Raw genomic sequence first — 144,179 nt, forward strand, 5'->3', positions numbered from 1 at the left:
CACCAATCCCAGTGTATCCAAGAGGCCGGATAGCCACGCCTGTGCCCGGGGGAGGTCCCTAGGGGGGTGACGATCCACAGTTCCAGAAACCACCGTGTTGAAATCCCCCCCCACCACCAGAAGCCCCCCCGGAAGGCCAAGGAGGAGGCGCCCCAGATCTGCAAAGGTGGTCGACTGCAACCCCGGTGGGACGTACACTGACACAAAGACAACCACTTTGCCCTCCATTCTCCCCACCAAGACAGTGTAACGTCCCCTGTCATCATGGAGCACCTCATCAATTTCTAACGGGAGCGAGTTCTTTACCATGATACCCACACCCCTCGAGCCTGACGTGAAGCCCGAGTGGGCCACAAGGCGGTAACCACGCCGATTCATGGCGCAGAAGGAATTGCCAATAAGGTGTGTCTCCTGCAGGAAGACCACATCAGGCGAGAGTCGCTTCAGATACTGTAGGACCACACCTCGTTTGATCCTGTCCCCCAGTCCATTAACGTTCCAAGACAACAAAGTCAATTCCCTACCCCCCATCATACACAAAGACCATCATTTTTCCCCCCAAGAGCACAGTAGAGCCTACACAAAAAAGGGTTGCCTTGTGAGAATAACAAACAACGCCCCATCCCTACCCACCCACCCCAACAAAACTCCCCCCTCCCTGCACCCCTGCATGAGCCCAAACAGCCCCCCCAATGTGCAGTGTGCCTGTCGCCCCATAGATAGTTAAACTAACTAGACCCCCAGAGGAGGAGGGAGAACCCCCAAGAGACCCCACACAACCTCCATAGGAGGGGAAATTAAACAATCCGACGTATAGTCAAAAAGTGGCATCATTGTTGTCCCGAGCGAGGCCTAATATTAGTCCCTCAGTCTTGATCCGGCGAGCCCTCTCCCCCGGCCGCTCCCCCCCCCCCCCGCCACCCCGATCCCGATCTCCAGACAGAGTATCCAGCCAGTCCCCGGCCGCTTCGGGACGTTCAAAAAAGTGTGTGCGACCTTCCACCTCCACTCGCAGCTTAGCGGGGAAGAGCATGGCGTACTTGATGTTTAGGTCCCGAAGACGGCGCTTGACACCAAGGAAGCTCAATCTCTGTTTCTGGACCGCAGGGGTGAAATCAGGATAAAAATTAATATCCATATTATCAAGTCTAAGCGGTCCCTGTAGTCTGGAGGATTGCAGGATAGCGTCTCTGTCCCGAAAATTAAAAATCCGGGCGATGAGAGGTCTCGGAGCGGCTCCGACCTTAGGCCGTCCCCCGGGAACCCTGTGGGCTCTCTCCACAGCAAAGAATTTACTCAGCCCCCGTGGCTGGAGATGGTTGACGATCAGGTCTTCCACGAAAAGGTCTGCCGCCGCTTCCTCACGTCCCTCAGGCACCCCGATGATACGGATGTTGTTACGCCGGGCCCGACTCTCGGAGTCCTCCAGGCGACGATCCATTAGCGCACTCGCCCGAGCAAGTCGGCGCACCTCCGTTTGCAGGGCCGCCACATCTGTCGTAAGGCCCGATGCGGTGTGGGCCAAAGAATCAACTCGGTCGTTGGTCTTGGAGAGATCGGCCCTTATCAGGCCAACATCTACGAGGACCGAGTCGATCTTCTGCGCCAGTGTGTCAAAGCGCTGGCCCACAGAGGCCTTCATCTCGGCGATGGCGCCCATGACATCCCGCAGAGTCAGATCCGTGGGCAGATCGGGGGCGTCAGTAGGGCCCTCAGGGGACTTGCGGGGCACCTCAGGAGATCCCTTCTGGAGGGTATAGCGATCCATGCTGTTGGACTGTTGGGCTGCGCCACGCCGGGTCGATTTTACCTTTGCCCGATCGCCATCTTGTTTCGTGGCCATGGTCCCAGTCTCCCGATCGCACCAGCCACGTCGTGAAGGGCAGGCAAGCCGGTCCACGGGCTCCGGGGGGGTGCCACCCCAGATCTGCAGGGCGGATCACAGCCGGCGGGCAGGCGGGGCCCCCCAGAGATGCCACACCAACACACAAAGCCCCGTGACCCAACCTCGCATAGACAGCCAGGAGGGTACGAAAGCGAAAGTGAAAGTGCGGGTTCCGCGAGCCACCAAGCCCTGCCCGCCGCTGTTATTCACTTCGTCACTGGATCGCCCCACAACGCAAATCCGGGGATCGGCTATGAGAAGGCCGCAAACCTCGATCGGTGGTAAAGTCGGTGTCCGAGGTCCGATTTGGAAGCGGAAAACGGGCGCCAGCTCAGCTCGGGCTCACCAACACAGTCCCCTCATCTGGGACAGGATATGTTCAGGATAGTGATAGGAGGTCGCGGAGGTCCTCGGGAGCCTCGCACCTACGCGGCCATCTTGGTTGCGCGCTAGGCTCCTCCTCCCGAGGGTTTCTTAAATAGTACAAAGTACTAACCATGCAATACCCTGGTTTCCCAGGACCAGTGATCCACTCTACGACTGATTTTTTAATATAATAGCCACACCACATATATTAGTTATTCTTAGAGCCATTGAAATTATGCAATAATGGAAAACCTAACTGTGGCAATGGTGACCAAATTACGTGGCAATAAAAGGAAAATTGTATTGCATTATCTGCACACTCTGTGACATTAATATTTTGTTTTTTTATTTCACCACTCTTTCCTAAAGGTTTCTAAAAATAAATAAATAAACTAAAATGTTGGTCATGTTCCAAAAGCAATCAACAAATTATCCTCAAATTATTATGAACAAGTCTTTTTAATTTGAAAATTGTTGTGCTATTCAAGTAATCCGACACCCATTGCCAAACTATCCTAAAACCACCAGTAGCAATGTATCTTGTGAAGTAATCAGGTACTCAGTTTCAAGGCATCCTCAAATCATCAGGAACAGTCACACCTTGTGAAGTCATCAGATAATCATTTTCAAGTCATCCTGAAATCATCAGGCTCAAGTTTCTAAACTCTGCTGATGACTTTTAAGAGCTTGATGATTTCTGATGACGCGAACATGACCTCTAATGTAGTTGGCTGATCATCCAATGTCTCTGGGATGGCTTCTAAAGTCATCCTGTTTGACCTGGGTCAACATGTCACTCATAAGCTAGGCCAATGCAAAATATAGACTTAATGCAAACATTGTAATGTCACACATATTCATATTGAAAACTTGGCAGCTATGCAAACAATGCTAAGAAATGGGCAGGCTGCAAGCCAGAGGCACAACTAGAGCCAAATTTCGGGGGGCTAAGAAAAAATGTCGGTGGAGGGGGGGGGGGGGGCTGAATCGGCAGAATAGGCGAGTGGAGCTGCAGGGGCTCTTAGAAGGGGTGAAACAACAGCGAGGCCTCATTAACATGCAAATGGTCTTTTAAAGACCTGTGAAGTGCTCGGGTGCGGCTGTGTACATGCAAATGGTCGCCCGCTTAAAATAGCCTACTCCTCCCAACATATACTCCCTGTACGACTATAACACTGTGACTTTACGGGAAGCGATGCAGTGGTCCATACACCACTTAATACATATTACGTTTCTAACACTCGTATAGTTTAAACGTTTTTCTTTGAGGTTAGTTTTACTTCTAAGGCATTAATAATTCTTTTGTGTACCTATATAACTTACAAAAAATGAGCCGAACACCACATTCTAAGATGGCCGCTGCAGGGCGAATCGTAAAAAGCAACGGGAAATCACCTAAAACCGATGCACCACCCCCGTAGTCTAAAAACTCAGGCGGGTGGCCATCTTTGAGTGATCTCTTTGACCTAGTTTCTATCGTGCATGGTATCAAAAGTCAAGCATTCTTGCAATCTGTTAAATTAGTTTGGATATAATTTCTAACCGTTTTTTATTTTTATTTAAATAATCTACATCTGTTTCACTAACATTTTAATCACGTTTTTAGCGCGCTGCTCAAAACATTGTTAACCACACTTATAATGTTCATTCTCTCGCCGAGATAACCTCTCTTAGGGCGCGAATGTCTAATTCGAAGGTGAGGCGGACAATTTCTTTCAGTCACACGGTTGCCATCGTCTCCCCCTGCGGTGCGCATTCGAGTGACTACTTTTATTTTGTCCCCCAAAAACATAACACATCAGTAAGAGATCTTGCGACGTCACCGTCTCTCAAATGGTCCCTTCTTCGTATTCTACAGAGGCGTCGTAAACACGTAATTTTTAGTACAGTCTTCTAAAACTTCCATTAGTTCATGTTTCATTATTTGTATGGAAATGTGAAAACTCCTTATACTAAAAATGTTATTTTCTGTAGCTCATATGTTCAGTACATTCTAATTAACGCATACTAGTTTCTTTCTTCCTAGAAGGGACTGCGACATTCATTCCAGAAATCCATTCGAAGATGAACGCTCATTTAGCTGCTGTACCCCGCGAAGATTCCGTCATCTCTTTCTATTTTCGCACCCTTTGTTCCTTTGGGCGGGGATTTGTTTTCAAACCTCCCAATGGACGTCCTGAGGCTATTGTTGAGTGACAGGTGGGGGCAAAGAGCAAGCCATGTTATGCACGATAGTCAGCTCTATGTGACAGGAGTCAGGCACTGACAGGTGTACAGACAGGCAGGTTTCTAAGACAGAGAGGTCTGGTCAGGCTGGGGGAAGTGTCAGTGATCGTATCCTGCGATAGTGACGGAGTTCTGGCTAGAGAAGGGACATCAAGCAGGGGCAGGGAGCTCAAACTGGAACAGGGAGTTCAGTCAGTGACAGAGAAGTCAGACCAGGGATCTTGGGCCGTGACAGCAAGCACGAACAAAGGGCACGAAAGTCTGGAAGTGACGAGGAACGCAGACAGGCATCTCGGGATCTAACTGGGAGATTAAGAAGGGGCAGGAACCTATTCCCGTGGATGGCTGTTCAGGCTGTAGACTTAAGTAGTGTCATATACCTCAGGCTAGATTAGTGATCACAGCCAGTAGGTAAAGCTGTCGTAGGAACCTCGGGAGTGAGAAGGAGCTCCGTCTAGCCTGGAAGGTCAGGTAGTGACAAGCCTTAAACAGCATAGTCGGAGAAATTGGCCAGGTTCAGCAGCAACTTCGGCTCTGGGACACCTCTGCTGCGCACAGAAGGACCCCGGGAGGTAAGTGGTATCACCCACGTGGGTATAATCCGATGACCTCACTCTCTGGGCATTTAAATACCGCTGCATGTCGTCTTTCGGTTACTTCAGAGTGCAGAGGTTGAACATAAGATCTTGTTTTTTATGATGATGGGAAAGTGAAAAAATCACAGTATGTAATGTATACGTGTTGCTTTTCGTATAGGTTGTTCTTTTAATGCCATCTCTTCTAAGAGCCGCTCCTGCACTTCAAATGGTGCTGCACTGCCAGTTCTGAGCAGGGCTCTCATACTTATAATAGGAGCACACTTATCCTGGGCTTTTGCACAACTGGGCCAGTGCTAGCACTAATCGGCCAGACCACGTCACTTTTAATATGGCAGTAGTGTCTGTTTTATTTTTAACCAGACAATGCTAATACTCCTCAGCAAGGCTGCTGTACTAATTAATAGCATCAACTCTTCCTAGCAGGGCCTCTGCACTACCCATGGACCAGTACTGACGCTTTTCACCAGGGCTACTTTTTTTTTTTCGTATTTCAAACTCTCCCTATGATGATGTACATTTAATGGACCAGAACCAGTACTTTCCAGCTTGGCTTTAGTACGTATAATGGGCCAGCACTTCCAAGCACACTTTTTGTACTTTTTACAAGGCTGCATCAGAACTTCTCTGCAGGACTGCTGCACTTTTTTTTTTTTTTTTTTACAAAGTATACAAAAAGTGATGGATGGAATGCTTGAATTAATCTCAGCCACTGGTAATTACTCGAGCTACATCTCAGTCCATTGTTATTTTGCACACCATGCCACCTCCGTTTGGACCCAGCTATATGTAAATCAGTCTTAACTTGCACCATTGTGAACAGTCCAGCCAGAATTGCCAATCTAAGTCCTCCCTGTACCGGAGGATAAGCAACACAGGACTGGTTTTACCTTTATTATCGGCTCATTAGCCGGGTATAGCTTGGTAACAGTGACAGTGTGCACAGGACCAACATCTGGGCATAACCGTCCCAATTAGGGCGACATACTAAAGTATGCAAAAAGTGATGGATGGAATGCTTGAATTAATCTCAACCACTGGTAATTACTGGAGACTGCATCTCAGCCCATTTGTATTTTGCACACCATTCCACCTCAGTTTGGAAAAAAAAAAGAACTGGACAATAACCCTTTGTTGCAAAAGTGTACCTGAAGGTGTCTGAGGTTTAAAAGATCAGTGGTCTGTGGTTTCTACTTGAATGAAACCCCATGCTGAATTGGATTAGAACATTTTAGTGTGGCATTATGAGTATTTGAATAGGAAGGGGAAAATTTAGTGGATAAGTCGGTGCTGTAGTCTACCCACTGCCACTCTTTTGCTAATCTTGACAAGGTGGAGAATGTTCAAGATGAGGCATTAATTGAGGTTACCACTGTGTCCTTTAGAATAATTTGAGACAACCTTAATATCCTACCTCTTATAATAGTTGATTCTGCTATAATTTGAGATGAATGTATCTGTTAACACTCTATACAACACTCAACGCAATGCAATACTTTAAATATGAATGCAAGGCTGTACTTGTTTTACACCATTTTTCTTGTACTCTCAGGTAGTCCAGTGGTGCTGCATATCGGCAAATAACCCCTGACACCACCTCCTTTCACCTGCACCATGTCGCGTAGGAGCTCACGCTTGCAGACATCCCGGTACTACCAGGGGGATGAGGATGACCGTGCGAGTACTAGCAGTGCCAGCAGCTCCTTGCTGGGGGGCAGTCAGTCCCTCTACAAAGAGAGCCCTCTCAGGTAAGCGGGTGAGAGTTAGTTGAGACAGGATACACTCCCCTCATTTAGAGGTGGAAAACCACATTTGAAAATTCTGTCTTTGGGTGAGTTGTATAGTGCATTGGTAGAGAGAATGGATGGACTATAAACTGCACCCGTACTATTGCCAGAATCCAAAATGTTTAGCACTCCTTATACACAGATGTACTCTCATAATAAAAGGTTTTGTGATTGTGAAAAAGTTGATTGGAGATATTAACCAGCATTGGTCACTTTTTTGAGAAAACTTTCATCGTTATTAACATGCTTGTGATAAAATGAACAAGTGTTGTAAAAATACTTTTCAGTATAAGAGATTGAACGGGAGAGTGGAAGAGGAAGGGACAAAAAAGAGGAAATTAATAATTGTTTCTTCTTACCTGTGTGAGATTGGAATGATAGTAGTATTGTATGTGTAGAGAATAAGCAGGCTTAACAGGAAGTTAGGGTTAGTGGGCACCGTTGGGACAGAAAAGTCACCTGCATGGTGACTGAATGCACCCCTGCCTGGACTGCCCCAGCTGCATAGAAATCTATGATCCGTGGTGCTCATATGGTCATCGGCGAACATGGATCATTCATGTGCACCATGACCAAGGCCTTTCTCATGGTAATGTAGTCTTGTTAGAGTGGAAGGGGCACACCAAGGGCAAACCTCATAGTGGTAGAAGTCTACTGCCCTTGCCAGTTGTTAAGTGACATGGCTGCCATGGTAGCAGCATATCCGTTTTGAGTTTCGTAAGAGTCAATAGTGTAAACAGGCCTTTTTCCTTTGTCACTGAGTGATACCTATTGGCCCACTAATGTAAAGATCCACAGCTGCGTTCTTAAGTCACATGAGCCCTGTGTGATGACTGTATGGAGCTCCGTGCATTGCATGATGTGTTCGTGCTGCGTTTCATGTGTGGTACATAAAATGGAGGCCTGTTGGTTCCATTTGGAAGCGCAGGCTAGTGGGAGGTGAGGACTGCAACACTAGACAGGAGATGCAGATTGCCAACATTCCTGACGGCTGGGGTGGAACAAACACACTCGAGGAAGGGGGTAAAGCATCCTCTGTGCACCTTAAAGCTCTCTTTGATCCCAGGAAGAGCTACTGGTCAATAGGGCATGGGCTCATTGTCAGGAGAGATGGTGGATTCTTATAAGAAGGGCACTGTAGGAGCAAGTAATCATAATACTGGGGCACGTTTTAAGCCTTTGAACCTTTGCAAGACTTATATCAGTGAAGGCTGACAGCCAAGTGTCCTCCCTCGTTACTCCCTCAACCCGTGTTGTGGGTCATTCGAAACTGCAAACGTTCCTGCTGTGGCAGGCTGCTCTTTTGACACAGGACAGGACGGAAGATAGGGCACATTGGAGATTAACACCCATAACAGTAATTCCAGAGGACAAGACATTAAATCAAATCTGTGTCTGGAAATTGACTATAAAAGTGGGAGTGTGGTTCCCACAAGCGTTTCATCGGCACAGGCAAGATCACCACGACTTTGAGCTGCTGCATCTGCTTTTCTCCTAGATGGATGAGGGGCCATCACCCAGGAAGCCAAGAATACTTGCCCTGTGACTGGAGCACCAGCTATCTCCATGCTTGCCAAGACCTGTGAGAACGAGGAGAAAGCCTAGAAGCTCCAGGAAGCCATCACAGACTGTGACCACCTCAGCGCACCGCCCACGCTGACCCCGGAAAGATGCAGTGCATATTGCTAATCACAGGAGCACTTCCTAAGGCTGCGGCTGAATAAGACTGGAGCAGGGCCAGCAGGCCATTAGAGACTTGCACAAACTCTCTGTGTTAGCACTATAGCGAGCTGAACTTTCATTGCCAAGTGGGACTTTGTTGCACAGTGATTGTGCATGCGGCTCCCGTGGGTCACTTTGAGTAAACCACCAGGATCACGCTTGATAGTGTGGAGAATGGAGAGGGAGGACCTGGTAGACACTGGCTAGGAATGCGCGAGAGCTCTCGCTCTGAGAAACTGCAGTGTATGTCGTTTAGTGTGCTGTATTATACTTTGAGTGTGCAATAAATACTTATTTTCCTACCAAAAGTAAGTATTGAATAGGACAATCAGATTATTGGGGGCCCTGTTTGTATTTTGAGTCTGGCACTTGCACTTACCTTCCCTCAAAGAGTCTTGTAACTCTCGACCTGCACTACCACTGAGAGTCAAGTGCTAAAGGGGTACTTGGCCCAGTTGCTCAGGACCCATAGTAGGACGGGCCATGAGACGTCGGGAGTAAAAGGCCACAACCCCAAGGGTGGGTCTCGATCCCCTGCTTGCTCCATTGTCCTTTGAAAAGGGGTGTGACAGACACATTCTTGGAATGAGTTTTTGAAATCAGTATCCCATAAGATTATTTAAAATTGAAATTAAAGCATCATTAAAGCATCAGGAAAATGTACTCAATGTTTACAAGAACAAGGGATATTAGGTCATATGAAGTGTAGGTGTTATAATATCCTCCCTTTTTGGATAGGTTAGATGACTGAAGAAACTTTTTGTACCAATGATGAAATTCTTAAGCATAACAATCCTATTAACATTAGAACAAAATCCAAATTTAAATGCAATTATCCTAGCTAAACTAGAAATAGTTTCACTGGAAAAGTAAACACGCCAGAAAGTGCTAATTCTAGCACGCATTTAATGCAAAAATAGCGAGCACCACTGCAAATAATCACAAGACAACTGTGCTTTCAACCAACCATAGCGGCCAGTTATGTTGAAAAGGGAGCTACGCCTTACTACAAGATGAAGGATTTGTGCAAATATGCTACCTCAAATAAAACGGCTTCTAGGCCTACCAAAGTCATGATACTTAGCCAGCATATTGAATTTAAAAGGCACTTCAGATTAATAAGCAAATTATATCCGTATTTGATTATAAAACATATCGGTGCACGCTCTGCTGGCCAGTTACAGATAAATATTGAAACTATAGAAATCTGAGATTACTTCTTTACACAAATTCAGTCATGAAATGTCTCAATACTTTGGCTTTCACATAGTCAATGTGACTGTCCTCCTCATCCTCAAAGGTAGCATGTAGAAAGGTATTGGCAGTACCTGTATTTCCACAAGTGTGTAGAATGATGCACATTCTTAATTGTATTCAAACATGTAGAACAACCCAAATTAAAACAATTGCAGTGATTATTTCAAATATTTGCATTATCCAATGTCCAAAAATGCTGCCCACCCACTTCCAGATGCCACAGAGATTAAACTCAAGTCCATTCTGTAATTTGCGCAGTTTCCTGGTGCTATCTATTATATCATCTGTTTGTTCATGTACGCTGAGTTAGGTGTTGGGCAGATAAGGGCAGCATTCAGATCCCACAATGGCAAACCCCCATTGCTGCTAATAAGTAATCTAATGCCTTCCTGTGGGTGTCTACTTGGTCTACCACTAACCCTAACGCTAGTGCAGTGGAATTATCAATTTGTTCCATGATCTCCGCATTTCTTCTCAATTCATCTAAACAACTGTTATACCATATGTTGGGATTAGAGCAGAAAATAATCTAGAAGTAGTAGAGATAGGCTCCCTGCCTCTTCTCCTCTACAAAGAGTGATCAGCAAAGTATCTCATAGCAGGAATGATATATCAAAGATAACTAATACCAGTCCAGTCTTAAGGGCAGCCGAGAATTGACACAGGATCCATAAATGAAGTATTCATAGCCTCCCCTTCTGATGGCACTTGTGAATCAATAGTCAATGAGGAAGAGTCAATTCATAAGGGGCAGGTCAAAGGTAATGTTCCATACAGCAATGTCACATTTCCTGTTTAATCAAAAACACTGGAGATAGTTGCTTTACAGTGCTCACAGGCAAATCCTAGTCCAGTCAATGCAAGATGAGTAACATCTAGCATGTTCTGTTTGAAAGGATTATTAGACTTTTCAATGCCCTGATAAGAGCTAGGAGATATGCCAGAACACTATGGCATTCAATGCTCATGTTAAAATGGATAAAAGCAAGTGTCACTATAATGGATGCGCACATCACTGAAAGGAATCCTATCCCATGCTCCCACTTGCAAGTGCATGCAAATCCAGCAGAAAGAAAGATTATTCATTTGTCTGTACTTTTCCTGCAACAGCACTTAGGAGTTGTTCCCATAGGTGGAGTGGTGGCTCTGTCTGATTACAGGTTCAGTACAGTTAAGCTTAGAAATAGTTTCCCATTGCCAGCAAGGATGTTGTCCACAACCAACCAGACAATTAAGACAGCAGCCAAGATAACAGGCCAGACCCACAGAGGGATCCAGTATCCAAGAGAAGGTGGCCTACCTCGTATGGAGGTGCTAAAGTTGAGAGGCTGAAGGGACAGCTTTGTGCATTGGCTGTGGAGCTGGCAGAGAAGATGTCGACAGCGTACTTATCCTACTGACAGGTTGCAGCATAGCAGCAGCAGAAATTCCACATATGGGATCAGACAGAGGCCCAGAGGAGGAAGCAGGACGACAATCTTCTTTAGGAGGAACAGCTTATTTGCTGTAAGATGAGGGGATCTATGTCCCCAGACCCCAACAGCTGTTTTGGTAATCAGCAGGACTCAGTATGGTCCACATCAGCTAGGCTGCAGAGCGGTCTTTCCCTGGTGTACACATTTGTACACCCTGTCACTGGGCTGGAAGGAGTGGCGGACTGGAGGGAGTGGGAGGCTTCAGTCAGACACACTGGTGTGGTTCCTTGAAACTGAGAACAAAAACTGTAGGGACATTGTATATTCTTTCCGCAGTACTGCAAAACTGCATCTTCGTTCCACTGTAAATGCAACTTTGCAGCTCATAATGAGCGATCCAAAGACAGCGTCATGGGCCGGCCAGTGACCATTTCATTAGGGCTCAATTTAGTCTTCTGGCAAGAAATTACTCTGAGGGATGGAGGTGTTAATGGCAGGGCATCAGGCCATTTTAGCTAAGTCTCAGAGCATATCTTAGCTATCTTATTCTTGGGGGTATTGCTCCTTTCCCCCTTCACCGCTGACCGCTGGGTGATAAGTATGCTGAAATGCTACTTACTCCCAGGACCAAGCAAACTGCCTGTACTACTGCTTACACAAAGTGTGTTCCTTGGGCACTTGCAATCTGGTATGGTACTCCAAACAGAGCAATAAAATCTCTAAATGCTTAGATTCTGATAAGGTTTCTACACAGACGTAGGGTTACGCTTACACCCTCCTTGAAAACATACACACAAAAAACAGAATTTATGAATAGTTAGCAAACTTTGACATCTGGATAAAGTCCATGAAGGTGCACAAAGGAACCCAAAGCTTTGGTGGTATTAATACCCGTTCCGGCATTGTGTGCCAGCCAAATGGCTCAGGACTAGCAATAATTTTGTTCTGTGGAAGAAAGAAGGGCACATACCAATGGGTTGCTCTGGTACATATCCTGTCATCCCGACCTGGGCTTTTCCACGATACAACCTGGCAGTTTAGGGAATAGAAATTTCGGTGTGACCACACGCCCCCTCACCCCACATGATCTCTTTTTTCACATTTCTGCTTGGTACAGGACTGTTTTTCACTCTGAAACGTGCTCCTGCAATTGAGACAAATACTTTAGCGTTAGTATAAGAAATAATTTAGTCCTTGTAAGAGACACAGCAACATGAGCAGTTTTAGTCAATGCAGGATTTTTAGTGACTCGATCGGCTAGGATGTTGCCTGTTAAGACACTATCATGGGATGCTGGTATGTGCTGTACTTTACCACCATGAGGTGTTCAAAAAGGTTTTGAACATGCTGTCCATTTTAATAGGAGTCTTGGCTGATATTAAGAAACCCTCTTGCATCTATAGGATGTCAGTCTTGTATCACCCCAAATGAATACTTTGAATTCTCATATTCTTATGAGCTCTGGCGAGGTCTATAAGTTCTGCAATCTGAGCAGATCCCACATTTGGCAAGTGACACGGTTCTACAGTCTGATGTATGGCACGTACAATGTAAACAACGACCAGTGCACCTTCCTTGTTTCTGAGAGAAGATCCTTGAACAAAATATGTTATCTTGCAGTCAAAAACAGGCCCATCAGTTAAGTCACACAGGGTTTTGTTACATGGGCTCTGACAAGGACATGGCATTCCCCCCTCACTGGTGGGCATTAAAGAGGCAGGGTTCATGGCTGGAAACTTGGACAGGGTAATGTGAGGAACGGACAATAACATTTCATACGGGGATAATGGGGCTGTAGAAAGGTGCTGGTTTTTTTTTTGTGAGGAGATGTATAACCACAGAAGGAGGCACAGCAACAGTTAATGGAGAGTATTTTCAGAGGCTTCAACAAGGTTTGTAGCTGCTATCACAGCCCTTAAACATAGCAGAAGCCCAGATCCAGATCTGTGGAGAAAGAAGCTAGCTTTGATACTCATGACTGTACTAACTCTACCAGTGCAAAACCATTATGTTCCTGACAGTACAAAGTAAAGGCTTGGCACAAACCAAGTGCTGAAGCTAGTGCTTGCTTGATTTTCACAAATGCATTTTAGGCATCACTAATCAACTATAAGCATTCAGACGTGTCTTTTCTGATATTATCTTGTAAAGGACTTGCTATTTCGGCCTTGCCCAGGGCCCACTATCTGCAATACCAAGCCATGCCCAGAAATGTACATACTTGGGAGACAGTTACCCGGCAGGGTAACGTATGAATGGCTTCAACTCGTTCATATGACAGGTGGTGCATACAGGGATAGATTCATTACTAAGGTATTGCACTCTTGGAAAGCAGGACTGTTATTTCTCCTTGTCATTTATTCGACAAATCATTGAGAAAATAGACTGAATCCCCCTTGCAGTGATTCAGGGTAACAGATGCCAAAAGCAGACAATTGACATATTGCATTAAACTAGAACCCCCGAGGAAACCAAGGTATCTAGCTGCTTCTTCAGGGACTGGGAAAAGATTGAAAGAGGCTCTGTAAGTTCTTGAATAAGTCTGGTCCACGAAAGCCAATATTTTCAGCTTGTGAACGAATAGAGTCTCGGACGCTCCTCCTGTATGGGGCTGGAGAAGAAAGCGGAACAAAGGTCCTCCACAGTAAACCATTGGGTTTTGTCAGGGATCCAAGAAGGCATGGTGGCAGGATTAGGGACCACAGGGAAGCTTGGGAGAACCATCTTATTAATGGCCCTAAAGTTCTTTAGATGTTGGCTTTCCCGCCTTGTGCAAAGGAAGAATTTGGGTATTACATCTACTAACCATAGGTACTGAAACCCCTTGCATAAGCAAATCTGCTATTACAGGACTGATCCATCTCTCCGCCTCAGGTATTCTGGCTAGCTTCTTCTGAGGGTTGACCTACACTTTGAATGATTTTATCGACGATATGAACCCCTCATCGTTGGATCCAGTTGACTACAACGTGGACAGTACCCGTGAAAGTTACTTATTTAAATCAGATGACATGGCAGTTTCATTTTCATTGCTTGGATGAGTTGTGCTCTTCTATAGTGGTGTTAGCATTGCGTTTACTTGTTCACAAAGTATATTTAAAAAAACACTTTCTAGAGTGCAAAATATTAAATACAGTACAAATTAGCTTGCAGATTATATCCCTATCATGCAGATTACTGTGGGAAGTTAGGCTGAGCAAAAATTAATGTTTGTCGATGATGAGTCCCAGAACAATAGAGACTGGATCCGAAATACAGTGAGGAACTTTTTGATTAGAAATGCAGACTGTGTCTTTGGCATGCCTGATGGAGGTAAAGGAGGGCATTCTAAATGTTTTTAAAGCTGAGCTCCTGTGTCTGAGACAAGTAGTATACTTAACATTAATGACACAATCTACGATTGGCCATTTTGATCAAAAGTGACTAAGGTAGCCACGCTGCCCCAAGAAGTGTGGACAAAAAGGTACCTTTTATCATGTGATATGGAGCTGCCCAGCGCTCTAGGGGTTTTGGATTGCGGTGGTTGACTATCTTTTTTTTTTTTTTTTTTTTTTTTTTAAACCTTTATTTGTGCATATGAAAAGAACAAATACGGGCCTACAACCGTCAGGCCGGCCCCGGTACGGTTAAACACTGGTACAAACATTACATCCCCTGCGCATCCACGGTCAAGATTAGCAACGAGTCATGAGGTATACACTGGAGCGATCCTTGACACCAGGGGAAGGAGAAGTGAAGGTTAATTTTAAGGTTTTCAAAATAATTTTATCAGGGAAAAAATCAGTAAAGAATAAGAACCAAGGAGATTCGAGTCCGCAAGATAGCTTCACCACACGGGAGAGCAGCAGCATCATTAAAACGGTCATGGAAGGAAAATCTCAGGCAGTGAGGCGATGCAGTTATATAACAGGATAGTCACATGAGTAAATATGCACCCCTCCAGAGCCGCCCCCACTCAATCCACCCCACACCCGGACCCCGAATCGAAACAAGTATAGCGCAGAAACATAAAAGAAAAAGGCCCATAGAACTAAGTAGAAACAGTGAATTACCCCCCCACCCTACACCAATGCGGAGGCTACGGCCTGCTCCCCCCCCAGCATAGTGCCTGTCGCCCAATGAACCCGAAATATAGACAAGAGAGAAAGTAGGAATAGAGTAAAGAAAAATAAGAGAACAGAGAGGTAAGTGGGGAGGAGCCTACGTTACCCCAGAGCGCCCGAAACCATCGGCCAGCTATGGCCTCCACACACTGAGAACCCACTACGCCAAAAGCGGTCGTGTGAGGATAACGTGTCACAACAATTTAAATGAAGGCGGACAAACCGCGACGAGTGCGCACAACATATGCAAACAGTTCCAGTTCCAGTCCAGCCCATCCGTGAAACCATGGCGATATAAATCAGTTCAGCCCTGGCCCGATCGCGGGCTTAAGATTACACCAGCCCCTACATGAAGGCCTCGCACCCCGTGCAGACAAAGACAATATGGCCGCTTGGGAGAAGATGGTGAAGTAGAGTCACAAAATGGCCGCCGACCATCTATTGAGGTCCCCTTGTGCACCACATAAAGTCCAGACCTGGCATGTAAAGTACAGGAGTTCCACAGAAAAGAAGCAGTAGGCCACCATGAACGGTTCCTCGAGGACGTCAGGTGTCGCTCTGCTGGATACTCTTGCGGGCACGGTGAGGCAGGCAACAACGAAGCAGGCAGCAATGAACGGGGAGACAAAGTATCCGCAATTGAGCTGGAGAGCGATTGATCCTGGGTGCCGGTAAAGCCAGATGCAGGCACCAGTGTAGCACGATCATAAACAGCCATTGCGTCCCCGCAAGAGGACAAAAGCACTGGCAGACCCACGCCTTGTTGATGACAAACGGGGTGCTCACGACCCGCAGCCGACAGTATGGAGTCAAACCGCTCACTCAGCGCTTGCAAGCCAAGACACATTTGTAGACGAAAGTCCCGCAGGGCAGCCAGAACGGAGCCGCATGTCAGCGGAGGCTGCGCCCCCACATCGGTAGCAATCCGGGACGGCACTGTGGAGCTGGTGTCTGGTAGAGGGAGGGCGAAGCGGGCAGCGGGCGAGACCGGAGTAGCATCCCCCAGCCGCGAGCAGGCAATCAACGCCATGTTTTACCGCAGAACGGTACAGTGGCCAGGGGGGGGGGTCGTAGCAAGGAGGCAATTCCCCTCAGGTCTGCGCCGCAACAGGGAAAAGCCAACAGTCGCTGCCCTTACCTCGGGTTCTCTTTGCAGCCGACTAGGCAATAGAAGAAGGGGGTCTGCAGCCTCCCACAGCGCGGTCCACAGAACGGGGCAGGAGACCCGCCGCACCGGGGCTTACCCTATAGCTCCAGCCCATCAGGTGCGGGGTGCAGGAGGTGTCCGGGCGTCCCTCCCCCGGCTCATCCGGCGACAGTCCGTGGTGTGAGGTGGGACCGGGACCTCGGGGCTCAGGTTTACGCTAGCGGGTCCGGTAACTGCGGAGCTTCCAGGGGGCCGGCCAAGGCCACAATAGAGCAGGGGTCCAGTGCGGAGAACAAAAGCACCAAGAACTCCGGCGTCCGGGCGGGCTAAGACTCCGGGAAAGCGGCGGCGCGGTCAGCGCGTCGTCGCACACGTTGCACCTCGAAAATCGGCGAGGATAGGAGTCAGGATGATAGTCCGAGGCCAAGGGCCGACGGAGCCGGGCGCCCAAGCGTCTGCTCCGGTCGCCATCTTGGCTCCTCCCCCGTGGTTGACTATCTTAATAGTGTTTGTGGAGGTGGGATGGAGCCCTCAGTGAAATGATGTTTCCTGAATGTTTGGGGCGAAACAGATCTCGCCCGTATGGACTTCCTCTGGTCTACGTTGGGACTAAAGGTGGACAAACATAACATTGACAGGCTTTGGGGGGCTGATGCAGCACCGAAATTAAGCGAGCGAAGGGACATGGACTGGTGTATGCAAGCGGAGAAGGCAGTCTATGAATGTAGGGGTTGTCCGAACAAGGTATGGGGGAAATAGAATGCCTATCTCATGAACCTGTGTACCCCTGTTGCAAGTGCAACCTGAAATGCTTGGGACCGGGAGAGGATGGACATTTTTGCTGTTTATAGGGTTGCTGGGGATGTGACGGAGGATGGGGAAACATCAGAAATGTATTGAGAACTTACAGCTAATGTAATTTTTGCCGTGTTTGTACCAAATGTCACCTGTTGTTTTTTGCTTTACATGCAAATTAAAAAACAGTGATTAAAGTATTCATGGCACTGAAGGAACCTCTCGGGCTGCCCTTAAAGTCAGGCTAAGAGTTTTGAAAAAGATGTTGAACCCCAGACTCATTGGGTAGAGATGATGCATTAGGTACAATGCTGGGACAGTTCTACTTTCAGTGCCCCAACTGTTCACAGTCAAAGCCTGAAACTCCTGCTCTTTAGGCCTCTATCCCTCCCCTTCTATTGGCTCTCCCACCTCCATTGACTCTGTACCCTTTGTTCCTCCTATTGCGGGGCTCCTCTCCCCAAACCCTTGACTGTTCTCTGCATGTTCTACAATTTCAGTGACCTCAGTTTTGATTCTGCATTCTTTCTTTCTTGTAATGCAACACAATTTTTAGAGAACGTTACCAATTCGGCCAACTTCTTATTCTGTTATCCTGTACAGATAGTAATCAACTGACTCCTAAAATTCTATAGCAATCCCTGCACGAATGCAGCACCTACAGCTTCCAGAGCCAATGTGCCATACTCCAGAATCACTCAAACAGGTTTTTAAGTATTTCTAAATAATCATCTGGTGCTTCACTTTTATTTTGCTTACAATTCAAGATCCTAGTCCGTTAGGATTTTCACTAGGCACACATCATCAATCATGTTCAACAAATCATCCTTTACTGCACTCCACTCTACTGCCATGACTACTTCTCCACTAATCTTTCTCTTGCTTCGCTTGTTACCACCAATCGTAACTGATTCCCATCTGCCCAGTTGGGTCTGTATACATCATTCACACTCTGTAGCTCCTCTGAGAACTGACTAGAGTGTTTCTGGCTATCTTAAAATTGTTTCTTCTGCCCAGTAAATCAGAGAGTGTCCAAGGAACGTGGATCATAATTTTATCCCGGGCCGCTAAATAGTCTCTTAAGGGAAGAAGGGTGGAGGAGGAAGGGTCTTCATAATCCGTGTCACTTGAAGAGAAGGAAAATGCCTCCTAGACAATTGTTCTGCAGTGTTCCAAACTTTCAACTTGTCTTATTACTCGTATCCCTCTATTGCGTGCTTTTATTTCAGGCAGTTCATTGCAGCGTTTGCTTCAACGTTACCTCCTTGTGCTTCTGTCGCCATTGACCCTGCAGGCACTGATCCTTTTCTGGGTGTATATCATACTAATTTATAGAGCAATATGTGCAAAAGCGAAGCTTGAATGATGTCATCACTGACGCAGTCAGGGAAACCTGTGTTTGCTTTTGCTTGAGGGGAGCAATTTCAAAATTCCGCCGAGCGGGAGCAAACACTGAGTCTGCTCTCAGCGGGCGGGCGGATGAAAAATGCACCTGCCTGTTGAGAGCAGCATAAGTAGCCCCCTGCGGACAGGGAGCAATGCCAGCTCCCCCCACATCCCCAACTATAGTGTGGCGGGTGCCCTGGGTGGGCAGCAGAGCATCCACACTTTGTTGGGTGGGCACCGGGTGATGAGGAGGAAGACTGTGTGGTGATGGGGCACCTGTTGATGAGGAGGAAGACCGTGTGGTGATGGGGCCTCTGGGGCTAAAATCGGCCGAGGGAGGAGGGCCACCCGGCCCTCCTCCCCCATTGGGCATTTGCCAGACCCTGGGGGATCGGGGTCCCTGGGTCGATATTGGCCCAGGGAGGGGGCTGCATGCCCTCCTCCCCATTGCAATACGGCCGGATCGGGGGATGGGGTCCCCCAGGGGCTGAAATCGGCCTGTCTAGGGCAGCTGAGTGTCCCTCTCCACCTTTTTGCAGTATGGCCGGTCTCCAGGGGTGGGTTCCACAGGGCCGAAATCAGCTTTGGGAGTGGGGGCCACGTGCCACCTTCCCCATAAATATAGTGATGAGCCGGGGGATGGTGTCCTTGGGGCCAAAATCAGCCCAGGAAGGGGGGCACTTGCCTCCCTCCCTCACAAAATGTGTAGGGGATGGGGTCCCCTGGTCTGAAATCGGCCTGGGGAGGAGAGTCTCAACCACCCCCCCCCCCCCCCCCCCTCACCGAATTATGTAGCCCTGGGTGATGGGGGCCACGGGACAAACAGTGGCCAGGGAGGGGGGCCCATGCCCACCCTGATAAAAAATGCCCCAGAGATGGTGTCCTCAGGGCCAAAAGTGGCCCGGGTAGGGGGCTGGTGGGTTGACCACAGGACCTGGCCTTGTGGCTAAACACCCCACACCCGTGCACACTGTGCGATTGGTTGCACGCAAGGGGTTGGCCGTGCGTAGCATTGGGTTGGTGTCCTTGCACCCATTGCGGTTATTGGATTAAGAAAGGTAATTTAATATTACTTTATGTTAAAAGGGAAACCTAGAAATTCACTGAAGAAACAAAGGATAAAGGGACATTATAGTTAAGAAATGGCATTAGAAAAGCCTTAGAAATTCACTAAAAACAAAGGTTACTGGTACTTTATAGCTTGGTAACGGAGAACTCTTTTAAAACTGGGATAGTGGGGGTGTTTCATACTGTGGTAGGGATTGGTTGTAAGCTGTGTACTCTGCCAGTTATCTTAGGGGTGATCTATTCTTCAGGAGTGGGGCGTTCCGAACCATACCAGGGGCAGCGTGTGTGTTCTGTTTTGTGCCAGGGATACCGTATGGACTATGTTTAAAGAAGTGGGTGAGAGAGCTCTGTTTTTGGGCAGAATAGTGGGTGAGCTATGTACCTTGCTAGGATTTTGTTTGAGCTTTGTATTGGGACAGGGATAGGATGCAGGCTCGGTACTGTACAGTGTGTGAGCTCTGTCCTTGACTAGGGTAGGGGGGCGTGTGATATCCGTTTTTCTCCATGCATATAGTGTCTATGGGTGAGTTCTGTACTATGCCATGGGTTAGATGTGATCTCTGTTCTTCACCAGAGAATGTTAGTGAGCTCTAGGTAAAAAAGAACAAGCGTTTGGACTCTACCATTCCAAACCTGGTGTTCCTGACCAAGGTGCATTGAGGACTGTACATTGCATGAGATGGTGTGTGAGCTCTGTTCGTTGCCAGGTCTGACATGTGAGTTGAGCTCTGTTCTTAACTAAAAGGGGAAAGGGATGAGGTCTGTATTTCCTTGGAATGGCATAATAGCTCTACTTTTCTCCAGGTGGGGGGAGGTGAGATGTGTTGTCTGTCATGGGAAGTGTGTGTTCTGACCTTTGCCATAGATAATAGTTGAGCGCTGATCTTTACTAGTGAGAGTGGGTGATTTGTGCACTGTGATGCATATATTGTGTGAGCTCTATCAGCAACAATATTGGATGAGCTTGGTACTTTTCCACAGATATGGTGTGATTTCCGTTCTTCACAGGGATGGTTCTTGATGACGCCTGTTAGGCAGAGATAATGGGGGAGCTTAATACTGTGTCTGTTTTTGGGTTAAGCTGTGTACTGTGCCAAGGATCTTAGGATTTATTCTTCACCAGGGATTGCGGCTGTATTGTCTACTGGGCGAGAGATAATATGAGAGTTCTGTACTGTGCTAGGGGTAGTTTGTGAGCTCTGTTTCTAACTAAGTCCGGTGAGAGCTTTGTTTTTAGCCACAGTAGTGGGCACGTTTTCTACCTTTCTGGGGATAGGGTGTTCTATCTCTTGTTCTATGTCCTCTGTCGAGTACGGTGGTCAAGTTCCCTACTATGCCACTAATGGTTTGTAAGTTATTTTTATACCTTACAGATATTGGAGGAGTTTTGTACTATGCCACAGATTTGGAGTAAGCTTGGTTCTTCACCATGATGACCTCCTCCTCAGCGACCTCAACTTTCATCTCGACAACCCCAACAACGAGAACAAATTGTCCCTGCTGAAAAACTTTGCCGCTGTTGAACTCCGACAATGGACATGCTCGACCCTGTCTTCTCTAGCAGCGATAACGTCTCCATCAGCCACACCTCCGAGTTGCCTTGGACCGACCACCTCAGCGTCCACTTTTCCTTCACCAAACCCACTGTACACCACCACGCCCACTGCTACCCTCGCAGAAGCTGGAACGAGGTAACTGAAGATCAGCTCACCACCTCCCTCAGCAACACCCGACTCCAAATTAAGCAAACGCTAATACTTCAGCACACAACCTCCACCAATGGATCTCCAACTGCACTGATGCACTGGCACCAGTCAAGACAGTGCAAGGGAAACCACACTCCAAAAAAGCCAGTTGGTTCTCCCATGCCCTGCGTGAGTCCAGACGCTCCTGTAGATGGCTCGAAAAAAGATGGAGGAGAAGCAAGACCATGGAAGACCACTCAGCCTTCAATGCCGCTGTCACCGCACTTTATCATCTCATCAGAACAACAAAGAAAGAGGCCCTAAAAGAAAGGATCAACTCTCACAGCAGCAAGGAACTTTTCAGCATGGTCAAAGATTATGCCAAACCCAGCACAGGGACAGCAGACATCCCACCCTCCCAAGACCTCTGTAACAACCTTGGCACCTTGTTCCATCACAACATTAAGGAGATCTATGACAGCCGCGACAATCTCAATACCCAAAACCCTCTCACCCCACTCGCAATCATCGCACCCAACGATACCAGACCCAGCAGACCCTGATCAGTTAGACGCCCCTGACCACAGACGACACCCTAAAGTTCACGAAGAGCATCCACTCAGGCCCACCCTCAGACCCGTGCCTGCACCACGTCTTCAACAGAGCCAGCAACTCCATCGCCCCTGAACTCTGTTGCACCATCAACTGCCCCATCAACTCTGCGACATCTCCGGAAGAATAAAAACACGCAGAAATCAACCTCTTGCTGAAGAAACCCTCTTCTGACCCGAAGGACCTCAAGAACTTCAGACCCATCTCTCTGCTCCCCTTTCCAGCCAAGGTCATTGAGAAAGCAAACAATGCCTAATTTACTGAGTTTATCAAGTGGAGCCACACCCTGGAACACTTGCAATCCAGCTTCCGAAGCAATCACAGTACTGAGACCGCCCGAATCGCCACCGCAGTTGACATCCGCACCCTTCTCGACCGAGTTGAAACTGCAGCCCTCATCCTCCTGGACCTCTCGGCCGCCTTCGACACTGTCTCCCACCGCACCCTATGCACAAGACTCCACCATGCATGGCATCTGTGAAAATGCCCTGGAATGGATCCGTTCCTTACTCACTGGCCGAACACAGAGAGTCAGGCTACCACTGTTCCTCTCAGAACCCACGGAAATCAGCTGTGGAGTGCCTCGGGGCTCCTCCTTGAACGCCACTCTTCAACATCTACATGTCCCCGCTCGCAGCCATGGTCGGGAAGCACTGACTCAACATCTTCTACGCCAATGAAACCCAGCTGATCCTCTCCCTCACCAGTGAACCCACAGTCGTCATGAGAAACTTCCACAATGGGATGAAGGCTGTTGCCACTTGGATGAAGGACAGCTGCCTCAAGATAAACTCAGGGAAGACCGATGTCCTCATCTTGAGCCCCACCCTCTCCGCTTGGGACGACTCCTGGTGGCCTTCAAATCTTGGACCTCTGCCCACACTCACAGACCACGCAAGAAATCTCGATATCATCTTCGACTCTTCGCTCACCATGAACTGCCAGATCAACGCCGTCTCATCATCTTGCTTCCACATGATATGCCTGCTTCGAAAGATCTTCAAGTGTATCCCCACAGAGTCTAGAAAGATGGTCACCCATGCACTCGTCAGCAGCAGACTAGACTACGGCAACTCACTCTATGCCGGAATCACCCAGAAACTCCTCAAACTGCAAAGCATCCAGAACGCCTCCGCCAGACTCCTCCTCAACATCATCACCCACCTAAGAGACCTCCACTGGCTCCCAGTCAACAAAAGGATCACATTCAAGCTCCTCACACACGCCTACAAAGCCCTACCCAACACCGGACCTGCATACCTCAACCACCGCCTCTCATTCTACGTACACACCAGAGACCTCCGCTCAACTGGCCCTAACCACCATCGTGCGTATCTGCACGACCACGTCTGGGGAAGATCCTTCTCCTACCTCGTAGCAAAGACCTGAAACACCCTGCCTCTCTCCCTAAGGCTATCACGGTCACGGCCCCAATTCAGGAAGGACCTCAAGACCTGACTCTTTGACTGAACTCCACACACAGTAGTAAGGGGAAGGAGGACAGACCTACTTCAACCTCCTATATCATAGACTTAACACACACAGAGAAGTAGGAGCAGTAAAATGTTGCTTTTTTGAAGAGGTTAAGTGACAAAACACATATGTTAGAAAAACTGCCCTCACCCATAAAAATTTGTGGCATGCTTCATCATAGGGCTGCTAAACACACCTCCGCACAAGCCAACGACAGAGGTGGAGCAATAGGGTGGGGGAGACAATACAAACATAAAGAATAACTGGATCCAAGAAAAAGTGCAGAAGAACACTGTTAAAACTAACTTGGGGATTTCCAAATGCCCCTTTATTTGTGGACTCCCTGCTTAGGGTTAAAAAGGTTTAAATCAACCGGTGTATGGTGGTATGTTGGTCTATTATGGACCCTTCACTCTGCAAGACTGTTGACTTGTTTCAGCCGGATGCTGCGTCTTCCCTGGCTTTCATCAGGACTAAATAGATCCCTATATTACTCCCCCCATCTCCTATCTTAAGGAGTAGATCAGAGTCACAGCCTGTGTCAGTACGCAGGTCATGCAGATCTTGTAACCACACTACGTGAAATAACCTGTAATCAAGAGAATATATTTACACATAAACACATAACACACAGTCATCATAATAGTGCATGGTAGTCAAAAGATGAAAAAATACTCGTGAACAAGTGGTCTTGTCCCTCTAAACTTGTTAAGTGCGACTCAGTGGTTACAAATTGTTAATTACGAACACACCGTTTGGTAGGACAAATCGTCCTAAATGAGCGTAAAACCATCACTCAATATCCTTAAAATAAAAGTGGATAATCATTACTCGGGTCACTCTCTTGAGCGTGCTCTCGGTATCTCTTACCAAGTTCCACTGGAAATCGTGTTCGAACTGGCGGGGTTGAGGACGGCTCCCTGTAGACACACACTATATAAGTAGATGGAAGAAATAAAATGGTAATACACTGTTGGTTAAATCGAGGTTCGATCAGTTTGCACTGCTGATTGCACACCATTCTCTGTCAACCACCTCTGTCGGAGTAATCTCCTGTGCACCTATACTCTAAGTTGTGCCTCGTCATGCCACACTGGATATCGTGACTAACTGGCCTTCAATCGTGGAGATTAGAGAACGGGCACACGTTACATCAATTGTTCATGGAGCCAAACCTCCCGCCCCCCCTGCTTACTTCATCAAGGTGAGTCCGGCTTGGAAACTGTGTCCCTCCTAGCGTCACGTAGGTACTGAGGGATTCCCTCACTACTGGCTTTATACAGCCAGCGTTTCCCATTACTTGATCATGTACGTGATCCATGTGACCAGGATACGCCCAGGGGAAAGTTGGAATGCTCACCGCGCCAACATCTTGAAGTGGTGCATGTGCGAACGTGGCTAGATACAATACCAATATTTCACAGTAGGTTAGAGATATAAATATCAAGCCACTCGAAATCGGAGCGGACACATATTAATTTTTATTTATTATTCATACCCTGAGTATTGGTCATTCTTACTTCGTATGAGAATGATAAAATTCTAGGGGTGTGTTCAAAAAGTGGTTTCCCCAGTAGAGGTCACTACAACATCCTCTTTAATAGATTCTCCGTCTACTATTGTAGCGTCTAATGAACGTTGAATGCGACTGGAGTGACCCTAAAATGCACATTCTCATTTGTCATCCCTGCACTCCTCATTATGTTTGTACATGTCTCTGGGGCGAATATGTATGGTCCATGGTCTATGGTTTATTCCCATTCCTCGTGAGTGGTTTTAAAAAAAAGGAGGGGGGGGTTATGTTATAGATGGTCCAGTGTATATTCTCAGTTGGTATGAGATAGATGCTGCAAACTCACAACATAGCTCAATTCAAGGCAGTATCAGTGAATATAAGTGAACAAGAGGATCCTGTCAACGTATGGGTGTAACGATACCCACACAGTTGTCATAATGGCATTGACCAAGGGAAGTTAATTAAAATCTGTTAAGGGTATTCCAGGGGATGTTGTCGTTCAAGCCAATTTCATGGCTACGTACCCTGTATATCCACTTTTGTTGCCTTAGAAATAAGGTCCTGTCTGGATTACGGGCAGTGGTTGAGATGTACGGTTTGTCTTGCACCGTCCAAAAGGTCATTGGCTGAATGTTTCTTCTCTGCATAGTGCATGGTGAAGCGTGTCATCGTTTTCTGGCACCTGATGATAGATCTGTGCTCCATAATTCTGATCTTTACTTTGCGGGTTGTCATGCCAATATACATTAAACCACATGGGCACCTAATCATGTAAATGACATTGTTGGAGTTACAGTTGGTATGCCTACGCTGTCCCCAGGGGTAGGCAAGCCCCATGTCAATGCTTTTGGTATTCCTCCGTGAGATTATATACGTCACATGAGCCGCACCTTGGGTGCCCGGTCACCGGAGGGAGGTCCCATAGGTTTTCTTGGTATCTCTGTATGTTTGGTCTGGGTCTATTGTGCACTAGGTGGTCCCTTATGTTCTGGCTTCTTTTGAAGGAGAAGAGCGGCTTGTCCAGGTTCAATCCATTTGAGTTTAAGATCCTGCAGTTGCGCATTATGATGCATGTAATGCTGTTGGATGCGATGTTAAGTTGTAACACAAATGGCGCTGTTTGTTTGTGACTTGTCCACTGTTTCCAGGAGGGCCTCCTTATTGCAGTTCAGTTCCCTCTTCTGAGCTCTTTGGATGATTCTCTGTGGGTACTTTCTGTTTTGTAGTTTTCCTGCCAGAGTGTTGGACTCCTCTCTGAAGTCCCCTGTGTCCGAGCAGTTTCTCCGGAGACGCAGGAACTGACCCATCAGAAGGTTTTCCCTGTAAGATTTCGGGTGGAAGCTGTTGAATAAGAGGAGGCTATTCCTATCTGTGGGTTTATGAAAAATCCGTGTCTGGAGTTTGCCATTCCTCAGGATAATTTCCAGGTCCAAAAAAGAAAGGCATTCCCTCGTCACTGTAGATGTAAAGTGTAGGAGAGGGTTCCGGTCATTGAGCCAGTGCAAGAAATCGGTGATGGATTGTGCATCGCCTTCCCAAATCAGGAGCACATCATCGATGAATCGTCTCCACAGTTTGATGTTATTACTCCAGGAGCTGGTTGGAGCGAAGATGAATTGTTCTTCAAAGGATGCCACATAGAGTCCAGCCAAACTGGGAGCAAAGGCACTGCCTATGGATGTACCATGGGTCTGTAAGTAGTAAGTGCCTTGAAATTCAAAGACCTTTCTAGTTAATGCTATCTCAGCAAGGTGCAAGATGAATTACCTAGGAGTACAATATGACCAATCTTGGTCAAACAGAGTCTCCTCTATAACCCTTAGGGTTTCCCTCTGGGGTGTGTTTGTATAGAGGGCTCAATATCCAGGCCCACCAAAAATTCTTTGGTGGGATCAAATCCAATGTCCTTGATCAGATTGAGGACATCAGTGGTGTCCTTCAAGTAGGCCGTTCTATTCTGAACCAAGGGTTTAAAAAGTCACAGAACTGCGACAACGGTTCAAGAATCGAACCGATCCCGGACACAATGGGTCTGCCTGGGGGAGGTTAGGTTGATTTGTGCACCTTTGGGAAGGTATAGAAATAAGGGATTACAGGGTCCTCTTGACAGAGGAAGCTCCCTTCCTTTTCTGTAATCCAGTCATTGTTTATTCCTTCCTCAAACAAGGTGGCTATCTCCTTCCTGATCTCCGGGGTTGGGTCCCTCTGGAGAATCCTGTAGTTTCTGGTGTCTGAGAGCAATCTCAAGTATTCATTTTCATAGGCTATTTTGGTCTGGAGTACTAGTGCACCTCCTTGTCTGCAGGTTTTATGATGATGCCGGGGTTCTTTAGTTGTTCCAGTGCCTCTTTTTCACATCTCGTGAGGTTCCTGAATGGGTGGGACTCCTTGTTAGCCAATGCTTCCACTTAATAGATTACTGCCTGTTCAAAGGTCGCTACCTCAATGGGGAGTTCTGAGGTCATCGGGGTGAAATTAGACTTAGGGCGAAAGTCAGTATCCCCACCCCTATCTCCTGTCTCCGGTCTGCCCTCAAAGAAAACATTGAGCCTGATGTTCCCCAAAAAATCCGCCAGCTCCTGACTGATTTAAAAACTGTCCAGAGTGTTCGTCGGCACAACACCCAGGCCTTTGTTTAGCAGGGAATCCTGTGGCCCAGTGAGTGGGGTGTCTGTAAGGTTCATAACAAAAGTTACTCCAGGCTGGTCCCAGGGGAGGGATCCCTCGTCATGCTTCTCGTCACCGTCTGGTTCAGGTCCTCCCACTGCACCCCTTGTGCGCATCTCTTCTTGCCCCTGCCTTTCTCTGTGCCTCTCCCTAAAAAGGATTCAGCATTTGTGGATATTGGGGGTTGTGGGGTCCCTGCATTGGTGACAATTGTTGAAACATTGGAGGCCAACCAAAACCCTGCCCTAGATAGTTTGGGTAAATAGGGTTGTATGTCGGGCGTGGACCTGCAAAGTAGCCCCTGTCCGTTCCTCTTCTGTGAGGTCACTGCTTGGGCTCATTGTGTCTGTGTTCCTTCTGTTACCCTGTGGTCCCTTTTTCATGTCCTCCATTTTTTTCTGGACATACTCTTCTGTGGTGTATGGGTATATCCTCTCCTTGGAGAATTTATTTCTTCAAGTCCTTTTGCAATTTGTCAACTTTGGACCAAAGTAGGTAATCTTTATACTTGCCCAACTCAATGTTAGTTTCTTCCAGTTTCCTTTTGTATGTGGCCAATACGATGCTAGCTTTAAGGCCTTGTTCACTGGTTTGAATCTGTATGTAGAGGGTGTCTGCTATCCTTTTGGCTGTATTAATCGTACGTTTCCAGGCTATAAGAGCACAATCTTTCCGGAATAATGTGTCCTCTAAGAAGATCAATGGTTCGTTGTTGACTGTTAAACCCCGTGGGCTGCATTCGCCCTGAGGTACTCAGTTAGAATGGCCCAGTGTAGGATTGCCTTCAGATGTGATTTCTTCAATTCTACCAGTGTGTCCCACCCTTCACCCTGGGATAGGACTTGATTGATAGTGGTCTCACCGAGTAATGATGTCCCTGAGAGGATCTGCTCCACATCATCCTCCCCATATGCTAGACCCTGTAGTTCTGACGTTTTCCAGGACAATGCAAAGTTGGAGAAATGTCAGTCTGAATGAGTGTACAGGGATTTAAGTGCTTAATAAAACCCCCTGCGGCTCAGCAGCTGCGCTAATAAGTTCCACACACAGTAGTAAGAGGAAAGAGGACAGACCTACTTCAACCTCCTTACACATACAGAGAAGTAGGAGCAGTAAAATGTCTCTTTTTAGAAGAGGTTAAATGACAAAACACATATGTTAGAAAAACTGCCCTCACCCACAAACATTTGTGGCATGCTTCATCATAGGGCTGCTAAACACACCTCCCGTGCAAGCCAACGACAGAGGTGGAGCAAAAAGGTGGGGGAGACAACACAAACATAAAGAATAGCGGCATCCAAGAATAAGTGTTGAAGAACACTGTTAAAACTAACTTGGGGATCTCCAAATGCCCCTTTATTTGTGGACTCCCTGGTTAGGCTTAAAACACAGTGATCATAATAGTGCTTGATAGTCAAAAGATTAAAAAACTACTCGTGAACAAGTGGTCTTGTTCCCTCTAAACTTGTTAAGTGCGACACAGTGGTTACAAATTGTTAATTACGAACACACCGTTTAGTAGAACAAATCGTCCTAAATGAGCGTAAAACCATCACTCAATATCATTAAAAAATGTGGGCAATCATTACTCTGGTCACTCTCTTGAGCGTGCTCTCTGTATCTCTTACCGAGTTCCACTGGAAATAGTCTTCCAACTGGCAGGGGAGTGAGGACGGCTCCCTTTAGTCACACACCATATAAGTAGATGGAAAAAGTACAATGATAATACACTGGTGGTTAAATAGAGGTTTGATCAGTTTGCACTGACGATTACACATCATTCTGTCAACCACTTCTGTCGGAGTAATCTCCCATGCACTTATACTCTAAGTTGTGCCTCGTCATGCCACACTGGATATCGAGATTAATTGGCCTTCAATCGTGGAGATTAGAGAATGGGCACTGGGTTACCCCAATTGTTCATGGATCCAAACCTCCCAGCCCCCCTGCTTACTTCATCAAGGTGAGTCTGTCTCAGAAACTGTGTCCCTCCCAGCGCCGCGTAGGTACTGAGGGAACCCCTCGCTACCGGCTTCATACAGCCAGCGTTTCCCGTTACTTGATCACGTACGTGATCCATGTGACCAGGGGAAAGATGGAATGCTCACCCGTACCAACATCTTGAAATGGTGCGTGTGCGAACGTGGCTAGATGGACAATACCAATACTTCCACAGTATGTTAGAGATATAAATATCAAGCCACTCGAAAGTGCCACTTGTAATCGAAGCGGACACGTTAATTTTTATTTAATATTTATTCCCGGAGTATTGATCATTCTTACTTCATATAAGAGAACGATAACATTCATGGGGTGTGTTCAAAAAGTGGTTTCCCTAGTAGAGGTCACTACAACATCCTCTTTAATACATTCTCTCTGTGCTATTGTAGCATCTAATGAACGTTGAATGCGACTGGAGGGACCCTAAAATGCACATTCTCATTTGTCATCCCTGCAGTCCTCATTATGTTTGTACATGTCTCTGGGGCGAATATGTATGGTCTATAGTCTATACCTACACTTCGTGAGTGGTTTAAAAAAAGGGGGTTTATGTTCTAGATAGTCCAGTGTATATTCTCAGTTGGTATGAGATAGATGCTGCAAACGCAGAACATTGTTCAATTCAAGGCAGTATAACTGAACCACAGTGCCTTGCGACAGATCTGCAGCCATACATCCCCCCTCTCCCCCCGAGCCTTGAGACCCTCACGGGTGAGTAGTCGCGCTTTACAAACCACTTGGTTGATTGATGATGGTGGCAAAGCTCCAGTTACACAGGGATTGTGGAGGTATCCGTAGGTTGCCAGGTATATGGTGTGAAGTCTGTACTGTACCATGGATATTGTACAAGCTCTGTTCTGTGCCACGGAGAGTGTATACTGTACTGTGTAAGTTACAGTGGGTGGCCTCTGTACAGTACAAGGAATAGTGTGTGAGGTCTGTTCAAAACCAACTGGTGAGGTGTCTTAAACTGGGAGAGTGGATGAGCTTTTATCTTCTCCTGGTAAGGTCTGTATTCTTTGTATGATATTGTGTCAGTTATGTATTTGCCAGGTTATCGAGTGAGCTCTCATCTGCGCCAAAGTTGGTAGGTGAGTGCTGTGCGCTGTGGTGAACCATTTGTGCAGTCTGGAGAGGAAGCAGCTTGGTGTGGGCAGGAAGCTGTGCTTACTTCCTGCATCTCTAAGTTTCTGAGATGAGCGGAAATTGAGCAGGAGGCTCTGGCAGCCTCCTTTTACCACCATATGCAAAATACATCATCATGCACCTGTCTACGTATCAGTCCCACTCAAGAAAAAGTAAACTTCATTCTGTGTTAGTGCACCTTCCCATTACCTAGTTGTGGACACAGTCTTGCCCAACGCTGTTTTTGCTATCGCGTGGTGAGGTTGAATGTGTGCCATTGATCAGTTGTGGTAGCATGTAATTGTATTTATTAGTGATCTTGCGTGAGCGTAATTCCAGCATTACAGACAGTGTTGGGGGTAAGTGACCTGTTGTAGTGTTTTCATTCCACGGCCCATATTTTTCTGCAACACTAGGTATGTGTCCTCTGGTAAGGTACATCAGCTTTTCTGTGTGAGAGAATGGATGCCTGTGTGCTTTGGATTAATGGTATGTTACAGGAGTCAACTGAAATGTGGATTGGGCATAGTTTGAGGCACCCCTCTTGCAAGCTCATTGTAACCATACTCCCTGTGCTTTCAGGTTATATTCTAGTCCATCCATGTTGCTGTAAATGGCCACTAAGGACAGTCTCTTTCTATAATAGAGTACTTTTTGGCTTTTCATTGTTGAATTCTAGGAAAGATCGTCTTTCTCTGTCCAGATGTGGCGGGAGTTTGGCTGCTGCGAACATTAAAAATGTGTTGTGCCCTCTCTGGGTTTCTCCAGAACTCCAATCTTTTTCCAACTAAGTGCAGCTGCATCAAGAGAGTCTTTGTCTAGGAGATTGCACCAGAAAATCATGCTCTTCTTTATACTTGCTCCACGGGACATTCAGGTCATAGCAGCCAAATGGGTAAAACTGGCTTGTCACTTGATGACAGGGAAGTTCTCCTAGGCCATCTCTAGGAATTGGCATGGATTTGTCATGGCACTGATACATGAGTGCCTGTGCTATTCCATACTTGCCTTGGATCTTCATGGCATTGGCACTCCAAGGGAGCTGGAGTTGTGATACAATCTGAATGCGTGGCCCCATGCTTTAAAACCTCTTTGAAATAACGTTTTAACAGAAAAGAAGATTTCTTCCAAAATACGAGTGAACTGTATCTGAACACAGAAAGCCAAGAACCGTTTTTATTTACCCATCGGGAGAAGTCCTCAGGGTACAATTGGGTGGTAGGAATCACTTGCCAAGAGGCTTCTTAAGTCCCTCCAACTGAACAGTATGCCCCCTACCATTCTAGCACAACAGTCGTTAAGTGCAATGCTTGGACCATGTTTGCAGATTATAGCACTAGTTGCACCACAATTGAAAATACAGGTTCATAATCTTTGTTTGTGCAAGCTTTCCATTGTGGATCATTTGGTGGTTCTTAATCGGCCGAGTTGTTTTTGCTAAACCCTTGTGGTTGGACTTTGTAATATTATTCTGGCGGTTTGTGCTCCGTCACTCAGCCAGAGATTCACACTTAGCTGATACATCACTCCCCTCCCTCCCCCTCTTTGCGCTCAGTTGAAGAACTATCTTCCTTTCAACAGAAACCTCAAATGTTTGCTACTTCCTGTAGCTCTGAACTACACTTTCTCCTGTTACTACCTCAGTTAGAACCTTTTCTTTTCACCTTGCTCTGGTTTCCTTCCTCTTCTTTTCTTTGTTCCCTGCTGGAGCCTTCATCAGGTGCATGCCTGCCAGGGCAACACAAGCCCTCTACAAATCTAGCTCCTTTCTATCTTATTCACTGAGATGTTTTGAGTAAGAGACCTAAAACGTTTAACATGCACTCTTTGTATGTTTGTCAAACATGTTTGGTTCGCAAGCGAATATCCCATGAGTTCCTCCCTTTTTATTTACTTGCTTTTTCATATGAATGTTTCGGCATTAATCCGCCATCATTTATGATAATTTGTATTTGAATTGTACTAGTTTTATGTACAAATGTTTAATTCTTTTCAAGTAACTCTTGCACCCAGCACCAAGTCACCAAGCAAGGGCGGGAAATCCACGGTGACTTAAAGTAAACACTCGCTAAGCAAACTGGAGCAAATCTAACTATTTCATTGAGTCCTGGGCTCACGTAGCAAACTAGTTCCCATCTGAGTCTAGTATCATAGATGGAGACAAAAGCGCCAACATTCATCATCACACTTGCTGTAATGTTTCACTATTTCACGTGATGGAACATTTCCCAAACCCTCTATTTTGTAGAATTGGCTGCCTCCCAAGCTGTCTTAGCAGCAAGATCCACCCTAGTATTGTCACAACACCAAACCTCTTCCCCAACTACAGCAATAACATTTCTGTAAATGTGGGGCCCTTAGTGTTTTCTTTGAATGTTTCACTGATTTTTCTGAGCAGGTTCCACATGTAGACATCTGTAACTTAACAAAGAAAAGCATGAAAGAGATTAATGGGTGGCCACTTAAACATACTGCAAATGGTGGGAATGGCTGTCAGATAATGCATACATGGTCCCGGAGTAAACCAGACGGAAGAGGGCAGATGGACTATCATACAGTAGATACCTCCAGTCATTTTATATACTAGACTTCCTGGTCCAGTAGGAGTAGATGGGCTTTATGGCAATGATGGTAACTGTGGCCGGCCTCATCTAAGAGTCCCTCTAGAAACATTCCACACAACTTGGTCACCAGGTCAAATTTGTCTTTGAACCTGAGTTGTGCTTTGATAATTGCCCAGTGAGTTATTGCCTGTTGTTCTGCAATTCCTGACTTTATGATTATCTCTGTTATTCACAGACTTCTTATTACCAAATTTGACTTTATCACTCTTCGGGACCTGCCCTGTTCATAGTTGTCCTAGCAGAGTCCAGATCTATTCGAGTGGATAGATAAAGCGGCAACAGGTATGGGGAGGTGCTCAGTTTTTATAAGATGACCATACCCATTTACCAAGTTACCAAAAACCACCTACCATTATTTGAGCATTTATTGGCCTAGTTACAACTATCTTGCAAGGTTACATTATTGATTGTCTTGGTTTCACCCCCAAATGGTAAACTTTGAAGCTGAAGCATTGGAAATCCTAGTGCCCCTTACACGACCTAACACACTAATGTAAGTTCTTGGAGTTCTAAATTTATAGTATGAGACATGGGTGGAATATAGAAAAGCTACACTTCTTACAATATATAAGCACCAAAACACGTAATCGGAGTATGTTCTGGATAAGGTGTTGTCCTGTCTGACCAGGATCAGCAAAAAGTATTATAAAACATTAGACCGGGCCAACCGTATTTCAGAAATCTGCAGGTATGATACCAAGTTGACACCTGCTGCTATTCTACCTAGAAAGATCGAAAACCACAGAAATGTTATGAATTTGACATGGGAGAGCATGGCCTGGTGACTCGCAGGATTGACTCCTCGCTTTTAGGCTACTGGACAACTGATCCTCTTGCTGCGACCTGGCCTGGGGGGCAATGATGTTCCGTCCACCGAACAGAGTAAGCTGACCTTCATCAGACAGTTTGCTTTTAGCATGGAATGCCTCTGGAGGACCTCTCTGGCTCTAGTAACAACTCTAGTAACTCTGCACACAGGGGTTGAGCCACAGTGCAGCTCGCCTGGCGGAATTTGAGGCTTAGCGACAGGCATAGCGAGGTAAGATACAAACTCTATTGCGTGGAAAAGGGCAGAAGAATGCCACAGAGTCTCGTAGGTGGAGGGAAGTACCTGTTAGTGCAACCTTCAGGAACCATCCAGACACAGGACAAATGGTCCTCCCCGATGCAGCTGGTCAGTTGGCTGGAATGGGGCTAGGGATGGAAGCTAGTGGTCTGAACCTCACCCCCAGCGCCCCACTGTTTGCCTTCTTCCTCTCTGTTCCTCTTTTCCTTTGCCCATCCAGAGGTGCTATGGTGTAGTGACTGCATGGATCAGGAGCGAGGAAACAGCAGGGCTCCAAGGTGATCATTTATGGCTGTGCCTACTAATAAGAAGTTCACTCCTCTCCTCCTGAGCAGTATCGGCGGCCCACATAAAGAGACTGTGTAAGGGGGAACACTAGCTCACTACGATTTAGTATGTTGGGTCAGGTGGCTTAGTGGACTGATGCATCCACTGCAGTGGCCTGTGTTCGACCTCCAGTTCACAGGTTCACATCCCGGCGGGTCCACTCAGCCTCTCATACTTCCTGAGGTCGATTAAAATTAGTACCATTGAGTTGGGTAACAATAGACATCTGTTATTCAGTGCCAAGATACCCCTTTGGGGGTGAGCGTGCGCTTTACAAATACGCATGTTACGTGCCTTTCATGGTAGTGAAGTTATCACAGCTACACCCTCCTATTTCTACCTCATTTAATGAGGTCTGGGTTAAGGGAGCCAGACAGCACTGAACTAATAATTTGGATATATACACCTTCCTCAGATTTGTGATAAGACAGATGCTGGTAACGCTGGCGGCCTGGACTCTCCCTTAGGGAGGCATGACTGGCCTGTAAAATTAGTCTTACTGAAGATTCTGGTTATCTTCTCAAAAGAGCTGAGGACGCTGAAAGGTACTCCCGCACAAATGTTAGTTTTGTGAGCATTCCAGAAAAGGCTTTAGATGTTTCCATGGAACTATTATAGAGGAATGGACTACAGATGTCCTTCAGCACAGAGCCTCTCTGCTTCTGTTGTCAAAAGAGCACATAGAGCCGTGATTCCAACTCCTCTGCAAGTGACCTGTTCATGAGCAATCATTACCATGTTGTAATGCTATCATAGAAGCAGGGAGGAATAGGGCCGTGGCGACTGCTCATAGTTGAAAGTGGTGGGGTGATCGGGCAAATATTTAAACCCACTATGAGACAGTGTTAGAAACTTCAAAGCTCTCACTCGTGGCCCGTTATCAGCATTGTTTATAACGGGCCACAATTGAGAGCTTTGGAGTTGAGGCTCAAGGCAGAGCGTGTTTCTCAGACTGCCGGACAGTGGGGAACAAAAAACAATTTTGAATAAAAAAAGTAATAAAGTACTTATCTAGTGTTCCTGAACCTGCAATCTGTGGCTTTGAGGCAGCGATGGGTTTCTGAGGCAACTCCCCAAACCAAGCCAGATGCTGCTCTCATGCTGTTAGCCAGCATGAGAGAAACACCAGTATTGGTTGAAGCCGGTTGGCTCAGGGCTCCTACAGGATTTGTAGGCCTGTGACTGTTCTCCACCCAGCTGTCTAAGACAGCTCAGGTTAGAGAGGTTTAAAGTGTGCATGTCAGGCTGGTCATCGCAAAACAGCCGGCCAAAGTGACATGCGCACTTTAAACTGAAGCAATACTCCTCCTCACCTACTGCCAGTCAGTCAGCAGCAATGACACCACCCTGCCTTGACACTTAGTTCGGACTGGCAGCACTAAAATATAAAATGACAATCATTTTACTACCATTTTATTTTTCATGTTTGCTGTGCTGGCAGACGGGTGGGCGATCCTCCTTCACCTTAACGAAGGAATCGCCACTGGAATAGATACCTGGTCCCGTATGAGAACTCCAGGGTTCTCAAGCTTTTCAGTGGCAGAGGAAGAGTTTTCACAGCATTGGGAACAAACTAAGAGAGGGTAGACCTCAAATATTTAATATTCTTCCCTGACAAACGTAGGGTGATTGTTGATGGGAAATCTTAGCTCTTTGTGCAGCCAAAAGAAATCTGGGACTGGGGATGCCAGAACATGAACTGAAGGCAGTGAATTCTCTGGTAATATAGCCATGGAGGGTAGAAGAAAGGATGACGTACCACAGGTATTTACTGACTTTAGGCATTGCTCTGGAGGCACAAAGCACGGGTCCGCAAAGAGCAATGCTGGGCAGTGCTTTTTGGACAGTGAAGATAGCTCTAATTTGATGAGCACTGCAGCGACTGGACAATGATTATCAGGGAGACTGACAACTTTACATATTGTTGTAATTGTTCTTATTAATAGTTGGCTTACGATGTTGGAGAAACAGGTGTTTTGGGGAGTGGGTAGTTTTAGACCCACTAAGCAGGGTGTGGGGTTAATGTGGGGAGGGGCGATGTTATGGTCACAGTGTTTGCTGACACTGAAAAATTTTCATAGGAATGAAGTGGAGGTTATGGTGAAATGAATGGGGAAAAACGAATAAGCAATGAGATGCTGTTACCAAGGAACCCTTCGAGTAGATCAAAGACTGGGTGCATATCATGGAATGTTGATGGCCTGCGTTAAACAATCAAACAGGGAGTAGTCCCCCCAATTTTTACATGGCATTGCTCCAACTTTGTCCTTTTCCATGATACCCATTTTATGGGAAATGAATGCCAATTTGTGGGTAAATGGAATTATTCCTAAGCAGCTCGTGTTACTTTCAAAGTGGATCCATGGGATTATCAATATACATGTGCAATTGGGTGTTTATGCCCCATCAAGTCTTAACCAAACTGACTTTTCAGGTCAGTGATAAACCTGGTTCCTTCCATGTTTTGGGGAGGGATTTCAGTGATTTAAGGGGTGTTACATAGGATGGGTGAAACCTGTTGGTCTAGGCAGGATAGAGAAAACTGGCGTTACGCAGTGAGTCTGGTGGATGTGTGGTGGTGGAAACATGGAGAAGATAGACACTATTCCTTTTATTTGTGGTGTATATCACATTACCAAGGATAGACTTATTTCATTACTCCTGATGCTGATGGCATAGGTTGTAGGGAACTGGCGGTAAGGCAAGTAACTTAATTGTGTGGTGGAGCGAGCAGAGGGAGGCCTCTGGATGGATAAGCTTTGTAAAGAGCCCAGAGTGTAATTGTAAAAGATGATGGACTGACCCAGGTGTTCATGGAATACCACTTTTCACTGAATTGTACACAAGGGGACTGGTAATGAGTTGTTCTTGGGACAGTTAACTATTCTATTAGTTGGCAACATCAGATAAAGTTAGCCCAGAGTAGGACTTTACTGTAGAGGTAATCAAGACTGCTGTAAGTAAGTTGCAGTCATGTAAATTTCCCAAACCTAATGGTCCCCCAGTGGAGCTATTTAAGCGCCCATTTCTTCTTTTTAACACTTCATTTTGATTTTCGTATGCAAGAAACAACCACCCAAGTAACATACAGTTACAGACCAAATAAGGACTGTGATTGAGACAAGCATTCGAACATTTCCTAAGGCCTCAGTATTAAATGGGTGCAGCCCTTTCTCCCTTGTGATAAGACCAGAGTCAAACATTTACATGAAAGGGAATCATAGCTGTTCCATACAAAGCACTCTACTGAACAGTGTGACCAGCAGTAAAAAAACATCTAGCATAGCAGTAACTATGCTTCACTGCCAATCTGTATTCAAAGCCAACAAGTAATCACATATGAGGCCATGAATGTTTGGCCTGAGGTCTTTATTTGCCTTGATGAAAATAATTCTGCTTCGTCGTTACAGAAGGCTGAGTCTCTAATACAGTCCTTTGTGTTTGGCATCGGCACATTCAGCCAAGTCATGGCCAGTCACTGCTTCACAAACAGAAATAAATAGGTTACTGCATCTGTTTACACCATATATCCCTTTAGCATAATCAGTGGTGTGGGGTCAATGTGAAATTGAATAATGTTTGATACAGTGATTGAGATGTCTCTCAAATAATCCCATATACTTGGACATTGCCATGCCACATGAATAAAATTAGCATGGGATGTGCACACCTATGATGTACCGTTGTGAGAGAAGTCCGATGTTTGCAGTTTTGTAATCTTTAAAATAGCGTTTCTGTTTGTCTTAGACAGTGGTGGGTGATCCACCACTCCAGTTGCATGCATAGTTTATCAAGAGCTGGCCTTAATTTATTCCTAATCCGCCTCCCTGTCCCTATGTAAATAGGTCTCCAAATGTCTAATTGAGTCACTGTTGCAACACTTCTGGAATTCAGGCCGAGGTCCCCTTGGTTGAGGGTGAGCTAATACAGCACATACATATGTCGGTTCACCCTTAGTCCAGCTATATCCCTGTACCCCAGTGATGAAATATTAATCTTGGGGCCTGTAATAAAATAGAAGCTTATTATCCACATTGGTGGGAAACACCAATCTTCTATTGTGCATGACACTCCCCCCAGTCTGTAGGATAGCGGTTCCAATGACACGGCCAAGAGTATATATGAAAGGGGACATCCCTGATGGGTGCCCCTACACTTGGCCATGAGTACAGGTATTGTGTTAATGCATACTTTACCAATCCAGTTGGTGTACAGGAGCCTAATCAAGTCTATAAAGTAAGATCCAAGGTCCAACATAAGCCGGACCTCAAACAGAAAAGGCCACTCCAGGGAATCCGAAATCTTCTTGGCATCGAAAAATGTCCACACTGCTGGTCTATTCTGGTGAATCAGTGAAGAAAATAATGCAGATGTTGTGAGATTCCTCCCTACCAGGGTTACACCTGGCTTTATCTGGGAGGATACTTTTTTCCCTCATTGGTATAAATCTAGAGGGAATTACATTAGCCTGTATCGTATTATATAAATGTAACCGTGGAAGTGAATGGAAGGATTGACATTGTGTTTCTTACTTGTTGTGCTTCAATAGTGCCAGAGTGATAACCTCTTCAGTAGGAAGTGGGTCTAGTCACGTTTGTAGCGCCTCTTGGTAGAGGTAGAGTCAATGAGGGGCAAGGAGTTCTTTGTACTTTTTTATAAAAGTCAGATGTAAGACCATCTGAGCCAGGAGTCAAAATGTCTTATTACGCTCTTGATTTCGAAGATAGTGGTGGGTTAAATAATGTTCCCCTAGATAACCTGCTCAACCATGCGAGAGCTATAGCTTCAATATCGGATACAATTGACAATACATCTGTCTCCACAGCGAGCATATGCAATTTAGTGTAGTGCACATTAAATTTTAAAGAATTCCTTCCGTGTTACTCACTATACTACCACATTTTTATGAATGCCGGTTTCATTTTTGGCCCTTCTGTATGTTTGAGAAGCCATGCTGATGTTCTCTCAAGACCTTCCTTCCCCACTTTCCCAGCCCCTTCCTGCCAAAACAGATATCAATGTATTCATCAGTCCAATCCACAACCTCTTGTATGTCTACAACTGAGACAGCTGGAGTCTGAAAGCTTTAGGTTCCCCAGTTTGTTTTGAGGCAGTGATGCCACAAATGTAGGCCTTAAAAGCGTCTTAAAGCATAATATATTATACTAATCCTGCATTCGATTACAAGTAGTCCGTATTAGCTGTGCAAAATCTGTATTAAACACTGAGTTGCTTAGAGCTTCCAATGGGAATCTCAAGAACTGATGTTGTCTAAGAGTTGTAGGAAACTCCATCTTCATTAATATTGGGGAGTGGTCAGATAAAGTGCTTGGTAAGTATACTATGCTCCAGGTCCGTGTGATAAGCTCTTAGATACCAACCAGTAGTCAACACACAAAGGAGTTGCGCACGGAATAATAGCAGGAGGACTCTCCTTGTGGGACCCATAGTCTGCCACATCCATAATTTGCAATACAGCTTTCCCAAGGGTGTGGGTGGTATGGGCCCTGGATCTGTCAAGTGATCTAGCATCAAGTTGAAATACCTCCTCTCCCCAAGAATATATTAGTGACTTTATACTTATGGTATTTTGAGAGCAGGTGGTCGAAGTGTTCCGGAGAGTCTGCGTTTGGGGGGTATTGTAGGAGAGTAGGGTCTGCTATCCTATGGTCACCCCAAATTTTTGCTTTTGCTTCACTGGTTTTATGACTTAGTGTGGCTGTGGGCCTGCTAATCAGACCCACAGCCCTGCTGCTCTCTCCCTAAACTGATGCCAATGCACACTAGGTGCATTACCAATTGGAACTGGTTCACCTTATTGGCCCCTGTAACAGTGTACTCCAGGTACCCAGGGCATAGGTGTATCCAAGGCCTACCAGGGGCTGCAGCATGCATTATGCCACCCCTGGCCTGGCCTCACGATTTGACACAACTGGCTGATCACTCAGCTGGGGTAAGCTGGTGTAATCACCTCTTACTTAGATATAGTATATCTATATCTAACATATATGGACACATGGTAACCTATCAGCCACTCTTATGGCAGGCCCTAACAATCCTGGAGGCAGAGTGCTTGTTTTCATGTGAGATGGTGCTCTGGCATGAGCTGAGCCTGTCTGCAGCTTTCGGAACCACGTCCTTTAGCTGTTTCATGATATTGCCATAACATATACTCAAGTGCATTATGTACCTCGCGGTCAAATGCTAACGTTGGTTTGGCTTTATCAAAACATGTTGAGTAAGGTGTCATACGATTTGGAATACTACCCCCTCGCCAGTTCTGGCGACGGGGGTAGCATTCCACCCTTCTAGAGGGACACGACATGTACCCAACCTGAAACCCGGGTAAAGTTAGACAGCCTCAGCATCACAAAATGGATGCTGCCACCACAGACACAAGTCTGCCCTCCTGCTGCTGGGAGTCCTTCCAGCTTGGGAGGTGTGGACAAAGGGTTTCCTGTCAGGGGAGGTGCGAGCACCACCCCAGACAGGCCTTGGTGTATTGGGGCAGGGAGGGATGAAAAGAATGAGACATGCCTGGGGCACACAAGGTGTCCCTGTGCATATGCCAGTTCAAACCGGAGCTGGGGCTCTCCAGCCCCAGTCCTGGCGCGAAACTGGACAAAGGAAAGGGGGTGTAACCACCCCCCTTCCTGGTCCCACCCAGAGGAGGGACCTAGCAGGTAATCCGGCCCCTAGATTTGGAATAAGAGTAGGAGCTGTGTCCCAAGACTTCAGATCATCCTGAAACTCGACTTAAATAAGAAGAACTACTGGATTTCGACGTTCTGCTGCACAGAAGACTGAAAAGAATCTCCCTTGTGGCCAAGGAGTGACCACCCTGTGAAAACAGGCACCATCCAGCAACTCGACGACTGCTTTGCTGCCGCCTCCCGCCGGAGACCGAGCCCAGAGCCCGACAAGACCCAGACTCCCAGACATCTCTGAGCCAGATCCACAGTCCCTGCAAAGAAGAGACCCGTGGAGGCACCGAGAGACGTGGGACCGGCCATCTTGAAACGTCCACGAGAAGCTGACTGCGCAGCACCTGAGGCATCCTCAACGCTGTTCTTTGGGCCCTGAGAAGCCCCAACACCGAGCAGCATTTGCACCAAAGATCAGCCCTCCAGCATCCACGAGATCTGCGTGGGGCCCTTTTGCTTTTTGCCACTCGACGCATCATCCCGGTTACTGGCCCGTTGGCTAGTGGCTATCTTGGCGACGAAATCTATGAACAACACCGCTGGTCTGGTTGCTCCAGACTGGCCCTTGCTCCTGTGAAAAGGAGCAGCCCCTCTGACCTTGCTGGTTAGAGCACCAAGCTTGCATCGATTCCCGCGTGGCTTGCATTAGCCAAGGCCTGTTTGCTCCGATCAAGAAGCCGACACCGCCATCAGCTAGAGCCTTCATGGGACAGCTCGTGAGTGACTCCTGGTTGGTCGTCGTCGATCCCTTCACTTCCACGTGGCTGCTGAGACAAGCTTCCCTTCTTCACCTGTTGGCACCCGACATCGCCTGGTTCCTTCCTGGTTCCACGCCGGTCACTGGCTAGTGACTTTGAACACTGTCCCCTCTGCTTACAGGTCGTCTACTCTTCAGATCCACCCTTGGATCCACCCGAACACTTCCTGCCTGGCCGCCTGCAGCATCTTCATCTTCAGGCTCCATAGACATGCACGACGAAACCCGACGAACATTGACACCTATGCACCCGCTTCCTGTGGGTGAGGTAACGCTGGCACTCCGGTGCTCCTGTGTAGAGAAACATCTCTAGTGTCTAGGTTTCAAGTTGCTAGGTTCTAGTCCATCCGGAAGGTTCCTTTTCCTTTAACTTTGTGACTTTTACGCACCCACTGAAATCAATCGGTGCACGCGTGTAACTTTTCACACTGCACATGCATCCTGTGGGCCTCCTGGTCACTAACTACAGTTAGCTCCTTGTCGTCCCAGCGATGCCCTAGGCCTTCTTTCCTTTCCATTGGTGGTTCTTATACCACTATTTTAGTATATGGTTTAGCTGGCCACCTGGCCCATCCATAATTGTGCAACTTTTGTATATTTAAACACTGCCTTGTTTTAACGAATGTGCTTCTGTGCTCATAAAGAGTATAGGGGATACTTTTAAGTAAATAAATACATATATATTTTGAATATATATCTGTGTGGTGTCCTTTCATTTGGTATTCAAGGAGGTTACATATGGTAAAACAGCTGGCTTCACATGCCCTCAAGAGTTTAGCCTGCAGACTGCACTGTCCACGCTACCACTAGGATAGCTGGTCTATCAAGGTTGACTTCAACCACCACCATAAGGGTTGTTTGGCATGGTACAAGGTGATCACTAGAATTAGTGAGCAGCATATACCAGGCCAACTTATCACAGGTATCACTAAAGTGATAGAAGCATCATTTATAGTTCTGTGTTACAGAGTAAACCTGCCATTGACATATCTGTCTGCCCTCATTGATGTGAAATCTATGACGCAGCATATACATTTAGAGGCACCCCTAGAGTAAGTGCTTCAGGATGCAAAGTATTACATTGTCCCCAGTGCGAAGAGATGTAGAGCTATGACCCGGAACGGGGTGGTTTTCTTTCCAGTATGGCCACATCGGTTTTGTGTTTAAGTATGGGACCACCAGGCGGGCCTTTTTCGGGTTGGTCAAACTTTAAGTTAACCCATCTTTCCTACCTTTGGGGTGGGTTCAATAGTGAGAAGTACCATACTATAGTCCTAGGCCTGTAAGGAGCCACAGTGCTCATAGTTAGGGAGGGTTATTGCCCTGTCGTCCACTGTTATGGTCTGCATTACCCTTACTTTCCCCACCCGACTCCAAACTGAAATCCCCAAAGTTAAGCAAACCGTCTTTTACCCATGGAACTAACAATAATCGGCTATTGCCAGCGGTGTACACCTGAGGTGTAACTTTTCACCAACCACCCTGACCTCACCAAGTACTAATATATTACCTCCCTAATAACCAATCCTCATCTAATAGGATGGAATAACCATGCAGCTCAAGTATCCCACCAACCCTCACTACCAGTTTTAGCTATCGTGAGTCACCTACTATACTAGGCATAAAATATTACGTGAAAGAAACCTATCAACAGTATATATTCTATAGCCCCGTGGCATCACATCATAGGCACCTGCCCATTCATTACTCAGTTACTGGTATTCGCTTCCCTGTCAGGGTTTTCTTGTGCAGCTGCTGATGAAACCGCCTAATCCTCTTCTTTTTTCCCCCGCTACATGAGTTTTGATATACCTGGCTGCCGCTTTGGGATTCACAAGGTAAAGTATTTTGGTTTGTGATGGAATTCCAGTTTTGCAGGGCACATCGTGGCAAATTTAACATTGATTGAACATAGCTCTTTTTTAATCTCCAGAAAGTCTGGCCTCGCAGCTTATACTGCATTTGTAAAATATGGGGGGAGGGGGGGGGGGATGTATGATCCCCTTCATACTCTGGATTCCCGTTCTGTCTTGCAATTTGAAGGATCCTGTCTCTATAGCTTAAAAAATTAGCAATGAGCGGCTTGAGCATTGCACCTGGAAGTCGTCAAGGCCAGAGTCCAAAATCTATCAATAGCTTTAAGACTACTTTTAACTTCCATTAGGCTATCTCTTTGCTCTCTGCAGATTCCTCTCGCATAGATTCAGCCTCCTCCTATCAATTTCGAGCTCTTTTTGTGATACAAGTTAAGGTTTCGCTGCTTTCAGTCAACTTATCCATATTGTATGACGGGTTTTAAATTTACTCACTCTCGGCGGAATGTTTGAGCACAGTGTGCTTTTTTTTTTTTGGGTGGGAGAAGGGAGGTTTCCCTAACCTCCATTTCTGGAGCTGGTGCACCTGGAGACTGCTCTATCAACCTACACCACAGCAGGGTGAACATGCCAGGAGTGGTCAAAAACTGCTCATATAGAGGTCAGTTACCCCTCGGGAAGTGTAAGTTGCAAGGCCCTAGAGATGCACTCCCTCTCGCTCCTTCCTGTGAAACACTTGTTCTGCCAGCCAATCTCTGGCACAATCCCCAGAGCAGTAATCCAGATATGTGTTAAATCATTTCCAAGGGCTACAGTGTGCCACTGTAGGCTGGGAGAGTAAAGGTCACACATTTGTGATGTATGTGACTCTCTTGCAACTCCCCTGCCTGTACATACTTGCCCTTGCATAGAGCCTTCTAACTCATAAGTGCATTTCACACAGCTCGTGTGCAACCACACCCTCCAGAGCACCTGCCCTGGGTAAGATGCACAGTGGCCAAGATTGCCACCCTTTATATTCTTCTCTGAGGGCTAGGGTCAGCGCTTCAACCACCTCCGCCACAGGGCGGCTCCTTTTGCATGCAATCATGTTAGCAGTCACTGCTCACCATGGAAATAAAGAACCCAGCCAACTCGGTGGCACAGCTTGGCCTCAAGCTCAGCAGCAGACTCATTCATCACAGAACTGAGACATGGTCACCCATTTCATCTCTCAGCCCCCAACGCGGTAGGCAACTCTAAACTAAGCGTTGAGGGCAGCCATGTCGGACACCTCCTCCTCTAATGTAGGTGGGGAATGGATGTCAGAATTGTAGACAGATGGCAGGGATTCAGGCACCTATGTTGGTGGTTGGCAGTGCCCAACCACCTTCAGCTATGGGTCTGCTACAGGGTACTACAAAGTCTGGCTTAATTCACTGGTGAATATGACTGAGGTTTGAGTAAGATTCCCCAGAGCAATGTGATAAGTATTTCAGGTCTTGAAGGGGACACCGCAATCAGCCCTTTAAAAGGAACCACCTTCTGTTTAGATGTTGTGGTGTAGTGATGGCAGTGAAGACCGGACATTGCTTTATCTGAACGACTTTCTATTGTTTGTCATGAATCCCAGGTCTACATTTAGGGTTTCGTAGTAATTTGTGTAGGCCCTTTCGCCATTGGCCTTCCAGCACATCTCTGTCTTAATGTGAGTCAAGAAGGGTAATAGGTATGTAAATAACAAATGATAAGGCCTGGTTTCTAAGGCTTAATTAGGCAACAGTCATGGTCCAATTCTGGGAAGACTGCATTGACGCAAGCTACCTCTGTCTCTTAGGAGTAGGGCTGCTCTGTTCAAAATATTACTTCCGTGTTTCTTGTATATCCCTCAGAATACCCCGTGTTGGCTATCCAGGCTTTTTTAAAGAAGGTTATGTTGTGGAATCTTTTTAAGGAGGCAGAGGAATAGACTGATGTTTGACCGCTGAAAAATCTGTGTATGAAACACAAAATTAGCCAAGAAAGTGGAATTAAATACGGGCCTACTGGAGAGATGCTTTAATTGCACCGAACATTTTTTAATATTCCATATAAAACATTGAAATTATATTTTGGGGACTAACTATTGCATATTGGTTCTTTATTAAAGCTGCTTTGTTTTTAAAGTTGTTGCCGCGTTTTCGTCTCCAGTACATGGCTGACAAGATTTAATTTGCACACTACCCAATACTGGAACTTAGTAAACACCCAATAGGTGGGGATTTTAACCGCCATGAAGAGAGAAAACTCCCCAAAACAACCCTGAGGAAGTTGTAGGGTGACTCACCCACAGACGAAACAGGTTGGCGGAAGAACTGTTCTCCAATTAAAGCATAAGGCCTACTGGATGACTCTTAATCATGCTGATATGTGAATGCGTGTGCTCAGAGATTTGTTTTCACTCACATAAATCCTTAAACTTTGGAGAAGGAGGCAAAGGGGTTAAATCATGGCTCCATGACAATTCCTCAGGAGTGTAAATAAAGCATCTGAGGGTAATGATATGAGGGAGTATTTAGAAACAGCAGGTTTGAAAGCAGGGAATGTAGAGCAGAGATGTTTCAGTGCTTTGGGTGATCATATTCCAAAGCTGTGAGTACAAAATGACTTGTCACAATACAAAATGTTTGGATAGACTGGGGTCGATTCAGAGGGAACGCTGGAATTCCTGAGTGAAAGGTAAATGTGTGAATGTCTTCCAGCCAGGGAAAATAATTGAGGAGGCCCGAGACAGAACAACCAATGGCATTGTTATATAACACCAGAGGCAGAGCTGGAGACTAAATGGAATATTAGCCTTGCCTTTTGCCGGGGAAACTGCGGTCCTTCTGAGCAGTTATTGTGCTGATACTAGTGATCACAGAGTTTGTCCTTAGATAACGTTGTAGCCATTGAAGAGTCTTGGTGTCCTTTTTCTCCACTGCAGGACCTTTCGGAAGAAGTCTGGCAGTGTGAAGCGCTCCTCACTGACTGCGCCCCCTGACACCCACCAGTCAACCTCCTACTACCACGAGACCACATATGTCAGCGATGGAATTACCAGCGCCGACTACAACTCCCTCCATGAGGATCCTCTGGAGAAGGAAACCTACTGGGGTGAGTGCATGGCAATTCCGTACACCTAATTTGCACGCGCCCACACCAGAGCCTTTCGCTAACTAGACATGGTTGAAAGACTAATGACCAAGACCATTTCTGTGCCCTCATCATGGAATATTATTCTACAGAACAGTGGTTATGCGGATCCAAATAATAAACATAAACTGATCTATAGAGAAGTCACTATATGCAGTAAATGCCAAGTGGAGAAAGAAAAACCACATGAAAAAGAAAGGGAAATTATTAAGATTCAAATGGTGTGTTTACAAGCATCACAAAACCACTTAATTAAAACAAGAGCAAAATATGCAGGGCTTTAAGTGGGAGGAAAAAACGGGGGGGGGGTGTCTCGAATGGGCGTGACTGATGTAATTAGGGCGTGGCTTAACACAGTAGCTAAAAAGCTGTGACTAGCATGGTGTGCTGCCCGACTGGTAATTTGCTGCTTCTTTCATTGTATCCAGATATCTAATACAACACGTAACATTACACCTACAACAAGAAAGGACGATTGGCTTTGCCAATGGCCGTTAGTTGCTTAAGGTAAATAAGCAACAGTGGCTTTGTTGTATGGAATATTAAAAATGCTTCAGTTCTGAAAGGATGAGACTGTGAAAGACCTATAACGAGTCTCTTTGAAGTTACACCAACGGCTTTGAAGGGTGGAACTGCTGCAGAGCTAAGATTTTTTTTTTTTTCCTGAGGGTGAGGGCAAAAATGAAGAACCCTATAGGGACCCGTCTCAGCCACTGCTTCAGGACCCAGCCCACTTAAAGCCCTGAATATATGCCTTCACCCAAATTTAACACAGGATGCTAATCAGTCTGTTAATCAGTTTGTTTGTTTGTTTTTGACCCGTTTCAATCATAAGTACAGGACGTGTGTGATGAATAGACACCTTCTGGGAACCAGGTTCACTTGATGAACAATCAGTGGTGGTCCCGACAGTAATTGTATGATAAAAGCGTGCATCTCACTCTGGTGTACACCGAGGTGAAATAAATAAATATTACATACAGGTATGCATAAGAGACCCATAAGAAGAAGGTGCAATTCAGACCTTCATGATTGTGATTGACCCTTGACTCCGAAAACTGTGCTCTTATGTTGGTAATGTGCACTGACTCTAAAGTGCTTGGGCATGGCCCCTGTCAGTTATCCTGTGTGGGGCTCTATCAGCACCGACGTCCTTTAGTACCATTCCGAGCACAGTATCGGAAGGTTCCACGAAGTTCTGATTCACACCTTATATAACATTAATGGTGCTACAAGGACAAAGCCTGCAAATGAAAGGACTGTGAACATGCAAGTAATTATTTAAAAATTGTATTGCACACAGGCTGGTCTAGGGGCCAGATGTACGACTCGCCAATTTGCGACTTGCAAATTGGGATGCATAACAGAGTCTGAGACACTGTTTGCGATTCCTAATGGGGTCGCAAATTGCATGCATATTAATGAGGTAAGCGCAATTTGCGACCCTATTGGGAATGGCTGGCACTCCCAGGGATGGTGGCCTGCTGGGGTCAGCAGACCACCATGTCTGGGACTGCTTTTAAATAAAGCACATTTTTTTAAATGCAGCCAGTTTTCCTAAAAAAAAACGGGATACATTTAAAAAATAAAAATGAAACTTTTCAGTTTAATTTTATAAGGGCAGGCAGTGGTCCCTGGGAGCACTGCCTGCCCTTAAAAAATATTTTGAGAGCCACTCACAAAGTGGAAGGGGTCCCCTGGAGACCCCTTCCCGTTTGCGAGTGGTATACCACCCTTCTGTGAAGGGTGGTACACTGCGACTGTTTGCGGTCGCAAAACAGTCATACATAGCTTAAGGTGTCGCTTTTAGAAAGAGATGCCCTTGGAATGCCCCTTCCTAATAGCGAGTCGCTAATCTTGATCTGCGACTCGCAAAATAGGATTAGTATATGGGCCACAGGTTTTTTGCAGGCGCAAATGGGTCTAAAACCCATTTGCACCAGCAAAAAATCATAGTACATCTGGTCCAAAGAGGGCAAAGAGATTTAGTGTTTAAGATAAAACAAGTGTGTTATAAAAATATATATATTTTTTGTAATACCCAATTATACTATACCTAGTGCAAACCTTTTTTTATACGTTTCCTTTAGAAGAACACCGTTGAGAACTCGAATAATAACACCCTTAGATTACCTATCAAAAATAATAAATGTTAGTTACCATGAACCCTCAAATGACTCCCAACAATTAACTGGCTCTCAAGCGAGCTTTAGATTTGCTGATTAACCAATTGAACGTGTATACATTTCTTTCGGATAGGCAAGCATCTTGGCGAGAAGGCTTATTTCCCGTATTGTTGTCAGCCTCTCCCTTGGCTCCACAGCACAGGAGAGCCCCTCCCATCCCTTTCTGCCAGAGGCACCTGAAGGTCTCCATTATAACAGTTGTTTTTAGGTCTCGCCTAGACAGCGCTTGCACTGTCTCTTCGGGACATGCTGTGTTCAGGATATGGGCTTTAAGCTTTGCCCATTGCCCCCCCCCCCCCCCCCCCCCATGTTTTCAGTGGGCTCCTTTGACTGTCTTTTGTAAATGCTTTTCTTTCATTGGTTAATTTGTCCAGTAGTCCCTCTTTAGTCCCTCCTTTCTACTGTTGCAACCTCTCATAAGGACTGGCCCTATTACATGTAATCTTGCTTGGGATGTTTCATTTACAGTTTGTTTACTCTATTGTGGTAATAACTTTTGGTCTGCTGGTGTTGCAGGTAGAATAGCTACACACTTTCCTAACCGCAGTTCCCGCACTCCTGCTTAAATGTTAACAATGGCAGCCGCAGTCTTGTTTGTGTTGCATTATCGTGCCACTTGGCCGCCCGTGGTTTGTTTTGTTGTGCCAAGCTCACACAACTGTATTTCTACAAAAGTAAATGCATAAAAAAAAAAATAAGGCAGCCGCACAACTTTTTTGGGTCTATTTACTGACTTTTGTGGCAATGGCAGCATGCCGCTCTGTAGCTTTTTAACATCTAAAGCGAGGCATATTCCATTGCTATTAAAGTCAATAAATAGAAAAACAAAGGCGGGCGGACTCCGATTTCTTTTCCATTTATTTACTTTTATAGCAATCGCGGCACACCACGCTTTACTTTTAAACTTATTAAGCAAAAGCGTGGCGTGCTGCGATTGCTACAAAAGTAAATAAATAGAAAAAAATACAGAGGCAGTACAACTTTTATTTCATCTATTGACTTGTGGCAATGGCGGCACGCTGCACCTTAGCTTTAAACATTTAAAGCGCGGCGTGCCGCCATTGCTACAAAAGTCAATAAATAATAAAACCAAAGGCAGTCGGACGATGCATTTCTTTTCCATTTATTTACTTTGGTAGCAATCACAGCACGCCACGCTTTACTTTTAAACATCTTAAGCTAATGCTACACACGTAAATAAATAGAAAAAAAATAGTGGCCGCGAAACTTTAAAAAAATATTTATTAACTTTTGTCGCTATGGTACCGCAAGGATATTTTTAGACCAAAGGAAAACCAACACAAATTCACATTTGAAGAGCCAGAAGCTCTAAATGTAACTAATATGAGACCTATTGCATTGAAAATGCTTGCTGAACTAAAAGAATACAAACTGTTAACATGATATTCAAAAGATTTGGAATGTAAATAGATCCTGCAGACTTCAACCCCTGAGGTCATCCAAAAGCCATTTATAGTCGGAGGAAGCTTTATTTGTTTTTTGTTTTTTGCTTATCGTGCCTCATGCTCGCTCTGTATAGTCTTCCAACTTCCAAGGTGACCATAAAAAAACATGGGGCCTGACTGGGAACTGAACCGAGCGGAATTCCAGGTTGGAATTCCATTCCGAACAATTATAAGAGCTCCACTGTTTCTCTACCTTGATTTACTGTGTCTTCAAACAATGAACCTGATTTTATCGGCTGGAATTGTAGCCCAGATCTCTTCCATGACTCCTGCTTTAAACTTCAGACTGGACGGAATGCTGAATAAATCATGCATTTGTCCCCCATTCAAGAGATCTTTGTTAAATCCATCGTTAGTTTGCTCACCATGCCACCCCATTTTAGACCCAGCCATATGCAAATTATTGGAAAAGTCCAGCCCAAACAGCCAAGCTAGCTCCTCCCTGGACCGAAAACAAGCATCCTGGATCCTGTTTCAGGGTATTGCCCCTCATCAGCCAGGTTAGCTTGAATCTAGTGGCACAATGAGCAAGGGATCCATGTTTGGGCATATCCGTCCCACTTAGGGCGAACGGTGCTACACAAACAAATGATGGACAGAATGCTGAATAAATCATACATTCATCCCCGGTTGGCAGTTCAGGCTGGACTGTTACCATTAGGAGCAGGGTCAAGAATGATTTGCATATGGCTGGGTCCAAACTAGGGTGGCATAGTGAGCAAAAGAACAATGGATTGAACCCAGATCTATTGACTGGGGGAGAATGTGTGATTTATTCAGCATTCTGTCCATCATTTGTTGCCACTGCACTTAAACTTCAGACAAGGCACAGGAGGAGCAGCACATGCTCCCTCTCTTCCCAGTGCCAGCCAACATTCTCCAATCCTTCCTTCACACACCTCACCCTGTCGCTCCACCCACCTTACAACAGTTCCTGCACACTCTGACCACAGGCCCATGCACACTAGCCGGAACAAGTGGTAGATGTGGGCATCAAACTCCATGGAAAAGGGAATAACATGCAGGGTACCACCTGGTAAATCTGTGTCAGTCAGTAATTTAACTCGTAATTGCACAGTACTGAAAATTACTGGTGTGGAGTTTGCACCCTGCCAATACTGTGCAACTTGTAATAAAGGCCATAAAAGGCTACTTAAAGTGCCTGGGGATAGATCAAGAAAAATGAAAGGCCCAACAACCACTGCCCACCACAACTATCAATATACAACAAAAGTACTTCGCCACACTTAAACTTCATCAAAAGACAGAAAATGCAATGTTCTGTCCGAATGTATTACAGGGAGCCTGTGATATATTGTATTATCATTTGTACAGCACTCTCCAAATCTTCAAGAGCCCAAAATTGTATATCGTTCAAAAACATTTCTTCGTTTGAATTTAATTTTGATACTTTGAACCCATTCGTAACATCAGTCACTATTTCAACCGAAATTGCAAGTAAAAATGTTATATTATGTCATCACATTTTAACTGTGATTATAATTCATGCCACAGCTCTCCAAAATCTGGCTTTTTTCCTGATCCCAGATAATTGTTGCCTTAATCAAAGTGTATTTTGGAGTTTGTAGGCCCAGTTGTACTGCGAAGTTCTTTTTCCTTCCACAGAGGCAGTTTTGGGGTTAATTAGATGCACCCTTGGCCTCGTAACTGCCTGAATCCCTGAGGTTGCATAACCCAAGGGTAGCTCCCATCATCTTGTTGCCCTTTCTTAGCCCCATATTCTGTGGTTCAAGTTGTTTGTACACACTCCAGGCCATAAACAACTGTTAATTGCTTGTTTGGCCACGTCTAGTCTCACATTTCTCTTTTACATCCATGTGTAAGTGCAGCTACATGCTTGTTTATGACCGTTTCAGAAGTTTCACCCTTATCCACACACCACAAAAAATCAGACATAGGCCAGACTGCACTCGCACAATTCTGCCCATGATTTAGAATCTAATGTTTAAGTAACCTATCTCACTCATTTTCTCTTAAAATACACACAGGTGAAAAGTAACAAACTTTATCAAGTGCATAACTCTGGCCCTGATGTATGACATCCTAAAACCCCCCATATACGCCACAGGACAAATACCCTTCCATCTACGGCACTATACGGTGTAGCGTGTGACCCTTCTATAAATTCGCTTTGGCCTCTCATTAAGAATTTGAAGCGCTGTGTAATTACAACTACGTTACAATCAAACATACTCCAACCCTGCAGGACTGTGAGGCCATACTAATGGCAAAACAGAACTAGACAGATGTATTTTGACATAACCTGGTCCTGCTTAAGGTACAGGCTTTTGTTACACCCTGAATCAAAGTTGTGTTTTAAATTCCGATCCATGTGCAAATGGATGTTTTCACACAGATTGTAGCTGTGCATCAAATACCACATTCTGCAATTTTCTCATGACAGATTTCAGCAAATATTGCTTGAAAATATCTATTGCCACAAAATGCTAAGACATAAAAATTGCAGTGTGGTAATAGATGCACAATTCCAATCTGTGTGCAAACGTACATTTGCACATGAATGGGAATTTAAAACACAACTTTGACTTCTTAGCCGAGGTGCAATGCTTTTAATTGGAGAGTAGTGACACTTCTTAGAAACAAGTAGGCACTCTGGTATAGGGTACTTTCACTTCTATTTGTCCATTGCAATCCCTTGCTCTGCCCCGTTGTCTGAAATATTTGCCGCGTTTCGCCCCTGGTTCCAGGAACTACCTGGGCCAGCAGGAGTAACACAGGTTCCTATCCCTCCTCCCATCCAATTCACTCACTCTTCCCTGCAGACACAGGTTACACTATGCCCTTGCTTTCTCCTACTGAACCAGCTTTATGTTTTTGTTGCACTTTTATATAGTGTGAACTCAGCCGATTGGCTTTAGAGTGCTATAAATGAGCACCGGTTGCATTACACAAGGTCGGGTTCCCTAGTTCCAGAGTGGTAGTTCTGGCAGTAGCGCCTCATCCCCTCTCATATTGCTGCTCCCATGTGCCCTGCCAAGTCCTTCCGCTACGCCCTCTAGACTCTTCCTCCATGCTTGTCGTACCTGCTGGGTTGCTAAACCGAACTGCTTTTGAGTCTCCAAGTCCCTTATTTTTAGAAAAAAAATTAAGCTCCTTTGCGCATTATTAATTGTTGGAGATTGTCCTGCTACAACAAAAAAAGTTATCTGTTCATGTATTATGTAATTACTAGAAAAGCTCCTTCCGCTAATGTTTTTGGCCCCAAAATGTCTTTCTGCTGTGGTTTCTCTGCTAGTTCTGCAGTGAGTAGAAATATTGCACTCTTTTGTTGAAAGGTAGAACTGTAGTAGTAAAAGTTCTGGCATCCCGTGAGGCTAGATTATGTGCTCTAGTTTGTCTTGTTTAGTGGAACTACAGCTGTAATGGGGCTCACCAGGCCTCCTGCAGTAGCAAGAAATAGTGTTCTCTGTATACCCCCTAGTGCAGAGAAGGGGGACTGCAACAAGAAACAATTGCACAGCCTCTTTGAGGTGGGAGAAATACGTCAGGTTTTGTCTTCCAGTGGTGGAAAGTGGAACTGCAATTATAGGAGATCCGTCTGGTCTACTTGGACTAGAAGAGATGGCACATTGTACTCTCGGGCCAGGAAGCTAAAACATAAAACTTTACGAGTGTGTTGTTAACGTGTAATGAAAAACAAGCATATGCAATGCAATTGGCCTTGCATTTGCGGGAGTTTCCGCTATTGGCATTGTAAATGATAATGCGTTTTATTTATGTGTTTACAAAACCTGCAAGCTTTCCATAAACACCGGTTGCAGGTTTTGTAAACACATACATAAAAGGCATTGTCATTTACAATGTCAGTAGCTTAAACATTTGCAAATGCAATACTTTTTTGGCACCGACGCTTTAGCTTTGAACATCGTAAGCTAAAGCGCGGGTGCCACGATAGCTTCAAAAGTAAACAAATAGAAAAAAAGGCACATTATTTTTCTATGTGTTTATTTTTAAGCAATTGTGGCACCTGCACTTTTAGCTTAAGATGTTAAAATCTAAAGTGCTGGGAAGTAATAAAAGTAATTAAAATAGAAAGTCATGCGGCCTCGTTCGGCCAACAAATAAGAAAATAAAAATGGCTGCCACCATTATTCTTGCCTAGTTGTGCAGCACTGGAAAATGACAAGAAAGCAATGAGGGAAAGAGCGTGTCCTGCCAGCAACAGCAGGCACGATAAAGCGATTTAAGAAAATAGTGATCGAAGGCTTTAATTAAAGGCTACCGAGTAACCACACATGTAACAGGGTGTGTTCTCATGGGAGGTTACCAGAAGAGAAAAGGTGGTACTAATGAGGAACTACTAAGCCTATTGACCAATGAAAAGCCACCATTTTCAAAGGACAGGAGCCGATTTGTTTTTTTTAATTTTTTTTAAAGGGCGCAACTTCAAGTCCATACCTGAATACAGCATGTCTCAAGCACTGCGTATGCTAGACCTAAAAACTTGCTTCGGATCATTGTGCTCTATAAAATGTTAAGAAAAATATGTGCAATAGCTGCAGAACATGCTTGTTACGCTAATTCAAGCAACTCAGATGTTCCCCTTGCATATTCTCATATCCGGTACAGAACTGGCTGTGGTAGTCTTTGATGTTGGTTATTTTTTTCATTACTCTGCTAACAGAAAAAGACCTGGCAAGGCAGCGGAGGGCCACAGGGGGATCTTACAGTGTTGGCACCACGAATGGGCTTGCAGACGCCAAAGTCTCGTATGACACCTACGGGTCATCTTCCGGTTACTCCTCGGAGGAGGACTATACAGGTAAGGAAACCTTGATTGTGTGTGTGGGTAGGAGTTGGCAGCTGATGCTGATGTTCCCTCTCGTCCTGTGCTCTCTCTTGCAGGACAAGCCAGCTCACAGACCAGCACTTCTGGGTCTGGATTCACCGGAGCCGTCTCTAAAGCTGGCTCGCTGCTCTGGCAAGTGGTGACCTCCCCAGGTGAGAAGGAAGGGAAGCTGACTCCGTGGCTCATTGGGGCAAGGTATCCTGTCTCAGGCGGTTCCCTATGCAGATGGTCTCTTTATCGTAGCTACTGTGAACATGCACAGCACTGTAAACCAGACTTCATAGTCTGTACATCTTTACTGAGCTTTGCATTCTCACTCCTCCTTTCTGGCAAAATAGGTTTGCCAGCTGCATGGCTGTAGATGTGCAGGTTTATGCCATACTGGTAAAATAAATGTGGCCTCATAAAACATGTTCTATGGAAGTCCGAATCTGATATGTATTAATCTGACAATCCCATGTTCTTATCAGAGTAGGGGTGCCACTGCATAACCATCATAATGTTGATCTTCTCTTCTCACGGTTTGGGCCTGTGCATTGAGATGGTGCTCTGAATCTACTTAAATACTTGTGTTTAAGTACACATACCGAACCTTCATGAAAGCACCGCATAGCGTAAATTATCTGTGCAGATACATAGAGAGTAGTATGTTTTTTTTTTGTCACAGCGGGTGAGGTGCAGGGCATCACGACTGACTCAGGGCTTCACCTCTCGGGAGTCATGCCCCCTCCCCACAGTCGGCAATAATAATAAAAAGCATATAACCATCCGTGCATTTGAATATATACTAATGCTGCATATTATCTACTGGCGGTCGCCAGTAGATAGTTATAGTTAGGACCCTGTTTCCATAGGAAAACCGCAACATTCTATTTGGAATAACTTTGGCGCCGGTCGACGAATCCTCGCAAAATTTTCAAAATAGGTGGGGCGCTACGCTCCGCTCCTACCCTGAAAGTCTCGGGGGGGATTCGTCAAGCGGGGGCTGAGAAAAAAGGGGGGTCCCAAAACGCGTTTTTCCCATGCATTTTTCCATAGGACCTTTAGACACAGCTACAGCCCGAACGGCTGAACAGAGTTACTTGAAATTTGGCAGAGAGGTAGTCTACAGGTCAAGGAAGTGCCTTTTGTAGGTTTGGTGTAAATCTGTTCAGTACATCCTGAGAAAATAGCATTTAAATCAATATATATATATCTGTGGCAGCTTACGGTGCGCTTACCGTGCGCTTACGGTAAACTTACCGTACGCGTACGGTGACGTGCGCGAGCGCGATTCTGATTGGCTGTTAGATCTTAGTAAACATTCGAATCGGTCGAAACCAGGAAGCGGCGGCCGCCATTTTCTCTCTCGCACTCTGAGGGGGGGAGGAAAAACAAAGGCAAAAAACATGTAAAGGGGCTGTTTAGACAGCTCCTAACCACCTAGCCTTGATGAAGGTGTCCCCAAAGAACCCCCAAGGCAAAAAATGCAAATTTTTTTTTTTTGAAAAATTGCCGATTACGCTTACCGTACGCGTACGGTAAAAATTATTTAAAAAAAAAAAAGTATCCACACTCTCATCACCCCGTGTGCAAATGGTGCTCGACGGGCATCATTTGTGCATGGCATATATGCACTTAGAAATTTATAAAAGAATTACCTTTCTGAACGAACCGCATAATATGTCCTCCATGTGCGCACGGTGCGCGAAGCGCATCGTGCGTACATGGCCCATCCAGCGTAACGTGGGCACGCGCACCGCGTGCTCACTGTGCGCAAACGGTGCGCGAAGCGCACCGTGCGCGCACGGAACGAACTGCGTTAAGTGGGCGCGCACGCCACGAATGGCGTAAAGTAACTTAGCATTTAAAAAACCGTACAAATTCACTGAAAAAACCATAGGTTTCACACACGTTATAGTTAGGAATTAGCATTTAAAAAACCTTGCAAATTCACTGAAAAAACCATAGGTTTCACACATGTTATAGTTAGCTGGACATTTTACTGATAAAAAACCAATGAAATTCCCCCGTTATAGTTAGTGCAGGCAACTATAACTCACGCGACCGCAATCCTCTGCTGATGACATATGTGTCTTTATGAAAAAAAAATATTTGTAATATATGTATAGCTAAAATTTAATGGAAGAAGACATGGGTAAATAAGTGTCTAAATACAGTATTAGCATCAGCAGAGGATTGCGGTCGCGTGAGTTATAGTTGCCTGCACTAACTATAACGGGGGAATTTCATTGGTTTTTTATCAGTAAAATGTCCAGCTAACTATAACATGTGTGAAACCTATGGTTTTTTCAGTGAATATATATATATATATATATATATATATATATATATTACCAAAAAGATTGCCACATGCTCGGAGATGCACTCAAGAGACGAAAGCGGGCCCCCATAACTTTCAAGAAGGTCGCGTTGGACCTTTTTTGAACAATTTGAAATGAAACCCGGTTTGCGATGAAATAAAGGACCTTCTTGAAAGTTATGGGGGCCCGCTTTCGTCTTTTGAGTGCATCTCCGAGCATGTGGCAATCTTTTTGGTAATATATTGCGGCCAGCCTCAGTCGTGGAGCTTGCACCACCATATATACAATGGACTGTAGCGATATACTTGCATCTCGCATAACACAGAAGAGACAAAGTTATGCTTTAAACTTGAACCGAATTTCATCTCTACCTACTAGAGGAAATACTTGATACTTTGGTTATGTGGCAGCAACGCTCATTCCTACAAGTCCCAGGATACCCTCAGACTGAATACAGATCCAACCCACCTGGGGGCAGTCAACTACTATTTAACAGGGGCTTGCCGAGATGACGTTATCACCGCCTCCAACCAGCCGGTCCGTGAACAAGAAGCAGGAGCTTTGAAACGCGTTGGACCTTTTTTGAACAATTTGAAATGAAACCCGGTTTGCGATGAAATAAAGGACCTTATTGAAAGTTTATGGGGGCCCGCTTTCGTCTCTTGAGTGCATCTCCGAGCATGGGGCAATCTTTTTGGTTATTTATATATATATATATATATATATATATATATTTTTTTTTTTTCTCTTTCTTTTTTACACATTACTCCTTCTCCTTATTGCTCCTTAAAAGAAAACGGAACGGGCACCTCTCAATCTGTGCTTCTGTTATTTTATTTTGTGCTTTCTCGCCGCCATGACGTGTTTCGGACTACACAGAGCTCTTGATCACATGACATGCTTTGAGTGTTTCTCCCATTTTTGAAGTGACAATGTGCAATTATTGGTGAAAAACAGACTTTTTGATCGTTTTCTGTTTTCCTGAAATGTACATGTTAGTGCAGAGAATTGTACAATTTACCTGTTAATTTAAATAATTAAGTCTTTCATTACATACATTACAATACTGAATAAATTCCGTTTCAAATATTCACATGTTTAAAATATTTGAATTATCCAAGTCTGTTACAAACCATGTTTAGACATCACATCATCTCTGTATAAATACCTAAAAATGTTTTATGCATTGTAAAATCCCCTATAATCTGGATGCTAATATCAGCATAATGCTTTAAAATTCAATGTATTCAAAAAGGCCATGAGTTAAATTTTGTTTTTTTATGTATATATATATCAAAAGTACCAGTATAAATACTTCTATAAAACCAATCACATTTGTTAACAAGCTATTTTACAAACTAAGCTGGGCCTAATACGTTGCATCATAAATCCTGATATAATATACAAATGCTTTTAGGTTTGTTATAATCACAAATGGCTGTGATGTTTTGTTCCAGACTATCGGAACCCTCATGAATTATAAATTCCGACTAAGGTACATTCTAAAAGATATTTTACAATGCAAAGAATAGTGCAAATAGTGCCTGATAAAGTGCAAAGTGTCTCATGCTGTCCAGCATGTTGTTATATAAAGTGTCACCGTGCTTATAAACTTAGTGTGTTGTGCCATGAGCCCATGTACACAACTAATGGAGAATTAGTTCATATAGGGAAAAGAGGGACATGATAAGAAAAAATCAAATATATATATATATATATTGTTACTCTAAAATTTGTGATGGGTATAATACCTGAATTCAGAAACGACTGCCATAATTATAACCAAGTGTATAGGTCCTCTGTGGTATTCAAACCATGTGGACTCTTGCTATCTAGTTCTAAAATATGTTTCGTTTCATGCCGTCTTAAGTGTTGCGTCTGTTCCCTCCTCTTCTTAGAGGGGGAACGTTGTCAATTACATAATACTTAAATTCCTTAAGGTTTTTATTGTGGAACTCATTGAAGTGGCGGGCCACCGGATATATGGTATCATTATTGGTTATAGCCCTTAGGTACTGTAAAATTCTCTTGTGGGCCTGGAGGCGAGTGCTCCCCACGTATCTTAGTCCACACGTGCACTGTAATACGTAGACTGCAAAATCTGATTTGCAAGTTAAAAACTTGTCGATTTGTTTTTGGCTTGTCATTGAAAGGTGTATTATAACTGATTTTATTTTCACCATGTTTACATGCCTTGCATGTTGTACACCTAACAAATTCTTTGTGTTTGGTTAGCCAACTTGTATTTTTAGATAACTCAGGGCTACTAGGGCTACTACTGACCAGATGGTCACTGGTACTGCACGCTCTTCTGAACGTTATGATTGTAGATTGTCATTTTATCCCCTATTATAGGATCACTTTGTATCAGATGCCAGTTCCTCTTGATTATTGTTCTGATGTTATCCTTTTGTTTATTATAGGTTAAAATTAACCTAGGACTATTCAATGTGCCTTCAGAGAGAGAGAGTGTGTGCGCACACACACACACACGCGCACACGCACACGCACACACCCCCACCCCCCTCCATCCATCTTTAACACCACACTTTTCACCTAGTATTTATATCTCTATGAGGTTGAACAGAAGAATTGTTCTTTGTGCCACACTCTATGCTTGCTTCGCGCCACAGAACTGTCAAATTAAGCTGGCTCAAATGCGCCCCTGGCTTGGTTGTGATTTGACATTTCATGGCTCCATTGCATATACGCACTACGAAAACTGGGGCCCAGTGTTTATCGGCACAGATGAGGTAGATACGTCTTCTCATTCAGCAATGAATAGAGAGAGACAGATGGACTCCTTGGGATCTATCTTTCCTCTTGTCCTGCCGACCACCAGAATTGGGCTGGTCCAGACAGTGAAGAACAGAGACACTTCACCGGCACAAGGATCCTGCCAGGCACAGTGTAGGTTTATTTCTTTGAGTGTGTCGCACCAAAGCTAAAAATGCCATGCAATGTTAGCGCTTTGATGCCTTTTGGTTTTATGCGCTCTACAAATTTTAAATTACAATTTAAATGACAATGATTGGCTTAGGATGTGAAATGAGTGATACATTTCCCAGTTCTGAAAGGCACCCAACCTACTTTCCAACAACGTAGCTACTTCTTAAGGGGAATACAACACATTTTAACAGCTGGGCTCAAAAAGAATGACAGTTCGGAAAGGGGCACAGGGCTCCCTCTTCAATGGAGCTCTGGACAGGTTGTTGACTTGTACTAATGCCGTACAACAGTCAAGAGAAATGTGTTAAAATGTAGACTTCTACTGCATTGCAATTCATTTGAGCCTGTGACTTAATAAAGTAAGGTGGGTGCAACTGTTTAATCATAGGCCCAACCTACCACAGGGTGCTGAGCAAAAACGATCAAAAATTGAATTCTGTCTTGGGAAGCTGGAGTGGCCAAAGGCTTCCCTACCTCTGCAGCCACTGTGATACGGATGCAGGCGCACACTGGTGGTTAAGACACACCCAGTGGCCAGTCACAGTCCGCATCTGCAGAGGCTTGGGAGAGAATAAGCTCTTGGGCAGGAAAGGCGTCTTATGGCAGACACTGCATTGGCTGAGATCCTGCAGGGAGCAAACATTGTTGCAGAAATGACATTCAGTGTCCAGAGCTTTTCTCAGGTCCTACAGTGAACTATATTTGGTTAGTGGGCTGTTCCTTCTTTGGATAGAATTCGTGTGCTTGTCTAGACTCCTCCCTCTGGCATTTTGTAGTAATCTTCCCAGTCATTTGTTTCTGTTTTCATTTTTGTCACAGGTCAAGCTTTTGGGCTCCTGTACTGGTGGGTTGGGACCGCCTGGTACAGACTAACTACATCTGCCTCCCTTCTCGATGTTTTCGTCCTAACTCGGTGAGTGCTGCAGTTTGAGAATCTAACTGGGTGAGGGACTGCTGGTGGGGGGGGGGGTGGTAGTTTAGATCTAGATACAAGGGCTCAGCTGGTGGAAGGTGGAACTGCAGAGGAGGAATTCATATGCCCTCCTGCACTGGAAGGTGCATCCTATTCTGCCCCTAGTGGCGAGAAATGGAAGTTCATCTGTTGAGGGTCTTGCAGCACCTTACTGGACACTGTCCCCTGTCTGCTATCTGATGCTGACATTTTGAATTCAATCTTTAAGTGGGTTTTACAGCTCCTGCTGCAGTGGGAGAGAGGATCTGCCTTCCCCTCTAGTAGTGAGGAGTGGCACTGCACCATTGGAGTGTCTTGATGCTCAACCCACGTTGGGGAGAGATGGCTAAAGGAGAAAAATGTCTAGAAGTATAAATGCATGGTTTCCTTTCCCAAAGCGAGATGTCATACTATGCCCATGATAGTGAGACCCAGTTGTGCAGGAAACCTGGTATTTGCAATTTAGCTAATGTGCTTTTTTGTCTCTCCGCAACAGCTCCGGCCTCAAGAAGGCAGTCCTGCTACTCCTGCTTCTCCTGCTCTTGGCCGCTGCTGCATTCGGTGAGACTACATCACTTCCCCATCCTTTTCATGCCACTTGCCCATCCTCCATGTGTCCTTGTGCAAGTGAATCCCAGTTACTCACCATCCTCTCCTAATCTGCATGAGGATATAGTTTTTTTTTTTTTAGCCAGAGCAGAAGAGGGTGCCTTGGGCTGAGGTGGAAGAGGGTGCGGTGGGCTGATGCTGGGGTGGTTATTTTGGGCATTAGTGGAAGGGGTTGTTTTGGGCTTAGGTGGAAGGGGTTGTTTTGGGCTTAGGTGGAAGGGGTTGTTGTAGGATTAGGTGGAAGGGGTTGTTTTGGGCTGAGGTAGGAATGGTTGTTCTTGGCTCGAGTCAGTGTTTTTTTTCTCTCTTCTTTAGTAGAAGTGTATGTTTTTGTCTGATGTGGAAAGAGTTGTTTTTGGCTGAGATGGCAATGGCTATTTATGGCTGATGAAAAAGAATTAAGTTCGGGTCAGGCGGAAAGAGATGTTAATGAATCAGGTGACAAAGGTTGCTTTTGCCGAGGTGAAAGATATTTTGGCTTTTTGTGTGGATGTGGCAAGGGCAGTTTTTGCCAATGCCAGAAATGCAAGTTTGTGGCTGGGTTGGAAAGAGATGATGTTGGGCCATGCTGAAGGCCATATTTTGCTGCAACCGAAGAGACTCTTTTTGTATGAGAAACAAAACGTCTGGATTTAATTGGGGTAACATGGATGTTTTCACTATGCTGCTGGTTGCTGTTCTAAGCTAATGTTGCAGGGAACCTTTTAAGCTTAGACTTTTAAGCTTAGCTGGTGGGCTATTTAGGCAGATGTGAACAATCTATTTGGGTGTCCTGTCACTTTACGTGTTATTTTTTTCTCTCTCAACTCAAGGGGCCTGGCAATTCTTTCCCTTAGTGTTGGGGGCCCTCCGACCTTCTTCGGCACAAGCGCCTGTCTCGCCACCAGTGATGCCTCCAATCTTAGTCAGTACACAGACTAAAGAGGATGGCAATGCATCTCTGCTATACCAGGTAAGTGTCCAGCCGGCGTGGCCTAGGCCATGAGAGAGAGAAACTTGGTGATTTGGAATTGAAACGAGCACTGGTAATGGTTCAGTCTGGGTTATAACTGAAAGTGCTTCTCCAGCCACTGAAGAGTTTAAGCACTCAGGTTATCACACATGCACTCTGTCACTCATCCTTGTATTCCTCCACCCCCTGACTTATTCTTGCCTTTACCCACTTACCCAGCAGGGGTAAAATAGCCAAATAAACTTAAGAATATGTATGAAAAATTTAAATCACAAAAGTAGAAGAAAAGAAAACATTTCACAACTTAACATGGCAGGCATGTGCTTAAAATACAAAACGAAATTAAACCTGACAGTGGGTATCCATCTTACAGTAATATTGTACAGAGTGTATCGTTTTAAGGTTTCAACATGGGTGCCACATTTAGAAGCAATCTGCTTGTGATCTTGGAGGGGCAAGAACAAATATACACTTTGTACAATACCATTCCAAGGTGGCTGCTCGGCAAACATCGCACTTGCGTCAGTCTTTTAATGCTAAAGTTTACACAGCATCAATGTCATACAGTTACACCTGTCCGATTCCCAAGACGGTCTCGCAAAAATTATCACAGTGCATATCTTCTTTCCCCAGGGTTTATCAAAGGAAGCAGCCAGTACCAAAACCCTTGCTTACTACAGTAACCTGTGATATTCCTTGTAGCAAAATACCCATCTACAGGCATTAACACAGTGTAATGCCAATCCACCCTTAAAGTTGTATTGGCTTTAGCAAATGCATTTTCACAACAAATAAGTCATGCCTACTGTGTTTATCGTAAATTTTCGTAGCAATATGCTTAGACCTAGGGCCTGTGACATAACCTATTCAGTTGAACCAATCAAGCCTATAGTCTTTATCATTGGCCTGCTACCATAACGAACTCAGGGCTACTATGTTCCACATAAACTTTGCAACAAGGCCACTATCGGCATGGAGTCATACATTTACAAATATACACAAAATTACAGTTGGCAAAACAATATGCAGCCCTTTCTAAAACTGCATAATAATGATTCTCAAATGGCAAACCTTCTACCCAGAGTCACCAGGGGTAACCAACACCAGAATCCTTGTCTACCATGGTCCTTTGTAAGATTCCCTGTAACAAAATGCCTGTCTACTAGCTTTAACACAGTGTAATGGCAATCCACCCTTAAAGACCTGTACGCTTTCACGTATGCTTTTCACAATATATACATCAACCCTACTGCATATGTCGTAATGTTTCTTAATAGATCAGTCATTGGCTTGTCTCCATAACCAACTCAGTCCTGCTGCGCTGAGCATAATCTTCTCCACAAGGCAAAAAGTGCAATAAAAGTACTCTATTTCAACAGGAGCACGCAGCGTCTGTCTAATCAAAGTCTGTACTCAATAAAACCAACATTTTTGAAGAGCCACAACCTCTCTCAGTAGTTCTTCTTAAATCTCTTTTTTCCATTGATCAGATAAGGGTTGGGATACTTGCACTTTCAAAAAGCGTTTAAAGAAGTTGAGCAGGAAAAGCATGACTGCTGGAGAAGGCTACATTAGAAGGAGGCTGAAGAGAGGTAGAAGGCAAACTTAGAGGGAAGGAGAACGAAATGAGAGAAGTGATGAAAGAAGAAAGCATTGGAGTAGGAAAAATGCTGGTTTCAGAATGAGAAGAGACAACATAGTTTTAAAATGTTGGTGTTTGGTGTCATGACAGTGATGGTAGGTAGTTTGTAGGGCGACTCTAATCTTCACTGTCTAAATCTTATTTTTGTGACAATGAAGAATGGGTCTGACTGTTTTGTTGGGAAGGGTGAGGTTGACCTGAGATGGATCCCATAAAAATATACATTTATTCCACATTGAACTAGATGGTGCCAGTGTGTAAACTATACTCTTTAAGAAGTACCACTTATAATACTAGTGTTACATGTAAGTAACTTATTGCTCTGTCCTCTCCTTTACTCCTTCCCCTGTTGCTTCCCCACCTGCAGCACCTGATGTCACGACTGGAGAACCTAGAGAGTCGCTTCCAATCATTGACAGCTGACTCTGCTTCATGGCGGCGGGAGGAGTCTGCTGGCCAGGCGAATAGAGCTCAGTCGCTAGATGCTGTTGCGGGCCGGGCAGGTTTATCACATGAGGACGCTGTGGTACTTCTGGAGCAGATGATGAGCAGAAAAGAGGCAGAGCTGAGGCAGGACCTCAGTGGAGCTAGTTCTGTCCACCTGCAGGTATGACGGTGATCTTTTAGCCCTGATGGGGAAGATCAGTCATGTGCCAGGCACTGACCAATTTAAAAACTGAGTGTTACAGGTTCATTTCAAAAGTGTAAATATTATATGTCTTTTCTGTCCCAGACATCAGTTTTCTCAATCCCCACTTGTCAGTGGAATTCTCTGGCACTTGTTTTCATGATTCCCTGGTTGCCTGCATGCAATATTCTAGGTGCCGGTGTGTGGCATTCCCTGCATGATGGGTCACTGTATATCTGTTTGCAGAATACATGTCGGCCTTTTTTTTACATACTCCATGGTTCTTTCTTGAGAGCTACCCAAATCCCTGGTTTCTAGTTCTGAAATACCCAGGTGTTTATGAAATACTTTGTACTAAACCACATCTCCTGGATTTCTTTTAGTTGAGTTCACCTAGTCCCATTCCGGTTGTGTTTCTTTGTTGAGTAGTTATTTGTTTGCATTCCTGGCTCTGTCTGATGAAATTCATGAGTTTTTGTTACTACGTTTTCTAAATGGACAACACTCAAATTCTGGCTAACTAGAATTCTTGTACGTTTGTTTCGTGAGTTTCATGGTGACCTTTGTCCACTGCTTTTCACCACCATTTACTGTCCCAGACATTTGTACTGAGCATCACCAGTAGCCACTAACTGAACAGCTGGCGTATTTGTTTAATGAACGTCCAGAGCGATTTGTGAATGAACATTTGGGACATTTATTTACAGAAGATCTCTAAGGGTTCTTTGCAAAACCACACAATCTGGGCAGTTTGTTTACTGAACATCTCAAGTAGAGTAGTTGTTGATTTAATTTGTGGCCCACTTGTTTACTAAGTCTCTTGAGCATTTGTCTGCTGTGTATCCTGTGTGCTTTTAAATGTTTGCTAAAGGCGGATGACGATCATTCTGGACAATTCTTTTATGACCGTCCCTGCAATTTGCCGACTGTCCAGACCCCTTTCAGACGGCTATGGGGCAAGCAGGAGCCACTGGACCCAACCTTGGGGGTTCTTATTATTAGTATTATTATTATTTCCACTTGTAGAGCGCTACTGTTACACAAGGGTCTTCTGGCGCTAAAACAGGAAAGTAAGAACCAGATTCACTTAGTGGGGAAACTCTGAGACAAACAAAACAATAGCAGAATTCATTAAAGTGTATAAACCCAGGTTTTAAGGGATTTCCTAAACACCATCAATTTGGCGTAACTGTATAGGCAGAGCGTTCCACAACTGTGCAGCCTGCAACAAGGAAGAACAGCTGCCAAGTTGGCCTCCCTTCACTTGAGGCACAATACGCAAGTTGGCATTGGCAGAGCGTAAATGTTATGATGGAATCTTGATAGTTAAAAACGACGACCAGACAGATGTAAAGTTCTGTGTACATACACAAAGCCTTAAACATATTCCTTTTGGAAACAGTAAGCCAATGCAATGTGTCCAGTGCTGCTGAAGAAGAAGAGCGAGGGCTGAACACGGCAAGCTAGGCACCAGCCATCTTAATCACTTATCTGTTTGAGATAGTCAGCAGCCCCTAACATCAAGGCATTACAGTAGTCCAGACAACTCAAACTTAGTGACTGGACCACTTGCGGTCAATGTTGAGAGGGGAGAAACAGTAACATTTTGAGTACTGTTCTTAACAAAGACCATGTAGAGTTTGTTCACTTGAGTAGCATGTGACAAACTACTTCCATATAAACCTCCAGGGTACAAACCTCTGGAGAGGGAACCAGAGTAGAGATTGTAGGTAGAGGCCAAACGTTGGCTGGTAAAGGAAGAGGAGCATTACCAAATGGAGCAATGGAGAATTTCTCTTTTTCGCCATTGAATTTAAGTGAATTCATTCCTCTCCAGCAGGAGATATCCCCAAGACAGGTATGAAAGGAGTCTGGCTGCAATGGGCTAGATTCATGGGCTAGACTGACCAAAAACGTTTTGTGCCATTGGGGTAGTTCATGAAATAAATTCCATGGCTACGAATTAATTTTGCCAGAGGTTTCACATTGATGTTAAACAAAGCAGGACTAAGGGAAATGCCGTGAGGGACTCCGTACCCTACTTCTTCGAACCTGGATACAAAAGGAGGGAGGTGCATCACTTGTGTTCTGCCAGCCAAATAGGACAAAATCCACATGAGCGCTACACGTACGGTTGAGGCTTTTTACTCCTATATCCTGGGGCCCAGTGTAATATGGATCCTGAGCAACCGGGTCAAGTACTCCTTCAGCACTCTACGTGGTACCACGGGTTGAGCATTCCAGGGCTTCTCTCTGGGTCTTTGCAGAGCAAACAGCAGCTACGGCACTGTAGTTCATATACTATTCACAACGGCCCCCTCTGGCATACAGGATCACAACTTTACTCCACGCACAGGCTAAAGCCCTATCAGCATGGCAGTAATGCACTCTTCATGATAACCCCGTCTGGCATATGGGGTGGTCGACTTTACTTCACACATGGGCTACAGCTCGATCACTGCAGCAGCCGCTGCCTCACCCCTTGCTACAGGGATCCTCTCACCAGGATCCACTCCCCCTCCCCCCCCCTCCCAAACTCCCACCCTTTAGGCTCTGTCCTCTTCCTCACAGGGCACATTGGTTTTGGCAAACAGGCAGACCGTGGTGCCCCAGGTTCCTGGGCAGATGGTCTTGGATTTCCAGGGGTGATGTCTTCTCACCCAGCTAAGAGACAGGCAGATCTTGGCCATGAGTGTGACAAGAGGTTCATACCTGGATGTCATCCACAGTGATGTGTATCAAAAGGTTACCCCTGTGCCCCAGCCTTGCTCTTTATGGCTCTATCAGCCCCATCTGCTTCCAAAGATGTGCCCAGACCCCTTTCCAGTGACCTCTTTCAGAATCCTTTGAAGTGCACCGAAGAGCCTGGCTTGCCCTTTCTTCAGTGTGTGTTCTACCCAGCTCTCAGGAATGCAGCAATCCACAAATCTGGCGGGGGGGTGGGGTGGAGGGAGGATATCCTCTACCTTCTCATGCTCCTCCAGTCGCCCCTGGGCCTCCCAAAGTGGAAACCAGAGTCATCCATGTGTTGTGCCATTCACAGGCACACATAGAAACTGCACATTCATGCAACCATCCACACACTGCACAGCACCACATACTAACTTGTAGTACAAGGGTGAGTTAAGCACATAGCAGCAGAACTTTAAATATGTGTGCCTGTAGGCCTCCCTCCAATGACAGAGGTAAAAATGCATGTTCACTTCTACTGATCATTACACAGTGTGATGCCACCATTGCGCTTGTGCTACTTAACTCCTGGTAAAGGCAGTAGCCTTTCACCACTATGAGGGTAGCACTTTGAGCGGCCCTCCCGGCCCAACAAGACCGCAACTTGTGTGACAGACCTGTGTCAGGGCATGCACGTATTCTTGTTTACCCTTGACTTCAGAAATCAGCACCAAGGATCCAGATGTTGTTGCAGCAGAGGCACTAAGGGCATGGGTGCACACCTGCCACTTTGAGGGACTTTTCCATCCTAACACTACCATCCTGCATTTGTTTTCCTATCCCTAAATGCACTGCACACCTACGCTTTTGTAAACCAAACTTGCTGATTAATAGTTTGATTGTGTAAACGTATTTGCTAACAAAATACAGCCAGATTTTTTCCATTTTTGTTTTACGAATATCCTAGATTTTTGCTACCCAAATATGATAGCTGCTGCTAACTGTTCTAAAATACTTAATTTTTAACGACTTTTATTGATTTTTATAACAAGTGTAATGCATGCTATATTATAGAGAGAGTCATCATGGTTTAACAGACTCTGTGCTCTGGACATTGAAAATATACTAGTAAAATAAGTTAACCTCTGAAATGTCTATAAGGTAAGAGCATTACCCTCAAATAATTATAAAGATTCCTTTCAACATGTGTCATCCCTATTAAACTTCCCAGGTTTTTGTTAATTGAATTTCTCAGACTTTTAACTCTACTAACCAAGTTTGTTTACTGAATGTGCCAGACATTTGATTACAAACCTTCCTGGATCTTTTCTGTAACCTTTTGACAAATTGTAATGATCCTGTCAGATATTTGTGTCCAGAACATCACTGGTGTGTGTTTACTAAACTTTCTGGGCTTTGTGTACAGATTTCTGTAATAAGTTTATGTCTTGAACTTCCCTTTTAGTTTTCTGAACAGCAAATTTGTTTTTTCATTGAGCACCCACAGGTGTATGTTTTGTTTTGTCCTTGATGGTTCTGTTTGTTCGATCCAATCTTGTTGGTTTCCTTCATGATTGCCTGGCGCATGCTTCACTTTTTATTATTGCCTCAGGGGGAGCTGACCGCACTCCGTGAGGAGCAGCAGCGTGACCTGAAGGGTGTCCTAAAGCAGATCGGTCAACTCTCAACGGTAAGTTTGGTCATGGAGAAGCCCTTTGATTTTGTGTGTAGAACAACAATGTTTGAGGGAGAAGTTGTGACAGTGACCTCTTGATTGATGGCACCACAAGTGAACCTAATGCAGACCGAGATCACATGCAGAGTGACCTCTGCCAGTACTGCACCTTTTGAGAAATATCAGAGAACCCAGATATGTAGTGTGAATCGAAAAATCCAAATAGTGAACTAGTGTCCCATTGTTAAAAAGATAAATATCTGAATAAAGCACATCATTAACCAGCATTATCAAATTCAATAAGTCTACTTCAGTGGCATTACCTGACCTTTGAGCTTTGCCAATGTTTTTTGCCAATGCTGTTCCAAATCTGCAAAAATAATACAATTGCATATTTGCTGATGCAAAACAACATTGGCAAAAAGTGCAATGATGAATACACATGCATACATCATCATGCATGTACACATATGCTTCATGACGCTAAAGTGACCAAACTGTGATGACTTGTATAAAGGAATCCGTCATGATGCCACGGCTATTTTTTTTTTCATTTATTGTTACATGATGGCAGACACTTATCTTGTAGTAGCTTGTAAATAAACAACAACAAAAAAAGCAACTTAAGCAGGATGCAGTGTAGATGGGAAGCACTGGAGAAGGTTTGTTAGGGCGAACAGCGGAGTGTATGCCAGGAAACTGCACACCGGGTGGAGAGAGCAAGAAAATGCATGTGAGTGCTGAACGAACAAGCAAAAGTAATGTCCTGACTGTAAGCAGTGGAAGGTTACAGGTCATCCATTCAAATGTATTCTGTGCTCCAGGAGTTGGACAAACAAAGAAGAGAAAGGAAAGCCAAATAAGAAGCAAGCAAGCAGATGAAAATGGCCAACGAGCCAACCATTGCCATGCAATGGGTTGACCCAAAGCCCACTTACGTATTGGTACCGTCCACAATAGGTCTTCGACAACAGACAGCTAAAAGCTGTCTATAGGTAAACCAAAGGGTTCTGACCGGGCAAACGGTTACAGAACAGCATCAAGTGCGATGGAATCCTCCTCACAGGTTGTGAAGTATAGATGGTGGTGAGTGGGACAATATGGCACAGAGAATAGAGAGACCCAAGGACTGGTAAAGCGATACAAGTAAAGAATTTGGATTTGTAAGGAAGAAGCAGAAGTAGAAATGAAAGTTAGGAAGGGAATAGTGAAGAAGTCAAAAGCAGGAGGTACAAAAGGTAGGTAGATGGGGCATTGAGCGCAAACACAAGAATGAAAGAAAAGATGGGCAAATTCAGAGGCGTAGGGAGAGGAGGCACAAGAAGAGGAATGGAAGTAAAGATTTAGGATCCATATAGTGTCAACATGTCATCTTTCAAAACTTTCAGGCACAGTAAACTTGTAAAAAAAAACAAATAAACGAAATTGAGAAAACACAAAAGGTGTCATCTAATAGGCCATACATGGTAGTGCAGACAGAGCTTTGTGTGAGCATGGTGACTGCCCTGTAAATGTAGTTGTGATAAATATAGATTTACATACAGAGGCAGCACTAAAGACAATTGAGCCCGATCTGCTCACTTCGCAGCATCCTTTACAGTATAGCATCGTATGAGTTTGAGAAGAGCATATACAAGTGTGACTCCAGTTCGAGTACAGGGACTGAGATAATTGTGTAGAGAAAGCAAGCTCATAGGCCCTTAAAAACCCGACTGGGCTAAACAGAGCTAGTGAAAAGGAAACCTAAGATAAATTAATATGTCCCATACTCCACTGCTTCTGCATAGTAATGGAAACGCCCTAAAAATAAATATAGACGTGCTGCCTGGATTAAGTTTTTATATAAGATTTTCATATAACGTAGTGTACACAGTTTAAAAAGTCTGTGAATGCTGTTTGCCCTGGCAGTTTATCCACATGGCGATGAGCGCGTGCGAGCTGATATGACAGCCTTCCATCAAAACCATTTGGGGTGTGTGTATACACACACCTTACCCTCCATATTTATCCAACGTTTTAAGATTGTGTATTATGAGTACACACAACCTTACCCTCAATATTGATCCAACATTTTAAGATTGTTTGTTATGAGTACATAGCCAGCTTTCTGAAGGTACTTCTAACTGCAGATTCTTCACCTTTAGAATATTTCTCGGGCGCCAGACAGGATCCAGACGTTTTTATAGCAGTGGTCCCACATGCTGTTAGGTGGTGTTGTGTGGCGCCACCCCAGCATGCTGAAATCAGGTCTTTGCATTCAGTGCCTTTGAATATAGACCTGGAGCTCTGCTCTCATTTCTTCCATTGACAAATTGCTTCCAAAAATATTTTCCTGTATCTGAAGACCACAGAGTGCTAGCTGTGCCTTGACTGTCGGGAAGCAGAAGTTGGTTACTGACCCGCACAAGCTGGGTTACTAATGTTTCAGCTTGGGGCATGAGTCAGTCATGCCAAGAAAATGCCTAAATGAAGCACCTGAAGCAAACAGCAAAAGAAGTCATGGGCCTTTTTGCAATCCCGCTCCTGCTTCAAGTCGAGGGCACAGACTTGTTTCCTCTCTCGAGCTACTCCCACAACAGGTCCTGTTTGCAGTTGAGGCTGTCCGGTAAGTCCAAATTGCAATCTAAGAATAAGCATAAGAAGTCGACATAGGACTCAGCACCATCCTGCTGCTCTCAGTCCAAAGAGAAGTCTGGAGGCTGTCAAGGTGCCCGATGAACTCACTTCTGATCCCCAGTCACGGAGCCAATGCCTCAACTAATTCAGTTTCCTCAAATTTTCTGTGCCATTTGCAATGCTGCAGCGGGCGACGGTCTTTAAGTAGGCCATGTTGCATATTTTTGGTTCTCTTCCAGCTCCCTCTGGTGAACTTTAGAGCCCCAAGAATCTTCAGCAGCCTCCAGTCAGGTTTTCACCAGTGGAACCGTAATCAGCGCGGTCTGTGCCACTCTACAATGACTCCAGTGCCAACTTCCATCCAGGCTGTTATGTTATGTTAATAGGAATTTATAGAGCGCACGGCTACTCGATTGAGTGTCCCAGCGATAAGCAATCTGGTCATGATTGACAAAGGGCAAAACTCACTGGGAGGAAAGTTATTGTTGCAATAGCCAGGTTTTCAGTGACTTCCTGAACATGAGAAGGTCCTGCGTCCGTCTCAGTGCCAGAGGGAGGCTATTCCAAAGTTGCGCTGCTTGCACCTGAAAGGAGCGCCCACCAATTCGAGCCCGATGGAATCTGGGGGTGCACGCAAGCTGAAGCGCAGAGGATCTTAGGGCACGATGCGGGTGGTAGATCTGGGCTCTTTTCCTACGATACGGAGCCCTTGTGCTGTGGAGTGCTTAAAGGGTCAAAACCAGTGCTTTAAAAGTTATCCTCTTTCGGATCGGGAGCCATGGCTTTCAGATGGGGGGGGGGGGGGGGAACATCCGTTTCTAGGACCAAACATAAGTATTGCCCTGGGCGCCTGCGTTCTGTACCACCTGCAGGGGTGTCAGCAGGTATTCAGGGATTCCCAGGTAAAGAACATTCACGTAGTCCAGCCTAGATATATCTAGTGCCTGGACCACAATTTTTCTGTGTGCCACTGACAGATAAAGTAGAAACTGCTTGAGCATCTTGAGTACTCCAAAACAGGCACCTGCTACCATTTGTATTTGAGAGTTCATTGACAGATTATCCTCCAGCCTGACTCCTAAGTTTTTCACCATCTTCACTGCGGGGGGGGACATGTCCTAGGGCCACCAGTTACGCCATACATTATCTATAGGGAGACCAAAAGGAATAATCTCCGATTTCTCGGACTTAGATTTTAGTTGGTGGAGTTGGAGCCATGAGAATACCTCCTTAAGATAGGCATTAATCGTTTCTCCTCTAAAGGTTGCCTCCTTATCGCAGGTAAAGAGCAGTTGTGTATCGTCCGCATAAGATACAATCTTGGCTCCATGGGCTTCAGCCAAATAAGCCAGGGGAGTCATGTTAAGATTAAAAAGTGTGGGGCTTGTGATGGAGCCCTGCGGGACCCCCACCTTTAAGGCAGGAATGGATGCTGCAAAGGGCGGATCCCAGACAATTTGTTGGCGGTCTTTCAAAAAGGAGGAAAACCACCGGAGTACCGTGCCCCGGTAGCTGCAATCCCGGAGTATCAGGAGGAGCTGATCATGGGGCACGGTATCGAAAGCTGCTGATAAGTCTAGTAGTATCAGCACGGCCTTCTCACCTTTATCAAGGGTCTCCTTGATGGCTTCAGAGACATCTTGGAGCGCAGTTTCAGTACTAAAATTTGACCTGAAACCAGACTGGCTCTGATGGAAAACTTGGTTAGTTTCAGCATATGACGTGATGACACTATTGACATATTTTTCCAGAACCTTCGTAAAAGAAGGAAGCAGAGAAATAGGCCTATAATTGGCAGCTATTTCTGGATTTAACTGAGGTTTTTTCAGCAGGGGGAGTATTTTGGCCAACTTCCACCTGTCGGGGACTATCCCCAACTCCAAGGAGGCATTTAAAATCCGATTTAACACAGGATTTATTACCTCTGCTATGGACGCCAGCACTCCGGCTGGGCAGGGGTCAGAGTGAGAGCCTGATTTAAGGGCCTTCATGATCTCGAGTGATTTCTCCAGGGAAATGGGAGGAAACTGCGAGAGCTGCGGGCCACATGGCCAAGTGGACCGGGTGGAAACCACTTGATTTGCGCTGTCGGCCACGGGCAGCAGAGAAAAGGGGTCTTGGATTTTGTTTGATTTTCTTTTGAAAGTAGGAGGCTAAGTGGCTGGCCCAGGCTTCAGTTGGCGTGAAAGGCCTAGCCACCGCACTTGGGGAAGAGAACTCCTTCAATGTTTTAAAAAGTTATTTGCTTTGATTCGCTGCGTGATTTTTGCCGAGAGAAAAGGTTTTTTCTCTCTATCACTTTTTTTATAGTGCGCCTTCAGCGCCTGTTTATAAGTTATTTTGTCATGAGGGTCGAATCTTTTTTTGGCAAGTACTCTCTAGGCGTTTGCAAGCGCTCCTGCTTTTCATGAGGGCCGCCGTAAACCATGGCGCTGAGGAACACGATACCTTAGCAGGGCGCAAGGAGGAGGGGGCAAGCTAGTCTACTCGGCACTGGAGCCAATTGTCGAGGCTGTCCACATCCTCCTCCATAGTGCCGTTAGAGGGGACCAGGTGGCTAATGAGGGCAGTAGTTAGGGCATCTACCCTTATTTGGTGGTAAGATCGAAAACTGCAGGAGTGTGGCCTTCCTTGGGATTAGTGGAGATGCAGCATATTCTCAAAATTAAAATCAATGATAGAATGATCCGACCATACTAAGGGGACCGGAACGGAAGTCACTATTTTATTGAAAAAATCTGGTCCAAGGTTGTGCCAGCTCCTTCTTCACCAACCCTGATCCTAATGTCATAGATTGAGCCTTTGCCATCTCCGGTGTCCAACCTGAAGCAGAATCTCCTTTGACCCCTACAAGTTTGCGCCTTGACTCCCCTCCAGCTCACTCAGTGCTCGTCCCCCTGATTTAGACAAAATGTTTCCTCTTCAACAAGGCCTTCCTCAAAAACGTCATCATCTGTTGGGTCCGAGACTGATCAACCTGATAATAACGTTGATGATGAGGATGATTTACTCTCACACTATGTAGATGATATCTACCTGGACATGCAGGGAGCCAGTGAGCTGGATACCACCCCTCGGACAAGGTTGGTTTTGCTTCTTGGACCTCCTACGGAGAAGAGTGCATCATTTGCTGTGGTGATTAGATCTGCAGTGAGGTCCTGAACCTACAGCTGCCATCAGTTGAAATAAAAACAAATATCCTCACTGAGGTTTTGCATCATGGGCCAGTCTCATCTGAGTCCTTGCTTCCATTTATTAAGGCACAGACTGACACCCTTGTGTGTAACCGGGCGAAGTCTTGCTGTTGCCCACTAGTCAACAGACAGGTGGCCAGGTGCCGCTGACTGGCGCCGGGTGTCCCATACTTTCTTATGAAGCATGCAATTCTTGAGAGTTTGGTGGTCCAGGCTTCCACCAACAAAGTCATCCCTGATGTGTTCCCCATGACCTGTCCAGTGAGGAGGTCAAAAGAACTGAGTTGTTCCCGGAAGTGCATTTTCTCTTCTGCCAGTTTAACATTTAACTCCGTAAGTGCAGCTTGCCTTTTCAGTTGTTATTCACACGCCATTTGGCACATGGTCAGCGAGATCTTCAAGTGGCCCCAAGCGAGTTTCGGGCCTCTTTGGCTCAGACCATTTAAGACCGTCAAGATGCAGCTAAGTGTCACTAGGGCTGGCCTAGTCACTGAATGCTTAGGGCAGGCAGTGGGCACTATTGTGATCCTCCATCACATCACCACACGTGGATGCAATCCACTGACTATTCTGGGGACATGCAGGCATTTGTAATGAATATGTCAATTGATGGGTCTCTCCTCTGATTAAAAGGTTATTAAAGAACGCTTTAAAGAAAGTAGAGCCACAGTGCATTCCTTGGGCCTTTCAACCTTTGCCTGACAGTTTCTTCGACAGCCTGATCTTTTCAGGATTACTGAAGAGGGATGGCCTATAGGCACCGTCAGGCCTCGCCACCAGCACAACAGTCACCTCATTCCTTTCTTGTCTGGGGATGGGGCTCAAGCAGATATTGTGCAGGGAATTAGGGGCACCATTTCACCCATTCTTGCCCCCTGAAGTGTCAGCCTTCAAACTGTTTTAGTTTTCCCTTATAAGCACCCGCTCACCCTGCAGGAGGAAGGACCGGACATTTTCTTCTAGGTTGGCAGGCCATTATATCCAACTAGTTAATCTTCTAGATTGTCCAGCAGTGCTATCTGTGCTCTGCCACTCCTTTTCACCAACCTCAACTTTCTCCCACGCCATCGCTGCTTTTTGAGGGGCCCTATCCATCTTTCTGGAAGAGGTGCAGGTTCTACTGGCCTAAGGGGCCATCCAAAGAGTACCAGTCTTGGAAGTAAGGACATGTTGTTACTGCTATTATTTCCTTGTTCTGAAGAAAGATTGAGGCTTTCATCCTATTTTAGATCTTCGGCCTCGGAGTGCCTTTCCGCAGAAGTACTGATTCAAAATACTCACACTGGCCCAAGTTCTGTCTGCCCTGGATCCAAGCAAATGGATGGTTCCTTTCGACCTGCAGGACACGTACTTTCAAGTACACATCCTGCAGTCCCACCGACATTCCCTGTGGTTCAAGGTGAATCGGGAGCAGTTTCAATTTGCTGTGCTCCACTTCGGTCTCACCAGTGGACTTTGGGTGCTCACAAAAGTCATGGCGGTAGTCGGGGATATCCGTTGTCTACTACCCTGAGGGCTGCCTTTTGAAGGCTGGCTCGCCACAGTCAGTCGAAGACCACCTCCAGGCCACGGTGCACCTTTTGACATCTTAGAGTTCTTGATCAATGACCCAAAGTCACTCCTTCACAAAGGCTTTGTTCCATCAGAGCTCTTCTGCACAGAGTGCAGTTGCTGGCCCTTACCCTATTGCAACAAGTCCAGCACATTCATGCTATGATCCAGACGTTTCAACCTCACTCCTGTATTTGGGTGAGAGCAGTTCTGAGGCTTCTTGCCTGCTGACCTCATGTATTCTCTTCTCCCCTTTGCCTGGTGGCATATGCAGACTCTGCAGTGGAATCTAAGGTCTCAGTTGATCCAAATCCAAGGGAACCTGTTGGTCATCACACAGGTATCACATAGACTGTGCAAGATCTGCAGAGGTGGCCGCTCAACCGTAAACTGACCGGGACAGACCCGTGTCTCTTCCCCACCCAGACCTGATGGTTGTGACCAGAGGTCTCTTGTCCCCGGAGGAGACCAGAGGTCTCTTGTCCCGGGAGGAGACCAGAGGTCTCTTGTCCCCGGAGGAGACCAGAGGTCTCTTGTCCCCGGAGGAGACCAGAGGTGTCTTGTCCCCGGAGGAGACCAGAGGTGTCTTGTCCCCGGAGGAGACCAGAGGTCTCTTGTCCCCGGAGGAAACCAGAGGTCTCTTGTCCCCGGAGGAAACCAGAGGTCTCTTGTCCCCGGAGGAAACCAGAGGTCTCTTGTCCCCGGAGGAAACCAGAGGTCTCTTGTCCCCGGAGGAAACCAGAGGTCTCTTGTCCCCGGAGGAAACCAGAGGTCTCTTGTCCCCGGAGGAAACCAGAGGTCTCTTGTCCCCGGAGGAAACCAGAGGTCTCATGTCCCCGGAGGAGACCAGAGGACTCTTGTCCCCGGAGGAGACCAGAGGATTCTTGTCCCCAGGGGAGACCAGACCAGAGGTCTCTTGTCCCCGGAGGAGACCAGAGGGTTCTTGTCCCCGGCAGAGACCAGAGGAATCGTGTCCCTAGCATAAACTCTACTTCATATAAATCTGTTGGAGTTGCTGGACACTTGTCTGCGGTTGAAGGCCTTACTGCCATCCACCCAGTGGCAGCTCCTCCGCTAAGGCAGAGGAGCATCGCCCTACTGCTATTGCAGCAGTGAAAAAAAGAAAATGATAATAAGACGTTATTATCATGTTCTTTTTCTTTCGGGAGTCGGGCGTGTCTGGCTCCCTGACGCCAGAGCAGGGGAGGAGTGGTTTGCACCCCTCTAAGTGCACATGACAGTGTGGGCTGACCTCTAGAGCCGGCTAAACCGTCATATGCACTTGGCATGTTCTCCATTGGGCTGTGTTGCACAGCCCCGTGAAGAACATGCCCAGCCTCCCCAGGCAATGCCAGAACGTCCAAACAGGATGCTCAGGCCAATCACAACGCTGCTCCTGCAGCATCGTGATTGGGCTGGGAGAGCCCGGAAGCCCTCAGGCTTCCGGTGCTTCCAGCAGAGGAGGAGAGGCGTGCAGTGGCGAGAGAGGTGTGCGGCAGAGGAGGCAAGTTTATTTTTTATTTTTGTCTAATCCTTAGCACCCCTCTCCGAGCGAGCCGTCACTGCATCCACCAAGTTTAGGATAGTGCAGGTTCTCACAGACAATACCACCACCATATATTACTGCTACATGCCGGGCAGAATGGGATCTGTGCCAAGATGCACTGCGCCTCTGGAGTTTGGTTGGAGTGTCAAATCATCTTCCTAACTGTGAAACTGCTGCCAGGATCTTTACACACTAGGGTGGACAAGCTCAGCCGGTGACAGCTGGCAGATCACGATTGATAGATAGGATGACTTCTGGTAGTGTGGAGAGCCTTGGCTTGATCTTTTCACCAGTCAAGAATGCCCAGTGTCAAAACGTCTGCACGGTGGAGTTCTCAAGAACGCTCTCTCTAGGAGACCTATTCAGGCTACAGTGGAGCACTGGACTCTTGCATACCTTTCTGCCACTGCCTCTCCTGCCCCGATTTCTGAAGATCAGGAACGAGAAGGCCCAAGTCATCCTAGCATCTCCAAATTTGGCCTGGGGTGTCTAGTACCTCAAACTACTGGGTATGAGCGTTTGTTCTCAAATCGAACTACTGCTTCGGGTGGATTGTCTGATGCAGTGGCAACGTAGGGTTCTGCACCTAAGCCTGTGCAATCTACTCCTCCAGCTCCTGTGTTCATTTAAATGGGGAGTGAATCACTTGGCAGGGTTGTTGCTTTTTAAATGTGAGCAGGCATTTGAGTGGAGAAGCAGCACATGAGGGAGAGAAAAAGAAAACACATGAACTTCCACAAAGTGCTGAAAGAAAAAGAAAAAACAATTCCACTGAGCCTAAGCAGAGGAAGGATACAAGGTATCCAATCAAAAGGATTATGTTGCTGGGGATAAGAGGAAGAAAAGCCACGAAATAAGAAGCAAAATCATAAATGACAAGAAAGCCAACCAACGGTAAGAAGTGGACTGGCCCAAAGGCCGCTGTAAGTTGTAGTGTGGTCCACAAGAGGTCTTTCAACAACAGGGAGCTAAAGGTTGTATATTGGAGAGGCCTAAAAATCAAAATTCGGGGAGAGAAAAAGCATGCTAAAAGAAGGTCAGCCAAGTTTATGCATTCCATTGATAGGGATGTGGAAATTGTAAAGCCTGTTGTCTTGGACATTTAATTTGGTGCCACAGATTTCAAGCCTTCATATTCTTGGCCAAGGACGTGAGGGCCAAATTGTGCAGCAGCTGAAAAAGTTGAAAATGAAAGAACCAAGAAGTATTTGTGAGGATTAAGGTCTTTCTTTTTATCTCAGTAACTAGCTGGGATGATCTGATAGAGACTACTAGCCGCAGATTCCTTCATGTAGAATTATCCCCAGGCGTGAGACTGGATCCGGAAACTTTTTGCCACAGCATCCCTGCGTGCCAGGGGGCGGGGCGACACCACGCGACTCCGCCTAGGCGTCGTCCGCGTACGTGACATCAGTGAGGTCACATAAGCCCCACCCTGGCACGTGTACGTCAGTTTTTTCCTTTTCCACGTGCAACGTGGATACGGCCTGTTTTGAGCCCTTTTTTCTTCATCATTGTCCTTCTCTCGGTGGAACAGTGTGCGAATGACTTCGGGCTTTAAAGCGTCTTATGTCGGCGACGGACCCTCGTCGCATTTGTATGTGGTGTTTGGGGAAGGATCACGGCACCACGGATTGTGAGGCGTGCCAACAGTTGAAGCCGAAGTCGCGGTGGGAACGTTGAATGAAACTTCTCTCGGCACGTCTCTCCAGGTCGACCTCGTCCCCTCGATCAGCCTCGGCAGATGGCTTCAGATACTGTCGTCGTCGTCGCCCTTCCCTGATGTAGCGTGAGCGTCTCTCACCGGTGGGTAAGTGTCGCAGTCTGTCCCCGTGGGCCGGGTTTCGGCCTGCCGGGGGCGTGGACTCTCCGCGGGTGATGCGGCCCGCGTGTCCTCCTAACCACCGTTTCCCGGTGATGGAGCGTCGAGAGTCCAACTGGAGACATACGCAGCGGCTTTGCAGGCCTCGCTGGCATCTCCTCCTTCCCCTCCTGGGGTGTCAGCGGTTCCCTTGCCTTGCGCGGGCCGCCAGCGACCCCGGCGCCGACTGGGTCGGACCCAGGCTTGGAGGATTTGGTGATGTTGGGGTGCGGCTCCTCTGGGGTCCCTCCTTCACGCCATGGTGTCCCTGCCTCGCCGCAAACTCCCGCGGGATTCCCTGTGGTGTCGCGTGAGGTCGCCGGGGCTCAGGTCGCATCCTCTGGCCCCTCTCGGTCCCTTGACAAGGTGTCTAAGGCCGAGGTTATGCCGCTACGGCGCCGGCGGCTGCTGGACCGGGTGGCACCGCAGGGGTCAGTGGACTCTCCTTGTCCCGCTCTGGGTCGAGGCTGAGCGCGCACCCCTTGCCCTCCTCCGGGGCTTTCTTATCTATCCACGCAGGCGACTACCTTGTCGGAGGGCGAGTCGGAGTTTGGGTCGGCCCTGGCGTCGCCGCGTGGCTCGCCGGAACACCTCTGTCGTATACTGGGCCGAACCTGGCAGAGGGCTTCGTGTCACTCCCCTGGTCCTTCTCGTCCCTCCACGCAGGCGGCTGCCTCGGCGGAGGTCGAGTCGGCGCCATTCCGACGCCGCCCCTTGTCCACTGCGACTCCGGCCCCGCTCCGGTCCCCGGCGCAGTATGACTTCGAGGAGTCCTATCCAGCGTCTCCTTCGGCGCAGGCTGGCGTTACTGCTCTGCCTCAGGCGGCGGACTCTACATCTCCTGACGGGCGTCGAGTTTCGGATTCGTCTTCAGACGCTCCCTCTTCTCCGGAGGAGGCCTGCATATTGGTGTCATCCTCCCCGGAGACTGGCCGCTGAGTGGTGGCTTTTTCACCGGCATCGTCGAAGGGTGGCTCCCTGCCGTTTCTGAGGCCGCGGTGTTCGCCGGAGGAGCGGCAGTTCCCCCATTCCTCGTCTCCTCCTGCCTTCCAGGGCTGACCCCTGCCCGTTCCGCTTGGCTTGGGGGACGGCCACCTTAGTCTGCAGCCGTCTCCCACGGAGGAGCTGCTTTCTCCGCCATGGGGCCCTACAGAGGCGGGTGCGGCCTTTGCCCACGTGGCGTCCACGGCTGTGGATATTCTGCACATGGGTGACCCGATTGCTCATTTTCCGCCGGATCATCTCTTGCAGGTTCTCCACCAGGGCTCTAGTGGAAGAGAGGTCTTGCTGAGGGTTCGCTCCTTTCGTCCCTGACGGGGGCTTGGGGGCGTCCTGCCTCAGGGGATCCGGTGCCTCAGCACCTTCTACACCGGCACCTTCCGGCGCCGCATGACCCTGCGTGTCTTTCCCTCTATCAGCAGTGCTCTTTTGCGGACTGCCTTTCCCTCCCTGCCACCGCTGTTGACTCCGCCCTACCGGTAGCCCCGCTGGCTCGACTCTTGGGGCCGCAACATGTTTGCCTCGACCAGTGCGGCCCTGCGGGACCTGAACACCTTGTGTGTCCTGGCTAGGGCCTCCTCTTGTCTGTGGGCCTCGGTTGAGTCTTTGGGGTCCCCAGCTTCTCAGGAGACTGTTCAGGTGGACTTACGGCATCATGTCTTGGGTGGCCGGGAGCTAGCGGCGTTTATCCTTCACTCCGCCCTGGGCATCTCGGAGGTACTGGGCCGGGCCATGGCTTCCTCTGTCGCTCTAAGTCGCAATGCTTGGCTTCGGGACGGCGTCTTCCCCGAAACTATTCGGGAGAGGCTCATTGATCTCCCATTTGATGGTAGCCTGTTGTTCCATGCCCCAGCTGACTCCGCCATCCAAAGGTTCCTGGCGGGGCTCCGTCGTCCTCCTCCCCCTTATACTCCTCCTCCTCTCCCTTCTCCTCCTCAGTGATTGAGGAGTTGAGCTGGTTCTGGGCCTTCTTGGGACGGTCGCTCTTGCGATGGAGTGTGTTTTCTGGCCGTTGAGTCCTCCTTGTAGGGACTTTGGCAATGTTGGCTGCTGGACGGCCCTTGTTCACTGTGGTGTGTTCTTTGCTGGAACTGTTACGCAGACTTGGCCCGGAGATTCGGCCTTCTGTTTTTCTTTGGGCTAATTGTCAAGCCGTTCACGGGGTGTTTTCCCTGTGGCTCTTTTGTTTTTCCACTGTTGCGGAAGTTCTTCCAAAGAGGGTTCCCATGTCTTGGGACTTAAAGTACCCTATGTGGGGTAGTGGTAGCTGTTATACAGCTTGTGCTCTGCTGGGGGGTTCTGGTGGCCCTTTGGTGCCTGTTCTCCGTGGCATTTCTGTATGTTGCTTTGCTTCTTGAGGGTGTGTGCGCGGCCCCTCGTGGGGGTTTGTCTGGCCCTTTCCTCTTCTCCCTGCTTGGGATGATTCTGTGCACTCCCTTGTCAGGTGTTGCCCACTTGGTCTTCCTGGGGCCCTAGGCTGTTTTTTTCTTGTTTCTGGCGTCGCTCTGGTTGGCCTGTTGCTTTCCATCTGGTGTGGCCTAGCCTTCTTTTCCCTCCTTTCCTTGGGCCTTCTGGGCTCTCCCCCTGGCTTTGGAGGGACGCTTCTTGCCTTGAAAGGGTGTGGGGTACTTCGGCCTCTGGCCTGGCCCTTGGTTCCTCTATTGTGAGTGTGAAGGCCCCCCATATCTTCTTCTTCTTCTTCTTCTTCTTCCTCCATCCCTCTGGGGTCGGTGGTGTTCTGCTTGTGAGGGGCTCCTCTTGCCTGGGAGGGGCCAGGTTATTGCCCGGTCCATAGGTCTAGTCCCCTGTGTGACCCGCTGTCCTGTTATGGCTGTGGGGATCCTTTCGCAGACCCTCCTGCCCCTCTGCCGTCCTCTGTCTGGGGTCACCTGGCCATGGCCTGCCCTTGTTCCTTGGAGGATGGTTGCCCTCTGTGCTGGGGTGGCTTGGAGGGTTGTTGTTGTCCTGTCTGTTCTGGGACTGGCTTCCCTTCCCTATTTCCGGGTGGGGGTTGTAGGCCTCCTACAGGTGTCCTGCCTTTACATTTGTTCCCTGTCTCCGGGGAAGGTGGTTCGCATGCTGGCAGGGTTGGCTGCTCGGGGCTCTGCTCTGTTCTTTATTCCGCCCCTGCCTTTGGAGGCTGCAGTGTTGCACCGCTCCTTATGGTGTCGCTTGTCTCCATTCCTTGTCTCTACTCTTTCGCACACTGTTCCCCTGCTTCCACGGTTTGCCTGGTGGCTCCGCGTTGCGGCACAGAAAAGTTCTGACGTAGGAGCGCCGGGGTGGGGCTTATGAGACCTCGCTGACGTCATGTACGCGGATGACGCCTAGGCGGAGTCGCGTGGTGTCGCCCTGCCCCCTGGCGCGCAGGGATTCTGTGGCAAAAAGTTTCCGGATCCAGTCTCACGCCTGGGGATAATTCTACGTGAAGGAATCTGCGGCTAGAATCGTCTCTACCAGCTACATCGTTACCGAAGGTAAGTAACTCGTACATTAAGTTGGCTAGACACCTCGATGAGGATGTGGTCCTGTATAGAAGCATGATTTTCACTTGAATGCCAGAGATAGGCTTTTAACGCAGGCATATTTGTTGCCCGGTTCACCTCAAGGTTGATCTCTTAACAAATACGTTGGTAATGGGTGGGGGACAAGGTTATGTCTGAGGTGGCATTGTGAATTGCCACTCTAGCATGGTAAGGGTGTTTGACAAAATGACATGAGTTGTACTTTTCTGGATTTATTCTTTACTATCCTTCTACCTTAGGAGGCTATTGTGCCTACTGCAGAGATGCAATTTGTTGGTCCCAGGTTCAGTTCCCAGTAAGACAAATTCAACTGTTCATACTTCAGATGTTGGTACACTGAATGCAGTTGAGCTGAGTAGCCTTAATGTTTGGCATCCAAAGTACTTTTAAGCAACAAGGCTTCCAAGAAATGCTATAAAAGATGGTATTACTTGATGATAGAGCATTGCTCCATATTTTGCTGTTTACGAAGTACTAACCTCTCTTTCACTATGTCCTTGATCCAACAGGAAATGGAGTCCCAGATGCAGCGGATGAAAACTGAGTTGAAGAGGTAAGTACTGGAGTTTACTTTGTCTCTCTATATCGACAACCACTTGCCCTGCTGTTCCCTACTTTTCTGCGCTTTCCAGCGTGTTTTTGGTGTTTCATGCTTCATGCATTCCTGGAGTTGACTTGTCTTTCCTACACATTCCCAGCGTACCATGCCATATGAAAAGCAAACTTTAGGTTTGGGATGGGAACCTAGATACCATTCTGCCGAGTTAACTAGATAGCAAGACATTTTTTGTAGCAGTATGACAGATGCACAACTCACCAGCTAAGTCTAACAGGCCTACAGTACAAGATATGTTTCAAGCCAAAGGTTTGACTATGTTGTGATTCTTTGAAAGTTGCAAAGTCTCTGCACAGTCAACCAGCCTTCTGGCCTCCTGGGCTAGGGGAGTTTTTCACTTGGATGATAAGTTTATTTGAGATAAAGCTGCACAGCTTTGAAACTTTTTATTGACCAGACTTTCTTACAAACGCCTTAAAGCAAATCATTTAAGGAGAGTCGCAAAACAGTAGCCACGTATAAACTGGACAAACACAAGGAAAGGTTAGTTCTCCTTATTGCAACGTTGAAGCGGATGTTCAGAATCACCTCTGATTTAGGATGAAGTAAAAAATGGCAAGAGGAACGTGAACACTCTTTCTGAGGGGCTAGTCCACCACTTTGTTACTGGGTAGGTTGCACTGTTGATCCTGGTACAGCCTTTGTGCTCTGACATAGAGGACTTGTAAGTAGCCTCCCCTGGGAAAAATACCGTGGGTGTTGCATGATTAGCCTCTCCTGTCCCTCTGTACCTGGGACACGTTTTAGCCTTTTACTATTACCTATTATTATTAGGTAATTTGCTCGACTGATGGATTCTGTTATAATATGTGAATTTGTAGAGCTAGAGCGCGGCTAATCACCCGTTAGGGTTTCCAGGCACTGAGCAGAGCAGGCCTGAGGAGCAGATCATGCCTGTTTCGTCTGGAAGAGCCATGTTTTGAGTTTCTTTCGGAGGTCCATGAGGGAGGGGGAAGTTCTGAGGTGTTTCCAGAGGTCGTTTCGGGTCTGGCTGCGAGGTATGAGAAAGTGCGTCCTCCGCTTCTGCTCGTCTTGATGCGAGGGAGATGTACTCTTGCCTTATATGCAGATAGAAGGTGTCTGGTGGGTTGGTAGAAGTTGAGGCGGTCCTTGAGGTAAGCTGGACCAGTGTTGTGGAGAGCTTTGTAGGCGTGGGTAAGTAGTTTGAACTTACATCTTTCCTGGACTGGGAGCCAGTGGAGATTGTTGAGGTGTGGAGAGATGTGGTTAGTACGCTGGATTTTCAGGATGAGTCTGGGGAAGGCGTTCTGGGTGGTTTGGAGTCGCGGTAGGACATGGGCTGGGATTTTGATGTATAGGACGTTTCCTTAATAATAATCTACTTGTGAGAAGAGCCTGGGCGACCGTTCGGCTAGTGTTCTGTGGGATCCACTTGAAAACATTGCGTAGCTTTCACAGGATGTGGAAGCATGATTGAGGAGACTGCGATGATCTGTCTGCTCATGGAGAGGTTGGTGTCCAGGATGATCCTGAGGTTCTTGGCATGATCTTCAGGGATGGGGGTCAAGTTCAGACCCCCACCAAGAGGCGTCCCAGGGGGAGTGGTTGTTGCCAAAGATTAAGACTTCGGTTTTGTCTGTGCTGAGTTGGAGGCAATAGTTTTTCATCCAAGCAGCGACATTTCTCCTGCAGTAGGCGAAGTCTACTTTGACGGTGCTGGTTGTCTGTAAGGGAGAGGATGAGCTGTGTGTTGTAAGCATAGGACACTGTTGATGCCATGGGCTCTGACGATGTCCGCGACGGGCATCATGTAGACGTTGAAAAGTGTTGGCCCCAAATGAGTGTCTTGGTTTCTGAGGTGTGGGGGGGTCTAACTCATTGAGGTCTTTCCGTGAGAAAGAAGGCTATCCACTTGAGGGCCGCTCTGCAGATACTCAGGTGCTGAAGCTTTCTGATGAGTGACTTGTGGGAGACTGTATCAAAAGCTGTGGAGAGGTCAAGGAGGATGAGTTGAGAATGCTTCTGTTATCATCAGCAACTACAATGAGGGCTGTCTCTGTGCTGTGGTTGGTGCGAAAGCCTGATTGAGAGTGGTCTTGGAGTTAATGGAGTTCTAGGGGGTCTGCGGGTTGGGTATTGATGACTTTCTCAATGACTTTAGCTGGAAAAGGCAGGAATGGGATGGGTCTGTAGCTGCTGTGGGTGATGGGGTCAGCCGGTGTTTTCTTCAGTAGGGCGTTGACTTCTGCATTCTTCCAGCAAGAGGGGACAGTGGCAGGGGTTATGGAGGTGTTAATGATAGCGGTTAGTACGGGGGAGATGATGGTTCTTCCAAAGTTGCATATGAAGTGGGGGCATGGACCTGAGGGGGCTCCTGAGTGGATGGTATACATCAGGGTGATCGTTTCTTAGTTCTAGGGGGGCTTCCAGGTGCTTAGCTGCTGTTTGGCGATAAAGGAGGGTTCCGTCTGGTCAGGGGAGTTTGTATCAGCATGCTGTGGGTCGAACGTGTTGTAGATCTTGGCAATCTTCTGTTAGAAGAAGTTTGAGAGGTCTTTGCAGAGAGCTTGAGATGAGATTATGTTTTTGCCAGCTGCAGGACTGGAGAACTCCTTGACGATGATGAAGAGTTCTTTGCCGTTGTTGGAGCTGGCTTCAAGTCTGAGACTTGGGGCCCTTTTCTTTGTGTCTCATAGTGTCACATTTGGAATCTTTCTTGTCAGTCTTGATATGTTGGGACAGTTCCTGGCTTTGGTTCTTTTAAGTCTTGGTTTGTCCGAGATATGGGTGACCCTTTCCCGGTAGCCACGATGCCGCCGACAGTGAGAGTCCTGAGCAGCCAGTGCCTTCCAGGAGGAGTCCCAAGAGGAAAAAACCCCATAAGGAAAAATCTCAGATGACGAGGAGACTCCAGAAACAAAAAGGAAGTGGAAGACAAGGAGCAAGGAAAACACACTAAGGCCAGAAGCTCAAGATGGAGCAGGAGGCTACAGGAACCCAAACTGGTGCAGGAGATGGAAAAGGGAACAAAGGCGCGCCAACGGAATGAAAGGAACACCGAAACAGGAGCAAGGGCACCAACAGGAGTGAGGACACACCAGCAGGAACAAGGAATGTTGAAACTCAATGAAGGAAAATGTTCTGCCCCTTTTATACTTGAGAACAGGAAGTGATAAACAGGAAGTGACAAAACGGGAAGGAAGCCGTTGCCATCTTGAATAGGGAAAGGAGTGAAGGGCTGAATGGTAAGGTCGCCATGTTAGGGAGGTATAATAACCTTCCCCCAAGGCCACCTGAGAGCATGACTGTGGAGGAGTGGAAGGCAAACAATCAAGGTGGCCTCAAGGGAGGTGATTTATAGGATGCCACCATGGAAAAGGTAAATGCAAGTGCCCCCAAAGGAATATCATAGGAACTTGCAGGCCCAATCTGGGAGCTGCGGTATTCCTAAGGTGCTATTAAACAACAAAAGTTGGCGCTGTCAGCAACCCATTTTTTGAAGACCTCAGTGTCTACATCAAGCTTCCCGGTGTGGTTGGGTGGATGTTCCTGTAGGGTCTTGGTCCAGTTTTTTTCAGATATTTTGCCTCAGTGTCTTGATGGTGCTTTACGTTTTTCTCGTGGGGTGGCTTGGCCATGTATCTTGAAATGTATGATGTAGTGATTAGCAGGGTCGTGTGGATCCAGTTGTTGGAGGAGAAAATAGGTTCAAGGTTATAGACTGCTCTGTGGGTTTGTCCTTGGACGAGTTGGGTGAGTCCAAGGTTGCTGAGGCTGTCTAGGAGGGTCGTGAAGTTAGGGTTTGTGGCATCTTGAAGGTAGAAATTGAGGCTTTAGTTGGTTGATCTGATAGAGACGGGTGTGACCAAGTCTGCGATGTGGTTGTAGAATTCTGCCGGGGTACAGTAGGCAATGTTTCCCTAAAGGGTGTCATTGTAGTCCATTCGTATTTTGAAACCGAGGTGTTTCATGAGGTTGGTGTCTGAGTTCGTGGAGTTGGGGCAATCAATCGTGCTTTTGTTGATGATCACAAGTCCTCCGCCTGGTTTGTGGGTTTGGTCCTTGTGTATGATTTTGTAGGTGGGAAGGATGGCTGCAGCAATGTCCAGGTTGGAGGCTGGATTGAGCCATGTTTCGGTCAGTAAGAAGAGATCGGGAGTGTTGCTCTTAAGGAGGTCCCAGATTTTGGTGCAGTGATTCCCCAAGGAATCGGACGTTGATGATGGCAAATGGTTGGTGAAGGGTGGTGGCATGCCTCGGTTGTTTGGAGGTGGTGGTGTCTGCGTCTGAGGTGTCGCATGTGAAATCGTAATGGATTCAGTAGAAAGGTCCTACCCTGGAGCTTGAGGATGCGTGGCAGCATGTTTGTCGGTGTGTTTTGTTGAAGTTGTGGTGGGTAGCGGAGGAGTAGGGGTGCTGTTAATTGGCTATGGTGGCAGCTGTGGTTGTGGTGTTGTGTTGGATGGTCATGGGGGCCAGGGTTCCTGGCGCAGGGCACAGGCGGGCTGCATTAAGTAGGCCCTGGGGTGGGCAGGGCTTCTATTGGCGGGAAGAATGGTGGGCAGGAAAAGCCGGGGGGGGGGGTCATACGGTCAGAATGTGGCAACTGGATCAGGCTGGAACAAGCATGAACTGGAGTCCACTGGCAAGTGGCAAGCTAGGTGTCCAGGTGCCTACTCTGTTAAAGGGGCGGGCTGCTGCCTCTTTCTCACCAACAACAGTGATCAGAAAATGGAAAGATAGAAGTCACAGAAGACCAGTAGCTAGGTACAGTATTGCAACAAACTCAACCATAATGCAGATATAGCACTGAGGTTGACAAAAGTTTGTCTCACCTACAGTGGAGGTATAAGGAAATAAGTAAAAGCCAGGAAGAGTAGAATTAAAGACTGAAGGAGTGAAATAAAGGCAGAGCTAACAGAGTAGAACAGTATACCAAGGCAAATAAATGTAGATTGTGGTAATATTCAAGAAAGCAGAGAATGGTTTGCATGTGTGTACTTTCAGTGAGGCAGCCTTAAGTAGGGGCCTGTAGCATTTTGGTAGATGTTCTCCTTGCATCTTCCATTTTGTTTTTGACTCCATAAAACACTAATCAATGTTTTTGTTGGAGAGTTTTATTGAGTTTTGGATTACAAGTGAAAAATCAAACAGAAATAAAACGTACAGAAAAAGTTAATTCTCAGTCATTGATAATGATGCTCAAAATGCAGTATTGTAACAGCTGGTAGTTCATTGAGGAGACAATTTAGAATGAGATAAGAAAATGTTTTGTACACAATTTAATAAGAGTCGCTAGTTCATTTTAAGAGACTACTTAGAATGAGGAAGAAATGCGAAATGGAGGGTATCAGACAACATATTTGAGATTGTTTGCGGTTTAAGGTATATAATTCATTCAGGTGAATCATTTATTATAAAGTGGACTGTGGGTGAGTGAGATTGTATCTTAAATTCTGATCAAGTTTCTTGGAGGAGAGTGTAATTCTGGCTGGTCGATCTTCTGCCCCCCTTTGAATTGAGGGCATTCTTAAACTCTGTGGTTAGTTAGAACTGCAACCTCTGAGGCCGTTATTTCCCCATATGTAGTGGGGCTGATACCATGCTGTGCCTCCTGACCTTGAGAAATTGAACTGCTGCCTACTGCGTTACATTTTGGGGCTCCTGCATGGGAGAGAGTGTTATCATACTTCCCTCTTGTGTTGAAAAAAGGAACTGCGGCTATTAGGGCCTTCACAGCTCACCCTGCAGTGGAGAGATGGTGACACTGCCCAGTGGCAGTAAGAAGTGGAACTGCAACTAATGTGAGTCAATGATTGAGGTTCTAATAGTGGGAAGAGTCTCTTGAGTGATTAATAGTCTCCCAGCTCCTTCAGTTTGAAAGATGGCATATTATGCAGTCTAGCATGGAGGAGTGAAACTGCATCCACAGAGCCTCACAGTTGTTCACCTGGGGGAAAGATGTCGTACACATTGCCCCCTAATGGAGCACAGTGAAGTTTCAGCTTTAGAGTTTGTTGCAGCTCCTGACTTTTGCAATTGGAGAGATATCCCTGCATGTGCTCTGGTGGTAAGATGTGTTACCACAGCTAACACCCTGTTCCCATCCGCTCTACCACATCCTATTGTTGAATTCCTTGTGGTACCTTTGTGAAATCTTTTTTTTAAATCCTGTATCCCTCTGTCACCAGCCCACCAACAGAGGACAAGAAGGATACCTTCCTTGGGGAGATTGCGCGGCTGGAGAAACAACTGAGTGGGCTACAACTGGAGCTGAGGACTTTGGCGGATTCACAGCGGGGGATTGCCACACAGGTGGAGTTGCTGCCAGGACAGATCCAGGGTGTGCGGGATGAGGTAAATGTCCACCCATGTCACGACTTGAGTGAAGGGACATCCATGAATTGCCGACATACATAAGAGTTCTTCTTTACCCTTCTGCAAATATAAGAAGTCTTGTATACATATCGAAGAAAGCTGTGCTCTGTCTTATGTTAGCAGTCAGTGCACCGCCCTAAACGCCCCTCAACATAATCGGCAGTGAGAACTCTAGAGTCTGGAAGCCTATTGAAAAGCATAATCCCCAAAAAATATTGTGAGTCCCAATGACATTAGAGTGTACCATTTGTTTCCTCAGGCAGTGAGCTTCACTCACTGAAAATCCTTTCTGATAGCTGGAGGACTTCAAAATGCTTGGAAGTCCCTACAGACTATGGGGCAAGGGGCATAGAATCACAGACATGGTCACTGAACAAAGATGGCTTTTATTGGACATGCAAACGTGTGGAGTACAGGAGGGGCAAACAAGCCAAACATTCATTATAAAAAGTGAATTACAAGCATTGATAACGGGTTACTAACGTCTACTACGGGTTTCTATTAATATTTAAAATGGTATTACCTATTTATTACAGAAAGTATACATACTTGAAAACTTTTTCAATAAATCAAGACTGCTTCTAATAAAAATTACTCTACTTTTGACAACAGTCTTAACTTACAGAGAAACTTGTTTATTGTAAAAGTATCTCCTTTCAGTGTCTGTATCAATGAGGGGCAAATTCTGGGTGCGCTTAGAGCAGCTTCTTTCATTTTGGTTCCTGTGACCTGCTTTGCTTTCCCTGTCAACCCAAACTGAGTTTTAGAATTCCACAGAAATCGTCCTCGAAAATCAGGACATTCACCAATCCTATTTTATCAAAACTTGTTACATCCTTTCTTTTTCGATTATCATTCTCTTAACTATTTGCATATGATTAGTCCATTTGTTATGACGTGTTCAATATCGCCAAATCCATTCTGTATTTCTAGCGTCTTTCAGGATGAATCTATTCAGTCATTAGGGGAGCATCATTTGCTGACGTTGTAGCAGAGTTATGTGGTCTGCTAAGGTTTTCAGTGGACTTAATGGACACTGATAAGCGATTGAAGCGAATTATTCAAAAACTGTTCATGGGCATTTGGAATTTAGGTGGACTGTGATAGTCAGAGACGTGCTGGGTGCTGTCAGGAAGTTTAGTGGATCCATAGAGCCCAAGCTGATGGCGGCAGAGGAGAATCCTATGAGTTACGGCTCAAAACAAAATGGCGCCTATGGATTGCTAGGGCAAGACGTAAGAGGGTGATCCAAGCGTCACTGAGCACTTGCTGCGAGGAAGTTTGTTAATTGTTGTAAAGGAGACCTCTGGTGAACCGTGGTGGGTGTCCGCATAACTGCCGCTGACCGCGGCCCCCGCAGGGGGCCACTCGGCGGTCGGCGCCTTAGTGGCCCCGGGGCCCCGGTCACCCCTCCCCACTCCCTACTTCGGGGGGGGCGGGGGCAGGGATCCTGATTGTGCCCCCCTCCGTGTCGGGGGCCGGAAGTGACGCGAAAGGCGCGTCACTTCCGGGCCCAGGTGTGAGGGGAAGGCTATTTAGCCTTCCCCCACCCTCACTGGCGACCTCTTTGTCGCCGGTATTTGCACCAAGTCTCCGGTTGGTTCCCACAGACTTGTCTGCTCCCAAGGTTATCCTCTAGGGGTAGAACTTGAGACTAAGGGGGTATTGCCTGCTTCGGCGGCACAAATAAGCAATAGCTACGCCGGGATGGAGTTACCATGCAGGTCCTGCCACCACTGGTATCCCCCCAGGTGATGGGATAAAGTTAGGTGGGACCGCGAAGCCTACGGTTCTTGGGAAACTTCCTTCAGTAGGGCATTTAGCAACAGATAAGATACCAGCGTGTGAGTATCAGATATCTGCTTCCAGCAGCACCGTGCCCTGGGAGCGCACGCGTTGCCCTAACTCTGTGGTCCTCCCACAAGGGAGCCGGGTAGCAAAACAAGTGAACAGGCTCCTTAGGCGGGCCTCTGGCCTTCAGCTGGGTGTAATCACCCGTAATGCTTGGAGGACCATTGCGGTTGGTGGCACCCCCCACCGGAATCACTGGTCGCGTCCTGAATCACTGGTCGCGTACGGCAGCGGCAAGAGACTGGTGCTGCTGTCCCAATATCTGGGGTGTCAGCGGGGCAAATACAAGGGGGCATTATGACAGCGCGCAACGCTCAAGCCAAACAGATTCCCGAAGTTGGTATGCTTAAGGGATCATCACTGAGGGATCCGGAGGGGCATAATTCCTATAAGGTATAAGGGATGGTGGGCAGGGGCAAGAGTCGCCCCTTGCCCATGGTCACATTAAGTAACCCTTCTCGTCACAATAGTCAAAGCGGGCAGGCCCAGGATGGTGAATAGGTGTAACCTTCCCGCTGGGGGGCGAATAGTTATCGCACATCTTCACAGGCCCCTCTATTTCATCAGACCCTATCCGATTGGGATAGCGTCTAGGGATTGGGGACATAGTTGGGGCCATCTACAATCCAGGAGCTATAGCTCACTGGTATGTCTTGGGCCTGTGGTTATAAGGGATCTCACAGGGTTTGAGTCCCGCCCAAAGGGGTTTGGGCTTTATTCGCCATGAGATGATCCGGGGGAATGTAAAGGGGTACTTCGACTTGGATGGAGTACACTTCTCCCAAAGAGGCATGGACCTGTTTTATTGGATTTAAGCGAAGCATTGGTGAATAGAGGGTGCAGGTACAGAGCTAGGTTGGTGGGGGGCCCTGGCTGCGACGGTTAGCCGCCTCCAGGGCTGTGGCGGAGTTACAGGGCGATCTGGAAGCAGGCCGGTACAAAGGGTACCTCTGCGCGGCACCACGTGGTGCCTGAGCCAAAACGAGGAGCCTCCAGAGAGGTCCCGGAAGCCGGTCGGCGCCCCGCTAGGCCTGCGGGCGGTTGTGGGCCTGAACAACCGGGGGCTTGCTATGCGACGCTCCGCCCCGAGAGGGGGGGTGTGAGTAGAATTTCAACGGCACGTGATCGAAAAAGAATCACTTGGGGGGCAGCACTTGCGGGTCGTTCCCGTGCTGCCCGGCTCATCAGGCGGGGCAGGTGAAGTAGATGGCCGCCTGCCCTTGGATCGCCCGTAAGATAACCCACCTATTACATATCCTGGAATTATGTAATAAATCCTGCAGCATTTGTTACCCATCTACAACTGTTTCTTGTGTCTTCTTTGGGTAACCTAATTTGGGGGAGGGGGGTGAGCGGGGTGCCCCTGGGGGTACTATGCCGCTGACCGCGGCCCCCGCAGGGGGCCACTCGGCGGTCGGCGCCTTAGTGGCCCCGGGGCCCCGGTCACCCCTCCCCGCTCCCTACTTCGGGGGGGGCGGGGGCAGGGATCCTGATTGTGCCCCCCTCCGTGTCGGGGGCCGGAAGTGACGCGAAAGGCGCGTCACTTCCGGGCCCAGGTGTGAGGGGAAGGCTATTTAGCCTTCCCCCACCCTCACTGGCGACCTCTTTGTCGCCCACCTCGCCTTTTTACCCTCCCTACCGCTTACCCGGCGTGGTGTGGTGGGGTGGGGTTTTTGGCTGAACGTTTTAATGTTTTCTTTTCGTTGCAGGCGGAGTTACAGGGCGATCTGGAAGCAGGCCGGTACAAAGGGTACCTCTGCGCGGCACCACGTGGTGCCTGAGCCAAAACGAGGAGCCTCCAGAGAGGTCCCGGAAGCCGGTCGGCGCCCCGCTAGGCCTGCGGGCGGTTGTGGGCCTGAACAACCGGGGGCTTGCTATGCGACGCTCCGCCCCGAGAGGGGGGGGGTGTGAGTAGAATTTCAACGGCACGTGATCGAAAAAGAATCACTTGGGGGGCAGCACTTGCGGGTCGTTCCCGTGCTGCCCGGCTCATCAGGCGGGGCAGGTGAAGTAGATGGCCGCCTGCCCTTGGATCGCCCGTAAGATAACCCACCTATTACATATCCTGGAATTATGTAATAAATCCTGCAGCATTTGTTACCCATCTACAACTGTTTCTTGTGTCTTCTTTGGGTAACCTAATTTGGGGGAGGGGGGTGAGCGGGGTGCCCCTGGGGGTACTATGGGGCTGACAAAGAGAAGCCTCAAAGTGAGATACCAGCTGGGAAACAGGGCTGTTTGGGGAAGGTCTTCCCATTGGAGCAGCAGTTTGATTGGGCTAGATTGTTCCACGCTGCAGTGTGAAGGTAGTATTTGCCAGAGCACTCGTGAAATAGCTAATTGTCCTTATGAGATAAAAAGCTTTTCTTTCTTCCATAGCTGCAGCAAGCGGGATAGAAGCATAGGAAAACTGGAACTTTTCGGCTGGCAAACTGCTTAAAAAGACTAATGGATGAAGGGGTACTGGACTCTATCACTAGGAAGTTGGATAAGATGGAGAAGTTGGAGTCAGTAATTTAAACAAAGAAGGAGAAGGTGGAGTCCTCTGTATAAGGGTATGCAAAGGCGATATGTTTCATAGAAATGAGTTAGAGGTTACTGAAAGGATGCTAGAGGCAGCGAGAGTGGTGCCTGACTGACCTCGAACAGGCCATGGTGAGTCTGGCGAACGAACCCGAGGTCTTGGAAAATGCACAGAGCAGGTACCATCTAAGCCCAACCTACTGCTCTGGATGTAACTGAATTTATACAGCCTTCTTTAAAGGAAGTCTTACTTCCAGCTCATTTGTGGGGAAGAAAATAAATGTATTTACTGCCATTAAGGGCATCTGCCCCAGATTTGGCTGGAAGTACCTTTCTAGTGGCCCTCCAAGACACTGAAAACCACAAGCCTACTTGAAAAAGACTGCTTCCCTCAACTAAGATTTGAAATATCGGATGCATGTATCCACCTTTTTCCAGGTAAAGAGGTTGTAATGCAAAAGAAGAGGCAGCAATCGAAGTCCATCAGGATGAAACTGTTGAGCCTTTGTTGATTGACCTCACTCTAGATCTTGCCTAAGCGGAAGGTGTTCTGCAGGGACATATGTTATCCCTTCAATGGCAGCAGCTCACTCCTTTTTAGAGGACATCAGGGTGGGCATTCCTAAAGGCTGATCTTAAGTACGGACGCTGTAAAGAATTTAATGAAAGGGATGCTTTCCTTAATCTGGGCAGCATTCCAGTCCGTTTCCCCCCCCCCCCCCCCCATTTTGCCTCTCCAGATAAAAACCACCCTCATCCAAATCAACTGTGATGCTGCTCCAGTAGGAGACGTCCAGCCCGAACTGCCAGGCTGAATCCTCTCCGAATGCCAAACAAATAACCCCAGACAGGTTTGGTCTTGTTTGTACCTCCTCAGAGTTGTACAGATTAAGTAGGGTTGGTGCGTGTGCTTGACTACTAGTGCTCCAGCCTAAATCCGAATCCTCCCCATTGTAACCTGGAGGAGAACTGGGGGGCTTCAGTTACGTTTCTTTTTACCTTTGGTTATACCCAAATCTTATGGTGCCAAATGCTGCTAGTTTCTCCAGCACATTTTTTATCACCTTGGTTGAAGCTTTCCTTTTTCCTATTATCTTTAGTGTAATAAGTTAATTTAGACCATGTGGATATTCAGACTTTAGGTGTCTGTTGTTGAAGACTTATTGTGTACGAGACCTGCGTCTTACCGGGGGTTGGCTTGCTTTCAAGTCTCATTTGCTTGCTTCTTATTCACGAATGGCGTGTGTAAATGGAAAACTGATCCAACAATCTTCTCCAGCCAGACAAAACGTTCCCCTCCTAGCCTCTGACTACACAATCCAATTTCACCTTCAGCAATCAACCTTTCTCAACAGGGCCTTAAACAGGACTTTAAGTATCTCCTATTAACGGAACCAGGATATGAAATATAATTTGAAGCCCCTCTTAAAACAGAAAACATGATTTTACACTTTTACTCGCAAAAGTAAATTTTTATATCCTACTATTTTCACTCTTTTCTTAATAACTTCTCTACTAACAGAATCCTTCTCCTTGTGGGCAAAATGTATGCACCAGAGGGCAGTATGTACTACATTTTACTTGGAGTAACATGTTATGGCTATCTGGCCATACCATGCAACTTAGACTTCTGTTTCTGGAGGCGAGGTCACTTCCTGTGCTATGATAAGAAAATAAGCAGTTTGCTGCCATCAGTGGTCTCCTTCAGATCTCCATTGTCTTTCCTGCCTCCAAGATGGTATCAATTACTAAGATGCCTCTATCAATATTAATAACTTCACTTGGCTCAGTAGGGAAACTCCTAGCAATAGACCTCGCTAAAATGATTTAACACTTAATGCAGGTTGCTGTCCTGCACTGTTCTTACTCCCTCCCATTCCATCCATTAAATTGAGACAAAAGCCGAGATGGTTCTGTTCCAGGAGCCGGCCTATATCCGGTTTCCACGTATCCTCTGCACATTGGGACAGCCCTGCTTCAAACCGGTATTTTATACAGTGTTTCAACCAGATTTGCCAATGACCACATACTCCTGGCTCTTTCTACACCTTCCCTATCTGCTTCTGCAGCGCCTCCTTCAAACTCCAATTGGCCCCTGCTTTTAGATTCTCCTTATTGGAGGTTATAAGGAGCAGAAGGGCTAGGGCCCGCAGTGAAGGGCCCACATAGACGCAACCTTTGACACCTAAATAGTTGCCTTCCAGTTTTTCTAATAGACTGTAAATAACCCACAAGTCTCCCAACCTGGAAATACCAGCCTGGTGACTCGTGACCCATTCACAAAAGGGAATCCTAAACCTGCACTTGTTGAAGTATTTTTCCTCACTGGTGTAGAATTACTGCTTTAACTTATACACAACTTTAATGTATATTGTTTTAAAAGCCGCTGTTTCTACAATGCAGAATTGTACAGTATGAACAATTATGCACCGTGCAAAGTCAGCCCTATGTGCCAATGCGTATTTTTTTCCCCACCTGAACAATATTTTCCCCTTGGCAAAAAACCCAGCTGTTCCATGGTTTGAAGGGGAATGAATCTCCCCCAAACTTTATAGAAGGGGAGCTACGCAGGCCATTTGCTAGCGTAATTCAAGTCCTAATCCGAGTTGGAAAGGGTCGGAGAAGAGTTTGTAAATGCTTACAAACTCACAAGTTTGTTGCATTTCACAAGCTGACACGGCAAACCGAGCCTTGTTGCTCCCACTCTCTACTCCTTCGAGGGAGCAATTATTGCATGATTCTACGAATTCATGGCAAAGAATTGCACAGTTGTAAAACCAGTTATGCCTGAAGGGTATCTTCTTTTTTTGGGGGTAGCAGTCTGAAGTAAATGGAACCATTTGTAACCATATAATGCTTTGTGAATCTGCCCCTATGTTTTTAAATATAAAGTTACTTTCTGATAGAGACTTGTAGCTGCAGATTACTCACATTTTGAATATTCCCCAGGCATCAGACTGGATCTGAAAACTTTTCAGCAGTACCTCCGTGTGCAGTCAGGTGGCGCTTGTGACTCAGGGCTGCCGCCATTCCACTCCAGAAATGACGTGTGTTGCCCATATAGGCACCACCACTGCGTGCTGACATCAGTTTCTTTCTGCGGACCCAGATGTGGATCCAGTTCTCTCTTTGTATCTCCCACAGACATTTTCCTCGAAATGTCTTCAGTGTGCAAGGGATGTCACCCCTTATGGCAGGTTTCAAGTCCGGTAGCAACTGTCATAAGCAAATGTTTGTGATGGATCCCCACAAGGTATACCTGTGCTGTCTGGGGTTGTGTCATGACTCCAAAGCCTGCAGCAACTGCACATTGATGAACTTAAAAGCCATCCGGGACCGTGAGGTGAAACTTTGTCGCCAAGCACAAAGACTCCTCGTAGAGGCCACTCCAAGTTGTGATTCGTGTTGAACGTTTGGTCCCAGTCGCGCTCCCGGAGCTACTCAAGAGACCGGTCTTCTTCATGATCCAAATCCTCAGGTACATTGAGGAAAAAGCATAAGAAAACTAACTTTGAAGCTGATCTGATAACCCGAATTTCTGGGACCGGTGGCCACTCCACGCCAAATCAGAGTTTTGAGCAGCATGCTCTGGCTCTTCGGATCTTTACTGACTCCCTCTGGTGTGACTTTGGGCCCCGAGAGGCCTTCCTTCTGCAGGAGTGCCGACCGGCCCGCTCGTGGCACCAGTTAGACCCTCCGAGCCCATCTTGCCCTTAAAGGAGCACAGCCACCTGGTTGGAGACAGACCTCACCAATTCTACCCGAGTTGGCAGGCAATACCTTCGGACAGGTGGGTTCTACAGATAGTCCTTGGGTGTTATGCCTGACGCTTCCTTTCTTCCCCTCTGCACCTTCCACCATCTCCCCAGCGACTGAGGACCTTCTCTCCATTTTGCTGCAGGAAGTGCAAGTGGTTTTGGCCAAAGGAGCGATGAAGAGGGTGCCTGTGCCAGAAATGGGTCATGATTCTTATTCCCGCTACTTTCTGGTGCCTAAGAAAGATGGAGGCTTCTGCCTATTTTAGACCTGCACCCTCTCATAACCTTCCTCCAGATGGAGACATTCAGAATGCTCACCTTAGCCCAGGTCTTATCTGCCCTCGAACCTGGAGACTGGATGGTGCCGTGTTGGACCTGTAAGACGCCTATTTCCATATACCTGTTCTGCCGGCCCACCAGCACTACCTGTGATTTATGGTGAGATAGGAGCATTTTCAGTTTGCAACCAGTCTGTGAACACTGGCATCCTTTCTGCCTAAAGTTGTGATGCTGTTCCATGTCAGCCCAACCAACACCCTGCCGGTGTTCTATGCTCCACCTCACTCCTCTAAGGAGGATGAGTGATTCTATTGATTGGACCCCAAGAAAGCACTGAGCTTCTAAATAGATCATACCAAAGAATAACGGGTGGATAATCAGCTCTTTGTGGGGTATGCTGAAGAGAAGAGAGTCAAGGCTGTGCAGAAGAGAATTATCTCCTGCTGGATCGTGCTCTGAATTAAGATCTGCTACACATTTGCTAAAAAGCAGCCTTCAACCATACTGCGTACTCACTCTACCAGGGCCAAAGCTTCTACCACTGTGTTGGCACACCGATTCCTTGTCCCAGGCATATTTTCCCCTCAGTCCTGCAGGACATTCTATTTTCAGTCCATTCACAGACCCTTTTCCAATAGGTACTGCTTTGGTATCTATTCAAAAGGTGAGGAATCTGTGGCTAGAAGTCTATCAGAAGAGAAAGTTACTTATCCTTCTGTAACGCTCTTTCTGGTCCCAAGTCTAGGAATCTACACACTGCTCATGATCACTTCGCTTCACAGCCACAAAAGCAACTGACATCAGCGTGCAGAGGTAATGCCTATATGAGCCCCGTATATCATTTCTGGAGCGAAACGGGGTTGGTGTGGAGCCGCACAGCGTCTCCTGGCTGCACACCATGGGATTACTAAAAAGATTACGGATCCAGTCTGGCATCTGGGTAATATTCAAGAGGTGAGGAATCTGGGGCTAGATAGTCTCTACCAGAATTAATGTTGCCAAAGGTAAGTTACTTGTTGGATCAATATTTTCTCATTGGAGTAGTTCCAACTGTTTAGATGATTGTTGCATGTCTGTACATCAGGTCTCGTTGGTGAATGTTCAGCTCTCACACACACGTATAGTCTGTTTTCACACTGTAGCCTCATGTCTTGCACTACTGCCCTTACTCGTCTAGGTGGAGCAGCAGTTTCCAGAGTGGGTTCAACGTCTCCTTCTACCAGCGGGAGCTTCTGGAGCCGGGTCACTCGCTGGTGTTTTCCTGCGCCGTGATGAGCTACAGGAGCAGCTCCTCGACCTGGAGCGCCGGATTCTGACTGCAGCAAGGGAAGAACATAAGAGGTCAACACAGCACGCCTCTGCTCGTGTGGGGGTTGCCCTTCAAGGAGGAGCACTCAGTGGTGTTACAGAGGAGGTGAGTGGTCCAATACTATCGAACATCCCTTAAGGAGTCTTTCTTTCACTCTCTCTAGATCCCCCATAGTAATGGAAGTCTGTGGTTTGCCTAATTGTCTCTGCCACTCTGTAGATTAATACACCAGCCTTTTACCCGCAGCGACCCCTTTCCCATACGTTATGTCCCTAGTAATGGCAGTGAATCGATAGCACATGGGCCGGGGAGGCGCAGCCGGACCCCTGAGTGGTCCGCAACAAACCCCTACCGATGGGTGGAGCCCATAAGCAGGAAGGCAAATATTCCTGGAAAAATCAGAGAGCCTGATTGGGCAGAATGGTTTAAGGGACCCATCAGCAGGAGCCCCCCTGGGATCTCCATCGGGTTATTATGGCAAGGTGGTCCCCGAGGCGGTCATGAGCCTTCGCCATTAGGGAGCCATATCAGCGGAATGGGACTGGTTTGCACCAACTGAGGAGTTTGACGTGCAACACCAGGAGGAGCACAATCTGAGGAGCCGCCGTGCAGCACTGCCCGAACTGAGACTGCTGCGGACAGCGGCGTGCCTGGAGTGTGCTGCATGTTCAGCTGGACAGTTGTGTGGTTGTAGAACTCTACCCATTTCGTGATGCCACCCACTTTGCGTTTTGGGTGGCGTGAGAAAGATTTTGGCTTTGGTCTTACTGTGGCAGGCAGTAGCGTGTGGAGGAGCACTCTCCCCGTACTGACCGAGGATCCAGTTAATTCAACGGGCAGTGGCGTGTGAGGGAGCACTCTCCCCGTACTGACCGAGGATCCAGTTAATTCAACGGGCAGTGGCGTGTGAGGGAGCACTCTCCCCGTACTGACCGAGGATCCAGTTAATTCAGCGGGCAGTGGCATGTGAGGGAGCACTCTCCCCGTACTGACCGAGGATCCAGTTAATTCAACGGGCAGTGGCGTGTGAGGGAGCACTCTCCCCGTACTGACCGAGGATCCAGTTAATTCAACGGGCAGTGGCGTGTGAGGGAGCACTCTCCCCGTACTGACCGAGGATCCAGTTAATTCAGCGGGCAGTGGCATGTGAGGAAGCACGCTGCCCATGCGGATCCTTTAGGGATTTTAGTTTCCCCGGCGTGCCTTTTTTTGGGGCGAGCAGCGGCATGGTACGGAACGGGCTGCCAGAGTGAAGTGCAATAAAAAGTTGGGCAGCCGCTTGAAGGACAGCACGCTGCCTATGAAGAACCCCCCAGCGTACCTTTTGCTGGGTGGGCAGCGGCGTGAGAGGAGCACGCTGCTGTGTGAAGCGTGATAAAAGTCGGGCAGCAGTGTGGAGATGAGTGTGCTGCCTATGAATAACTACCCTCCTCCCGAAGGCCACTCTGTGGGGAGCTCCTGGAACGTGGCCGGCTTACTTGAGGCTAACCACAGACTGGCCGCCCTAGCCCACCTAATACAGGACTCGGCCTTCTCTTAAAGGGCCAGCACCATTAAAGGCATTGCCCCCTTGCCAGCTGTACAGACTTTGGCATAAACGCTTGAGTATCTAGAGGAGTTAGTCCATTGGTTTGGTTATAGTCACCCTATACTTTGCAGTACTGACCAGGAGCAGTTGAGCCGTAGGGGGTGCAGCGTTAAAAAGAAAATAACGCCATCGAGCACCGCCTTTAACATTAACCTAGGACCCAAGAGCTGCTGGGGAGAGCACGGAACCTGGTAATAAGTCTAGGCAAGGATTGGGTCAGCAGGCAAGTGGGGGAAGTCCTCCAGCTGGACAATGGGAGCAGTCGGGAACAGGCAGCAAGAGGGCCAGTAGGCCCCAATGTCAAGGTCCTCGAAGCAGGAGGCTTGCAGCCGGAACGGCAGCCCCTGTAGAGAGGCCTAGGAGGAAGCAGCAAGTGCGGGCTCAAGGAAGGAGGAGCCCCGCAACACAACTTCACATTGTGGAAAGGGCATCTGACACTGAAAATGACAACGATCACGAGGGCGGACATAGCCTGTAGCCAGTCCGGCAGCAGCCAGGACGTCCGCAGCAGAGCAAACCATGAACTGGGCAAGAGAGAATGGTGTGCCACAAGTGTTTAGCTTTGCTGGGACAGGGGGGCAGGGTAATATTAGCACTGCACCGCATGCTTCTGGGGTGACATTGAGGGTTGATTTCTAGCTATGGCCTGGTGGGAGTACTGAAAGCAGCAGCGCAAGGGGCCTTAGGGCATCAGGCTACCTTGGGGCAGAGAGCAATGGGGCAGCCGTGGCCACACATTGCTGGGCAATGGCAGGGCGGCCCTGGGGACATAGCTTACCCCCATTCACCTGCGCTCCATGGTGGCCATGGTAGGGCTCGAATAGCCCGTTACCCTCAACTGGCCCTCCGAATTTCTGGCAAGGCCAGAGCAGCGGGGCAACCAGTATGACTTCATCAGCCATTGGCAACGCACAATCAGCAGAACACTAAGAAGGGACAGCCATAGGGCAGTCCAATGCAGGGGGCCAAAAGAGTGGTACGGAGGCCACAGGAGAGGATAGCAAGCTAACAGGCAGCATAGCACTAAGGAGCCAGAGCCACAGACACCCACTGACCCCACAAAGGCTTGGGTCGGGCCGCAGTGGGAGGGGAAGGTAAACCCACTAGTGAGTACATAAGACCTTCACCAGGCCACAGAGAGACAGTATTGGCCAGCCTAATGCCAGTGTATAGATTGATGCTTCTCTTCCTGTTAACCTGTGCATCCCCGCCTCTCACACTTGTTGTCCCTGGTAACGTTAGTCTATAGATTGATGTACGTATAATCAAGATTGGGGAACTAAAGAGCTAATATTTAAAGAGGTCCTATTCCTGTGCTCCTTCATGTACACATTTAAATCAAAAAGGAGATAGTTCCTCTATAAGGCAGATGTTAAGTAAGACACTAACTGCCTATTGCTTGCATCGCTGGGTAATCTCTATTTCAGATCGTAATGCCCTCACACAACTGTTAGGGTGTCATGCTTCATCATAGGGCGCTCCTCGTCGGACCGGCACTGCAATGTCCGACGGGCCTGGTGGCATCTTTAGCGGAGTTCTTTTGATCTGAGAACGCCGTATGTGAATGGTGTGCATGTGGGCTCAAAAAAAGAATAGAGTGATTGTGTGTATAGGGTAATGCAGTGATTTAAAATAGGTACCAGTCCTAAGGACCTTTGTATTCCAAAAGTAGGACCGGGACTAAGTAAAAACAGTGTGGCTGCCAGTAAGTAGGTCATAAGGTACCTGGGTAGCTCTTATGTGGGTGTAGTTGACATGTTTCATGCCATAGGGGCTCCTAAGTCGAGCGGCACTTCTTCAGGACCAAAAGGTCTCTAGTGGTAATCCCAAAATGTGGTCCTAGAGATGCACCCCCTACATAGTTTGGGGAGTGCAGTATGTAATAGTGTGGTTCCAGTTGATGGAACCCGCAGTCTCTCTCCACCTCACTCGGTGGGTAGTCTTACTTCATAGATGAAGGGGAGGAGCCCGACCACATGAACGGGCCAACGGATCGTGGATTCGGGCAGTGCCGGTAATCCAAATAGAGATTCCCCAGCGGCGCAAACAATAGGCAGTTAGTGTCTTACTTGACATCTGCCTTATAGAGGAACTATCTCCTTCTTTTTGATTTAAATATAGATTGATGTATCCGCCTCCATTTCCTGCTAATTCCGCTCTCTCCAACATGATGTCATTATCTCTTTTCTCTTTTCTCTCTTTTCTCTTTTCTCTCTCTCTTCTCTCTCTTTTTTCTCTTCTCTCTCTCGGTCTGTAGAGTGACGCACCTCTTGTTTCTTTTCAGGAAGTCCACGAGATAGTAAACCGTGCTCTGAGCCGGTTTAGCGAGGACCGCATTGGACTCGTAGATTACGCTCTGGAGTCTTCTGGTATGTACCACAGTCCGTCACTAGTGCAGGAGTGAAGTGGGGAAGTAAATGATAGGCTTGATTTAACACTAATTGATGCCAGCGACGCCTGGGTAGGACAACCGGTGGGGGTAGTAAAACAGCAAAAATCCCTTCCACAGAAGAAGACATAAGAGTATATTTTGAGCAAAAGAGCAGTAGCATGATTCCATTCTGAACGCCTTGCAGATTTCCATCCCCACCTCCTAGTCGCATAGCTAGCTGAGACATGCAGTCTGGTTTCCAACATTATAGCTGTACACACACTCTGTAGGAGGGGTGTCTAGGGAATTTTGCCCAAGAACAAAAAAAATGTCTGCATTAAAACAAACTAGAAGCATTAGCAAAGCCAGTAGGTCTGGGATTCGTTGCTAAAGTGTGCTGCATTAGCACAAAAGAGCGAGGCATGGAAGGGAATCGGCAAGCGCGGACTGAGAAAAGTGCAGTTCAGTGGATGCACTCCAGTGCGGCCAGAAACATACACCCAAACGGCCAGTAGTGTTAGGTGAGAGATGAATTCTCCACCAGGCTGAGCCATGCCGTGATTGCCAAAGTGTCAAGTCAGTGGTTGAAAGAGGCTGCTCGAACAAAGCTTGTGGCTGAAAAGTGTGGACCCATGGCCTTTTCTATATATATCGTAAGCAGTGGGCCTGCTTGACAGCTGTCAACCCAGACATTATGAGAGCTTATTCCCTTGGAAGCAATCTCAAACAATGGTCCCCAACCTTTTAATTTCTGGTGACCCCCACTTAATCATTAGTGGAACCCAGGCTCCCCCTACTGAATCATTACTGGAATCTAGGGGCCCCCACTGAGTCATTACTGGAAGCACGGGACCCTGGCCTAAGCATTGTCGATGATTTGAACCGCAAAACAATAGACAAATAAATGCAGAAAAAAAAGCATTCATCAAACAAATACCAAAATGATGACACATTTTATTTAATTATTTTGTTTGATGCACCTGCACTGCTCCCACAAATCAATCTGAGGATACCAATTTGTTAGCCTCTAGTTTCAAATCCCTTCACATTTACAGTACGTTTTAAAATGTTCAATTGTAAATTTAGCGTCTTTATTTCTGTACGCTTCATTAATTTTGACATTATTGAATTTTCTGAGAAGTCGCGGACCCCCTGAGGAGGCTTTGCAGACCCCAGGGGACCCCAGGGGACCCCAGACCACAGGTTGGGAACTACTGATCTAAAACATTGAGGGTGCTGCCAAACTACTTTGGTTTCCCAAAACACCAGGAAGCTTAGATGCATAAAAGATCATTCGTACCCCTTTTACACAAACTTGCTTAACATTGTGGAGATGACATAGATTGTATATCGGTGGGAAAAAGCAGTATTGGAGAGGGGAAGGACCCAGGTTGAAATCTGCAGGTAAAGGCTTTCCACCTGTTTGAGTAACAACATAAAAGAGACAAAGTGGTGCTCGGCAACTTGTCAAACATTTTTTTTATAAACAGTATTTTGATTATGTTCACTTGTTTGCTGTATTCACATTTCATTTTTTTAAAGTTTTTTTACCATGTTATGATTACTGAAATATTGTTTACATTGATGATTTCGAGCACATTTTGAAACAGAACAGCAGAGCTTTGTACTGTGCCATGAGAGATGTCTAGGTTGTAGACCTTAGCATTGATCACTGCCAGCGAGATGCTTTCTGAGGTTACAGTGTACAGATGTGAGACTTGCGGCCTATCCATGACCACGTTTCTCGTTCTCTGCCAGGGGCGAGTGTCCTGAGCACGCGGTGCTCGGAAACCTATGAGACCAAGACGGCCCTGCTGAGTCTGTTTGGTATCCCCTTGTGGTACCAGTCGCAGTCCCCTCGTGTGATTTTGCAGGTAAGGAAACCAAGCCGGTATTTCAGCACCTCCTCTTTCGCACATATACAAGCCATGTAGCAGGCTGCCGCAGTGCAAGACTCCCTCACATAGAATCTGTATTGCAGACAGCAGCAGTGCTAGCTTCCCTCACACACTGAAGCAGTACAGCACAGGTTGCAACAGTGCAGGTGACCCTCGGGCTATATGCTCGTCGCAAGGGATGCGAGGTCCAGTTCAAATTTATAGACTTAGCCCTTCTTTTAGCAAAAAAGAGGAATCACTTGGAGATGGAAGTCCACAAGGATGGAAGGAGGACGTAGAGACGTGGGGATTAGCAGAAGGTGGCGCTCTCAGACGCGAAGAGCTCAGAGGGCTTCGTAAGCGTCCTATAGCCATGCAGTGGGACCTAATACTAGCTTGCTTTAGACGTAACTGATCTGCAGACCGCACAATCCCAAACCTGACACGGCAACACAGTACGTTATGTTTAGAAACCACACCAGGTATAGTTATAACCATCTGTAGAAAGTCATGTCTCACACACCGACCCTATTGCTAGCAAAGGAACCAACGGTAGGTGCCGCCCAAAGGTGTCCCCGGCCTCCTATCTGCAAATTTAAAGGGACACAAGCGTCGCACTTGAGACACACTAGATAAAACGGTCCAGGCTGCCCAGTAAGGAGGTACATACACGACCGTACCCGTCAGCGTGGGGGAGAGGGGGGTAAGTTAGTTACAGAGTTATCCGAAACTGTTATAACATATTCATTCCAAGTTAATTGAATGAGCATTGGCGGTATGCTACCAGGGACTCGCTGACCCCATCAGCGGGATGAGGAGCCACATTGTTTGAGGAGCGAGATGTATTACCAGTCTGACTATTAGATGACAGAAATTTAATGTTGGCAACCATACCTGGGAAGTGTTCCTCAGGACATGAATGCCATGTAACTGTTTTTTTCATGTAAAAAATGCTGGGAAAAAACGTGTTAAAAAAAGAAAGACTGACACTGTGTGTCTTTAGTCTATGTTGCTGGATCAAGAAAATGTGTGCTAGGGTATCTCTCGATCACTAGGTAGCCATGAGAGCTTGTTACAAGACCAGCTTCCCCGCCACATTTCATACTATTTTGGTGAACAGACCAGGTGGGATCTACCTTCTGCAGGAAGGATTGCCCTTCAAGGCAAAGCGGGGATAGTAAGAGCATCCCTTTTCTGGCAGATTGTCAGGGTCCTGCTGTGTCCTAGAAAGAGACTGTGGCTTTGCAGTGATTGGCGGAAAGGTAACCAATCACTTATTCGCTCCGCATCCTAGGCTATTGCTGTTGCATGTTTTATTTCTGTTCTCCTTTTCTGCAGCCTGATTCGAACCCTGGAAACTGCTGGGCCTTCCGTGGCTCCCAAGGCTTTGCTGTTGTCCGGCTGTCCAGTCGCATCCTCCCCACAGCGGTCACCCTGGAGCACATCCCCAAGTCATTGTCGCCCAAGGGCTCCATCCCCAGTGCTCCTAAGGACTTTGCAATCTATGTGAGTATGAGCAAGATAAAAGTGGGGGGAGTACAGGGGTAAACTGGTGTAAGGTCAAAGAACAACTCTTCCTCTATATGTGGGGCAGGACAGGTGTTGGGGATGTACGTTTTATCACATGTTTTGTAAAGTGCCTCTATGTATTTCTTTTGGTGCCTGATAAGTGTTGTAAATCCTAAGTTTTAAACAGAAAAACGTGTGAAAATACATTTCTATGAAAACCTTACCTTGGAAATCAACTACGAAAATTAGGCAACACAATGCTTTGCATTACATTAACTATACATTCAAACTAAGCCCTATAGTGATTGCAATGACCTTACGCTAGCCCTCAAACTACTCACCGACACTGGCCAGCATTATTAGAATTGTTTTAATATCTTAAGTTTTCCACATCAGTTAGAACATAATGAATCTAATGTAGGGCAGTCCAGCTAATGAGCAGGGTGGCCGGATCCATGCCAGATTTTAATGATCACCACGTAAAATAAATTCACATATAAGGAATCTGGATAGAACTCATTTACATAGTAGGAGGTTGCCCTGAAAATCTGACATGGATCCAGCCATTCTGGACACCGTTGCTCTAAGGTATTCAAGTTTCTATGAAAGGGTTACTTTAATGAAACCAAGGTTTCCTTAGTGGTGAATGGCTGGAAACAATTATTTCGGTTTATTATAATATTGTTATTTTTTTTACTGAGTAAACTATTTGCAATTGATTGTTTTGGCTGGAGAAAAGAGGTAGATTAGAAGGACATCGACATAACATTGAAAAGATTGAGAAAAGAAATATCAAACTTTCCCTCCTTGATTAAAACCGGTCTGAAATAAGTAGTGAGAAATTGGGTCCCCTTAAAAATGCCCCAAACACTCAGGAGAGACTCAGACGACCCCCTACCTTCCTGCTAAAGTGATCTCAATCCCATTTCCTTTATTGTGTAAATATGTAACGGAATATAACTTGCTGTACAGAGCAACCTGGCAAACAATATTTTGCTTATCTTTGTTGTGTAAAAAACTAATAATGACGGTAGACATAGTCTAAGATATGTTACAGACAGCACAGTGACCGTGGGTCTGTCCTTTGTAACCATTGGTTAAACAGGCATTGACAATGGGTCTGGACTTGGCACGTTTAGAATGGGGTTTAATAATTTTTTTTGCAATATGAATTACAAGTTTAAAATATAGTAATAAAAAATATCAAGGGGGTGTTTGGCTTACCAGCTCTGGCACTGGAGTGCAATACGTTTTAAGTAGATGTACACATTTGATCAGATAAAATGTCATCAATCACTGTGCAAAAGGCCAATGGCTTAATTGGGCTGATCCAATGCTCCATGTTTTAAGCAGTGATGAGAGGAAGCCAAATGTGAATTATAGTTTAACAAACCAGTGATTGAAGAGGGCTGACCCGCGCCCTTTGAAAACTACATATTTATGTACATTTATTAGATTTTTTTCCCATAGCGTGAGACTGGCAAGACCTCTAAAGCAGTCTTTAAGCCAGACCTGAAAAGGCGATCTGGAGCAATAGGCATAGTTCAAAGACTTGTGGCAGTCTTCCCATATCTCCCCTGTATAACAAGCATTGGAAATGCAATAGGTCTCGCAATTGCTTAATTTAGAGCTATTGGCGTTGTAAATGGCGTTGTAAATGACAATGCAAGACCTAAAAAAGGTGCAGGACGTTGGAGTGAATCCCGCTCGTCCGGCAAAAGGCGGCAGCCAAATTAGAATGAAGCAGATACGCATCACGATTTCGAGAACAAACGAGATTCCTGTGGAAAAAAGTTAAATATTATTTTCACGTGCAAAAGGAAGCGAATTTTCCTGCAAAGGACTGGTAACAGCTAAGTTTTACTATTTAAAAATGACATAAAAAGATGGATAACATATAAGCATGAAAAATTATGCTAGACGATAAGCCTGAATAAATGCACAAGCCTTCTGAATTTACTTTTATTGAAACAAATAGCGTTTGCTATAAATTGTTTGAGAGGCTTCTGTAGAGAGCCGTTCGCATCTGAGTGAAAAAACTTAATTCGCCGATGGTCGGAAATACTCTGGGAGACCTTCGTCTGCCCAGAACGAGAGGTTTTCTACAGCCTCGATTTGGGTTCAGCGGCACAAAGGGCCATGATTGTAAAGTAATCATTCTTGTGTGATGAAATGAATAAGAAGCTTGCAGGACTAAACCACCAAATGAAAGATTCTGAGACAACTTAACACAAAAATAGCATATGTTGACTAATACCATGTTGCGAAATTTTAATTTCTGAAATTAGTATGGGTAAACAAGATTACCTGGGAAATTGCCAACCTTCAGTTTGTAATTAATTAAAAAATGTTTGTACTTTCCTTTAGAATTTATTTCAAGTGCCATACATTAGTTATCTATTTTCCTAAAATGTCTGCCGCTGATGTAAGGGCCAGGGAACGTCTGGTCAGTTGACTTCCAGTATAATATATTTCATAAACAATGGGGTGACCTTGTGTCCCTCAGAACCTGGGTATAAATTATATAAAGTACAATGGTTCTGTCGGGTATAACCACACAATTACTTTGCTTTACAATTGAATTAAATAAAGCTGAATGTATCAATCAACAAGAGAATAATCAAAAGAAAATTGCATTTAAGAAGAACACATGAAGAAATAAACAATGACAATGCACAAACCACGATAGAATCAGATTTACTGGGTGGCAAGGTATTCTTTATATATAAATTGCATCATTTATATTATCACCCATATAATTCTTTTTAGCAAAAAAAAGGCTGCCAAAGTTGAGAACATTAGAGTGAATTTGTGAATAAGTGACATAAGTGACACAATTGGTGCGTAATATATACAAAGTGAATAGAAAAAATATATACACAGTAAAACAGGCCAGTATGAAGAAGAGCAATGACACTGTTTCCAGAAATGACTCAAGTTCTTTATAAAACAAGGTCTTGAACTGGGCCTAGGTGCTGTCGACGTTTCAACCCTATATATGCAATCTTAAATCGTCATGCGGGTCTTCATCAGGACTAAAAATACACAATGGCAACCTGCGGGAGCAAGTAAAGCGCGTGTCAAAAATAATCTTTGATACAAAAATTTACGTGTTCCAAATATCACCAAATTGTGGTAACAGAGATAGGTGGCCATAACTCACCTAACAATTAGTATAGGAAGGCCTTGTATTGGCACGATGTGGAGCAGAATCACTCATCCAATGGAATTCTGCGGATCAAAATTTAGATAGAGTAAATTGTTCGTAATTTACACGCTGTGCAATTACTTTAAAATGTAAGTTTACTAATAATCCAGCAGCCACCAACTGTGCAATAAAGCACAAAAACGAGCAGTATAAAGGACTACATGACGCCCATGACCACTTGCAACCAGAACAGCATGCAGTAAATGAATAATATGCAGGCATCTAAAGTCCCGCATCCTTCCAAAGAGGAAGAGAGGCTCCACCGTCTGGACCCAAAACGTGCGCTCTCCTTTTATTTGGACCGCACAAAGCAGTTCCGGGTGGACGACCAACTTTTTGTTGGATACGTGGGTGCTAAGAAGGGGAAAGCGGTGCACAAACGGACCATCTCTCGGTGGGTCGTTTTGTGCATCAAAATTTGCTACTCCTTGGCAAAAAAGGACCCTCCTGTTGGGCTGCGTGCCCACTCCACTCGGGCCACAGCGGCTACTACTGCTTTGGGACGGGGTGTCCCTTTGCAGGACATCTGTCAGGCGGCGACGTGGGCTTCGCTACACACGTTTGCCAGGCATTATTGCCTTGACAGCCAAGTCCGGAGGGATGGCTTCTTTGGCCGTTCTGTCCTCCAGGACTTTCTGGTGTGATCTTGGTTCGCAGACCCACCACCGGGGATGGTATTGCTTGGGTATCTATTCTAAGGTGAGGAATCTAACTAACGTGTTTCTTTCAGATGAACAAGTTACTTACCTTCGGTAACAATGTATCTGTAAGAAACATTAGTTAGTTAGATTCCTCACCGACCCACCCATCCTCCCCGTTCTGCGAACCGACATCTAGGGTTAAGGATATCCTTTTCAGGCCCCTAGATTTTCTTTTTGGCACCAGTGTCGGTCTTTGCATGGCTCTGTGTTCCTGGCGCGGAAAGCTATGTACAAGAACTGACGTCAGCGCGCGAGGGCGGCGTCTAAGTACTCCGACGACGTCATTCCGGCGCACGACGCCGACAACGGACGCGGAGCCGCAGACGACGCCTAGCGACGCGCAAGGGGTATTGCTGACGAAAAATCTTCCGGATCCAGTCTGACGCCTGGGGATATTCTAAGGTGAGGAATCTAACTAACTAATGTTTCTTACAGATACATCGTTACCGAAGGTAAGTAACTTGTTCTTTAAAGTAATTGCACAGCGTGTAAATTACGAACAATTTACTCTATCTAAATTTTGATCCTCAGAATTCCATTGGATGAGTGATTCTGCTCCACATCGTGCCAATACAAGGCCTTCTTATACTAATTGTTAGGTGTTATGGCCACCTATCTCTGTTACCACAATTTGGTGGTATTTGGAACACGTGAATTTTTGTATCAAAGATTATTTTTGACACGCGCTTTACTTGCTCCCACAGGTTGTCATTGTGTATTTTTAGTCCTGATGAAGACCCGCATGACGATTTAAGATCGCATATATAGGGTTCAAACGTCGACACCACCTAGGGCCAGTTCAAGACCTTGTTTTATAAAGAACTTGAGTCATTTCTGGAAACAGTGTCATTGCTCTTTTTCATACTGGCCTGTTTTACTGTGTATATATTTTTTCTACTCACTTTGTATATATTACGCACCAATTGTGTCACTTATGTCACTATTTCACTTATTCACAAATTCACTCTAATGTTCACAACTTTGGCAGCCTTTTTTTGCTAAAAAGAATTATATGGGTGATAATATAAATGATGCAATTTATATATAAAGAATACCTTGCCACCCAGCAAATCTGATTCTATCGTGGTTTGTGCATTGTCATTGTTTATTTCTTCATGTGTTCTTCTTAAATACAATTTTCTTTTGATTATTCTCTTGTTGATTGATACATTCAGCTTTTTTTAATTCAATTGTAAAGCAAAGTAATTGTGTGGTTATAACCGACAGAACCATTGTACTTTATATGACTTCAAGCATAAGGCGAAATGAGTCCCAGCCGATGAGTGTTGTGCTCCTGCCGTAACGTTACCCAGCTGTGTCTGCCTACTCGCCGTGGCGTGTCCTGCAAGGCTTACCGTAGCCTGAAAGTGAGTGAGTGAGTGCGGGAAGCGGAGCGGGGAGGTGAGCGCAGGAAGACCCTGGCCTCGCCTGACATGTATGGCTCACAGCGCTGCCCCGCTCTAGACACTGGCAGTTCCGGGGATTCTTGGCCTCCAGAAGTGCCTGAGGCACGACCCCGCGGGCTGGAGATGAAGCCCATGTTAAACTTTGAAGGTAACGCGCAGGGGGAGGTGGGGCACTAAGGCCCGAGCCCGGTAGAGAACGTCCATAGAGTCCAGTACGTTGACCGGGTAGATACCCTCTGACTCCTCTCCTTTCATCTGGTGACATATTTGTACAATAGCACCCTTTCCCCCCCACCTCCTAAGTTACCCCATCAATACCGATATTTTAACTTCGTTAAGCGGGCCAGGAGAAATGTGTGGGGTTTTAAGTCCCAGCAGTGCAGAGAGCCTTTATAGGACAAGCTGTCGCCCTTGCGCGAATGAGGATAAAAAAGTGCTCACAGAGTAATTGAAGGAGTCTGCATCACGCCGCAAGCAAAAGAACCAGTCCAGGTGGGCGGGGCTTAAAAGAGACAGGGCGGTCACGAAAAAGCCTCACTTTGAATCGGAGGCCAGCGTTTACCATAAAGGATGACGCCGGCCAATAGAAAGGATGGGCGGAGCTTCCACTCCACTTCAGAAATCAACTTGACGACAATAGATCTTGCAGAGCGAGCAGCGCATGCGCTGCAACGCTAGGTGAGACCTAAAAATAGAGGGACCGCGAACATAGTGTATCCAGCCCTAAAATATTTGGACTGGGAGAATCATCAAACAATTCCAAAATACTGTTCATCAGTGTTGCAATTTAGTGTGTCTGTACATTCCTTGTTTCTGTTGCCCAGAGGACCCAGCTGAGGGCAAACAGCTATGAATGCCAGAGCTTCATTGGACTTTCCACTGTCTTCATCACCTGTCTGGATGGTTGGAGTACTGTCCGGATGGCAGTCCATTCCTGGTGTAAAGATTTGGAATAAGCGCTGTAGAGCTTAAAGAGCATTAGGCCTGGATCTTTCCAGCAGTGTTGTGTTGTTGGTCAGCAGTCCTTCCCCTTTGATGAAAGAATGAAAATCAGCATGGCTGCCCTAGGTGCAGCTGACAACTCCAAACTCACTAGTGTTTTCCTGTTAGTGAAGACACGTTTACTAAGCCTCTTTTAACTAGAGAGAAAATGCCTGTAGGCTACATATTGTCTTTCTTTGTCAAGACTCCTTTCGTACTCCTCACTACTTTATCAAGTTACTCGGTGCTAGTATTTCCTAAATGGATGACTTGAATATAGACATTGCCAACTTAATGTGTGATTTTCTTGGTTTGCAGACTCAAAGATTTAGATCCACAAATAAACAGGGAGTACTCCTATTTGCCCTGCTTCCCCAAACAGTGGGCGCATACAGAACTATTGATATTGTCCAAGAAAATCAATCCAAGATGTCACTTGTCCCATTGTTAGTCATATAATGTGTGCAAGTAGTTCTCCTTTTTTGTGTGTGTAACGTTGTGTTTGGAAAGTATGTGTTTAGTTGGAGTCTGCCACAATAAAGGCTAGCTAGTTGGCAAATTATCATCCCAGTATTTATTCTCAAACCAATCCAAGATTACTGCAAAGTAGCTGACTAGGCCATTACCATCTTGGTAGCCCTCCAGTTTCTAATATAGGGGCAGACACTCAATCCAACACACCTGTTGCATGGCTATGCACCCAGAGGGTAACTGGCGATCTGGTAGGTGTTCCCTTGCCGTAGAATGGGGAAACTCTTAAATTACAATGGCTTCCAAGTAGATGTTCAGCTTGAGTGAGCCACTGCAGGAATACAACTATTCAGTTTATACAAAGGGGGAAATTGCAAACTCCGTATTGCTGCCACACAGCTGGATGACTTGGTTATTATTATTATTACACTTGTCTTCTCTGTACTGTAGGTGGAGGGAAAGACTTGATTTAATTCGTTCACCATAGGACTGTTCTCTTAATTCCAAATGTGATGCAATCTCGCCCCACCCTTGTCTCTTTAAGGGACATGAGGAGGAGACTCCGCGCGAGGGGACATTCCTGGGCCAGTTCACCTACGATCAGGATGGAGAACCAATCCAAACTTTTTGGTTTCAGGTAAGCAACAGCCGAGATGCGACAGAAGGTCTCTAAATGGTGGGGATGAGACAGCGGGACTTCACTCATTTTGGTCTTCTTTCCACTCAGCCCTACAGGTGAATCACCATCATTCTGGTTCCAATCCTTAACTAGACCATACAGCTCTAAAGTTGACGAGCATCGTATCTCACTGCAGATCCATTGCGCTTCAATTCCCATAGAAACTGTGATCTATTAAATACTGCAGATAGGGTGGGTCTTTCTAACCCAACCCCCCTTTCCATGCCCCAAAGTCCATGGGCACCTACACCCAGACTGGAAAAAAAGCTTCAACTTGTGTGTACCCCAACTTGTGTGTCTCATTTAAGTGCCGTGACTAAACCTGCCTTCCACTACTTGAACCTACTTCAAAGTGTCCTTCCTCTCCTTCAACTCACCCAAAAAATCACCATTATACTCATTGTGATGATATTCAACATTGACTACTGTAACAGCATCTGCATCTGCTCCCTAATCTTTATTTAAGATCCAACTAGTGTAGAATCACAATGACTGTGTCCTATTTGGCCTGAGTCTGCTCTGACGAAATCTCACCAATTTTACAAGACCTTCGTTCGCTCCTTGTGAATGAAAGAGCTAATCTGAAATCGCCATACTTGAGCCACAACGCATTGCATCCCTGATAACTAGACTACTTGTCTAAGTTTTTCTTCCCTTATCTCCCATCTAGAAGCCAAACATATGCCAACCACAACGTGCTGTCCATTTCATCATTCCTATACATAAAGTTTAGAGGCAGGACTATTCATATGCATGAACAACCCTATGGAACTCCCTCCCAAATCATTTAAGGCTTGCCTTCAGCAGATTCGGAAAACTGCCAAATACTCACCTTTTCAAACAACCCTATGTTAACCTCTTTTGCTTCCTGCACCAGCGCCCAACCTAGACTGTTTAGACCTCTAAAACCATACCATGCCACCCTTCTAAGACTTTTTCATCTGCTTATCATTGTCATGAGATCATGTGGTTTAGAATTACTGTCAGTCTATTCAACAGACCCATCCATATTGTGTGAATTTAAGCACCTAAAACAAAAACCCTAGGTAAATAAAATAATTGTGTTTTATTTCTGCAGGGGGAGCCCTTAGCAACATATCAGATAGTGGAGCTGAAAATCCTCAGTAACTGGGGTCACCCTGAGTATACCTGTATATACCGCTTCCGGGTGCACGGAGAGCCAGAGGAGTGAGAAAATAGTGCCCCGGCTCCTATGGTACGCAGAACCGTCGGACCAGGATAGGAATCACGACTGAGAGACTGTTCGGGTATATCTTTTTTAAGGTGGAAGAGCGGTTCGAAAAATGCACTGATAATGCCTGGAGAATTGTTCAGGGTTGGGGGGTCGGGGGAAAGGGGATTTGAGCTACTTTTCCCATCTAGGACATGGGATGGAAAACTGTTTTGATAGAAGCCATGTTTGGTTAAGGTTTTAGCAGCAACCATTAGAGATGTCGTAGCTCCTAGCCATGTGCTAAAATGTGCTGTGCGCACACAGGTTTGTCCACTGTGTTGACCACTGCCTGATTTCACTGTCCAGTCCAGGTTACCATGTGGCATAACTCCTAAGGTGCAGGTCTGTGGACAAAGGCCACCACAGCTTTAAAAAACAAAATGAGAAGCTTTTGCAGAAAATTGAATGTTTTGGGGATGGTGGGAGGCGGGCGAATATTCACCATATAAATTTTGAATGTGTACGCTGTATTGTAAGCACATAGGGGAGGGAGCTGGGAAGAATCAAGTCTTTCAGCCCCTTCCTTCTTATTTTTTTGCTTCTGTTTTAAAGCTTTATTTCAGTGTTAAGATCTTATTTATTTTTTTAGAGACTGTGTTTCTGTATTGAAGTACCAGGAAGTTCCTCAGTGTTAGTTTCCTGCTTCTCAGGACTCTGCTCTGTTATTGAGTAGCAGTGCAGAGCCATCTTCAGTGTTGTTTCCTGCCCCTCCCCACTAGAGAAGTGGGTTGTGGACCACCTGGTCCTTCCCTCAGCTGCAAAAGGTCTAGATGTTAAGTTTTGGGATCATGCGAGGTACGAACCAGCGACTGCGGCAGAGCTTACTGCCAAGAAGTAAATGTTAGATCCCATGGAGCAGCATGGCTCAGCCTGTGATCTTGTGCTTTGGTCTGTTCCTCTGGCCACTGTTTCTAAGCTTTGCCTTCAGGGTGCTTAAAAGTTGCCTCAAGGCGATTGATACAAGGCTTTACATTAATGCTAGTTTTTCCGCCTTGCCTATCAGCAACAACCGATTTTGCTCGACACTGGCTTATACCTCAGCCATAGCCCAACATGACTTGAAACGCAATATACTGACCCCACTGAGGCAGGCCCACAAGCTGGAAGGTAGATTACATCAACCTGCATCCACATAAGTTGTGCGAGGACCTGTATAAAACTATTAGGACCTCAAAGAGACCTGTTCCTATTGGACACATAGTGTGTTCGCGTCTGCATCAGGTTCATCATAAAAGGTGGGGCAGTAGAAGGGACATTATTCCCCAGGCCGCATGGTTTTTCAGCACCCTGTTCTCATCCTGCAAAATCTATAGATTTTGATCAAGTCTGCCTTGTTTATTAATGATGAGGCAAATAACCAGCGTACTATTGGATGGTGTCAGATGCTGGGCCTGGTGTGGTTTCACTTTCCCTGGAGGATTTTCCTTTTTATCCTTAAAGCAGGTGCGTGTGCTGTGTCTGACTTCTATAAGTGATAACCCTGCCGGGGCGGGAGCATGGAGTGCTGGCCCTCTCACAGGTGTGGGGTGCAGGACACCCCACTATCAAGACTTTATACCTCTCATGCCAGGGTTTAATAAGCTATAGGACTGCACTTCAGGAAGCACACCAGGCTGTAACATCTTGGCACCAACAAAATAGAAAAAAAGGGGTAGAGCAAGAAGGCATGTGCCTGGTGGCAACCACCGCTCAACCCCCAAAACAGGAAAAAAACAACCTTTAACAATTTGCAAATAAGATTCCTGCCTATGTAGACCTTGTTGATCTGATAACCAAGACCAAGTCAAAGTGGTGCCACAGTGTAAGAAGACCCTGTCCCTCAGGGAAGTAAGCGCAGCACAATAGATAGCACATATATGTGGCAGTCCGTCGTATATACCTGCGTTGTCTGCAGCTGTCGCTGTAAGTGAGGTGAAAGTTTGAATAAGGGGTCACAATGTATAGGTGTGTACCTCCTTCCAATGACAGTAATGCACACACCCCCTTGTACTGAACTTATCAGCTCGAGCCTGTGGCGAGAGGGGTAGGTTTTTCCTGTTCTCCCTCCCTGTTTTTGCCCTGTTTGATTCTTATGTGTGATATTATTATTTTAAAGTGTGTATAATTCTTGCGTATGTTGTTGGTGTGCCTCTGAGTTGTTCTACGAGCCCTGCTTTCCTCTCTCTGCAGTTTTTGCTTTTTCTTCCACCTTCAGCTGTTCCTCTCCCTTCGCTTTTCCCTCCCCCCTCAACTGGTACTGTTTGTCTCTCTCTGTGCCATCTCTTGCCCCCTTAAATTCACTAATTCCTCTCCTCAGCAGTACCTGTCTCCCCTTTCCTCTCTGCACCACTGCTCTCGCTCTCGCTCTCGTTCCAGTCTTTCACCCATTTTTCGTGAACCATTTGACTTTCTCTCCCCCTCAGCTGTCCCTTCATCCACTGGAGCAGGGCTTGTTTTTAAGGTATTATATTGGCACATATCATTTGCACTTGGCTTAGCTTTCCGAGGCGTTGACATAAAGTCTGTAAATAGATTTTTCCACTTCTGCAACAGGACTTTCACCACTGCCGATTTATACTTATAGAGGAATTTTTGTTACTATGAAAACTGATTGTTCTGAGTGTTCCCGCCTCAAGCTTGAGGCTTGCGCATTGCTCCCTCATGTATGAGAACCTAGCTTCTTACCTTCATAAAGGGAACTTGGGCACCATCCCCTCACACAGGAGCCCAGGCATCTCACCCTTACACAGGAAACCTTAAAGTCTTCACATAACATGGGGACCTGGTGTCTTTCCCTACCACAAGCCAAAACATCCAAGTGGCCTCCCTCACAAGGGAGCCAGAGGGTCCCTCCCTCATACAAGGCACGTGAGGACCTCTTCACGCAGGTAGCCTGAACGTCTGACGCTCTCACTGAAGACCCTTGTGTCCCATCTCCACACTGAGACCTTGAGAGTCTCTCCTTCACACAGGGAACCTGAGCACCACCCCTAATAAATGCTCAAACATCACATTCTCACACAGAGAGCCCAAGTGTTTGCCGCCTCCTGCATAATACTTGCACATCTTCCCCTCAAGATGGTAGCCTGTCAGTCGCAAACCCACCGGGGAGCTGCAAGGTCCTGGTGTCTTATTTCTCCACACAGAGACTATGAAAACCTTCCTCGCCCCCCTGCCACCACCCCACTACCCAAGGTATCTCACTCTAACACAGGAACCCTAGACACCCCCCTCCTTACATAAGAAGGATACACATTTCACCTCTACGCGAGGACCCTGTGCATCTCTCGTGCAGGCAGCCCGAGCACTTCTTCCTCATACTGGGCTCCTGGGATCACTGCCTTTTTTACAAAGACACCCTGAGCATCTCACCCTTAGAGAACCAAAACGTCCCTCTCTTGCCCAAGGTTCACACAGAAGGAGCAATAGCGTTTCCCCCTTACACATGAACATCTTCACCTTATACGGCTTGAGCATCCCTCATTAAAAGCTGCAAGCTTTTCTAAGGTGAGGGTCCCGTCCTATATTGAAACAAAAATTCCTCATTGTGTGTTTTTTTATGATGCAACTTGGTTGTTTTTAACTTAAACTGCCATAATACAGCATTGTTTAATACAGCATTTATGCCTATGCAAGCAAAATAAAATAACAGGAAAGAGAACAGTTTGGCTGTTATTTATTGTTTTGTTTGTGCTTTTTGAGAAAACACATATAGGACAATAAAATCTATCTTATGCGGGTATGAAAACTTTTTATTTATGAATTATAAATGTGTTTCTTACGGAAACTTCTACCTGCACATTCCTCATCTCTTGGATCTCCTCTAGGTACCAGACCGGATCTAAAAAATTGAAATAATTCTCCTGCTCTGAAAGGTGGCACTTCAGCTCTGATTCCGCTCTGGGATCCACCCCAGACATGACATCACAGAGCCACATACTGTGGCAACACAGCACAATGACATCAGTTGCTTTTCCCCCCCCCCCACATCTTTCGGGCAGATTCATACTCTGCCGCCTCTGAGAGCTTTTTTGCAGTTTTCTGACAGGATGTCTCTGCTGCAAATGTCAAATGCCATTCCTGCAACAAAAAGATGTCACTCTTGTACCTGTATGTACCTGTACAAAATGTTTCTCTGGACCTTGAGGCCTAAACAGCAATAAGTCATGTGGCACGTGTCACCTCACACATGTCAAGGTCATAAGGAGTGGAAAACCAGGCTTTTTATGGTCCGCATCCGAGACGAATGCCTGGCTTGTCCATGCAGATCCCATGTCAAGTACACTCTAGCTCAGCTGCAGCCAGCAAGTTTTAGAAGCAGGCCACTACAAGAGGGATTCCTTAGCTTCTTGATGTCTCTTCTGGTCAAGGGGAATGTCTTCCAGTTTGGCAGGGAGTCCTCTCTGACTCCCCGCTCAACATCGCCCTCAGTGCCTAGTTTGGTGGAGATCCGTCCAGTGCTGGAATCGACCCCTGCAAGTTTTAGCTGCTGCTGGAGAATGGCAGTGGCATGGATACCTTCCCTGAGGTGGATTGGAGTATCCTTTAAGACTTTCTCTGAATTAAGTTGCAATCTCGCCCTTGGGCTACACCTGTATTAGTACAAGGTGAGGTTCAACTAGATCCCGACCTCCCAGACAACTGGCTGGCGTTACATATAAACATAATTACTCGATGACCCCACCACACCATCTGGGTTCATATAAATCCAGACTCTTGGAATCAGTTGCAGAGACACTGCTTGGCCACACCACCATATCGCTATTGAGTAGCGGACAGTGTGAGGTTAATGTTAACCACTGTGTATAGTTTCCTACAGGTGATTAGGATTTACATTCACATTGCAGGTAACCACAACATACTGATGAATTTTGGAATTTGTCTAGAATATGCAGAGGTGTGTTCACTTATAAATTGACTGCATTGAATCTTTTAGAATTTATTATTTCTGTTCCAACTGTGCAAAAACACAGGTATGTCTGCACCATATCACATATGGTGTCACATCATCATACTAGCTAAAATTATAACCAGAGTTTAATTATGTTTTTCTAATTTGTCTTTCTGCTGTAACAAAATAAAACATTTATCATCATGATAAGACCTATACTATAAATTATCACAGGGTCGAAATGCATCAAGGTACAAAGAGTTGAGCTACGTGTACTAAGGATATGGTGCTTTGTTCTCCAGATATATCAACATATATCACTTTCAATGCATTCCACTTGCCCGCATCACATGACCTTGACTCCTCTCTTCAAGAGGGAACATAACAGATTCATACTCGCAGGTCTCTAGTTTTCTGTGAATGGACTGACCAGTTCTTGAATGGACTAATATTTTACCCTTTCCCCTCATAAGGTGCCTATGAGAAACCAGTTATAATTTCTTGTAGTGCTTTCCATATTTCTTGTATGTACTTGTTTTGTTTATGGTTACCGCAGGTGGTGGCGCTTTCCTTTTTCGCATAAGATTTGGCATGAATCTTTAACTGATTTTCAAGGACTCAAATTCTGATTATTGACCAGATGTATATAACCTCTTACAGTCAAATATCATCATCAAAGAACTATATTTCTGATGGATACCTCTAACAGCAGATTCATCATCTTGTGAAGATTCACCCAAGCATCAGATTAGATCCGGAAACTCAAAAGCAGTACTTATGCATGCCGATGGGTGGCATTGTGTGGCTCTGCACCAACATTTCTCTCCGGAAGTGACATGCGGGGGCTGCATATAAGTGCTACCCAGCTGCGCTGATGTCAATTGCAAAATTCTCTTTTTTTTTTACCTGTTTGTAATAGAAATGTGTCACCTCAAAAAATGACAGACCCCGGAGAGGTATGCCTGATTGGTCCCAAATGAAGCCAAAGGTCACAACATGCAACCCGTCAAAGTCAAAAGGAAGATCCCATTCCTACGGTAGATCAGTGTCCTGATGGAACTTTGTGGGTGGGTTAAAGAACTAGCACAAGATGTCCAAGCGGGTATCTGCCCCTTCCCACAACTCTCAAACTCCAGAGGGGGCGCAAGGGCCTCAACCTGCCTTTGGGTCTCACTTCCAAACTCCTGAAAAGCTGATATAAAATTTAGTCCAGATGCAACCTGAATTTTCAAGTTTGTCCCCGATGTCGCAACAAATCAAGGCCTTTAGCATGCTTCTGCTACCATTTGGTGCGGCTTCAGACCTCAAGGATCCACAAAGGCCTCCCGTCAGGGCCCTGCTAGTGGGTTTGCCCTCGGTGCTGTGTGTGCCTCTTGAGACCACTTCTGGTTCCTCACTGATTTTGGTGCCAACTTTAGTTCTGGCGCCACTCTCTGCACCGGTTCCCTTAATATCGATGCAGGTATGGCAGGAGGATCACCCACCCATAGTGATTTCCTACTCACAGCCAGCCCCATCTCGACTGAGGCCGTCTTCCGATACCACCAGAGTGCAAACAGTTGCCTACCCTACTGATTCCAATTCATTGCATTTGTCCCACATTATTCTGTCAATATCAACTATGATGAAGGGGACACATTTGTCCCATAATATGAGGACAATTGGTATGCAGGATTATAGAATGCCAAAGGTCCAGGCTGTGGAGGTACTTGACTTGCAGCTCCCTCATGGAAGTAAAGACTAACATCTTGGGAGGCGAGACACCTACTGAACCTCTCCTACCATTGAATGAGGCCCTAACAGATACCTACTTGGGTACTCAGGAAACCTCATTCTGGGCCTCCAATCAGTAGGCAGGTAGCTTATCACCGCAGCGTGCACCGGGCAAATCTAGGTTCCTCACTTAACACCTGACACCGGAGAATCTGGTGGTACAGGTGTCCACCAGCAGATTGAAGTATAACTCCTTTACCTTTAACCCCTCCCCGAGAGCAAATCCAAATGCATGGACTCTTTTGTCACTTACATGTTCTCCTCTGTCAATCTTGCTTTACGTTCTGTCAACAACAGCTGCCTCTTGGGTCGCTTCAGTCATGTTTTGTGGGATATGGTAGGTCAAATCCTGCCATCTGTTCTAGAGGACTGTGGTGTCAAAATGGCTTACAAATAAAGCTACTCTGATAACTTTGTTGAGAGAAAGGAGTGATCTTCTTTAATTGAAATAGTACATAAGGCGAGCCCACCAGCCTACATCTCATCAGCTCTTCTTCCAACACCAACTATCATTTCAAGCAGATCAGGTTCCAAAGCAGAACAAAGAAAGGTGGAAACTTCACCACAACAACATTCTAAAAGCAGGTGAGTGGATTAATATGCAAAAGTAAACCGCATAGTAAATAAACACAAATAATAAGGCAATTACATGAATGTGGAATACAAGACCTACGGACGTCTTTAGCCCACGCTATACACCAATGCCGTGTTGGGGCGGAAAATTCCTCACAAATGTATTGATATCTGGATCCCTAATGCTGATGTTTTTTATTTATTGTTGTAGGCAAGCACTGATCAAACATATGCGCCATGACATAGGCCTGTCTCATGGATTACAGTCTTGTTGAACAAGGAGCGGCATGCACAGCGCTACCCTCATAGTGGTGAGAGGCCACTTCCTTCACCAGGAGTTGAGCAGCATGAGTGTGGTGGTGGCAGTATACTGTGTAGTGATCAGTAGGACTGAACTGGTCATTTTTAAACCTGTGTCCCTGGAGTGAGGCCTACAGGCTCACACAGTTAAAGATCCGCTTCTGTGTGCTTAACTCACCCTTGGCCTACATTCCTTTGGTGTGTAGTGCTGCGCACAGCATGATTGGTGTATCTGCGCTGGATGTATGTGTGCCTGGGAAGGGTACAATATTAAGAAAATGCCGTACTGTGCAGTGTGTGCATGATGTGCTGGATGTGTGTGTGCACCAATTAGTGATACAGTACATTAAGGATACAGTCCTGTGCAGTGTGTGTATGCTCTATACAAGCACTTGGTGTATCTGGGGCTGTGAATGGTACAATACATGGAGGACCCTGGGTTCTATTTTGCAAGACCCAGGCTTGCATGGTGAAACATGGAGAGGTGGTAGAGGAATCCCCCAGACATGTGTTTTGCTGCATACCTGTAAGGTGGGGCGGACACACATGGGGTAGCCAGACTTCGTCTGGACACTTCAAAGGCTGCTCTTCGATATAGTGAGAGGTCACAAGGAAGGGGCCTGGGCCCAACTCAGGAAGGAGATGAGGCTGATAAGAGACTCATAAAAACAGTGGAGCTGGGCCCCTGGCTAACCTTTTGATACACATATCACTGTGGCTGTCATCCAGGTGTGAACTCTAATCCTTCCCATGGACTGTCTTGTGGGGCTATCGTCTGTGGAGTCACTTCTGCCGTGACAGACTGCTTTCAAGAGGAAGAGTGGGCACTTCAGAAGAAGCAGACCACCATCAAACTTCAGACTCTAAATCTCATTTGGTGTGTGGAAATTGACTTTATGAAGGGGAGCTTGAGACCCCAAAAAAGGTAATCTCCCAAGCAGCCAGTAGGACTGTGTGAGGAGGGGAAGCACTTCAGGGCTGGGGGCAAAGGCCTGCTAGCCTCCATGCTGGGTGAGGGGACATCACCCAGGGAATCCAAAACCAGCGGTCCTGGAGGCTTGAGCACCAGCACCTCCTGCCAGCTTGCCAAGACATACTGCCCTGTGAAGAAGAAAGCGTTGGAGGGAGCGAGGTCCAGTGGGGAGCCCTGTCAAGTGGACTCTTTGCAAGGTATGAGGAGACAGCTGCTGCACTGACTGGGTCATTGCCCGTGTGCTGGACGAAGTCGGCGACCCTCATATACCAGAGGAGCGCCACTGTGAATTGAGCCTTGTGCATTGCTGCACCAATCGGGCCGGAGCCCATGTATAGTGAGGAGCCAGGAACCCCGTATGCCAGGACGAGCTGGCGCAAGAAGCTCCAATGGAATGATACTTTGTAGCATGATAGAGTTCCACTATTAACTGGAAAGATTTGACCGCAGTAATTTGAAAATAGAGTGCGTGTGATGATTCTGCCCTCCAAACGTCTAAGCGCGACCGCTACTATGGAATGATGCATTGTAGCAAGACCAAGCTCCGCTCTTGGCTCACCCAAAAGAATTTGCTGCAGCATTTTTTAACAAAGAACCGTGGCTTGTGGAGATTCCGCCTGCCAGGCTTTGAAGCGTGTGCAAACACCCGAGGCTACAGTGTCAACTCAAAATTCTGCACATTAATTCTGGATCCTCATGTACTGCGCTCTTTACTTCGACTCACCATTCAGTACAGATTACTTCTGGATCTGTGATTGGATCTTGGTTGTGGGCTATTCTTCCTATACATTATCTCCATTGAATCAGGAAATATGGGTTCCTTAGCGAGACGACACCGTTTGGACCTTCTCCCTTGAGAGTGAAAATCTTTGTGTTCCTCACCTCTTGATGTTTGCCTTTAGGTTGCTCCTGTCCTTATTCTTTAACTTGTCCTGAAGAAGAACCGCTAGTGAGGCACCAACTGGCCCCCAACCCCCAATGCCAGGTAGAAACGTTAACATATTTTTCAATTGCCTGGATTATCTTATTTTTGCCATAGAATATCTTGAATGTATGAAATGTATGACAGACAGGCTGTGATGAAATAGGTTTATAGATGTTATGGGTCTTTTCCTTTCTACTTTTTATGCACAAGCACTTTTTTCTTGATTACATTGTTATGGCTTTTTGGAGCAACTAATGTATGAAAATAATGGATGTACAGCATTAATATAAATTGAAATCTATGTTTTGAATAACAATGTGTTTTGTGTGATGATTTTTGACTCCTATGCTCTCTCCCTGTTTTTTTTAAGTTTGACTCTGGATATTTGAATTGTTCTATCCTTACTGTCCGTTAGAACCATTGTTTATTGTATTGCACTGTACCCAGGTCCTTCAGATTTTTGTATGGGTTAGCCCAGTAAATTGTAATGGCATAAGAAGATTGGCATGCGGTGAGGGTGTAGCCTTTGTGCAATGGTGAGCCGCGACCCTGTATAACTGGAGGGGCCGTGGCTAAGGACTTCATTGTGCCAAACAGGACAAAGCCCATGTATAGGAAGGATATGATGACCCATATGCTGGAGGGGTTACTGGGAGCAAAAAGACATGTGACCTGATTGATACCCTGAACCCTACACCCCACCCATAGAAGTGACCAAAATCATGATCATTGGGAATAGCACATGACCGTGGGACTCCACCTGGTGGCCAACAGAGCCAGGACCCACACCAAGAACCTTAGGCTCATCATCGACAGTAAACTCCACATGATTTGCTCAAGTCAATGGCCTCACTTCTTCTAGCTATCATACCCTAAAGATGCTGAGGAAGATTTTCAAATGGCTCCCAATCATCACCCAGAAAACAGTCACGCACGCCCTGGTCACAAGCAAGCTGGACTATGGGAACACCCTATATGCTGGGATCAACAAAGAACCACCAGAAGGCTGCAGACCATTCAGATCTCTGTGGCCAGAATCACTCACAACCTCCCATGCCACACTCACATCACACCACACCACACCTAAAGGAGCTCTACTGGCTCCCCATTCACAAAATGGCACAATTCAAACCCCTCAGTCACACTTTTAAGGCAACACTGGCCCAGCATACCTCAACAATCTCATCTGCTTTAAAGAACCTTCCAAGCTCCTTCGAACTCCTACTTGGACAAATCCCACGCATATGGAAAAACTAGATCTGGGGGGGTCAAGCCTTCTATTTGGTTCCTAAGGTATAACCTGCTATTATACATAAGAGCGCCCTCTTCTTTTAAATTCCGCAAGAAGCTGAAATAGTGACTTTGAGTAGTCCTATGAAGCCCTAGGTGTGCCTAGACTCGTGTTCAGCACCAGGATACTCTCCGCGGTGATGGTGTGTGGTGCAAATCTGCATAACCTAGGCTGCCCTGGTTTACCTGTGCACTGTCGAGGCAAGGGACCCGCTTCAAGATCGTTGCATCACCCTCACGATGGGATAGATAAGACACTTTCCCTGCAAGGAAGAGCTGTAAAGAGCTTTGGGTCGCTTCGGTGGTATGACCACGTGTGAGGAGCTCTGCTCCCTCTGAGTATAGCCTGCCTGGGCCACATGTGCAAACTCATCTAACTTAGCTGCTGCTCAGGAAATCCGGATGCTCCAAGTCTGCATGTGCGGGTAAGACTGATTTCGGGCTAGTCAACTTTGGGGGAACTTGCTTGCTAGTTAGCACTGTGTAGCTGGAACACTGTTTACTTTAAAATAGAGTCAGAGTGAACTCTTGAGACTCTTGACTACAAGTGCAGCTTGCCCTGGATGTTGTCTACAGTGAATGGGGAATAACCACTATCACAAGGACCACCTAAAGAAACACTAGAGCCCTGACCACAGGGGAACTATGTAGTTGTTTGTTAATCTTGTATTTTGCCTTTGTGTTGTTAGTAGAAATAAAATACTTTTTTTCATAAAAGTGAGTATTTGACTGAACAATGATTTATTGCAGCTGCATGCATTTTGAGCTGCGAGTCTGTGTTCACTTGTCTGTATCCACCTCCTCTGCTGAGGGAGCCTTGAACTGCTTGAACCACACTATTCCTGAAAGTCAAGCGCTGAAGTGGTACTTGGCCCATTTCTCAGGAACCATAATAGGTCAGGCCCTTGGGCATCAGGAGTAAAGGGCCTCAACCCCCACTGTTGAGTCCAATAATACCTGCGTGTCTCATGACCCTATGAAAAGAGTTCTGACAGCTGACATGCGGCAACATTTGTTATTGCATCTGGCCTGGATACAACTGATTGCTTGGGTCCAGCTGACTTTTCTCTGAAGATTCCACAGAGGTAGTAACCTCATTTTCAGCTCTTTTGTACAAGGCTGCAGAAGCTCTTGGGCTGCCATTGCCTGTGGAAGAGAGCAAGGCTAATCTGCTCATAGAGATCCTATAGCCAGCTTCCTCTGCTGCCGAGCCATTATTCTCATTCAACAAGGATGTGGTGGACCCTATTGTCAAATTAGGCAAAACGGGTTGCATGACTGGTTGTGAGATAGCATGACTGTGGTTTTATATGTAGATTTTAACATTGAGATTAATTATTAAACCCTAGAAAAATGAAATTGAAAGGATGTAATTTGTTTGTGTTTCACTTGTTATACAAATAAGCTTCTATTTTCATATATTCATGTTTGCTTGGCCCTTAATGATATATTGTGAATATTTATTTGTGAGTTGCTGATGGATTTTTCCCTGCCCTTGGAACTGCCGTTTATAGCAGGGAGCACTGGTCTGTACATTTACAGGGTCCGATAGCAATCATTATAATGACGGGGACGAATTTGCTCAAACCTATGCAGATGACAACTGGTATGATGAGCTTTAAGATGCCAGTGACCTGGATTCTTCTCCAGACACTGGGCTTCTTTTAGTGGGAAGAGCAGTCTGAGTTCTTGATTTCCATACCTCTACTTGTACCCAACCCTATCTTTGTAATGCTGACAGGTATATTGAGGGTGTTGCCTGCCAAACAGGTAGGAGTACCATTTAAATTTCGATATTGATTTTGAAGTTAATGTATTGGAAATGGCAAGCCTACACCCTTAGAGACACCATTAAAAATGCTCAGAGGAGTTAAAAAAGGACAAGACATCCCCACCCCACCCAACCCGACTAAATCCTTTGTTCTTTTAAGAGCCTATTCATTAGAAATCGCAGTAAGGTGAGGACATTTTCTTCTGTAAATGCCTGTCCTACAAAAGCTGTGATGTCTGAAGAGGCAGTAGAAGAACAATGCCACTAACAACAGTGATTGGGGCCTTTGGATGGGAGGGGAGGGGGGGCCCCACAAGGGAAGAGTATTTATGTCATTGTATAATTGTGTAGTCGGACTCATATGATACTCTTTTGTGACCTGTTGGTACCCTCGGGGGCCCTGGGGAGTTGTGTTGTTGAGAAAACAATAAAAAATGTTTTTACAAAAAAAAAAACAGTGATTGGGGCCAACTTCGCAGCGTGCTTCAGCATAATTCGAGATTCAGACCAGGTGCTCAAATCAAGACTTAGCAGCAGCACAAGAGTTGCATCACACAATGCTGCAAGTGCCGGATGAGTTGGAATCTTCTGGCTGCAGAATACTTACTGGTTGAGATGAAGATGCCAACATGGGCTCTTTATGCATCCACCTTATGCAATGGGGGGAGGAGAGGTGTTCTGTTACGTTTTTGGCTCTTGAAGACTAAATTCCCTATTATTCTCGAGCTGGAGCATGTTCTACTCCTGAACTTAGACAGCAACTTGGATTTCTTCACTGAAGCCATAAAAGGCTTGGCTTCTCTTTCCAGCAAGGCCTGCAAAAACATTACTTGGCACAGGTCAGATCACCATTCTCTAAACCCAATACGCAGTACATACGGGTCGGCCGTAACTGACATGAGCCGGTGACATGGCTTACAACCAGAAGAATTATGTAGTTGAAATACAAAAAGTCTCTGGAAAAAACTGTGTGGACCCCCCTTCCCGTCCATAAGGGCGCAGAAAAAAGGAACCAATGTCACCAGCATTTGTGGCAACATACAGAGCACTCAATGGTCAACACAGAACAGTAACACGCAGCGCTGGTGAATGGAGATGCTTTAGAAATTTCCAAGCTCCAGACTGGTGCTAGGGATAGAGTTCAAGTTCGGAATCTGCAGAGGAGCAACATCCTTTAGAAAATACAATACACGTTCAAAGGGGTTAGATATTTTTTTTTACCAAGAACCCATGGTGACCACCCCATTTTAACTATTAAATAAATAAAAATAATTCTGATGTATACTTCTATCTATAGATTACTTACCTCTTAAATCTCCAGGTGTCCGACATCTAAAACAGCTCAACCTGTGCCTACGACCAAGTTACTTACCTTCGGTAACGCCTTATCTGGTAGGGACTCTTAACTGTAGATTCCTTACCTTTGAATTACCCCCAGGTGTCAGACTGGATCCGGATTTTTTTTTGTAAGCATAGCCCCTCCACACCAGTAGGCGTCGTTCAGCTGCATGTGGCGTCATTCGCGGTCCCTATACAGGCACCACCCAGGAGTGGTGACCTCAGTTACTTTTCGCGACTTTCCATGCCAGAAGCGCTGAGCCACAAATTACATTGACCGCTGATTTTGAAAACTAGGGCCCTGAAGGGGTAAAGCCCTCAAAAGACTTCAACAAAACATTTTAAAAAATCTTAGTCAAAAAGTGACTGGGGGTAGCTCTTCCCGGGTTCTGCACTGACTGATGTCAGCACACCTCGGTGGCACCTATATAGGCACTGCGAACTGCACTTTAGCGCAGATAGCACCAACCACACCATGCGAGGAAGAACGCCACCTACCTTCGCACAGGGGGTACTGATCACAAAACAAAATCTGGATCCAGTCTGATGCCTGAGGGTAATTCAAAGGTAAGGAATCTGCGGATAGAAGTCTTTATCAGATAGGTGCTATATAAATGTTTAAAATAGTCACCTTGGCTCTGTTGCTGTGATGGCGTATTCGGGTTCGGTCTCAGAGCAGAATCATGCCACCCTGACACACTGATTTCAGTTCCATTTTTTCCTTTATTCCTTCTCTGCAGCTCCGGTGTTGCTCCCCTCAGAAAATTGCTCCTCAAATGTGCTCCTGCAGTGTTTCACAAATTTCGGGTTTAAACTCTGTTACTTTTGCCAGAACATGTTGTCATTCTCAGATCACCCCATAATGTCGGTCTCTGGGACCCAAGCTCTATTCAAAGCCATGTGCAAAGTGTGGCCTCCTGCAGGCAAAGGCCATCAAGGCTGAGAGGCAAAACTCTTCATGACAAGGACTCAGGACGAACATTAAGCTCTCGTTTGACCAGCAAGTCCTCAAAGGAAGTCGCTTCCAAGGACAAGTATAGGTCCTCTTGAAAGAAGCAGATGTTGCGTTTTCTCAAGGGGTAGGTCGTAGTAAGCCGCATAATTCCTGCCACCATCCTCTGAGCCTATGTTGGTGAAAGATCCCGGCGGCTGATTTTGCCCGGGATTCGGATTCAGAGCCTCCAGCTCTTGGCATGGACTCTGTATAATTTGCTTTCACACAGGCAATGCTGGCCCTCTACCTCTTCATGTCAGCTTCTTTAGGCATGCCTGCAGGTACCAAGACATCATCTGGGCCCCCGCCTGCTCCATTGCCGATACTAATCGACCCTATTCTTCCTGAAGTTCTTCCAGCACTTGCCAACCCCATTCTGTTGAAGGCTTTGCAGGTTGCTCTGGCACAGTCTTCGGCACGCCCAGTATAGACTTTGGATCTGTTATATAACATATTGAAGACAGAAGCCATTTTGGTCCGATCCTGATGCAAAGCACAATTGATAAGGAGTCCCCTTACAGGTCTTCGCCTCATGCTGTTTGTTTGCTGGTGGGAGGGGTTGTTTGGCTCAGGTGCTGAACATTAGATACCATGATGAAGATAGCAGTGCAGCTGGCAACATATTTTACCCCCACTAGGACGGATGTTGGTGACTATCTGTCCTTGCAGAATGACAGTGGACTAGATATCCCCCAATTAGGTGGATTTGGAGTGACCTTTGAATCCTCCCACTGATTAGACTGCCTAATTTATGGCAGTTCTTCACCAGGTCAGAGAAGTCATTAAACAATCATTGCCTGTGGAGGAGAACAAGGCTAATCTCAGAAATTCAACAGCGAGCATTGTTGGCAGTTAAATCTTGGCTCCTCTTCAATGAAGCATTAATGGACCCCATTTTGGTTGCATTGAGCAAACCACCATCTGCACCTCAAATGAATCACCGGATCGCCCACCCTCTTCCTCAACACAGATCCAGACTCCTTTCCTTCGACGCCCACTGAGCGGGAATTGAAACTGAATGAGATACAATGTTTTCTCTTTGGGTATCTTTGCCATTTGACCCACAATGGCAACTTCCCTCCTGTCCCGTTACTCCGATTACCTGGGGAAGGTGGCACAAATGGTTATTTTAAACCTCTCAGACCATCTTCATGACCACTTTGCAGAAATTGCACATAATGGTCAAAATGCAGCCAAGAAGATGTTTCTATCTGGCCTGGACAGTCCATGAGCAATTCCGGCGCTATGGCAAATTGCATTTGTTGGCTTTTTGGGGTTTTGTCAAGTGAGTCTTTCAGATGCCCTTTGATGGAGTGCTCCCCTTTGCAGAGAAGCCAGATTTAGTGCTGAAGCATTTTAAGGTCGAGCTGGCTTCCCCCACTCACTAGTTTAATAAGCAGTCCTGAATATTCAGGGAATATTCTTGAGGCTCCCTTTTCGGAAGCACCAGCACTTGCAGCCAGTGCAGCAGCCCAGCCAGTTCATCTTGAGCTACTGGGGCATGGTGGGCTCAAAGGCTGTTGAGACCGCAACAGCAGTCCATCCCTAGCTCTTCCCTTAAATTACTTTCATACACCTTTGAAGGAGAATGTATGGCCTTTAAGGGGTGAAAGGTATCCTTTAAATTGGCGCACTGGCAAATCCATAACCTCAGACCCATGGACCCACCAAATTGTCAACTAAACAGTGGTCCAGGCCCTGGTGACTTCCAGACTGGACTACTCAAACATTCTGTAACTGGACCGCCTCGTTATCTCCTCCAGCGCCTTCAAGTGGTTCAAAATTCCGCAGCCCGATGGGTCCTTAGGCTGAAACCCAGAACACACATCCCCCCCCCCCCCCCCCAACCTTAAAGCATTGCACTGGCTGCTGTTGAAAGAGAGGGTCAAATTTAAGGCCCTGGTACTGTTCTTCAAAGCCCTCCACGGAAAGGGCGCTGGCTATCTCAGAGTCAATCATTATATGCCTACCAGATCCCTGAGGTCCTCTTTGGGATTGGCTTGCATCCCCAAAACAGGTCTGGCCCAGATCGGGGGGCAGATCTTTCGGGTTGTTGGGAGCTCAAGCGTGGAATCAAATGCCAGCTGCTATCAGAGCCACAGCTGACCTGACAGCCATTAGGAAACATCTTAAAACCTGGCTTTTCAAGAGCTAGACATGCTTGTTGGTCCTGTATGCGTAAGCCAAACAGCGCCGGGACACACTTGTTGGAGTAGCTGTGCGCTCTAAAAATGCGTTTCATTCAATGCTATGTTCTTTTCTTCTAGGAGATGCCACCTCCCATTCCTTTTGTTCAATCTGTCACCTCAGATGACCATACCTGTATTCTGAAACAAGGAGTTCTTTCTGTTGAGCAGGAGGGCTGTGTAATTCGTCCAGGGAAATGAGATCAGTCAGGGATGCTTTCCATGGTATTTTCTCATTCCTAAGAAAGAACGTGGCCATGCCCCATTCTGAACCTTCCTGTTCTGAATCTCAACCCCCATAAGAAGTCAAAATGCTTTTCACAGGTGTTTTTGGCTCTGGAACTGCAAGACTAGATGATGTCTCTCGACTTGGGTATACGCATTTTCATTTCCTGATGCTGCAGTTGCACACTACATACCTGTTAAGTGTTGGGATCCACTCCCCATCCATTTGCGGCCCTTCCGTTTGGGCTAGTATTAGCAAACTATTTTCTCAAAAGGGTGAAGTTGGTTGTTGTGGCTCGCACTATATAAATGTTACAATGTGCATTTCATCTAATCTATCGGATGCCTCGTGCTCTGCAGAAGTTGCATTAATACCATGCATTGATTATCTTAATCGCACTAGACTGCCCACAAAGGTGTGGTACTCTGATCTGCTCCACCCGTGCCCTACTGTCGCAGGGGCAATGCCAAACCACCTTCATGCCTGAAGACTAAGCAGGGCAATCCGAATCCCATTAATCTGCCTGCTGAGGTGGTGGATGCGATTTTATCAGTCCAAATCAGTTTACTCTGGGTTTTGGTCCAATTTTGTCTTTTGGTGTACACAGGCAAAGGTTGGGCCTCTCATGGGGCCCTTTGCTGATGTGCTGTGTTTTGTACTTTCCTTGGCCCAGCAAAGCATTGCTGTGAGCATGTTTAAGGGCTATTTGCTGGACTTTTTGGCTTTTCTTTGTTTACCAGACCAGCTGTTCTTGTGTAAGTCTTGTATAGTTACTGTGCTTCTTGAAGAGGTAAGTCCATTTGTTTCCCCTTCTCTCTCTGTTATGCCTCAGTGGGACCCTACCTCGCTGCTCACGTTTTGATGGGTATAGCCTTTGTGACTGTGCAGTTTTCCTTTGCGCCTGCGCACTGTAGCCTTTCTGCCGATGCAGTTTTCCTTTGTGCCTGTACACTGTAAAAACTGTGTTCTAGCCATTACCTCACCATCTTCACAAGTTGCAGGCTTTATCTGAGAGTCCTCCTTTTACAACATTTTTCCAAGTCAAGCAAATTCATAGGACCATTTTCTAGTGAGTCAGTGCATCACTCTACAGCACTCCAACTGCCTCCTTAGCCTGCCAAAGCAGAGTGACTGCACCTTCTGGATCATCGCAGGGCCCTTAGTTTTTACAATTAAAAACCTGTGAGTACCAGACTTGGGATCAGCTTTCATACATGTCAACAGACCCGATTTAGACAAGTGACTCCAGATTCCTTTATAATGGCGAAAAATTGCTTTATTTTAGGGCTCCAAAATCATCTCTGCCTCAGCATTTGTCAATGGGAAAATGCATTCCTCCGATTTATTTCCCCCCAAATCTCTCACTTTTAAAATGTTGATATGTATGAGCTTTTCCTTGGGTATGCTAGCTCCAAGAAAGGCAAGACTATTCAAAATAGGACCACCTTGTCCTGTGTATAAAGATCTGGTGCGTCTTCCAAAGAAAGGACCTCCCGAGGGCACATTCCACCAGGTGAAGGAGGCTTCTTCAGCCATATCTAGGGGTGTTTCTGTCCTGGATAATATTATTTTTGAGAGTGCACTGGGATGGCGCCTTATATGGTGTCCTGTCTTAGAGAGCGAGAGAATAGGCCCCTGAGCACAGATGGTGCCTCCTAGTGGTGTAAGAGATCTATTTCAAGTTTCAAAATCTAGTCTAGGGTCAGGAGGAGATTCAAGAGGTCAAGATCTACAGGTATATAGTGTGTCCACCAGAAAAATAGTTACCTCAGTTTGGCAACTTTTCTGGTCTGGTGCATAAGTGATTTACACCTAGTCCGCTTGCTCTTTTCCCTCATCACCTCTGCATACAGTGCAACCTAATGTTAGTACCAGAAATGGCTTCAAAAGCTGTTTCATAGGGCTTTGTAAGAACCATACCAAGTATGTGGTGCACGTTAGCAGAAGTACAGAAAAAGGAGAAGTTACCTGTAGTCCTAGTTCTCTTCCAGGTGAATCCTTATCAAAGGCATAAGCACTGAATATCCCCGCCTATGTGCCGGAACCCCGCCGTACATATTAAATATACAAAGGCATAACATGCAGAATACACGTCTTACTTTACTTAGACACACACATTTTTACATATACGAATGCAGCCTATATTCAAGGCAAAAAAAATGCCCTATTTACATTGAGTTTTCATTTAATGAACTTCTCACCAGACTAGAGCATTTCTGTACATCAGAAAAAGAAAGTGTAAGGTGTAAACAGTCTTTATTGAATAAAAAAAGGACTGCAAGGGAATTCAAAGCCATTGTTAGCCAATAGGCTGCATTTAAAGCATAACAAATAAATACTGGCACCGTGCCTTTAAGACCTCCGGGACCTCCTGTATCCCATCATGCCCCAGAGGTGACAGTTAGGTCAGCCCTTTTTTACGGTGACGTGAACAGAAATGCTTCATGAAAGATTCATCCGGGGAGGTGGGTGCGTTGCTTATGACTTTGATGAGGATTCCCCTGGAAAAAAACTAGGTTTACAGGTATGTAACGTATCCCTCTCGTGCAGGGGATCCTCATCAATAGTCATGAGCACTGAATAGAGTAGCACACTCATCCCACACACCTGCAGACGAATCAAGAGTAAACAAAAGCAGCTGTAATGATTATTGAAATAGATTTCTTAAGGAGGCCTGCCCTACTTGAGTGTCTGATTCTAGAAAGTAATTCCTTGTGAAAGTATGCACTGGTCTCCAAGCAGCAGCTTCGCAGATTTCGGAGATGGGGGCATTTCTTAATAGGGCCACTGTTGCCGCCTTGCCTCTTGTAGAGTGGGCTTTGGGTCTGCTAGGTAACTATTTGTTGGCTAACTGGCAGATGAATAGAATACAAGAAATTATCCATCTAGAAATAGTCTGCTTAGAGAAAGCAATGCCAGACCTCATAGGACAATAGTTAACAAAAAGACGGTCAGATTGCCTGATAGCTTTGGTCTTGTCTAAATAAAATTTCAGCACTCTTGAGATCTAATGAGTGTAATGCTCTTTCCGCTCGTGATGAAGAATTAGGAAAGAACATTGAGAGAGAAATGGTCTGGTCCAAGTGGAAATCAGACACGACCTTTGGAGGAAAACTCAGGTGAGTTCTCATTACCACCGTTAGCATAGAAAACCTTGTAAGGCTCTTTGGCAAAGAGACTGAATGTCACTGACTCTGCGTGCCGAAGTAATAGGTAGTAGAAAAGCAGCTTTCCAGGTAAGGTATTCTAAGGATGCTTTATGTATGTATAGGTTCGAAAAGGGGATCCATGAGTTTAGAAAGAACCACATTCAGTTCCCATGGAGGAGAGGGAGAACGTACAGGTGGGAACACCTTCAGCCCCATTAAGAAACCCTTTCCTGCAGACATATGAATCAAGCATTAAAAATGCAATAGGTCTCGCCTTTGATTAAGTTAAAGCCATTTGCTTTGCTAATGGTATTGTATAGCAAAGCAAATGGCTTTAACTTAATAAAATGCGAGACATGATCGGATTTTCAAAAAGTGCGCGTGATAAATGTTTTTTTGTTTTTTTTTTGCAGTACTGTGTTCTATAATGCGAACTTGGGGTATAGTTGTATCACAGACGGACACTTTCATTCATTGTTAGGAACGGGGAAATTATGTGATTTACCCAGAATCGCAAGATGTTTGAGTTTCCCGCCAAGACTCAAACCTGGTTTCCCTGCTTCAAAGTCGGCCGTCAAGCCAAACTGCCGGGAGGAATGGAGAATTGGGGAGCTGGAAGAGGGAGCCTCAGACGCACACACTTCTGGGGAAGGGGGGCTCCATACACCAAACATTGCTTAGATGGGCCCTAACAAGTTGCTTCGGGTAAAACGTAAGAGGAAAGTTACCCAACATTGCTTCGAGTGAGATTGTAAGATGGACGCCTTTTACATGGTCTACGTGTTGGGATTATCACGCCCAATCACTGCTTTAAATTGGGAAGAAGGTACCCGTGCTCGCTTCAAGATGACCGAAAGGGCACACGTGTTGTAAAATACCACACATGTAAACTGCCTTGCGGTGTAGAAAGAAGAGAGCCCCCTCATGCTGCTTGATAGGCTGATGAAAAGCCCCCTCGCACATGAACTTAAGAGCGAGTATGAAGGGTGTCGCCGCTAAACCACTACCCCGAAATACATTTTAAGTGCAGATCCCCACGTCAACATCACATCGAGAGTGTAAAAGATGCGTTTGTTTGGTTGGATCACGAATTTAGAGAAGGAATTCTTCACGGATGCATCCACCCAACTGTACCCATGTAAAGTGTGATCGGCCATAATGATCAGCAGTGAGGCGTGGCGCACCATGAGTGTTTCATCCTTATAGTGCAGTATAGATTATCCGGAGCCAGAATGGAAGTCCTAGACCGTGCAGAGCATAGAGTGTATGCACAAACGTGAAGGTCTTTCTATGACCAGTGTGTGGTCACAGTATATTAACAACAGAAGGCATTACAGTGAGGCGCATTTGCGGAGCTGAGTGTTCTGTATACGGTAGAATTTTGAGGTTGTAAACTGAGGTGCTTTGGGAGAGCTCTGAGGGTACTGTTTATACGTTTAAACGAAGTTACTGAAGTGAAGCTCCCGAGACCTTTTTATGCCCTACATGATGCTTATAGTGAAACGATGCATTATTAATATGACGTGCGTTGACAAAGCAGTGTTAGGATGACCACTTTTTTTTTATTTTTTGCGTTTTTATATAGCGCGAACTCGACCTGAAGGTATCGGAGCGCTTTACATGAGCTCCAGTTACGTTACACATTATATAAATAGTATAAAACACTAACATTGCAAGAGAGAGCCACACTCCGTGTGAGAAATATTGGTATAACTAGCAATAAGCAGTGGAGTGAGGTGCATTGGCGGAGCTGCCTGCAATCCCGGTTTTGCAGCAGCAAAATGTACTATCGTCGGTTGCGTTGTCAGAGACGGTGGAGGTTGCGGGGGGAGTGTAGGGTAGTGGAGGAGAGGGGTTATGATGGCTGGAGTGTTGGGAGACAGCTGCCTGCCTCTCTCGAGCACATCCTGGACGTCGCTGCCCTGCACAGGGGTGGTGGTCGGGCCTGTAACTCCCCCGTCACACGTGTTTACAGTCCGCGCAGAAGGGGCGCTGGGATTCTCAGGCTCGCCCTGCTCCTAGTGCGCGCTCGCCAGGCAGCCACGGTTTAGCGAGATGCAAAACTAAACACGCGGCAGAGCTGGTCTTTATGGGGCCATGTGTTTGAAACACATGGCCCCATAAAGATAAGAAACCTTTTGTGACGGAAGTCAGACAAGCCCGTCCAAGTGGGCTGTCTTAAAAATGGAAAAGTCTACGTCACAAAGTGCTCTTTCCAAATGGCTGGCCACCCTTAGCAACCTCCTGAGGCGGAAGCCGGGAGTTTTTACAGCTGACAGTTCTTAAAATTTTACGTGTAGAAATTTGTTTGTGTGCAACTTCGTTCCCCCCCTGGGCACTCATTATTGGTTTGGCTTACCTGGCATTTCCCGCACAGCGGATCTATTGCTGCCTCGGGCTTGCAATCTGGTCTTGCCGCCACTCCCTGGAACTCCCCAGGACAGCCCACTAGCGCTGGTCACGCCCCCTATACCAGGCTACTTAACGCGCGCTTTCTACCCGCGCCTGACACCCTTAGCAACCTCCTGAGGCGGAAGCCGGGAGTTTTTACAGCTGACAGTTCTTAAAATTTTACGTGTAGAAATTTGATTGTGTGCAACTTCGTTCCCCCCCTGGGCACTCATTATTGGTTTGGCTTACCTGGCATTTCCCGCACAGCGGATCTATCGCTGCCTCAGGCTTGCAATCTGGTCTTGCCGCCCCTCCCTGGAACTCCCCAGGACAGCCCACTAGCGCTGGTCACGCCCCCTATACCAGGCTACTTAACGCGCGCTTTCTACCCGCGCCTGACACCCTTAGCAACCTCCTGAGGCGGAAGCCGGGAGTTTTTACAGCTGACAGTTCTTAAAATTTAACGTGTAGAAATTTGTTTGTGTGCAACTTCGTTCCCCCCCCTGGGCACTCATTATTGGTTTGGCTTACCTGGCATTTCCCGCACAGCGGATCTATCGCTGCCTCGGGCTTGCAATCTGGTCTTGCCGCCACTCCCTGGAACTCCCCAGGACAGCCCACTAGCGCTGGTCACGCCCCTTCCCTGCCCCCACCTGTCTACAAATTATGTGCACCCATCGGACGCGCAGCGGACGAGCGCAGCGGGCGCGCCGCTGGCGCGCCTAAGGCAAGCCCGTCTGCGCCCATCCGCGACCGAACGGGGCCCGGGGCCTGTCACTCTACCCACACCGCTCAATATTCTACTGCTGATCTTCTTGATTTGCGCGCCCCGTGGCCGTTGGCCCCAAGTACTCGCTCGCAGCTCAATCACCTGGGCCTGGGTTGCACCCGTAACAGCTTGACGCCCGTATAGACTCTACCCTCCCTCAAATCCCCCCCCCACTCCCTCTCCCAGAACCCATCCCCCAGCCCCGAGTTTAAAGTATGCTATCTTAATACTCGTTCACTTGTAAAACATCACACAGAAATCTTTCACCTTCTTGACACTGATAACCCCGATATTCTGTTTCTTGCCGAAACTTGGCTGCACGATGGATCCTCCCCTGACATCTTGGCTGCCACTCCCCCTGGTTACTACATTCTCCAAAGCAATCGGGCTTCCGGAAAACCCGGAGGGGGCGTGGCAGCCATCATCAAGCTTTCCATTAGATTTTCCACCCTCACTGTATCATGTATCCCTCTGGTCGATTGTCTCGTTTTGAGACTGGAATCCTTAGTATCATCCTTCATCTGTGTATTGGTCTATCGTCCTCCTCAACTCATGCCAGACTTTCCATCCCTGTTCGGAGACCTTCTTTCCCAGGTAGTTATCAACAATTCCAAAATCTTAGTCCTTGGGGAATTTAATTATTGGCCCCAGGACGAGAAGGAAAGCACCTGCTCGGCGGCCTTTTCCGATCTGTTACGCAGCCTGAATTGCCGCCAACATATTAACGCCGCCACGCACACCAAAGGTCATATACTGGACCAGGTCTGGACCTCCAATCTATTGATCTCGGCCCCTCTTATACTGCCGTGTGCATGGTCCGACCATTCTATTATTTCCTTCTCCCTCAAAATTTCCGTCTGTCCCAGCAGGCCCCTTGATACCAATTTTCCTGCCCGAAATTGGAACAAAGCTGACAGCCAATTTATTAACCTACTAAGCACCTCTACCCCCCCCGGAATCCGACTCACTAGACACATATGCTCGGAATTTAAATTTTTGGCTTGAGTCTGCCAGTGATGTGGTCGCTCCCCTCAGACGGATCAAACTTAGACGCCCTCATGACGCTCAGAAATGGTTTTCTGAGGACCTTAAAGTCTTAAAACTCGGTCTCAGACAAGCCGAGCGCCGGTGGCGCAAAAATTACTCCCTTGTAGCCAGGGCAGAATTCCTATCCCTTTCTCAAAGGGTATAAATCCTCTATTGCGTTAGCTAAAACCACATATTTTTCCAACAAAATTGTGGAATCAGCTAACAAAACTAAAAGCATCTTTTCGATCGTGGAGGAGCTATCCCATCCTGACAGAGTGTCCATCAAACCCCTCCCTTCCCAGAAGCTCTGCGACTCCCTCAATCACTTCTTCATTGAGAAGATCGTAAAAATTAAAAACAAAATCCTGGTGCCGCCCCCTCCGGACTTCTCTGTGCCCCCAGTCAACCCTTATGTTGACCCTCCTCTCCCCCTGTCTCTCACTCTGATTCCCTCATTACAGAGGCTGATTTCCCCGTTCTCCTCAACAAAGTTACCTCAGGTTCCCCCACTGATTGCTGCCCCCCCCCCCCCCAAGATTCTATGCAAGGCCTTTTCTGCTTGCCCTGCCCCCCCCTTTAGCACTACTGAACAACTCCCTCTCCTCCGGCCGAGTCCCCAGCATTTTTAAGACAGCCGAGGTAGTACCCATCCTAAAAAAACCGACAGCCGACCCTACGATCATGAGTAACTTTCGTCCCATCTCCCTCCTCCCTTACCTTGGTAAGGTGCTCGAGACCCAGTTTACTAATATTTTGAGCCCCCACGTCGAGCAGTCTCACTTTCTTGACTCTCAACAGGCCGGCTTTAGGCCCGCCCACTCTACCGAGATGGTCATACTCTCTGTCATGGAAGAACTGCGCAGGGGAGCTGATTCTAACATCTGCCAGGCCCTGGTTCTTCTGGACCTGTCGGCTGCCTTCGACACGGTCGACCACGCTATCTTGGTCGACCGGGTCAGGCAGGCGGGGATAGCGGGTACTGCCCTCGATTGGGTCCGTTCGTTTCTCACCTGCCGCCAACAAGCGGTTCGACTGTCCCAGTTTTCTGCCGACAAGGTTGGCCTGAATTGCGGCGTGCCTCAGGGATCCTCTTTGTCCCCTCTTCTTTTCAACTTATACCTCACCCCCATGATCAGTTCTCTCCGAGATAAAAATGTCTCCGCATTTAATTATGCGGATGACATCCAGCTAGTCTTTAACATTGACTCCTCGGACCAGTCAGTCTCTGATTTCCAAGCCATCCTCTGTCATATTAGCAATTGGATGGGGGCTAATCACTTGAAACTGAATCCCGACAAGACTGAACTGGTTCTTGTCGGAGGCCCTTCCAATCCCTGGAACTCCAACTTCTGGCCCTCTAGCCTGGGTCGTCCCCCCCAGCCCTACTGACTCAGCTAAAAGTCTGGGAGTTATCATCAGCAAAGATCTGTCGATGAAACCCCAGATAAACGCCACTGTTTCTTTCAACTACGTAAAATCCGGACAATTGCACGCTTCCTCACTACCGAAGCCCTCACCTTAGCTCTTTTGGCATTAGTCATTTCCAGAATTGACTACGCCAACTCCCTGTACGTAGGCATTCCTGACTACCAGCTCAATCGCTTGCAGCTTGTTCAGAACCAGGCAGCTCGCCTCATCTTCCATCAACCGAGGCACCACCACACCTGCCCTCTGTTAAAATCCTTGCACTGGCTCCCTGTCTCTGAACGCTGTAAATTTAAGTTAGGCTGCCTTATCTTTAAATCCCTGGCCGGTATCAGCCCCTCGTTCATTTCTTCTCTCATCCACCCGTATGTCCCCTCCCGCAATTTGCGCTCGGCCCACTTGGCTCTTCTTAAAGTCCCTAAATTCAAGCGCAAGAAATGGGGCGGTCTTAGATTCTCGTTCCTAGCTCCATCTCTTTGGAATACCCTCCCCCTTGATGTAAGAATAGCTTCACCTTACACCCATTTCAGATCCCTCCTCAAGACTTATTTGTTCCGCTCAGCGTACCACTAATCTCATTCTCTCTCCTCCCAGTTCCCCTCCTCTCCTTCTCTTCCCCCCTCCTTCCCCCAGGCAGTTGCTTATTTCAGCGCCAAGAAACTGTACAGTGTACGCTGCGCTTTATAAATGCTTTTCACTTCGCATCACAAACGGTGATGCCAGCCAATGGGAAAGAGGGGCGGGGCTTGAAGCCCTTTACAGAATTCCCTCAGAATCATTAAAGGCCGAGTGAGCTGCGCATGTGCGCAGCCACGCTAGCCGAGACCTAAAAATTACATCTTTGTAGGAGACCTTCTGTAAGCAGTATTCGTTGCGAGATGCACCCTAATAGAGGAGAACTGAAGTCCAGATTTTGTTAAATGGAGGAGATAAAAGTAATATTTCATCCTCCTGCCCCAGAATAGAATGGCGTTTATTTGGATCACACCACATGTAAAAAAGATTCTACATAAAAGCTTTGGGGTGTCTGGAATATGGCCTTTGGGACTCCCTAAAAACATCCAT

General features: G+C 46.5%; 1 protein-coding gene across 1 annotated transcript; it reads left to right on the forward strand.

The window, feature by feature from the left end:
• The first annotated feature begins 4,441 nt into the window (after positions 1-4,441).
• Positions 4,442-120,774, forward strand: SUN2 (Sad1 and UNC84 domain containing 2). Its single transcript, XM_085601282.1, has 18 exons — positions 4,442-5,049; positions 6,626-6,821; positions 47,069-47,238; positions 55,596-55,733; positions 55,817-55,912; positions 61,832-61,925; positions 62,461-62,525; positions 63,386-63,525; positions 65,535-65,774; positions 70,078-70,155; positions 84,942-84,985; positions 91,201-91,366; positions 100,976-101,212; positions 104,980-105,064; positions 106,825-106,940; positions 108,282-108,449; positions 115,764-115,856; positions 116,977-120,774. The coding sequence occupies exons 2-18, from the start codon at positions 6,688-6,690 to the stop codon at positions 117,088-117,090; spliced, it is 2,178 nt and encodes a 725-aa protein (XP_085457408.1). The 5' UTR covers positions 4,442-5,049; positions 6,626-6,687; the 3' UTR covers positions 117,091-120,774.
• Positions 120,775-144,179: the final 23,405 nt, after the last annotated feature.

The sequence above is a fragment of the Triturus cristatus genome, chromosome 4_2, assembly GCF_964204655.1.
Source record: "Triturus cristatus chromosome 4_2, aTriCri1.1, whole genome shotgun sequence".
Lineage (NCBI taxonomy): Eukaryota > Metazoa > Chordata > Amphibia > Caudata > Salamandridae > Triturus > Triturus cristatus.

Excerpts from the sequence above, each read along its gene's own strand:
- SUN2 (XM_085601282.1), top strand. The coding sequence starts at position 6,688 with ATGTCGCGTAGGAGCTCACGCTTGCAGACATCCCGGTACTACCAGGGG. Across the intron at positions 62,526-63,385 it reads CTTGGCCGCTGCTGCATTCG|GGGCCTGGCAATTCTTTCCC; the intron begins GTGAGACTACAT and ends TCTCAACTCAAG. Across the intron at positions 84,986-91,200 it reads ATGAAAACTGAGTTGAAGAG|CCCACCAACAGAGGACAAGA; the intron begins GTAAGTACTGGA and ends CTCTGTCACCAG.